This window comes from Anguilla rostrata, chromosome 12 (genome assembly GCF_018555375.3).
Source record: "Anguilla rostrata isolate EN2019 chromosome 12, ASM1855537v3, whole genome shotgun sequence".
Lineage (NCBI taxonomy): Eukaryota > Metazoa > Chordata > Actinopteri > Anguilliformes > Anguillidae > Anguilla > Anguilla rostrata.
In genome coordinates, this window is record NC_057944.1 from 13,713,017 (window position 1) to 13,852,369 (window position 139,353).

A 139,353-nucleotide genomic window follows, 5' to 3' on the forward strand; every position below is an offset into this window, starting at 1 on the left:
CCTGCATTCTGTATATATCCAGCAGCTGTATAAATTGATATAATGTAAATGCTATGTAAAAGTTGTGTAAGTCGCTTTGGATGAGAGCGTCTGCTAAATGCCTCTAATATAATGTAATGTTATATAAAATGTGGTTTGAATGATTGTGGGCTATATTTAAGTGTTCCTGGATCTGTTTTTTTAAAAGCTGCGTTTTCATTTTGGAATTTGGCCAAATGTAATATGGAAACAAGGCTCCTTTTAATGCGTGTACTGCCTGTTTTATAATTGAAGTCATCCATGCCTTGTAGCACTGAATAATGAGTTTTCATAAAGGACGAAGCAATGGAATGAGAACTCACATTTTCCATTTCTGGGCATGGTTTAGAGCAAGCTAAACTAACGATATTCAGTCCAACTCATCTTGGGCCACCCAATCTGGAGTTAAGCAGTTGCATATCTCAATTGAGTAGACGCATATGCCTGATGCCTGCACAGTCCTGCACAGCTGGAAGTATGTAAAAAAAAAAGGCTCTCTCTCCTCCTGGGTGGCTCTACAGCCAGTAATGTGCCTTTCTGCTGGTTAATTGGGTACATCCACATGATCTGATATCAAATCCTAATTCTATTGGTTTGTTTATAATTGGAGGTGCAGCTACACATTAAAACAGAACAGAAGGGATTACCCTTATCGGGGGGTGCTGGAGCCTATCCAAGCATGCATTGGGCGAGAGGCAGGAATACACTGGACAGGTTGCCAGTCTATAGCAGGGCACACATACCATTCACTCACCATTCACTTACACACTCATACCTATGAGGTATTTAAGAGCCAGGCTGGATTCAGTCCCAGGACCATTTTACTGTGAGGTGACAGTGCTACCCACTGCACCACTGTGCTGTCCACACCCTCATTTCCTTATTAAAAACTGTAGGCAATATGAAAGGACCATGCACTTCTGCAATGCCACTCAACCCAGCACCTGAAGGGCCCAGGTTTCTGCTGGGTAATTCACGCCTGGTCCCAAAGGACCTGTGGGATTTTTAAAAATTACTTCAACAACAATCTTTCTTAAAAATACTTCAACCAACAATCACCCCTGTTTTTGGGAAAATGTACATCCTACATAAATCCTGAAGTGCTAGCCATTTCAGAGAGCTGTCAGACCTCCCTGATTGTGAGGACCCCATCCACAGAGCACAGCTTCTCTGACCGTTGGCCTGCTTGTACAGCACAGGCATTGCACGGGGGTACGTGGAACAAGAGGCTCCTGACAAAATCAGCGATTCTGTTTGCCCGCTCTTTCGTCCCTGACCAGACAACAGGCAGAACACAGCACTGGTCAGATGCTTTCCAAAGCAACGAGAGGCTTCTGTTCATTTTCTTCTGGAACATTCTGGAGTCCCTGAATCTGAGAGCCCTCGTCTTACATAATCGGAAGGCATTTTGCAGAGAATGCGTCCCCAACCTCCCTACAGCAATCTGGGATCATTCTCAATGTGAGAATATGATCAGGCAGCATTTCAAACCAGCATGGACTCTCCTCCATAAAAAAGATGTCTCCTTTGGCAAGGTCCTTTTTAACTGTGTACAACAAAGTGTAAGATGGCTGTCACTGGATGAAATGTATCTGTATAATGTGACAGATGTGTTCTCTGACCAACGGCGGTTTGGCACAAACAAAACTGGATGTTCCGTCTCGCCCTTTGCATCCGACAAAGATCTCTCTCAGTCAAACGGGAGCAGTAGCCCATAGCTACAGTAAGACTGTTGAGGAAAGCTCTTGTAAGTTACATAGCATAATGGAAGAGGGGGGTTTCACCTGCGAGTGAGGCTGACAAAGCCTATTTTTGGAGCGCTGAATTACCCCCATGGCACAGGTTATCAGATTTCCAGAATTCTGTTTGTTTGTTCCCCACGGAAACAAAGATGCCCTTCACTGTACGGAAGCCAACCGCTCTTTTTCATTTTGACATTTCATAAGACAGTTTTCAAGGCATGCGGGGAAGTCTGAGACAGTTGAATATATGGAATCCCTTATCTTAAGGAATAAGAAGGATTTTTCAGTGGATGTGGAGTAAAGGAGATGCAATGGATTGCCACATCCCATATTTTAGTGTACACATCAGTTTGAAATCAAAAGGGACATCAAGTTGTAGAAAATGTAATTCAATGCTGTTCAATTCAGCAGAATTGTATTTGCCCCATGAGGGGCAATATAAGTTTGTACTGACAACTTGGCTCTTATTGTAATGATAAAGTCACTGCCAACAGATATATTAAGTTACAAATTGTACAACATGCACTGAATGGCCATCTATTACTGCTGAGTGTATGAATACATACTGTAGAACACAAAGTTACGTGCAGGTGAAAAGTATGTGCTGCAGGGAGTAAAAAGATAAAAAAGAAATATTTTCTATTTATACAACAAACCATTTGGCTTAGGCCAGAATGCTTTAGTTAAAATGGTTGGCATCATCTGTGCAACAGTACAGAAATGTTTAAAAGCAAGGTTGATAGTAACCTGCATGTAAATATTCCAATATTTTGAAATCAGCTATTCATTCATACATTATTATGAAGACAGTAAAACCAAATGCTAAAGCACAAATCTTAAACACACACACACACACACACACGCACGCATGCACGCACACACACACACACACACACACACACAGGCACACACACATATAGAGTCCCACCTGAAACTCTATTCCCCACAGTTATATCACTTTAATAATGTGCAGCCACAGTCTCAGGCACCAGGCACCATTTAGCCTTTCTTCTTTTCAAATGGAATAACATTCTGGAAAAACCCTGAAACAATGCAGAATGCTGTCTGTCCCCTGCCTACACCCATGTTCACCCCCCCACCCTCCCTCCCTCCCTCCCCCTCAGGTCAGAAGAAATTTCAAACTGAAATGTTCAAGTTTACCTGAGGCACTACCTTCGACACGTGTGTGATGCACACTTATGCTGGTGATACAGGGTTACTGTGGGAGGAAGTGATGATTGTTGGAGGTGGGGGGTGGGTGTGGGGGGGGGGGGGGGCGAGGTGGAGCAGGGGGACACACCCCTGTACCTCTGTATTGTGGGTGGACATTAAGTCCTGGCAGGGTGCTATATAAGACCAATTTATCCTCTAGATGCACACTGACACTATCCACAGGACCCCAACAGGTAGGTGAAATAAAGCCATCGCCCTGATATGCTCTCCAAAATTTATTTACAATCTATATCTTGTTTACCAGACATTTTTATTTGTGTTATTACCTTTGTTTCATTTGTAAATGTGTTTTAAAAATATTTATTTATTATAATATTGTAGCTATGTTACTCACACATAGTGGCACTGATTTTTTGACAGAATATTCTTTGTCTACACATGTAACTTCAATATTTAACTTCACTGGATTACAAATAACACCTGTGTGATGAGATAATTATAATAATCTTTTTTAAGGATAAGAGTGTAATGTAACTTTGTTAAGCCAGGCACTGTGAAATAATCGATAGTAATCTTTGCTTTGGGTTTTCTTATTGAAGCTGTGTCTTGTTCTGAGTGATGAACAGTACTTAATCAAAAGTAAGCCCTCTGGATTTTTCTCTCTTTTTACCAAAACCATAAATTCATTCCCAGTGAGGCTGACCTTCTCCTTCAGATACGTTTCATTTGAAGCTGTCGTTCAGGAATCAGGGAAAGATTGATCGTGCTGAAATATCAATCAAATAACACATATCCAATCGCAAAATGAACTGCAAGAATAACATTGATAAACACAATATAAACTAGTTGATGAATGAATGAAATTCTAAAGTTCATAAAGGCATGGACAGGAATGAACATATCCTTCATTTTTGTTTCTCTTTCTCTCTCCAGCAGAGAAGATGCTTTTCCTCGGTCTCTTCGTGATGGCCCTGGTTCCATACCCAGGACAAAGTGCAGAGTACAACTGCTCCTCCGTGTACAACCGGGTCCCAGGTGAGTCTTCCTCCGGGCACCGTTCTGAGAAACGTCCTTCAGCTAACGGCAGCCCTAACCCTCCGCGCCTCTCCCCCCGCTCCTCTCTCTGGGCCCCGCGCCCCGCCCCGCGCAGACAGCAGCGACCTGCGGGTGGACTGCGGGGCCAACACCATCACGCTGGAGGTGAACCTGTGCACCGCGCAGTGGGCCGGGTTCGAGTTCGGCAGCCTGGCGCTGAACAGCCAGCACAACAACAGCCTCTGCAAGGGCGTCAACGACACCAGCGTGAACCCGCCCGTCATCCGCTACCAGCTGCCCGTCAACCACAGCCTGGACAACCCGTGCCGCCAGTCCCTGCAGGTGAGAGCCCGCGCCTCGGCCTCGCGCGCTGAGAGCACCGCAGGAGCCCGCTCGTCTTCCTCACATTCAAACCTGCGCTCCTCTGGTTACAAACCAAGCTAGTTAACCGCTACGACATAGACGTGCGAGTCAGTGGGATAGTTATGAGCTCGTAAATGGACCATCACTGCAGTCAACTCCTGTTGAATATTATTTTTTTCCTCTTTAGATTATTCAGAAGTTTTAAATAAAAATTGATCATATTTCTATTCCCTGACTAATAGCATTTGCTAAGCAAATAAGGCCTTCATCACGTAAGGCGAAGGGTCTTTCCGCCAGTATTTGTATCTGGGCATAGTTTTGAAGGCATGTTTGTCATGTGTGTGAATCAAGTGCATCAAATGTGACTCAAATCGCAGATGTTGGACCTGTCTTTTACACAGTGTCTGTGACTTGCCATATCTGACTCTGTGTCTGTGTCTGTGATTGCGTCTGTCACTTGGCGTATCTGACTCTGTGTCTGTGTATGTGTCTGTGTCTGATTTGGTGTCTGTGTCTGTGTCTGTGATTGCGTCTGTCACTTGGCGTATCTGACTCTGTGTCTGTGTATGTGTCTGTGTCTGATTGGGTGTCTGTGATTGTGTCTGTGATTGTGTCTGCGGCGCCGCTCGCTGGCAGATCGTCGACGAGCAGCCCGGGCCCGGTGTCTTCAGCTCCTTCTCCAGGATCCAGTCGGTCATCATCACCAGCTTCATAGACACGCCCCAGTCCACCGCGGGCCTGATCAGCTACTCCACCGACCTGTACTACCACTTCTCCTGCAAGTACCCGCTGGAGTACTTCATCAACAACACCGAGATCACCTCGTGAGTCCTGCCCACTCACACACACACACACACACACACACACACACACACACACACACACACAACCTCCCAAATGCAACTGGGCGTTTTAGTCAATAAAGGGCACCGACACTGTCCTCTTATGATTTGAGATAATGATCAATGATACCAAATATCAGTCTTACCAAATATCCATGCATTCAGCCTGTCCATTTAGTTTAAACAGATTTTTTTTTTAAAGGCTGAACTGTAGTTGAGAATGGACTTACAGTTGTATGTGTGGAGCAGTAGTCCTTAAAAAGTTTTTTTTTTTTTGCTTGTGCCCTTGCTTTTCTCTCGCTTTCTCTCGTTCTTCCTCTCCGTCTCTCTCCTTTCCCCGCCCCACCTCTCATTTCCCCTCTTCCTCGCAGGTCTTCAGTCTCGGTAGCCACCACTGATAGCAACGGCACCTTCATCAACACTCTCAGCATGAGTGTGTACAACGTGAGTGGGAGAGAAACCCTGATCTCTATACCACTCGTTCCAGAATGGTTTCATCTCAAGGCCCACTGACATATCTATTCTATGGCTGGGGTTTTAAATCCATAAAATAATTACGCTGTGGCTGGATAAAGGTTTTTATTGAACCTTGATTCATCCCACCACTCAAGGCTACAATATACTAGTACATGAAGCATGTCTAAATCGTCATCCTTATATACATGGATCTATTGATTGTATATAAGATATGTATATATTTAATGCAGTGTTTATATTGACAGCAATCTAAAATTATGAATATGTTAGCCAGACAGTTTATAAAATCTGATATATAGAATGAATAAAAAATATAAGAATATAAATATTACATTCTTAAAAGGAAGGAAGGCATTTCCATCCAATGCCATGACTGTAATCCGTATACTCTCCAGAATGTGTAGAGACCGGATGTATTGCTGTGGATATGCATAATGCATAGATGTTTCACTGCATGAGATTATAGTGTTGTGCCTACCAGACCCTAACATGACCCTCCTGGTTTTGGGGTTGCAGGACACTGATTACGGGTACCCGCTCGTGGTCCCAGAGACGGGGCTTGAGTTGCGCACCAAGGTGTACGTGGAGGTCAAGGCCACAAACCTGACGGGAAAGTAAGACTGCACTCCTAACCACTCACTCTGCTGCAACGCAACATAGGATATTGCTTCATTTGCAACTGAAATTAAGGGAAAAACATCAGCCAGTAAACAGAAAGCAATAGTTCTAATTTGCTACTGAAAATGACACTGAAGTGCATTGATCTCTGAGACTACTGAGGCACCAGGACCATATAACAGCGCAGTGGATCAGCAGACTAAATTAAACTATCTCATGTAGTTAATCTATCCCCAGTCTTTTGTCTTCTGTTCTTTTGTATCCAGTCACACATTGATGAATTGATTGACAGTTTTGTTATGTCACAGGCATGTGCTCTACAGTACCTTCTCTGAATTTCCATTATGTTGAGTGGTGTGGTGCAGTGCCTCTCTGTACCCCCTGAATTGTCCTGGTTCTCTGATGCGCTGGCTTTCCTGCGTGCTTGTCTCATCAGTTTCCATGTGCTGCTGGACCACTGCTTCTCCACCCCCACCCCTTTCAACGTGTCAGCCACCGAAAAACACGACTTCTTCATCGGGTATGAGGACAATTCACTCATATTCTCGTATTTTCATTTCTGCGATGGTGATTCAGGAATACTGCTAATGCGAGTCTGACTGACGAGTCAGGGATTTGCCCTGAGTCCGAGGCGAGATTGAGCCCAGGCTTCTCACTTTTTCACTAAAGCCAAGGGCAACGTCGTTATTTCTGAATTTGAGGGTTGCGTTGTCAGGGGATATTGTCACGGTAACCTGTCACGAGACCTTCGCTTTACCGCACCTGTGCCCGTGCTTCACTATTAGCGAACTAGCCGAGCCACGCCCGCCGCACGAGGGCCGCTAGGACTAGCGACAGCGACGATACTTCCCGTTTTGTTGGAGCGGTGCGAGGTAGCAGCGGCGCTAACCGTTTGTGGCGCAGGTGCATTGTGGATCCCATGACGCAGATCGAGCAGAACGGCGTGGGAAAGCGGTCGCGCTTCCACTTCGAGGCCTTCCGCTTCGTGCAGCATCGGAACCTGGACAAGTCCACCGTCTACCTGCACTGCATCCTGCGTCTCTGCGAGCCCAGCAACTGCCAGGCGCTGCTGAAAGTGAGTGGGCCTCTCTGTGCTCCTCTACCGCACACCTGTTTACCTGCACACCTGCCCGTTCCACACACCTGTCTGTCTGCTCACCTGTTTGCACTGCACACCTGTTTACCTGCACACCTGCCCGTTCCACACACCTGTCTGTCTGCTCACCTGTTTGCACTGCACACCTGTTTACCTGCACACCTGCCCGTTCCGCACACCTGTCTACCTGCACACTTTGACTTTGAAACTTTCTCCTCACAAAAAAGTCTCAGTGGTGATTGCTGAACTTAAGCCATTTGAGAAGAAAACGGTTAACGCTTGCATTTGCAAGACAAAGTGTGTTGGTAGACGGCTGCAGTTTGCGGCACTGACAGGGCAGGTAATTCTTGCTTTTAATGGTCACCCACTCAAAGTTAAGGGCCCATGTTCGTTGAGTCACAGCCTGTGTGTTCATTTGCGTTTGAGTGAATCCGATCCAGGGAGTCTGACGGCATTGATCAACAGTGACTTGTGTGTTGGCTGCAGGACTGCACCTACAGAAGGAAGAGGAGAGCCGCGGACCCCTTTGGGTCAGAATCGAAAGATTCAGCCACAGTTTCAGCAGGACCCATCACCGTCAAGGACTACGGTAAAGGCCTGCTGTCACTCAACCTACTCCCGTCTGCACAAAAGATTACTGCCCCGCCTTCCTGTCATACCGCCCATCCTCTGTGTTCATCTGTTGCTGTTATGTCCATTACTGCTTACACCTTTCTGAGGAGAGCTGCTCATTTAGTGCCATCTGGGCTTTGAAATGAAATGGCCCATGTAATGTGATGTTTTATTCAGTTGCCATCTTACAATAGTTTGTGATTTGGCTGCTATACACACATACACACACACAGAAGCGTATTCTTATTTTTATTTTATTTTTTGTGACAGATGCTGTTGACAAGCCCATAGCCTCTGCATATGGTTAGTACACCATTCTGAAAGTCAGTGTTGAAATTTGTAGTGATTATGTGTGCGTGCGTGAGAGAGAGAGAGAGAGAGAGAGAGAAAGAGAGAGATGTGTGTTAGTTGTATGAGTCGTGGTGATGGAGGGGTGCTGGTTACGGGTACTTGTGTGTTGATAATGGGGATTATGGCTCAGTCTCTCATCGTGTTCTTCTCGCTGTATCAGGTGGCGCAGACAAGCCTGCAGGGAGCCAGACCAACGTGACCAGCCTGGTGGTGGGGCTGATCTTCGCCTGCGCAGGCGCCGCCCTGCTGGTCCTGGGCGGTTGGTTCGCCCTGAAGAAGTTTTACTTTGCCAGAGGGCTGCCCCACTCCTACAACTGAAGACCGGCTCCCCGAGCTGTCCAGCCTTCCCCTCTGCCGTTCCCTCGGAAGAGCGGGGAGGGACAGCCATCTTTACACCCCGGCACATTCACACATTCACAGCGCTTTCGCATCTTCTTCCACTCGCCTCTTCCTCTGAAAGCCATATGTATGCAGGGTGGACTATCTCCCTTTCATATACCGATCTGTCCCAGCCTCCTTCCTGTTTATTACCAGACTAGCTTATGACTATAGACAAAGACATATATGCATAGAAAAGAGTTGAAAAGTTGAAGTTTTAAAATGGAAAAAGAAAAGGCAGTGAGACATATTCAGACGAAGACTGCATATATTGCACATTGAGGTTTACCGTATTTCACAATAAAGTAAAATAAGACCCAGTTCCATGGTACATTCTTCTTAACACAGGGATACATAATCATGCAAATAAGGGGTTTAGGGTCCTATTCAACACCTCTGAACATGCATTCTACACAGATAAACATGCTGTGATCCAGAATATGTTTAGACTACTTATGTTCAAATGTTTTGGCAAATTAACAAGGTCCACTGTAAGAAAAAAATAGAAAATACTACCTTGAGTTTTTCCACTGTTCATGTTTCTCACGAGGACGGATGTAATTTATAATGTGAGATGCGAATGTACGTCTTAAAAGGCATGCATGTTACCTCTGGTGTGGATTTTTTTTTCCAGTAACTGTGCTTGGATACATCTGTATTGTAATCATTTTTTATTTGATTGCCTGGAATTGTGGAATTCTTTTCATTTGTATAACGCAATGAGGTCCTTCAAAATCCACTGCTTTATGATTGCCATCTGTCCCAGCTATGTATATTGCTTTTTCATAAATATACAATAAAGATGACAGTTTACATCTGTGTGAAATTACTAATATCTTACGTGTACTGTAATAGTACCTGCATTATCTTTGTTATTACCATGTCAAAGATTGAGACAATCTCCTTGAAACAACTTTATTGCAACTGTAAATACAATCTACAAGTAAAATTCAATTAAATACACAAAAACATAACATATAATAACAAATAATATATATCACAGAGATGTAGCACATACAGTATATACAATCATTTTGACTTTACATTATTGCTAAACCAAATATATAGTGATTACTCTCACATTTTTAATGAATAGTTTTTAACAGGATATTTAACAGTGGAAATTTCCAATCGGTGGAATCAATTGGAACAGATAAGCAGACCTGGCAAATGCATTATATGCACATATTTCAACCAGGTTCAAACCAGGTTAAGATAAATGAAAACTATACAAGAGCGCTTTATTGTACCCATAAAATGCTTGAAAAGAAGGTGGTTGATGACAGATCTAAGTGCCTCATAGACTTCATAAAGATCTGTTTACTTCTGAGTCATATTTGCTGTGGGTTCAATGTCTGATGTAGAACAGGTGATAAAGTTAAAGTCATAAAATTACTCAAAAATACCGTTAGTGATGTCAGACGAGTTCAATGTGGCAGTGGCATTGTGGGTAAGTCTTAGGTCCAGACCGGCAGGGCTCTGGCAGTTAGCTGAGGGTCTGTAGAATGTCCTGGAGCAGGGCGTTAAGTTTTGGGGAGAAGTCTTCCCCCAGGGAGCCCGTGCTGCTGGGGGAGACAAACAGCGCCTCCCCCAGACCCTCGCTCAAAGCCCCTCGCTCCCCCTGTCCCAGCGCCTCCAGCTGCCGCTCTATCCTGCCCGCGAACCTCCTGTTCTCCTCCTCAGAGGAGCGACAGAACTGCTCCACGTGTTTGGAGAGTCCTTCCCCCAGAGACTGTGTCCCGGCCAGCCCCGCCCTCAGCGACTCCGCCCTGCTCCGGACCCCGGCTCCGAACGCCTCCACCTCTGCCTTGAGCGCCGCGGCCGCGCCCCCCTGCCCTCCCGTCGCGCCGGACGCCTCCGCCTGGAACTCCGCCAGACGGGCGGTCAGCTCGCTCTCGCTGGCGCCCAGCGCCCGGCCCATCCCCCGCGCGGCGTCCTCGTAGCGCGTAGCGCCCGGCTCGGGGGCGGGGCCTCCGCCGGTCTCCGGGCCCTGGGCGTAGCGGCGGAGGGCGGAGCAGAGCTCGCGGGCGTCGCTGTCCAGCGCGTCGCGGAGCCGGTGGGCGGGGAGGGCGAGTCGGTCGCGGGCGGCGGCGGCGGGGGCCCGCTGCGGCGGGAGGGAGGCCGTGGGGTGGGCGGCGAAGGCGGCGGCCAGCCTCTCCCGCAGCTCGCGCAGCTCCTGCGCCAGACGGGCGCGCAGGCGCTGCGACTCCAGGCTCAGCTTGCGCCGCAGGTCCCCCGTCAGCGAGCCCTGGCTCTGTGAGACGTCGTGCGCGTAGAGGTCACCGTAGAGGTCGCTGCTCTCCAGGCTGCTCTTCCACGTTCTGCTGCGTGGGGACAGAGGCAGAGAGAGCAGCACATTTAAAATACACAGCTAGCACGCAGCTGAAGACCACGAGCTTTCACATGCAGGGCATTTTTGCTTATTGTTTAATTACATAGAACTACTACCTTTTCAGTATCCAAAAAAAAAAAATTGTTCCATTCTACTGATATTTTAATGCAGGATTACAATATTAATGACAGTTACTGCACCCTTTTTGAGCACATTTGACTTTAGAATTTCAAATGAAAGTTATTTTAACATATATATCGGAGAAATATTACTGAAATTAAGGTAACACTTCTACTTGGTGCTGATAATGCCAAAAATAACCATAAATATTTTTTTCTCCACCATTTATCTTACTGGACTTACTCAGCTTCCTTGGTTAGCTCCGTTTTATCAGCTGCCTGATTGGCTGTTTGACTGGAATAATCCCATGATGCCTCTGGCCTGGTAGAGTCATTGTTCTGTGGAACTGGGAGCCCTACAAATCAAATGAATCAGAATGCAGGTTAAAATGGGCATTTCCACATTTCCCCCCCTCAAGGCCCATTATTATAGCCAACACACAATATGTGTAGCTGAGGATTGTCACCACATTAAAATGGTCAATGCTGACATCATTATCCAAAACCCAACACTGGTGGTGGCAATGCAGTGGTGATGTATGACAATAATATATTGTCCAATTTGTAATTTCGTTATATCATGGATTTGTATAAGACATGGGCGTATTTTGTACAATTTTATTACATAATAGTAGTCATTATAATTATTACATCATCACGCCTGTTTTACACATTAAATGTATTGCCTCTGAATGAAAATATTTAATTAATGAAATATAGACATAAAAATACAATCTTCTTAAAGGTGAAAATCTAAGGGAAATCACTCTTCTGGAAGTAAATAGTACCCCATCTCAAATTCTTCAAAAGTCAAAGAGGAAAGCAATGCAAACCTGCTGTTGCCACAAAGGAAATCACGAGGACCAGTGCTTTCAGATGCATGTTTGTCTCAATCTGAAAAAGAAACAAAAGGATATGAAAAGTCATTATTACTTTGTTGTGATTCACGCTATCTCTGATCAATCACAGCCCGTAATGTTGAATAAGAGATTGCAACTCTCAGTAAACTCCCACTAAAAACAAACTTTTCCCCCCACTATCGTTGTAAATAAAAGATAGACTTGTTTTTCGTGGGATACCCGGGCTGGTCGCCGCCGGGCTGTGGGACAGGACGGGCGTTTCGGGTTCCTACCTTAGCGCTGGCTCTGTGTGAGCGGAGGGGAGGCCCCGCTCCTGCTTTAAAGCGTCCAGCCGGCCCTTATCAGCTGCTGTCCCTGCACCCTGTCTCCGTTAACAAACACCACGTGGCCGTCCCCGCCGAGAGATAAGGGCCCCGGGCCCTCCCGAAAAAAAAAGCCCGTCCGCGCCGCTTCCCACGGCCCGCGCCGCGTCGATCAAACGCGACGCCGTCGATAGCGGACGCGCAGTAAGGCTGACTCACTCAGGAGGCGCAGACGCCCGCGGCAGCCCTCCGCCTCACCCCATTCCACGTGGACTTTCATTGACATCACGTCACTATCAGCTCACACAAATTCCTGAATGGATGTGTGTAATTCTGATTTTTTTAAAAATCATTCAAATTTAAAAAGAAACTATTTGACCAGTACATTTACTTTCTTTTTAAACATAAAAAAAAAAAATAAAAATAAAAAACCTTGTGTTCAACTTTGGGTTAAACGAACCCCCTTTTAAACATTTAATCCAGTGCAAAAGTTGTTTCTGGGTTTATGTTACTGTTTGTTGTTCATCATCTGCATTTGTTTCTTTGTTTTTTGAATATATAGTGTCATTTCATGGTGGTGTTTTTCAATATAACACGATTGAGAATGTCTATTTAAAGCCATAAATATCAATAATCTACAGAATTAAAACATTGTTTAATTTGAATTTTTTACAGATTAGCTTGATTTATTGTTTAATGATATGGAATGCATATAAATCGGATCTTTGTCACAAAAAAATAATGACATCATTGTTACAGTAAATGTCATCGAGCAGAAGTGGCTAATGGCAACCATTAACCATAAAGCTATATTGCTTATTTTGTTTGAAATTGAGAAAGATAACACAATGGGTATTTTTCCATATTTTATTTCTGCACTGCTTTGTCATTCCAATAATGTCCTGGGTATATTTGACCCAGGTTATCAACTTCACAGGTGCTAATAAGTAAACAGAACACAAGGGTTAAAAAGTTTAAATAAATGCAGAAGCATACAAGAGTGAATGAAAGGATGTGGGTGTTCTCATTTAGGCTGTAAAGCATTCAGGGAAATGGGGTAGTAGATGCAAACATTCGTAGCCTGCCAAAGCTTCTCTGTGTTTGAGATGTGTTTACTCAGTAAACCTCCTGATAAAACACTTTTGGCACAGATACATAAAACTCTTGGAAACCCTACTTGGCACAGTACTGACATACAAAAGTGAGGGCAGGGTGCCACTCTTGTTTTTAAGATGAAATGACGTCAAACCCCGCAAACCCTCTGATCCTTTAACGCCCACACCAAATTTCAAAACTTTTTCTGGGTATTCTGTACTTATTTAGCCTATTTTCATTTACGGAATTACGTTTAAATGTATGGCTATTCTGGACAATGAGACATATCTTACTGCTCTATTATTGTGAAGCATGTATTTCTAAATTATAGCCACAATTTTATTTTAAGGACTTTAAAAATTACCATTTTTCAAGCAATTTACACCCAGGGAGCCTTTGGCTGGCCGTACCATATCCATCGGTCCGGTATATGCTAAAACCAGACGGTTTGGGACTTAGTTCTCAGATAATTCTGAATAATTATTTTCCTATACAGAGGGAGGATTCAAAACAAGGTTTAGGAAAGCCTGAGGAAATTTGCTGGGTCTTGATTTATAGAAATTCTCTTTTCTTGTGTTCAATAACACCTCCAGCAATACTGAAAACTATTTCGCACAGAAATAAAAAGGCATTGTGCTGAAATGGAAACATACTGTAAAAATACAGAGGCAATCTTCCCACAATTATTAGTATTTTAAAATACAACAAAATTTGTATGTACTATTAGTAATTTCTGAAATTTATATCTCTGCTTTCCTGCTTCAGTCTGTTCTGTTGTGTTTATGGATTTTGTTCCATATGTGTGCACACCATACCTTTGAAGTTATTAAGTTACCAAGGGTGATGAGAAAGGGGTCATGGGTCAAGGGCAGGGGAGTATGGGAATTGTAATTTTATCCAGGAAACCTATGCGCATTTCAGCACTTCAAAAAGTTCAGTGTTCAGAACAAAAGCCCAAAGAGAATTTTTGATTCGATGCGCCAGGTCTGATGCAGGGGCTTTATATTTAAGGACTTTGAAGGCCGTGCTACATTGCTGTTTACACCACATACATAGAGACTAGTCCGCAGCAAGAGCCTCTGACCAGCTCCTCCCCCCTTTGACTGCTTTACCAGGCTGTGAAACAGAATCCCTGCCTGCACCGACCGATGTCTGGTGATCGCCCGCACACTTCGGCCCTTCAGTAAGGGCCTGTAGTAAGTGGGGGAAAGTTCAGCCACATTTTTGTTATGCAATAAAATCACAAATCAGATAATGACCAAAGTCCATGCGTAGTGAGCTGGAATATGTGCAAATAATTATAAGCTGTACCAAAGTCTACAAATAAAATAACACTGCAGGGAAATGTTTATGCTTACATAAATAGGTCCAAGGACAGTGGAGAGCTCAGGCTGTCCTTCTAGCTCAGGTGATATGACTCGAAAAACAAATACAAACACAATACAATCCTTTAGCTTCTTTTGCCTTTCAAAATTCTAATGTAGCAACTCGCAATAGCTTCTCAAATGCAACAGAGTCAGCCTCTGTTTAAATTTATGTTATTTTATTGTTTCTCAGCGATTTGTTTGTGCTGGCATAAAGTGTATTTTCTTCTGTTTCAAACAACTGAACATTTCAATCCAATGTGTATTTTACTGTTGTCTGAGAAAAACAAAGTGATAAAAGTTGGAAAACAAACTCATGCATCCCGTTAAATCAGACAAAATAATTAGAAGTGATGTCAACGACCCGGGGCTGTTGTTCTGGGTGCTCAGTGAGTGGGCGTGTCCCCGGTAAAATAAGTAAAACCTGCATCATAGGATGAAAGCACGTAAGGCCATGAGCGAAAGACAAAGCTGTGAGCTTATTTTCCTATTGTGCATTGTGCTTATTGTACACGAGTTACTAAAGCCAGGACTGACAACTGGTTCAAGTCTACATTCCATTCTTGATGAAAGTATTTGGCACTAAATCCACCTTAAGCATTTCTCGTCTAGAGTGTGTCCTCTGATGCTGGAAATGGATTCATTGGCTTTTTTGGGGGGATTTGGCTCCCATAGAAGCCCTAACATAGCATTTTGTATGGCTGTGCTTTGGGCAAGTGTGATTACAATGGCTGGTGAATGGGACAGAATGGGAAATTAATGAGTAAGGATGTGGCTTATAGCCAAGTTGGACAGATGTGCGTGTGACTTATAACCAAGTCAGTAAAAATTCTCTCTCTCTCTCTCTCTCACACACACACACACACACACAAAACCATCCACACATATATCACAAACACACACACACCCCACACCCACCCACACACACACCCACAAGGACACTATGATGTTTATGTGAGCTGAGCTTGATGTAATGTAGAAAGGCTGTGAATTCCTACAAAACAAATGTTTTGTGACCAATGAGGGCATCACTGATCGTGAGTGGGCTTAGGGACCAATAGCCAAGGCCAAAAGGTTGTGCAATCCCTGACCAATCAATGGGACAGCGAGATTTGAATGAGTAAACCCTGCCAAACCCCACTGATGCTTGTGAAAAACATGTTGGAAGTGGCAACAAAGAGAATTACTTTTTTCACATAGCTCAGCAGGCTATGACCAATAAGCATCCACCCATGCATCCATCCATTATCTATGCTTGCTTATTGTTATACAGGTTCCCTGGGGGGGGGGGGGGGGACCAATAAGTGTGTCACATCTCAAATATATTTGCTTGCAGACATAAAAAGCACAATTATGCAAATCAACACATTTTCAGCCATTCTGGCGCAAAAGCCTAATTACAACCTTCATTGTTTCATACGGGTGGCACTTTCCATGATTAGGTACATAAAAACCTGTTCGTTTTCATGTTCAATTAGCATATGGCACAACAAACACCATCAACTCAAAATGAAGGCAGAAGAACTAGAATCTACTCAAATGTTTTTGACTTCTGTGCTGCAGAGATAAAGCACAGCAAAATCATTAATCAGATCCAGGGAGGGATTAGAACCCAACAATGGGTTCGTAACCCAACCCCTGAGGCTATCGGGTGACTGCTCTATTCCCTAGTTAGCGTTGCAGATACCCTCATGAATGATTCAGCCCGCAAGGGAAAGTTCCGCCATGTTCCCCGCTGGCCCTCACAGTGGTCACAGACGGTGGGAGAGGATGCAGGGGAAAGCAGGCTGCTGTCGGGCGACTCTTCTCCTCTGGCTGTACCCAGGGGTCCTGTACCTGACCAACGCAGAGTCCAGCACATCCAGAGCGCCTGACAGTGTGGACCCACCCCTCTGCAAGCCAGGTATGAGTGACAGCAGAGTGACAGGGCGGGGTTTATTTGGGGATGAGAGCAGTGTACTTGCAATAATGTTTATCTGTACTTTCTTCACAAGGTTTTCATCTACTCCTTCCATCAGGGTCAGATTAAAGATTACAGGCTCAGAGAAGTGCTTATGTGACACCACAGCTGCTGTGCATTGTTCATAAACTACTGCTACTGCTACTGCTACTGCTACTACTACTACTACTAATAACAATAATGAGCTAAGTGCTTTTCAGGATTTGAAGGTGCATTAATGTGAGGGCTATTTCCATTCTTACAGGACATTACTGTCCGGGAGGGGGCAGGGGTCCAGTGCCCTGTCCCAGGGGAACCTTTGGAGCTGGCGCCACGTCCACATCGGCGGAGAGCTGCACCAGATGCCCGCCTCACCATTTCGGGCCACGGCCTGGCCTGGCTGCTTGCCTGCCGTGCGGACCCTGGGCGCAGCAACCTCTACCTGGGCAGGACAGGTGTGTGTGCCTGGGGGAGGGCCAGAGCTTCCAGGTACGTCTGCTAGCTGTGCTGTTTTTTAGCGTTTCAGGCCCGAATGTCACTTAGGGACCGGCTGCAGTCTGTCATGCAAAGAGGGAAATGTAGTCCTGTAACAGAAAGAAAGACGGCCATGTTTTCACTTCTCCACTTGGCGTAATAATGCGTAGCCCAAGGAGCAGTGAAGTTTGAGCTGCATTGGGTTACCACACAATAGGAGTCTCATTCTGTTCCGCTTCTGACGCACTGAGCGCCCGCTGTCTCTGAGACTGAGTGGCGGGAGCGTTCTGGGTGATCCCGGGGCGGGGCGGGGGGGTGGATTGGGGTCTGGTGACCTCTGGCGCTCATGCCCACGCAGGTGAGCGACGGGCAGTGCCCCTGCATGCTGGGGTACCGGGCCGCGGGCGAGGAGGGCGCGTGTATGCGCAGGGTGTACGAGATCTGCAGGGACGGCCAAGCGCGCACACAGCACGGAGCCTGTCTGTCACCAGAGCAGTGGAGCCAGCACTGCAGCACGCAGGTGAGAGGGCTCTCTCTCACACACACACACACACATGCACATGAGCACACAAACTACACACACATGCGCACGCGCGCGTGCACATACTACGCACACTACCCACACACACACACACACACGCGCATGCACATGAGCACACAAACTACACACACATGCGCTCGCGCGCGTGCACACACTACGCACACTACCCACACACACACACACACACGCGCATGCACATGAGCACACAAACTACACACACATGCGCACGCGTGCGCACGCACTACGCACACTACCCACACACGCACACACTACACAAACACAAACGATTACCATTCTCCTTAGCCGTTGTACAGTGGAATTCTGCGTTAGGACGTTCTTTGCTCAGAACTGTTTGGCATTCAGTCGTGTTATTGAGCCTCGCACCGTAAACTGGATGTAGCTGGACTGCAGGTCAACATACTGTAAACAGCGAATTCTCCTGTCACGTGTGACCTGGAAACCGGGAGCTTCCTCGTGTGGCGGAGGCAGACAGTGTGCCTGTGTCCCCGTGCGCTTTCCCCTTTCCCCGCTCCCCAGGTGTGCTCGCCCCCCGGGGACCACGCGGGCTACGACGGGGCCCTGGGGCTGTGCCTGTGCGGCGCTCCGGGGGGCGGCGGCGAGTGCGCGGGCTGGTGCAGGAGCAGCTCCGCGCAGCCGCTGCAGCTGGTGTGCGACCGCCAACTCAGGCTCGTCCACCGCGACTCGGGCAGTCAGGTGGGCCCCCGTCTCATGACCCCTTTCACAAGCCAGTGACTGCGCCACACCTCTTTCATACACCTGCGACAGTCGCATACCCTCATACATCGGCAAGAGTCTTATTTCCTGTGCAACGGGAGCCGTTTGCACCCACACCCTCCTTCATAGACAGAGAACCTTGCAGCAAGCTGTTGAATATTTTTGTGGTGAAAAGTTGGTGAAACGCCATCTAAGCATTCAGGTGAAAACCCTGTAGTATTGGTTGAGAAGTTAAAGTTTTCTAGCCGACCAGGATGTAGCCGGACTATATCCAGGTACAACTTTAACGAGAAACTATGGGTCTCTTATCCTAGACTGCCACCCCTGCAAATGTCAAGATTCTGGCTTTTGCTTCCTGAGAATGGGACAAGCTTAAATTTGTGATTTGACACTCCATAGAAACAAACGAAAAAAAAATGGTATAAAGAGAAATGCATGTGAAAAGCACCAATAAAGGGAAGAAAATGGAAACCAGTGTCCTATCAGGTGGTCCCATCTTTTGGGGGCAGAACATAAATTGCAGTGATCCTGCACTCAAGGCTGCCCATTATCAGCCTGGTTGCATTACACCCCTCTTCACAATGGTGCGTGAAAAGAGATGCAGTGTCAGCGTGGTAAAAACATGTGTACACGTGTACATCCTTTCACAGTACGTTGCAGGATCCACCCCCGTCATGTGACAGTGATTACCTGTGAAAGCCCTCGCTCAGCATTAACCGCCAGCTACAGTGCGAGACCACAAAAGCAGCTATCATGGGTGTGTGGGACTCACAGAGTCAGCGAGGGGAGCCCTCCTCTCCAGCCCCCGCCAGTTGCGTGTCCTTTGTCCTTTGTGGGAAAAACAGCTTTTCCACAACGGTTGGATTAACCCGATTCACCCGGTATCATGTCCCATTTAACAGCGCGCTCAAAAGATTAGGATGACAAAGAAATCAAGCACGGCCCGATTGTGTTACATCGTCTTCGATGATTTCAAGTGTACACACGCGATGCACGGAGTGAAACGTAAACCTATTCACGGACCGGTATAGAGAAACATGCCATTCTGACCCAATTGCCGATCATTGTCCGTGTGTGTGCTCCTTTTCCCTGCAGGTAAGCGTGTCGGGGGCCGCTCTGGGGACCGCCCTCAATCGCTGGGACCCCCAGGGAGTTCTGCAGTGCCACGGTCACCTCAACTTCTCCCGCTCGGTGTACGTGGTCCACACCGATGGTGAGAATGTAAAAAAACGCAAGACCACGAAGTTCACCTCACCCAGACCTGGGGCCTCATTTATAAAATGGTCTTATTATCAAACTGAATGTTGAATGGTGGCATATACAGAAATCCATAGTGCAGTGTTATTTATAACAATCCTCCTTTGTCATGCATATGACCGTATCTGTCTGTTAAGGTCATACTAGACGTCAGTTAATTACCTGCTGGTTATGTTGGACGTACTGCACGTCTGAGCACTGTGTATGTAAATCCCCAAAGTGGGTTGTGTGTGCGCTTTAAGAATAACATTTAAATGATAAGCAATTTTGGGGGTGCAGAGTCCAAGAAATGCAACCTTATTTAGAGAAAACTGCCGGTTATTGGCTGCTTTCACAAGAAGGGGGTGATGGTAAAGCACTTTCATGCAGGCTCTATACCACGTGAGATTTATATGTGCAGACACGCGACTTTAAACAATTTTTTTAAAATCAAGCATAAGCTCAACTAGTGAAATGATCTGAAGACTACGTTTAAGTTCAAATCCACAAACATTTTTATAACTGAGGCCCCCAGTGCTCTGAAAAGCTTGGAAAAGCTAGTGAAGATAACATTCTCTCACAAGGCAAAAATTTGCTTTTCAATGTTTTTCCATAGCATTCTTAAACATGGAAACCTACACAACGCAGTTTTATCTATTTCTAAATTTTTATAACTGAATATCTTATAAAGCAAACCTCTTCTCACACACATTCACTCTCACACACACACATATATATATATGTGTGTGTGTGTGTGTGTGTGTGTGTGTGTGTGTGTGTGTGTGCATGATCTGGTACCCTGACTCACAGGCTGAACGGTAGTGTCGCAGCCAAAGTACAGACTGTCATGTTTGTTAACTCAAAATGCCCGGTAGTGTTATATTTCCTGGGAAAGAGAGCCACTAATAACAGCAGACACAATAATGCTGTATGTAAACCAATACTAATTTATATCACTATGGCAATCTGACATGCCCCTTATTCGTGTTACTGGTGAATCTGAGGGTCACGTTTCACCCTGTCTATTTACCTTCAGTGACATCTCAAAGCCTCATTATTATAAGACTTGTTATGATATTCCTATGCTTGCGGTCTTATACATGCAGTTATTGTATACGACCTTGAACAAAGTGCTGTTGAAAAAGGAAGATGAAAACATGGCCTATCAGAACATCAGAACAAAGCTTAAGGAAAAAAACATGGATTTTGAATAATTATTACTAATACACACTTACACTCACACCACACACCACAAACGCACGCATGTGCACGCCAGCTTTCATAGAAAATGTTCTTCTCTACATGGGATGTGTTCCTGACCTGTAAGTTCCTGATCTGTGCTTTTCATTGACGTTTTTCATCTGTGTTTGCTGTTCTGTAGAACGTGGCTTCTTTGGGATGTTGAGTCTGGTTTCTGCCGATGTACAGAAGCTTTTACTGGAGGACAGCCAAGCCACACACACCCCTGAAAGACTGTCAGGGGCACATGGTTGGTTTGAGCGCAGCACACACCTAACACCCGTTTCTACACTTTTAGGTGTGTGTTTGTGTGTGCACATGCATGCGTGTGTGTGTGTGTGTGTTTGCACGTGCATGCGTGTGTGTGTGTGTGTGTGTGCACGTGCATGCGTGTGTGTGTGTGTGTGTGTTGCAGCAGCCTGTGTGTGTGTGTGTGTGTTGCATGCAACGTGTGTGTGTGTGTGTGTGTGTGTTTCACGCATGCGTGTGTGTGTGTGTGTGTGTGTGTTTGCACGCAGGCCTGTGTGTGTGTGTGTGTGTTTGCATGCAAGCGTGTGTGTGTGTGTGTGTGTGTGTGCACGTGCATGCGTGTGTGTGTGTGTGTGTGTGTTTGCACGCAGGCCTGTGTGTGTGTGTGTGTGTGTGTGTGTTTGCATGCAAGCGTGTCTGTGTGTGTCTGCAGCTCCTTGGCTACCTGCAGGCTGCCAGAGCCTGTGGAGTGTGAAGCGAGTCCCCTGCCACAATGACAGCGCGTCTCAGCTGACTGACTGGAGCGATAAGAAGCAGCAGCAGGCAGACCGAGGAACGGCAGCATGCTCCTGTCTCCAGTCTCCCAGAAGCCTCTGCAGCTATGACAATGGCCCGCAGTTATGATGGCCATTCAGTCATATCTTCATAAAAAAATTAAAATACCTACAAACATATATGGGAATATACAGTATGTAGACACTAAAATTTGAAAATATGCATACTGTGCTGGGGTGGCAAAAATATTCTTCCCAAGACATTTTTCTGTGCTGTGCCCAAGGAAACTCCACTGAACTTGGTGATGAGGTCACAGAAGAGGACGAACCCCATTGGTCCAGGAGACGGGGAAGCGAGGACAGGACCTCCACCCCGGCTGGCATCCTGAACCCTACCACCTGTGTACAGAATGGGGACATAGTGTTGTTCAGAGTGTCCCGGGAGCATTATCCTCAGTATGACATGTGAGTTACTCCCAAAACAAAATATCTTTTCCCACGAAACTCCAGCTCCCTGCAGCTGCCCAAATCTGTCCAGTCAGCACACGGAGGCATCTCAGTGGGTCTCAATGGGTGATTTGAAGCCCTACCTCGAATGCTCCCGTAACTGCAGACTTCCTGCCGAAATGCACATTTAGCACACCAGATTCAATTCAGTGTCATTAACTAACCCGCTTTTAGACATGGGACTTCATTTGATCCAATTGAAACATGGTCCCAACAAGGAAATTCTGGAGCGTTGTGTAGGGGTGATTCCATGTGTGCAACAGTTCACAAAATCGTGGTTCGGTCTGGTTCTGAACACAAGCGAACTGAACCATGGGTGGTAAACCGAATGGTTCTTTTTTGGGGTTTCCTTTTGTGACGTGAACTGCAACAATTACTGTCTGTCATTCAGTAGGGGTTCACTACATGCTGATGATTCACTTTTGTAAATAATGGGATTAGAGATTATCTAAATTCCCTCAGGTGAACTGTGTTCCCCCACCCCCCACAGAGAGAACCTATACAACACCAACGCCGGCTACGACTGGGGGTCTTTCCGTCACCTGGCAGAGGAGATGACCCAGGCCAGGACGCCCCCCGCCCTCTTCCCAGTCATCTTCACTGAACCTGGAGTCTACACCCTCAGACTGAGCAGCAACCAGTACAAGCACATGGTAGATTGCCTTAGTGGTGGCAGAGAGCCCTGTGTTCCTACTATCGTGTTCACATTTCCTAAATACTCTTGAGGAATTGTTGCTGTAGGAAAGTTCACGGCCATCATCCCTATATGCAGGGAAACACAAGGCAATATTCTCCTCACGTGCAACCAAATGAGCCATAACAATGTCTGTAACAGAACAGGGAAAAAACAGCCATTAACCGCATGTTATCCATGCACCTGTCCTCCCTGTGGCTTTGTGTATAACACTGCTGTGGCTGGTGTGTTCTGTCGGTCATCACGTCAGCACAGTGATTGACAGGGTAAAGCAAACTGAAAGAACGGCCTTCCCCTTCGCAGTATGTGAAGGTGATGCCGACGGGGGGGCAGTGTTATGAAGCCGGGCCGTTCTTCCCCACTGACCCTCATCACCTGACCAGACTCGGTGTCGTCAAGAGACGGCACCTCCTGCTGCAGCCTGATTGGCTGGTGATCGGGGGGCTGCTGGTGGGGGCAGTGGTCATCCTCAGTATGTGTATCGCCTTTCTGGTAAGTAGGAACAAACAGAAACCTACACACATAGACAGAAACACAGGCACACACACACACACACACGCGCACGCGCACACACACACACACACACACACAGAGAAATAGCACTTTCTGTTGTAATTGGCTGTTACGATGCCCTTGCTCAGATCCTGTTTCGGGAGTACGGCTGGCCAGAGAAGGTGCCGGTCAGGCCCAGGTATCGCGCACTGCAGCTCACATACAGCCTGGATGACTACTCCTCCAAGGGCTCCCAGGTCATGGCTGTCAAGAAGCACCATAGAAGCCTGCAGGCTGGGGGAACAGAGGGAATAACCCAGCCAGGTATGTTCACTGCAGATACCAAAAATATAGTCAATCTTAACCAGAATTTTAGTAATTTTATTATTTTTTTATATTTAGACATGAAATGATATTTCTATTACTTTTTTGCTTAATAATAATAGATGAATAGTTTCACTTATTTGTGAATGGAGTAAGTCAATTTTATTTGTCAACCAAAAGGTAATTAAAAACAAGCTCATGCCAGTTCAGTGATGAGAGAGCATAGGTCAGTGTTCAGTGGTGAGATGACATTAAGTGCTTCTCTTGCTGCACTGTGATTGGCTTCCCTTTCTGCAGCTGTAACACCAGATGAGTTCTGGGACTACGAGCAGCAGGTGGACCTGGAGGCCTTCAGCACCAACACCTTCTATGACATCCTGCTGAAACACAGCGTGTCTGTCACCAGCCAGCTGAGCCAGCTCAGAGGAGAGGTGAGCACACACAAGCACAGGCACATGAACACACATTTATGAATTTATGCAAGCAAATGTGTATACGCTTAGAAGCTCTCACATACTAACACTCATACATCAGTACATATACCACCCACACGCGCGCACACACACACATACACAAAGCTGACTGGGAAACTGATCCAGCCATAGCACTGTAATTTCTTACCTCTCGCAAGGATTAGTGAATTGCCCTCCACAGTGCTGAGAACTCTATTATATAGCGCTAGGTAACGGATCATTGTTTTGTTGTGTCTCATTTCATATCGTATTATCTGTATGTACTCCGACATTCCCATACGAAAATACTGCTGGAGCCACTCATAGAAATGACAGGCCCTAGGGCGACCGTACAGATAAGGATGTAACAGGAGTGGTCACACCCATTTTGTGAGACCTATTGATGAATAAATATGCCACACCATGTTTAAATGGTGCTTTCTGTAAGTGTGTGTGCGTGTGTGTGTGTGTATGTGTGCATGCACTGGTCTATGTAAATGCGTGCGTTCACATGAATAAATGGATTTTTTAAATATGGTTTTGTTACCAGCAAACATGAAGAGTCGTTGGTTTGTGTGTGTGTGTGCATTTGTGTGTGTGTGTGTGTGTGTGTGTGTGTGTATGTGTGTGTGTGCATCATTTTTATGTTTGTATATGCATGTGTGTTATTGGGTTTTTCCATATGCGTGTTTGTGTTCATGCATCTGCATGTATACCTTTATGCTTTATTTTTCCAGAAGGTTCCGCTGAAGAACAAAACCCCTTTTGCTAGGGGGCCCCGGAACATGAATGCTTGTATGAGTCTGTGAGACTATGCGTTTGTGACCGTGCCTCCGCAGGTGAAGGAGCTGTACCAGCGGGTGCTGGGGAAGGTCGGAGGACTGCGCCTCGGCCAGTGGGCCGCGGGCGGGGTCAAGAGCGAGGGGTACGAGGAGCTGCGCAGGGAGGTGGAGAAGGAGCAGGCTCGGCGGAGGGCTCTGGCTGCGCAGCTGGGGCAGCTGCTGGACAGCCAGCTGCAGATGCTGCGGGCGGAGCTCCGGTCTCAGAAGGAGGTGCACAGGGGCTACGGAGCGCGCCTGAGGGAGGCCCTGCGCCTCCTGGAGCAGATCTCGGGAGGAGCCTCGTCTCTACAAGGCCAGCTCTGGGACGGGCACCACCGGCAGTACGCCTCCTAGCCCCGCCTGTTGCGCTATCTGTCCGCTAGCCTGGCTATTTCAGACCCTCCCGTTCTCCGTATCTGCGTATTGATCTGGTTCAGTTAGCCTGTCTGGGTCACTGCCTATCTGATGTTCTAAAATGTGAGCCTCTACACAGGCCGAAGTGGCTATCAGGACTTGAGGGTTCCTGGAAGTGAACGGCAGGGTTATGGAACAGGTCTTTCCAGGAATCTACATCCTGAAGACCCTCAAGCATTTTGAGCCAATCAGAGATTGCAGTGGACCCTGGGGTACCAATTGTATACACAGTGTGGGTGGGCGTGTCCGGTGACTTATAATTGGGTATATATAAAGGGTGCCAGTCCAACGTCCACACTGAGGAGTAAGCAAAAGCTTACTTTGTTTTGAGGAGGAAAATTAACGTTTAGTCTGAGGATAAGGGAGAGGGGCTGGAGATGACTATGTGCATCGGTGTGGGGTAAAGGCCTTGTCTGCTGTGCTGTTGGGTAAATGCTCTGTCTGCTGTGCTGTTGGGTAAGTGCACTGCGTGCTGTGTGCTGCAGTGTGCTTCAGAGGGTGTCCGTCTTGGCAGACGAGATGACGGACCTCGTGTCCAGGGAGTGCCAGAGACAGGGGGCATGGGCCGTGCTCGGAGAGGGCACGGGTGCCAAGCTGCTGTGCCCGAAAAGAGGGGTGGTTCTGAGCAGAACAGAGATCTTTGGTGAGTCCGTACCTACTTGATATACATTTCCTTCAAGTATAGTGCAGTTAAATTTCTCTTTGGCATAAAACTATAGCTTCATCTAGTGGCGGAATTGTATTACTACTGCAAATGTGTTCCAAGTATTGCGAAATCAGATTCTCTTTGCCAGGATTACATCACAACCGTCTAGCTGATTCTCTTAACCAGTGACTAGCATAACGGAGTGTGTGCATTCATTATACTTTTAAGAGCAACCATAATCATGGAACACCCGGGGCCTGTGCTTGTTAAAGATCTTATGCCGCCAGAGATTGGATGTTTGTACATTACGTGATCGCTTATTTAAAAAAAAAAAATTGTACTTCTTATTTTCAGTCAGAACTATTTCCTATGGCAAACGTAAGGCCTCTGGATTTATGGAAAGTACCAGCTGTCAGGGTTTAGATGAGTTAGGACCCAAGTGCAGAGTAAAAACAGACGCCAAAAGGTAAATTCAAATGAAGACTTTACTTTCAAAACAAAACAGAGAACAAATAGAAGGCCACGAGGGGCAATTCCAAAAGAAAACTCAAAAACCAGAAAACACGTAATGGAACTCAAAACACTAGAAAACTCAGACCAGAAACTCCAAAACATGGGTAGCAGACACGGGGGACAGAAACAGTAGGATCCAGTACCCAAGTCTTCTTCGGTTTTAATAGCAAACTAAAATTAGTGCATTACCGCCACCTACTGTATGCATTGCTATCTGGTTTGGTTCTCTCAAAAAATAAATAAAACAGCCCAACCCTCCCATAATTGACTCGCGATTCTTTACTATATCCCTGGCGTCTGACTCCCTCCAAACCCTTTTGCCAAAATTCCCTGCATTTCGTCCCCCTTCACATCCGTTATTCCCAAAATCTCTTTCGCTGCGTCCCCCACCATCTTGATCCTCTCTGATTTTGTTTCTATTTCACGAGCACAATTGATCACCATCGCTATAAATGCCAAGAACCTTCTTCTATCCATATACGTCATTTCCCTTTTTCAGTTCTATCCTGTTCCTTCCTCACAGCTCCCGTTTCTGCCCTCACTCTCTTTGTTGCTTCTGCATACCTTATTTTGTTCTGCACTCGTGTTCTTTCCATCTCTTCCTTCTTTCACACTGCTTTGCCCCCACTTCATGATTTCCCCCAGTGAAAACATATTGCCTGGTCTTTAGACATCGTACAGTCCTCATCCAAACACCCATCTTTCCCACACCTTCTACACCTGTGATCCCTTTTCCTACAAACTGCTGCCACGTGTCCATAGTCCTGACACCAATGACACCTCAGTGGAACACTCATGTGCCCTCACCCTGTAACTAAAGTAATCTAAATAAATCCTCTCCGGTAGTTCTCCCTCAAATTCTAGCAGTACTTTTTTGTTCATTCCCCTCCCTATAACTTTTAATTTGCCTTGCCCCGAAAACTCCCCCCACCTCCAAGAAGCAATCAGCATCTACTGACACCAGGACCCCACTAATCACCCCTTTCCATAGCGCTCTTTCCCTCATTAAAAAACAGACAACTTTTGTTGAACCAAATCTTTTAATTTTAAGCGCTTTATCCCTCAATCTTTTTGACTGACACTCCATGATTATAATTCCCCCCCTGGTTACCCTCACTGCTCTGGCTTCCCCAGTCTCCTTCTTCACTAAATTCCCCTATTTCATGGACATCATTAAAAACGCCATTTGCTTCCCATCCAGACCCGGGCTTCGCATCTACCCTCATTGCTACTACGCATTTCTCATCCTTATTTTCATTTTCAATTCCTTTTCTTATTTCCTCCTTCTACCACTTCGCACTCCATTTCGTCCCTCCAACAAAGAGCGACCGAGTCTCGTTATCGACTCACTAACTTTGCAGTGAGTATCAAAAAGTAGATTCGAAAGCGCACCGACAGACCGAGTTACCAGTTCAAACGCTTGTGAAAACCCTGCTCTCAATGTCCATTATCCAGTATCTGAGGCAAACAAAGCGCTTAAATACACAGGGGGCTGACAAGACACAGGAGAACACAATGCACAATCAACAGAATAATGAGACAGATGACGAGACACAGGTGAGAACAATGATTGAATAAATGAACACAATAAAACAATCAAACACAGGAGAAAGCAATCAGACCAATCTGAGGGGTGCGAGACAGGACAAAAACTATGGGGAGGCGGGAACAGAGGAGGCACAACTGTGGCACCAGCACAATGTAAAAATAGATATTTATTTTTAAATTTTAATAAATGCCACAAAATGAATCACTTCATATTTACAATGTCTGGAAACCTCAGTACAAGCTGCTTGTACTTTACTTTTAAAAATTTAAACCATGAACCCATAAATGCCCCAATACCAGCCACTGTATAACCAACAGACCACAGTAAACGTCTGTATTTAAAATAACCTTCACATTACACAAAACTGTCAAAATCACCTAAAACCAAAATAATATCATCTAAAACTATTACATAACTAATAATAATAATAATAATAATAATAACGCAAAGCTCCAGAAAGTGAACTATCACTTTAACGTGAGAAGCGTGACACGCTGAGATGCCCAGTGTCGCCCCTCTGTGCCAGCAGCCCCGGACAGGACGGTCCGTGCTGGCGACGCCGTCCGTGTGGACCCCTGCACCGGCCTGCTCCTGCCCAGTCCGGGCGCCCGCATGCGCCTGGCGAGCGGGCACAGCATGCCCGTGCCGCCGGACTTCTTCCTCCACCCCCAGACGGGCAGGCTGCTGCCGGTGGCGGGGAACGTGGGCTACGACCCCGCCAGCTCCACCCTGGTCCTCACGGCGGATTGTGGCGGAGGTGAGCTACAGGACACAGCGCTAATATCGCGGCGCAGCTTGACACAGGAAGAACACAGCTGTAGCCGCCAGCTCCGTTAGAGTCAGATTTATGCGATGTTAGGATTAAAATTATTCCTGATCGTTTGTGACGTGCCTAATGGAAAACAATACTGTGCAATTCTGAATGTTAATCCACTTTAGAAAAATGTCAGGTTTACTTTTTCCACTAGGTTTGCATACAGTACAAAAGGTCAATTCAATCAACTGAAACATAAATCGTACCTGATGCTTTGCACTGAAAAACTTCATGTCAATATAAGCCTCACATAGTGCAACACATGGGCTCATGTTCATGTAAAACAACACTTTTTGAGAAAACCGTTTTAATAAATGTGGGTGGGATTTTAACACAAAGACAAGCTGGTAATTACTGATGTTCCTACATACTGCTCCCCATTTAAAAACTAGACTATTTGAAAAGCAAAGAGGTAGTTCAGGCAAGGAAGTATGCAATTTATATTGATCATAATGTGATTTATTTGATTGCACAAATTCAAAACCATAATGCAAAATGCATTGGAAAAGTAGGCTGTAGCTGAATGCATAGATACTTTGATGCATGTTTTAACAGAGAAAAAGAAAAGTTTGAAATACAGAGTTCTGAAAGTTCAATTTAAAAACGAATTAATAAATGATAACAGTTGAAAGATGAAATCAGTAATTCACTCATTTCAATCAGGGTCAGCTACTTCCTCACTTTTTAACACTTCCTTCTGTAATTTCTCATGTCTCAAATATGGATTACAAGAAAGGGTAGGATTGAATAAATATACTTCAGATACAGTGGAATTTTTCAGTCATTTTACCAAAAGTGAACCAGATGTGATCATAACTGAGCAGCTGCAAATGCAGGCAGTAATTCTTCAGCTTGCGTTCCCCCACCAGGGGAGGCGGGTAAATGGGACTCCCCCCTCCTGCCCTTCGTCCCGTACCCCTCGCCCCACCGCACGGGCCCTCCCGCGACCCCGCGGCTCCGGGGCCTACGGCAGGGCCAGAGGATGGCGCTGGGGGGGCCCATGTGCGACCCCGACACGGGCGTGGCGGTGCCCATCCTGGCCGTGACGATCCAGCCGCAGACCGGGCTGGTTTACCCGCTGGGGGGCTTGTACCAGTGCCCCTTCACCCGCCTGCCCCAGCCCATCCAGATCGGCTCGCCTTTCCTGGACCCCCACACCGGCAACCTGGTGCTCACCACGGGGGTCGGCCTCGACCCCAGCACGGGTAGGTGGAGCTCACGCTAGCAAGACTCTTTCAGACAGTTCTCGGGTCCTTTTCAGGTGGAATTTGGGGAGTTCTCATTGAGTCTCGAGGCTAACCTTTTGCGGTTGCGTTTGTCAACAGGGAAGGTTGTCCCTGTGGGGGGGCTCCTGCTGGCTGAGTCCTTCCTGGAGCCCCTGAGCGGGCGGCTGGCTCGTGTCGGGGGGGCCACCCTGAGGGGGGGGAAGCTGGTGCCTCATGCCGGGGGGTTCCAGGCCCTGCTGGACGCCCAGACCCTGGGGGCGCGCGTGAGGACAGCCCAGCTGCTGCGAGGGTGTGGGGAGGGCGTGGCAGCGGAGCCAGACGCGGTCCGGGCAGCGGCCGCGGAGGTGGAGCACGCCTGGAGGAGCAGCCAGCACTGCCTCCTGCAGCTGATTGGCCGACTGGAGACCCTGCTGGAGTGGGTTTGGGGCATCGCCGAGGATGGAGGAGCCCAAGGTGTGTGAGTCTCCCCAGGCATGGCCCCCAACCCGGGGCCTTTATCATGGAAACTTGGCGCTAATGACTGAGACAAGTGTTTTAAGGGAGCCAGTAACTCAGTTTGAAAAGAGCCAGTGACTCAGTTTGAAAAGAGCCAGTGACTCCGTTTGAAAAGAGCCAGTGACTCCGTTTGAAAAGAGCCAGTGACTCAGTTTGAAAAGAGCCAGTGACTCAGTTTGAAAAGAGCCAGTGACTCAGTTTGAAAAGAGCCAGTGACTCAGTTTGAAAAGAGCCAGGGACTCAGTTTAAAAAGAGTCATTGTGTTTGCCATTGAGACTGAACCTTAGACTTTTTGTAAAAGAGTTATTGATGCCTCATCATACTTGTCCCTATAATCGAGTTCCTCACACTACGATCACCACTCAATACACATATAGTAGCCTGCACAGAGCCTGCATGGATCAGTGATCTTCATAAAAGAAAAAAAGGCTATCTTGTATTCTTTTTTTTTTTCATTCCTCATATCTCTGGCTTGTTTTCTTGTTATATAAACCCAAATTTCCCGTTTCAGTAATGCCTTGCCTTCTCGGTCTCTTCATCCCTGCAATACCCAGATGATTAGCACAGACATCTTTTTTTTCAGTCAGCTTTACTGTTTGCCCAAGGTCTTCCGTGATTTTTAGGGGCAATGTATAGCTCCATGGTTTTTGCATTAACAATAGAGCTGTAAAGGCATGTGGAAATAAGCCACTTGTTGAGAACGAGCTACAGTTTGTGCCATAGTAACCTTGTCTTCACAGAGCACACAGTGCATGTGATCATTTGCGTACACTACATAACACGCATTCGGGTCATTTAATGTGTTGGTTTCTGTTTGGTGCTGGATGGTGACAGGGCATGGCTTGCATTTTAGGACAAATCCAGTTCCCTGGTTCCGAGCTCTCCCTGCCCGCCCTGCCAGGGCTGGAGTACCCGGACCCGGGCGGGTCGGGCCTGAAGGTACCCATGCTGGGGGCAGAGCAGGATTTGGCGACAGGACGTCCCATACCGCTTGCTGGGACCATGGAGGATGCAGACGGCAAGGGTAGGACAGGACGATGGCCTGTATGGACACGCTGTGTTTCATTACACTGTGCTTTCTGTACGTTACAATCACACGCGTTATATAATCTGTTACAAATTTGGCCTTTTCTTCCCTATAACCCCAAGAGAGTTCGGTTTTATGTAATTCTAGTTTCAGAAGTCCCTTCATCTGATGAAGAGAATATGCTGAAAAAAGTGAATTGCTTACCTCATTAACATGAAAATTGAATGTGCAGCTTTGAGAATGTAGTTGCTGTAATTCTACACACCTCTATTTCAATCCGTAGACTCAAATAAGTGCAGTCCTCTATTAGAGTGTTACATTGTATGAATAGTTCAGCTGTTATAAAGCAGTGTCCCATTGCCTATTGGGTTCCTTCTCACTGTGATACCACGTCCTCCTCTGTAGGGCTGGTTCCAATCCGCATCGGGGCACGCACAGTGGACCCAATCACAGGCTCCGTGGGAGCAGTGGTGGGGGCCCGCCTGGACGTCTTCAGGCAGACCGTGGTCCCAGTTACCGTGTCCTACAGTCTGACTGCCCGAGAGAACGTGGACAGGGCACAGGTGACCAGCAGGGGTCGCTAAGGGCTTTTACTCCGCTACACAAACCCCGCTCGATTTGGCCAGCAGTCTTTGATTTCAAACACAAGTACTGTAAACATCGGCACTTCTCTCTTTCTGCCTCCCGGAATGAGTCTGTGTTCTGCACATAAGTTACGGCTTAAAACCCTCCGACTTTAACAATAAGCAGACAGCAGCAATCACTGCAAAACAAAGCCACAGAGACCAACGGAAAATCAACCATAAGGGAACAGAAATGCAGAACTGGAGTAACAGTTAAAGGAAATGGAAAATTCCCCTGTAATGGGAAGGTGAATCTGAATTATTCCCAGCCTGCCTACAAACAGCTAAAACACAAACTAAGACAAACTCGAAATCAGAGAAAATTCGGTCAAGTGTTGTTCAACAAAAGAAACACAAATTCAGAGAACATCATCCATCCATGATGAGACTTGTCACTCAATATCCACTCAATAAACATTTTCAGCAAATAGTCCTCCTAGTGAAATGTGACCCAGACACATTCATAAGCTGAGAGGTCAAAGATTAGATCATTTTTCAGCTGGACAAAAATATTTTGATAGTTCTGTAATATGTATGGCTCGGTTCCAGTGCAGCTGTGCATGCAGTTCAATACGTCATGACTGACACAATCAAGCTCCTGATGCTGTTTTACTGAAGTCTCCTCCGACTTGTAAGCAACACATTTCCTGAAGTGGGTTAAATGAAATCTTTTGTTAGAAAAAAACAAAAAAATAAACTAACAACAAAAATTGATATCTGTTATATGCAAAGCATGCTTTGGGGGAACAGATGCGTCCTGATGGTAGTGAGATTCTGAGGCAGTTCAACATCTGGACTGCCGGCACAGAGAATATAGCACTCCAGATGTAACACTGCATTCCTGGTACCAGTCAAATCTCACATTACATCTCTAAGACTCAGCAGGAAAAAAAAACTGCAGGACATACAGATACTGTAAATGGACCTGTGTCTGTTTCCTTGTCCAGAACATTGTGTGACTTAGAGCTGCAATGCCATTTTAGTTGTAACTGCCATATCAACCGTTAACCATCTCCACTGTTGTGTTTGTGTTTTTGGTTTGGTTTGGTTTGGTATGTATAGATTAGTTGTATACGTGTGTGTATAAAAAAATCAACAAAAATGTCGATCACAAAAAACCGTCTCCAGGCGGAGGCGCTTCAGAAGGAGTGGTGTGCGAGGAGGGCGTACTGGAGCCAGCAGAGGCAGAAGGAGGAGGACCTGCTGACGGACGTGGACGGATCAGCGCAGCGCTGCCTCCGCGCGGCCGCCCGGAGCGGCGCCGAGCTGGTGAGCGCGCGGACGTAGCGGCCCCGTAACCGACGGCGGCGGCGGGGTAGAGCGGACCGAGGACTGGCCTCCTGTCGTTGCAGGACGAGTGGGCGGACCGGGAGAGGCAGCTGCGCGGGGCCGTGGCGGAGCTGCACGAGGGGGCGCAGGCCGAGGCCCAGAGGAGAGCCGCGCGGAGGGAGGACCTCGCGCTCATCCTCCCGCCCCACGTCCTGCTCCTCCTGACCCGAGGTGCGGCCTTAGCGACGGCCCTTAGCAACCAGTCGCGCGTGGAGTCTATGCCCGTATTTAGGCTTAAACGCAGTCCAAAGGCGCTCTTACCCGGCGTGCGCGTGTGTCCGTGCGTTTTCTCACAGACGACGACCTGGAGTGGGAGCAGCACTGCTGGTGGCGGGCGGAGCTGGGGGCGGGGCTGGACAGAGTTGGGGCGGGCGTGGACAGACTGCAGCAGGAGCGGGACAGATGGACGGCGTGGGGGAAGGAGGGGGTCGGCGTGGGAGCCTGTGCGGTCAGTGCTGCGGTGGTCCGCGCTGCTGTCAGTGCTGCGGTCACCGGTTTGTGTGCATTTCCCTCTCCGTGACAGCTCCGTGTGTTTGTGTGCATTTCCCTCTCTGTGACAGCTCCGTGTGTTTGTGTGCGTGTCTGTGTGCAGGCCATGACGGACAGACTCACAGAGCTCTGGGACGAGCTGAACTCCCGCCAGGCGGAGCTGGAAGCAGCTTTCACTGCCCAACTGTGCCTCCGTGAGCACTGCCAACTCCGTGCAGACACAGCACAGGTAAAGGACAGCACAGGCCCCGCATAGGTAACACCTAGTTGAAGAAATGCAAACAGCTTAAGTTTTAAGCATCACAGGACAGTTAACACATAGAAAAGGCACGAATATTGCACAGCAAGCAAATGTAACATTTCAGTCAGCACCAGAAGTGGTTATTCTTACACAGACAACCCACAACAGAGAACTGATTGAACAGATAACAAAAAGCCACACATAACAAAAGCAGTGCCAAGCGTAGATTACATGCTGCACAGGAATCACAATGCTTGTTCCCACTCTGCCGTGCACTTTGGGCAATGCTTTGATATGTGACGATGACAGCCTTGCTATGACATCAGAACCTTCTGTTTGGACAGGCGGTTCTTTTAGGGTCCTTCTGGTATAAAGACTTTGGGCTGCCAGGAATCTGGGGCTGCAGAAACCCTGAAAAATCCCTGGGTGTGACCCAGCACAGAGTCCTGCCCGTGCTAAAGAGACTCATCCAACTACTGGAGGAGAACAAACAAACAGGCATATCCTCGAGCATCCACTGCTGGCCCAGTTCAGGTACCGTCATTCACCTGAGTGCTCTCTTGTGCCCCCTGCTGGTCCAATTTTCCTAAAACTATTTTTCACTGCTCTCCCATTGATATGAGGCTGTCTTTAACCCACACACTCCATAATTAGTAACACTTAATTGAGTAAGATCATAATGATCTGGGCAATTTGTGGTGCTACGGGATTCAACAATCAAAGAAGTACCTCAATATGCCAAAAACAAAGCCAAGTGCTCACAAAACCTCAAATGTAATGAAAACATACATTTTACATAACTAAGAACACAAAAGAAAATACATATGAATAAACTGAGACATTAGGCTTTTGAACTGGACAGGGCAATGGGCAGGGTAGAGTAAGGCCTGTACAAGACTACTAGTCTCAGTTTAAATACTGTAATTATTCTGCCTCCCTCTACAAAAACAAAAAACAGGATTCCTACTCACAGGATTCCTACTCAGACCAAAAGCCTGACAAAGAGCTGTGGAAATATGTGGTTCAAAGCTGAGCCAGAAATTTGTGGAGCAAATTGGGTGGGTGGAGTTGTTTTATCACATGAAACACAGGTACCTAGTTGATCTTCATCAACCCATTAACAGGCTCCCTCTGCAGCTCCACCAATAGGCAGAAACAGACATCATCCAAATTGGGGGGAGGGGGTAGGGGGGGGTGAAACAGGAACATAACGCTGCATTGTTGGAAAGCAACCCATGTCCCACATGTGGTCATGAGTCAAGCCTCAGTGTAAAACCTCTGCCTTCAGGCACATCGGCGAAACCGCCATTCGGTCCAGAGGCGGACTCCCAAGCGTGGACCACATCCGTACCGGCAGTCAAAGGTGCTAACCCTGAAGTGCTCTCAGTCACTCTCCCGCTACTGCTGAAGATGGCTGCCCATCCTGAAAGAAGAGGGATCTTTGTCTGTGTCATTGCTCTTCAGGAACCTCAGCCCAGTCCGTGAAGGACCCAGCGGGAGGGGTCCAGCCTCGGGGCCCGGGGGGGTCCAGAAGGCCCTCGGCCCCCCAGGCCAGCCCACCGCGCACCCAGAGAGCCGCCGCCGCCGCTCCCCCCCACGTCCACGCGAAAGGTCAGCCCGACACAGGCCGCCGTAGAGAATGACAGGGCGCCCGCTATCGCTACGAATCTCTGACGTCTGCGGCTCGCGTCGCCCCCTCCAGCTCTCACGAGCCGCCATTTCCCGACTGTTCACAGACGCCCAGCTGCGGAGGGATCTGACCGAATACGTCTGCGTGCCGATTCTGACAGGTCAGGACGTTCTGCACACTCAGCAGGCCCCTCTCTCCCCCCACCAAAAGAGGAAAGTGAAAGATTCTTTTCCCTCCAGCAGGTTATCACAAAATACAAATGTGCAAAGCGAGTACTGGTTCAGTGTGCTGCAGTACACTGATGCCCCATGAATGATGCCCTGTAAAATCCTTTGATGCCCTATGATGCCCAGTAATGCCCAGTCCATGTGCAGTGATAATGTTCTCTAAGATGATCTGTATTAATTAATTAATGTAATGTAATGTATTACTTTGTCTGTCTATCTGTAATGTCCTGTAATACACTTACATTCTCTGTCATGGCGACTCGCAGTGCCCTGTGTCTCTGTACAGAGGAGGAGTGCACAGGCTGCTGTGTGATGCTCTGTGATGGTGCCTCACAGTGCCCTGTGTCTCTGTACAGAGGAGGAGTGCACAGGCTGCTGTGTGATGCTCTGTGATGGTGCCTCACAGTGCCCTGTGTCTCTGTACAGAGGAGGAGTGCACAGGCTGCTGTGTGATGCTCTGTGATGGTGATTCACAGTGCCCTGTGTCTCTGTACAGAGGAGGAGTGCACAGGCTGCTGTGTGATGCTCTGTGATGGTGCCTCACAGTGCCCTGTGTCTCTGTACAGAGGAGGAGTGCACAGGCTGCTGTGTGATGCTCTGTGATGGTGACTCACAGTGCCCTGTGTCTCTGTACAGAGGAGGAGTGGGACAGGTTGCTGTGTGATGCTCTGTGATGGTGCCTCACAGTGCCCTGTGTCTCTGTACAGAGGAGGAGTGCACAGGCTGCTGTGTGATGCTCTGTGATGGTGCCTCACAGTGCCCTGTGTCTCTGTACAGAGGAGGAGTGCACAGGCTGCTGTGTGATGCTCTGTGATGGTGACTCACAGTGCCCTGTGTCTCTGTACAGAGGAGGAGTGCACAGGCTGCTGTGTGATGCTCTGTGATGGTGACTCACAGTGCCCTGTGTCTCTGTACAGAGGAGGAGTGCACAGGCTGCTGTGTGATGCCCTGTGATGGTGACTCTGTACAGAGGAGGAGTGCACAGGCTGCTGTGTGATGCCCTGTGATGGTGACTCACAGTGCCCTGTGTCTCTGTACAGAGGAGGAGTGCACAGGCTGCTGTGTGATGCTCTGTGATGGTGACTCACAGTGCCCTGTGTCTCTGTACAGAGGAGAGTGCACAGGCTGCTGTGTGATGCCCTTGTGATGGCCTCACAGTGCCCTGTGTCTCTATACAGAGGAGGAGTCACGGCTGGGGTAGAGCTCTGTGATGGCCTCACAGTGCCCCTGTGTCCTCTGTACAGAGGAGAGTGCACAGGCTGCGTGGTGATGCCCCTGTGATGGTGATTCACAGTGCCCTGTGTCTCTTACAGAGGAGAGTGCACAGGCTGCTGTGTGATGCTCTGTGATGGTGCCTCACAGTGCCCTGTGTCTCTGTACAGAGGAGGAGTGCACAGGTGCTGTGTGATGCTCTGTGATGGTGAATCACAGTGCCCTGTGCTCTGTACAGAGGAGGAGTGCACAGGCTGCTGTTGATGCTCTTGATGGTGAATCACAGTGCCCTGTGTCTCTGTACAGAGGATGAGTGCACAGGTGCTGTGTGATGCTCTGTGATTGGTGACTCACAGTGCCCTGTGTCTCTGTAAGAGGAGGATGCACAGGCTGCTGTTTGTTGGATGCTCTGTATGGTGACTCACAGTGCCCTGTGTCTCTGTACAGAGGAGGAGTGCACAGGCTGCTGTGTGATGCTCTGTGATGGTGCCTCACAGTGCCCTGTGTCTCTGTACAGAGGAGGAGTGCACAGGCTGCTGTGTGATGCTCTGTGATGGTGATTCACAGTGCCCTGTGTCTCTGTACAGACGAGGAGTGCACAGGCTGCTGTGTGATGCTCTGTGATGGTGACTCACAGTGCCCTGTGTCTCTGTACAGAGGAGGAGTGCACAGGCTGCTGTGTGATGCTCTGTGATGGTGACTCACAGTGCCCTGTGTCTCTGTACAGAGGAGGAGTGCACAGGCTGCTGTGTGATGCTCTGTGATGGTGACTCACAGTGCCCTGTGTCTCTGTACAGAGGAGGAGTGCACAGGCTGCTGTGTGATGCTCTGTGATGGTGACTCACAGTGCCCTGTGTCACTGTACAGAGGAGGAGTGCACAGGCTGCTGTGTGATGCTCTGTGATGGTGACTCACAGTGCCCTGTGTCTCTGTACAGAGGAGGAGTGGGACAGGCTGCTCGAGCTCTCGCCGCTCTTCCAGCTCCTCAGACGGGTGGAGCAGCAGCTGAGGGGCGGAGCCAAAGAAGCAGGGCTACTCAGGGGAGGGGCCCATGGTGCGTCACTCAAAAAGCTGCATACACTCAATGAGCTCCATGACATTTGGGACTGAGGTCCAACAATTGCTCTGTACTCCACAGTTTTAGATGTGTAATCAATGTTACACAGATGAGGTGGGGTGCTTTCGGCCTTTCTTGTCGCCTCCAAACCTTGCTCCTGCTCCTACTCTGGTGAATTTTGGTCTCATTTATCCACAAGACCTTTTCCCAGGTGCTTCCGAGCAAACGGTAACCTGGTCATCCTCTTTTTGTCCATTCTCCGGACATCTAACCTAACCTTAACGTAACCTTTTTGAATGTCTTTAGTTGCGTTTCAGTTGCAACATAGGTTTAAACTAACGGAAATTTACAGACCTCTGTTTATGTTAACGTGGCAGTTGAAGTGTCAATCTCGAGAGGCATCTTTGGTGGTTGGTATTAATAATTTGATTTTAGTGCCGTGTAGAGTTTGTGGCTAGCTCTAGTGATCCACCAAATGTGGGTAAGTGTTGCCTTAATAAATAAAACGTGCAGTTTATGCCTTTTCCCATCATTGCTTCTCCGCTATATGACAGACTTCACCGCAACATAAGATTATAATAAATTAATATTCAGCTGCCTTACCCACTTCCGTTTTTTCAGTTGAAATGGCCAAAATTTATTTCACATGGAAAACTTGTTTTTGGTTATGTAAACTGCCCTAAGGCTGCTTTTTTTGTTTTTTTTTTAAATTTATTTTTAGACTCACGGCGAAATCCATGTGCGCGTGCCCAGTGGCGCTGAAATGATGATACAGTTTCTCTTTGACAGGCAGGGGGCAACCTTTCCTGGACCTGCTGGACGCGCAGCTGGAGTGTGAGGGGGAGCTCATTCCTCTTGACTTGAGAACATTGAGTCCTAGGGAGTTTTTGGTGTATCAGCACGGGCTGTTCCTCCTCCAGGCACTCCACACCCATTCTCAGGTATACCTCTCTCTCCATCCTCTGTTTTTTATACACAAAACAGGAAAGACAGGGCCAATAAATGTAAAAAGTCTAGGCTGCAGACAGAGTTTGCCTGACTGGATTTTTCTGCCTCACAGATGCCCAATGTTACCCTCCGAGTTGCCACCAGCCTTCCCACAAATAACTACCACCACAATGCCTTCCGAAACTCCTTCCTTTACCAGGTGCTGTTCTATGGTCATTTTTCATGCGAGTGCTTATAATAGTGTGTGTTTATGTGCGCACGTGTATGTCCAGGTGTGTGTGCGTGTGTGTGTAACACGGCGTTTGCAGGAGGCAGAACAGACGCTGTTTGTGAGGCGGCAGCGGCTGCGGTCTGCGGGGGGGTTCTCCCTGCTGCTGCTGCACTGCATGTCTCATATTGCATCTGGAGACATGAGCCTCGACGCTAGCCCCGCCTTCCAGAGGACGTTCCATACGGTACACACACACGCACCCGTGCACACACACACACACATAGTCACCCATCAAAAATAGACACCACAAACACCAAAAAAAAAAAAAGATGGCACCGGAATCTAGAGCACTGCTATGTGTGTGTGTCACGTGCCCAGGTACTGGAAGTGTGCCTCAGTGAGCTGTTCCTGACCAGACTGGGCACTCCGCCAACTGTGAGGGAGAAGCCCGCAGAGGAGGATGTGGGTGGGGGCGTTTTCAATGACCTTCATTCCCAGCCAGCCATCGACCTTTTGATAAAGCGGATGCAGAGACCAGCCAGCATGCTTCTTTCTGAAGATGTAAGTTGTCTTCTTAAATCCCCCCCAACGTGACTTTCAGGTATTACACCTCCTTCAGTGCGATGACCTAATCTAGACTGATTAGAGGGCCATTTAGGTGCACTACGCCGCATATGCCTGTTTCAACAACAGTGTGCCACTGCCACCTTCGAGCAAAGCTGGGGTGAAGTTGTGTCTTTAGGAGACGGGGGGGTGCTTGTGAAGCGCGCCGGCTGTTTGCGCGCTGGCTCGGCCGCTCTGGCGGTCGTGCCGAGCCTGCGGTATCGCGGTGGCGATGACCGCCAGTGTTTGCGCTCCAGCTGCTGCAGGAGCATCTGGCCAAGTGGAGGGAGGAGTCTGCCTTCCGGCGGGCGGAGAGCCTGATACGGCAACAGAGCTTGGAGGAGAAGGACAGAGGAGGGGGCTGCAGCCCTGCCCAGCCCCAGCGCTCGGTGAGTGCCCCCACCTGGTTGAAAAGAGAACTGCGAACAAGTGTCCCTGTCAAATGCTACATGTAGCATCTCACAGAACATGTTCACAAAGCCTCCGTATACACTGCACACCACGTACAGAAATGTAACATATATTTAAAAATTATTTATTCTGACAGCCATTAGGTACATGTTCATAATTAATGATGACAAGAGACTTTCTCTGAGTGCACTTTTCCATCAGCCACATCGTGAATCAAATTAACTTGACATATTGATTTGGGTGTGTCAGCATACATAATACATACGAAAGCTTTACCATGATGCAGTGTTGCGTTTAGTACATGGTAGATTTGAATGATAAGAAAGACAAAAAGACAGTGAAAAAGCATCATTAAAGTACACATTCATAATTTTCTTATATTATTCGGCACATTTCTGCAAAATAAGAAGAAGAAGAAGAAGAAGAATAAGAAGAAGGCTTTATTTGTCGCATGCTTATACATGTACATACAGTGAAATGCGTCCTCTGCATTTAACCCGTCCTAGTTACTTAGGAGCAGTGGGCAGCCACAGTGCATCGCCCGGGAACCAACTCCAGTTCTGAGGCCAGTACCTCGGTCAAGGGCAAAGCCCGGTTTAATAAGGCTTGCTCTCAAAACAGTCAACACAGTGCAAAATAAAAGAGTACATTTTCACTGTTTTCACATAAATGACAATACCACGTACAGCTTTGCAAAATGTTACAAATAAAAACTCAGCATATAACTTGAACTTCATGGGAATTTGCTATAATGTCATGATGTTAAACATAGCGTGTTCAATCCCCCCCACCCCCCCCCCCCCGGCGCCCCGCCCCCCTTCTTCCAAGAAGGGGGCGAGGTGGGAGCTGGGCGTTGGTCCTTTTCCTTTGTTCGCTGCCCATTTGCTTTTGAGGTCTGCTCATTTTTAAACAATTTTAAAATGCATTTCATACATTTACTGCCATGTACTGCAACTGCAACAAAGCACGTGCGTTAATGAGTTTGCAAGCGTATGATTCCTAGTAAGATTTCACTACCAAAAAGTGGCAATCAAAAAAAGTGAGGCAATACATTTGGACGGATGCGAAAATATTTCAACACTAATTTATTACACAACATGACAGGCGGCGAAGCCGAGTGATATGCAAAGCAAAAGCAGCGCGCGGGTTTTTTAACCATTTTGGACCCAGAGCCCGTTACATCCATCCCACCTTAAAATGTGTACTTTGTTTTTAGAGTAGCCTACATGGGTGCGAGGTTATTTAGTTTTCAAGATGCATATAAAAGTCGTTTTAGAACATTTGAATGGGGGGTGTTACTTTGAGTTAAAAAGGTAGCATGACTTTCTTCCAGCTTCGTCGGTTTAGACCGTTTGCAGTACAATAATAACAATGATAGCAATAATTCCAAGCACAAGTCCAACGATATTCAGAATCTTGGCGGTCCGCGATGCTTCCTGCGCCTTGGCCGTATCTCCAACGCTATTTGCACCGCTCACCTTCAATACACAAAGGTTATAGTCATGACATTAAATAAATAAAGAAATTTTGATATTACATTTTGTTTTTGCAAAAAAAAACAACAACATTTGTTTGCACTTTTCTCGTTTATTTTGTTATTAGTTAATCTAAAACTTACCCTGCTTGAACAAATAATCGCAGCAATTCCGAGGGGAAGGCAACAGCAAAGTGTGTTGAAGATAGACCAGGCCAAATACGTTGGCGCTTGTGAGCCTGCATGAGTCCCGTCCATGGTCCCGGTGCTTAACTTGGCTTCTTGAGTTGAGACGCAGACCCAAAGACTTGTTTCCGCAGCATAGGGTCGCCTGGATTATAAAGACAAGGGTAAAGGGGTGGAGAAAGAGGAGGTACTTCATTATTATTCACACACTTAATAAACATATGCGTATTGTAATAATAATAATAATAATAATAATAATAATAATAATAATAATAATAATAATAAAAGCCGCCGAAGGTAGGCATCGGCTGAAATAATTAAATCGTTTAATATGCTAAATGTGTTTTGCCCATAACATGACAACTGTTATAACTATAAGTAATTTAGTGTTACAATTATCATTCTTCCTCTATCTTCATAGTCTAACATCAATCATATTTTGAAAACGACTTTATTGGGTCAGCTTAATGAAGACGTCCTAGCTGGACTGCTCTGCAGTTTTACGGTTTCTCCGGTGCCTCGTTTGTTTATTTGAGAAGTGTACGTTACACATAAACAGATCGGGTCATAGGCGAACAGTGTAGCCAACTGCTTGTTTTCTTAAGTTTTTCTGAAAAAACACAGGTAACAGCCTACGTATAACGGGCTCCGGGTTTATCTGAGAATTGAATAAACTCTGGGTAATGAGTTTGTTACGAAAGAATATGCCTGCAGTCAATAAGCGTCACCGTGAAATAAACTGTTGAAACATTTTCCTATCTATCGAAGCTTGCCTCTTTATCTTTGATGATGTAGCCTACACGTGGTAGGCAGGCCTACATGGCATTCCGCTGTCAACGCGTTTCTACTGTCGCTGCAGTTGGCTGTGCATTGTTGTGTATGTAGCCTACTATCAACGAAAACTGAACTAAAATTTGGAGAATTTACACGTATGAAAGGTATGCATTCTAATTACTTGAAGCAAAGAAACGAAAATGGTCTTTAGCTGCAATATCAAGGGACTGGCTTTGGATGGAAACATACAGCGCTGCTACTGTAGCCTATTGTCTTGTCTGAAATATATAGGCTACAAATAGCCTACAACGCAGAGGACCGCAAAATAAGTGGGACACCATACCCCAAATCTCATCCCCCTCCCCCTTCTAGAAAGCAGACACTGTGCTTTTTAACGTGCTTGTTGGTCTCCACCATGAGACATGATGTCGCAATATTTTTGAAATTGCCCGATGAAACACGGTGTACAGAGTTTCCTGGCGCTGACAAGGCATTCTAAATAATCCATCATATAATTAACAGAGACTGCAAGGTAACAAACAATAGCAGAGTGCTAAAAAAAATTCGCAAGCTGCGACAAGAAAGCATCACATTGCAGCTGTGTTACAATATTTCACCCTACCCACCGAATTGTCTACCAAGTGGTCAATTACGTAGCCTAATTTACGTAGTTTTTATCGCGTTAAGCGGCACGACCATAAATTCATGCTATTTGCGCCTTTTTGACCACAATGTTTCGTATTGCCTGTTTTTCATCATTAGTTAGTTTAAAAATTTTTTTTCGCTAATTTGCTAAATTGTTTGCTTTTATACGATGTTAAAAATTAACCTTTGGCCAATCATTATCGTTGGAGGGAAACGCATCATCGACTGTGCGATTTTTTGGGTGGGATTATTGGGATGTAAATATGCCATTTACGCCTTGGCGGTGGTATGTTTTTTTTTTTTTTTTTTTTGGCGATGGGATGTAGTGGTGGGCGTGTAACAACGCATTATGTAATAGCACCGCGTTATGTAATAACTCGACAAAACGTAATACATTTTCACTTCATTATGTAATAACACCCGCATTTTGTAATAATCTGCCAAAATGGAGATCTTCATTCATAAAAATCGTTATAACCTTATAACAACAATGTTTATTTTATGCATTCTAGCATGAATCATACTGACTCAAAATTCATTTTAAAGAGATACTATTAGTTCAGTAGATTAGTAGTATCTTTCATTGGTCAAAGCTACATCAAGTGTCACTGTATTCCTTAGTTTAATAGAAACTGTACTTGAGGGTTCATAGAGACATAGAAACTGCACGGCACTGAGTGTTATACTGACACAAACATCTAAATACTGGTACACACAAATGTCAGGAGACACACAAACGTAGATGAACATACACACACTCTCGACACCTGCTTTTTGTTATTATGTGGAGCACTTTTTTTTTTGCTAAATTGGCAGAGAGGACAGCTTATTGTTTAATAAACAATTGAACTGAACATTTTTGCCTGCCTATCTATTTGACTGACAGTTTTCTTGATCACTGAGATAGCAATGACTTGAAATGAAGTTGGTTCAATGTAAAAAAAAAAAAAAAAAAAAAAAAAAAAGCTTTGATGTAGTAAACTACTTTTGCCATGTTGCTGTAGCTTAGCTTGCTACATTTCTCTAGGGGGTAGCTTCAGTGTAGTGAAGCCTCATTTAATAGCTGGTAGTTTAGCTCACTACACTTTCCAAGTAGCTTGCCCAACACTGCTTATTCTCCCTCTTTCAAGTCAATGCAACTTTATTTATAACACGTTTTTCATACACAGTGGCAATTCAAGATGCTTTACAAAGATTAAAAGATTTATAAGAACAATGAATAAATAAATAATGGTGTAGATAAAAACAAGATTTAAAATTAGTTTAACATTTTTTAAAGAACTCGAATAACTCAACTTAACTAAAAGCATCCATGAACAGTGTGGTTTTGAGTCCTGATTCAATATTTTTGAGGATTAGGCTACTTTTAAGATCGACAGGGAGTCTGTTTCAGAGATGCGCAGCAAGTTTAGCCCTGGCACTGGGCACTACTAGCAGCCCACTCCCACTTGACCTGAGAGGCCTGGCAGGAGTGTCCTCCTTAAACATGTCTGTAATGTATTTGGTCCCACTCCATGTATTGATTTATAAACAAGCAGCATTGCCTTATATTCAATTCTGTGGCTGACAGAAAGCCAGTGTAGTGACTTAAGAATCGAGGTGATGTGGCCTGACCTTTTGGTTCCTGTAAGAACTCTAGCAGCTGCATTTTGAATAAGCTGAATCTTTTTGATGGTCTTTTTGGGGAGCCCTGTCAAAACACCATTGCAGTAGTCAACCCTGCTAGAAATAAAAGCGTGAATGAGTTTTTCCTGGTCGGCTTTTGACATGAAGTCCCTGAGTTTGGCTGTATTTGTAAGATACGTGTGATAAAAAGCTGGTCTTGTTACTGCTTTAATGTGGCTATTTAGACTAAGGCAATATGTAATAATTTATTACAAAATGCGAGGAAATTTATTACATATTGCATTCAAGCTGTGTATTACAAAATGCGGCAGATTATTACAAAATGTGTGTGTTATTACATAATGAAGCGAAAATGTATTACATTTTGTCGAGTTATTACATAATACAGTGTTTTTACATAATGAGTTCTTACAGGGCGGATCGATTCTTTTCACAGTATCGGTTTCTTCAAGTTGATACATGTAGATGTATCGAACCTTTCAAACCAAGTTTTGATACTTTTTCTAAAAAAAGGCGTCAGTTCCTCCGTGACACTCCGTTGTAGTACATGCACGTTCAACAACTAGTGGTGCATGCCCCACCAAACTTCTCTTCAATGCATTACCATTCATCATGTATAAGTTTACTTTACAAATAAAGATAAAATATTAATTTTAATACATTGCATCCTACTTGTATGTAGGTAGGCTATGTAAGCTCAATACGATATTACAGAAATGTGACTTGACTACATAAATTTGTTCTTCCTGGGCAAGTAGCAGATGTCCTAGTTCGAGAGAACGGTTCATTCGATCTTGTTCAGTGAGTGCAGGCTACCTGTCTCAAGTCAAGTTCGATTCAACTCGCTCGTTCAGTGATGTCCTATAGTTTGAGAGAGCAGTTCATTCAATCTTGTTCAGTGAGTGCAGGCTGTCTGTCTCAAGTCAAGTTCGATTCAACTCGCTCGTTCAGTGATGTCCTATAGTTTGAGAGAACGGTTCATTCGATCTCGCTCATTCATTGGTTGTTCCACTTGCTATGCTTTGAGTGCTGCACCTACCGTAGCAGGCAGCAGTTTTGAGTGGAAAAATGCAGGGAGAGTCTGATTCATTCATTCTGCACTCGGACGTTTGACAGGCTGACCCGGTACATACTGGACACTAAAAAGAGTCATTCAAAAAGATTAGTTTGTTCATTTTCGCCCATCATTGGTGGTGTGCCCCATACCTATACAACAAAGAGAGTTTCAAACTTTTCAGGGTTCCCTACAGAAATAACCGCAATGACCACAGACTCTCAGCCCTTAAAAATATTAATTTATATACCTTCTGACCCCATTTCAATAGACAGAATTCACAAACAACTTCACACGTCCACACAATAAAGCCCCAAATTTAGGGGATTTTACTTCTTCTTTTCCCTGCCTGATTGCCTATCCCCACAAATAATATGTCTTCCCATTAAACATTTAGGTACATCAACCAATAAAAACATCGGATGCACATGCAGAGTCAAAATTAGCATAATAATTTTGGACTTCTGAAGTAAAAAAGTAACATTGCTGAACTGGCAGTGCATTTTTTGAACAGTTTAATGGCTTTATCTACTCAGATTTAGCATATTTCCTGAATGACCAGTTAAACTGAGCTCTAAACTGATGCCTTTTTTTGTTTTATGTGGAATGCCCATTGTGATTACATTGCAGGCAGAACGTTCAACCTCCTTAAAAGGTATGGATACTGACTTTTTTTGGTTACTATAGTATCACATTTTACTTGCGCTAAGATTTCCCGATAGGGTAAAAAAAAAAATGTTCCGAAGAAAATATGTTCCGAAAAAATATGTTGATACATACTTGTCCTGTTTGCGTGTTGTAAAAACGAAACTGGATGATAAGAAGCTGGAACTAAACCAAATCCAAGTTAACCGGCCAAATCCTAACCATGACAATCACAGATAATAACAAAACTGTTTATAAACTTTCTCTGTCAACCCAAGATTCCCTACTCAAGCTATCTATGTGCTGACATGAAAGGGGCGATCAGCCAATTGCCCGGAAACATACACATGGAAGTGTCACATACACAACATGACCAAGAGTATCTGGTACACACCTTAGTATGTTTTTCATGGTTTGGGCTAGGCCCCTTAGTTCCAGTGTCCGGCTCTGGGGTAGGACTCAAAGGCAGACCCGAAAAATCATGGAAAACCTTGGCAGTTTATTATCAAACAAAGAAGCAACAGAATCAGCAAACAGTCTCGTAAACCACAATCCAAGCTAAGGTCAAAAATCCAAAGACAGTCAAAATTTTCCAGGCCGGCAAACGCACACAACTGGAACAGAAGCAGTAACAGCAAGACAGGCAAGGATTCAAAAAAACGAAGCAACAGTACTCAGAGGAGTCAGGCTAAATGCATAAAAGTAAAAAACCGGGAAGTATCTACTAGGAATAGAAAAAGGCTTGAACGGCACTAAGTCACACAAAGGCATGATCTGGCACAGACTAACAGAGCTAACAGAATATATAGCTAGAGAAAATGAGTAACAGATGAGTTGCAGGTGGGGACGGCGGCAGAGGCTTGATTGAATAATTCGGCTGAGGCAGACAGGCAGGAATGGGGGGCGGAGCGTGGGTGGGAACCAGGAACCTGAAACAAAAGCAAACACCATGTGCGCACACACACACTCATGCATACATACAAAAAACAAAAAAAGGAAAACACAACGGAAACTCAGGCAGACGTCCTGACATCCAGTGCTACAGCATGCAATCACATTCTAGACGATTCTGTGTTTCCCCAAAAGTTTCAGGAAGGCCCTTTCCTGTTTCAGTATGACAATGCCCCCAGGCATACAGTGAGGTCCGTATTGAAATGGTTTTGTCGAGAAACATGTGGAAGGACTTGACTGGCCTGCACAAAGCCCTGACCTCTGTTACGTCTCTCTTAGGGTCTAGGGGTAGGAGGGAGTACGTAACATATATATATATAAATAAAGTGTCCGGGTGAAAAGGTGTTGTGCACGTGAGGTATAAATAATCAGGGCAGACAAAGTTGCAGGTGATTTTAAAGGTGTTATTATTATTATTATAAGTGCAAGTGAGGTGATATTTACATTTGTACAATTACACAAAACAAGACACAACTAGGTCACAAGGCCAAGGGACATGGATGTAGCCAAAGTAATGAAATAAACAAAACCAAACAGCGCTAGAACAAAATATAATCTAACTATCTAAGAAAAATAAGACTATCTAGCTACTCTTACAAACCAAAAATACATAGTTGGCAACCACCCGTTTACTAATGTGTCTATACAAGTTTTCTTCCTGCGTGTGGCACCAATGTACAGAGGCCTCTGTCTTACCTGCCCAGGGCCTTAACCACACACAGACAACCACACATACACAAGCAGGGAAAAACGTTTACGCGCACACTCACAGGTCTCCAATCTCTACAACCACACAGCACAAACGAACAGAGATCACAACAGAGAGACGACGAGCTGCAGGAGCCACGTAGCTTTTATATTCCAGAGGAGGGATGTGATTGGTGGAGGCGGGACCAGGTTAATGATGATTGACAGCGGGGACAGCGAATGGAATGATGAATGGCTCTCCTGCAGTATTACAGAGGGGGAAGAAAGCACACACGACGTGGAACGTAACACGCCCACCAACAAGAACGAACTTATTAGTTAAGTTTGTTCATATGTACATTTGCAGTATATCATTTTCGTTCTAAAAAGGCTACTTTATATACGAGACAATGCGTCTGCCATTACATTGTCGGTACCTTTTTTATGTTTTATGTCCAAGTTGTAGTTTTGAATTATGAGGGACCAGCGCATTAATCGCTGGTTCTGGTTATACATTCTTGACAAGAAAACTAATGGGTTATGGTCCGTATATACCACGACAGGAACAGAGCTGGATCCAACGTATACTTCGAAATGTTGTAACGCCAACAGTAAGGCCAATGCTTCTTTCTCGATGGTGGAGTAATTTAGCTGAGCCTTGGTGAACTTTCTCGAAAAGAAACAGATGGGGTGATCAATTCCATCTGCACTTTCTTGAATTAACACAGCGCCAGCTCCCAAGGCGCTCGCGTCTACCTCCAATTTAAACGGTATCGCGAACTCCGGAGCGGCGAGCACAGGAGCACTGCACAATAAAGCTTTGACGCTTTCAAAGGCATGTTGACAATCGGGGTTCCAGATAAACTGTCGTGTAGAGCTGAGCAAACTAGTCAGGGGAGCTATGACCGAGGAAAAGTTCCTGCAGAAACTACGGTAGTATCCTGCCATTCCAATGAATCTACGCAATTCTCGTTTGGTCGTAGGTGCTGGAAAACCGGTAATGGCCATAATTTTAGCATTTACAGGCCTTACCCTACCCTGGCCAACCTGCTTACCTAAGTAGGTAACTGTGGCTTTCCCAAACTCACATTTGGCAAGGTTGACAGTTAACGAAGCCGATGCCAATCTGTCAAACACCATTCTGAGGATGTGTATATGTTCTGACCAAGTGCTGGTATATACAACGAGGTCATCGAGATATGCGTTGCAGTTCGGAACACCAGATAATACGATATTCACCAATCTTTGAAAGGTGGCCGGAGCATTCCGCATACCAAAAGCTAAGACGTTGTACTGAAGAAAATCGTCAGGGGTGACAAAGGCAGAGATGTCAGAAGCACGGGAGGTTAAAGGAACTTGCCAATAACCTTTCAACAAGTCAAGTTTGCTCACATACCGAGCGGAGCCAATGTTGTCAATGCAGTCCTCCATCCGCGGGAGAGGGTAGGAGTCGGGTACCGTAACTGCATTGACTTTACGAAAATCCGTACAGAACCTGGGACTACCATCTGGCTTGGGCACCAACAAACACGGCGAACTCCAGGGACTTGAACTAGGACTGGCTAACTGGTTGGTTAAAAGATATTGTACCTCTTTTTTCATGGCCGCACGTTTGGCAGCATTGATTCGGTACGGATGCTGTCGGATGGGCGCAGAATTATTCACGTCTATGTCATGCCGTATGACTTGTGTTTGAGTAGGGGTGTCATTAAAGAGCATTGGATATTCTGTTATTAACTGCGTAACATCAGATCGTTGCTCTTCGGGCAAGTGGGCCAGATGAGAAAACAGGTCTGCTAGCACCTCTGAATTCAGTAGTCTAGCGCACTGCTGTGGCGCGTTTCTGAGAAGCAGACCATCCTCATCCCCAGCCGGATCAAAAGAAACCACCGTGGACACGGAACTTATAGCCGAAACTGGCAAAACATTACTCTCCTCCGACTTTGGAGCTCTAGCATGATACAACTTGATCATGTTTACATGACACATACGGGACTGACGTCTGCGGTCAGGAGTACGAATGACGTAGTCAGTGTCACTTAGCTTCTCCTCCACAGTGTAAGGACCTGAGAAGCGAGCAGACAGCGCAGAACCTTGAACGGGCATTAAGACCAGCACCTGATCTCCGACACCAAATGAGCGCGCAACAGCCTTCCGGTCATAACGCTTTTTCATAGCGCTTTGAGAGGTGGCAAGCGCTTCTTTGGCAAGAGAGCAAGCCCGATGTAAGCGCTCTCGAAATTGACAAACATAGTCCAACACATTGGTGGACTTAGCAGAGCAGTCGTCAGACAGTATTTGTTCTTTAAGAACTTGAAGGGGACCTCGCACTGTGTGCCCAAAAACCAGTTCAGCTGGGCTAAAACCAAGTGACTCCTGCACAGTTTCTCGTAGTGCAAACAATGCAAAAGGTACTCCCTCATCCCAGCTGTTTCCTGTCTCCAGACAGTATTTGCGTAGCACCGATTTAAAAGTCTGATGCCAGCGTTCTAGCGCACCTTGCGATTCGGGATGATATGCGGAAGAGACCTTGTGCTTAATTGCCAGGGAACCTAAAACCTGTTTAAAAATCTTTGAAAGAAAATTAGATCCCTGATCGGTTTGGAGAGTCTTCGGGAAACCAAAGGTAGAGAAGAACTTAGTTAAAGCCCTCACAACTGCTTTTGCAGTAATTGCACGGAGAGGAATAGCCTCCGGAAATCGTGTAGCTGCACACATGATGGTAAGCAGAAATTTGTTTCCGGTTCTGCTTCGCGGTAACGGGCCCACACAATCGGCTATCACATGAGTGAAAGGTTCGCCCATAACAGGAATAGGACAAAGGGGAGCGGGAGGAATTACTTGATTTGGCTTGCCTGTAACCTGACAACTATGGCAGGTTCGACAGTACAGAGTAACGGTGGTTTTTAACTTGGGCCAAAAAAAATGTTGCAACACCCTGTTATACGTTTTGGTTACACCCAGGTGACCAGACCAAGGGCTCTCGTGTGCCAACGATAACACCTGCTGGCGATAAGGTATGGGTACAACTACTTGGGTCACCACACCCCAATCCATGCCAGCTGCAACGGGTAACGCCCATTTCCTCATCAACAGGCCCTTTTCCATGAAATACGCTACCGGCTTGTCTTTCGCAGCTTCAGTAGTGATAGCTGATTTAAAACAATGGGTAAGAGATGGATCCGATTTCTGAGCGATAATAAGCTGTTCGCGTGTGACTGGCAGCTTAATCGAAGGCATGTCCACGGACACTGCTTTCTCCTTCACCTTTTTAGTCTGGCACTCAGGGACTGGAACATCGCTAGCGAATGAAGTGGCAAGGAGGGAGTCCGACAAATTCACCTGCTCGCCCCATTTTCGTGCTTGTGCTCGGGTAAGCACACAGGCAGGGAAAATATCAGGGGGAGATTTCGAGATCTCTGGCGCAGCGTGCGTCTCGGGGTATTTCAAAATCTCCAGTACAGGGTGCACTTTACCACCCGCGATATCGTTCCCCATAATGAGGTCTATCCCTAGAACTGGTAGAGCAGAACGCACGGCTACGTTAAAACAGCCAGAAATTAAATCAGAATGAATTTGTACTTGATGCAACGGAACACTAATAAAGCCCATCTCGATTCCCTGAACTATAATGTCCGCATCGCAAGAGGACGCATCTGATAAAGGCAAGATCTCCGCCAACAAGAAGGACTGGGATGCCCCAGTGTCTCTTAAAACTCGAACTGCCTTTTGGACATTCGGTTCCCCAACCAAAGACACAAAGCCCTCAAATATGAATGGCCCGTAGCCAACGTTACCTTTTTCATGGGTACTGGGGGACTGTTTGGATACGGTTCTAACAAAACCGGTAGGTTTTGGGATGTCGGAAGTTTTCTTTTTAGCTAGAAAACAGTCCGCTATAACATGGCCCCTTTTGTGGCAGTAGAAACACTCCCGCTGTTCCTTAAAGCGTGAAGGGGGAGATCTAGGGGGTTTAACTAATGACGCAACAGGTAGAGCAGCATCAGCAGTTTTCCCACGGGACGTCACAAACACACTTTTGTGTGTGAGGGTAAACTCATCGGCAAAGATTGCCGCCTCGTTTAAGGAAGCAACTTTTTGCTCATTCAAGTAAACTACACAACGCTCTGGCGTGCACTTTTTGAACTCCTCCAATAAAATTAACTCCCGGAGCGAACTATACTCTGTTGCTTTGCTAGCAACACACCACTTATCGAAAAGGGTTCCCTTCTCCCTAGCGAACTCAACAAAGGACTGGGACGGGGCTTTCTGGTAGTTTCTAAATTGTTGTCTGTAAGCCTCCGGCACCAACTCATACGCACGGAGCACCGCAGCCTTCACCACCTCATAATTTAAACTGTCGGCAAGCGATAAGGTAGCCACTGCATCCTGCGCTTTACCGGTTAATTTGCACTGCAGCAAGGTGGTCCAAATATCTTTTGGCCAGTTAAGCACAGTGGCAAGGCGCTCAAAAGTACTAAAATAAGCGTCCACCTCGGTCTCTCGAAATGGGGGAATTGCTACGTGTCTCCGCACATCATAGTGGTCAGCAAATGGTGCGGGCATACCCGAGGCGGGGGCTGTAACAGATTGCGTAGCGGCGTTCTCCAACTCCAACTTACGCAGATTTAGTTTAGTCTCCGCCTCAATTTCTAGCGTACGTATGGCTAGCCTATGCTCAAACTCAAGTTTCTGAGCCCTTTCCTGGGACTCTCGAGCCCTCTCCTGGGCCTCCAGTTGAAGACGGGCCAAACGGACCTTCAGCCGTGCATCAACCCTCGACCCAGAGGAGCTCGGCGAGAAAGCCTCGAACCTTGGCAAGGTAGCCGGAGGATTCTCCGCCTTCACCTCCGTTCCGGCGGAACCACCAGCACTCAGCGGTGGATCGGGATCTTTCCCAGACTCCACGGACGACACGTCAAGCTGGCTGGGAGGTAACAGGACAGGCAAGGTAAAGACTCCCAACTCCACCAGCTTGTCCCATACCACGGACTTAATCTCCCTTTTAAGAAGATTTCTCGAAACCAAAACACCAAAGTGATTCGCAATTGCTAACAAGTCTGCTTTACGACAGTGGTCGAAAACAATAACCGAAGGTTCTGCAATAAACTCACCTAAATCAAACGATGCCATTTTTATTTCCTTCACTATGCACAGCAGCAAATACACACACAATACACCAACAATACACCACCGTAGAGCTACACAACCCACCGATGCAACAAAGTACACTGCAAACACACGATTATTTACACGGAATACGCGCGATCCCGGACGAGCCCCCAATTTGTTACGTCTCTCTTAGGGTCTAGGGGTAGGAGGGAGTACGTAACATATATATATATAAATAAAGTGTCCGGGTGAAAAGGTGTTGTGCACGTGAGGTATAAATAATCAGGGCAGACAAAGTTGCAGGTGATTTTAAAGGTGTTATTATTATTATTATAAGTGCAAGTGAGGTGATATTTACATTTGTACAATTACACAAAACAAGACACAACTAGGTCACAAGGCCAAGGGACATGGATGTAGCCAAAGTAATGAAATAAACAAAACCAAACAGCGCTAGAACAAAATATAATCTAACTATCTAAGAAAAATAAGACTATCTAGCTACTCTTACAAACCAAAAATACATAGTTGGCAACCACCCGTTTACTAATGTGTCTATACAAGTTTTCTTCCTGCGTGTGGCACCAATGTACAGAGGCCTCTGTCTTACCTGCCCAGGGCCTTAACCACACACAGACAACCACACATACACAAGCAGGGAAAAACGTTTACGCGCACACTCACAGGTCTCCAATCTCTACAACCACACAGCACAAACGAACAGAGATCACAACAACAGAGAGACGACGAGCTGCAGGAGCCACGTAGCTTTTATATTCCAGAGGAGGGATGTGATTGGTGGAGGCGGGACCAGGTTAATGATGATTGACAGCGGGGACAGCGAATGGAATGATGAATGGCTCTCCTGCAGTATTACAGAGGGGGAAGAAAGCACACACGACGTGGAACGTAACAACCTCAACCCCATTCAACACCTTTGGGATCAACCGGAAAGCCAACTGCGAGCCAGGCCAATCAGTGCCCGACCTCACTAATGCTCTTCTGGCTGAATGGAAAATCCTCCAACATCGAATATACAGCCCTCTCAGAAGAGTAGAGGTTGTTATAGCAGCAAAAGGTGGACCAACTCCATATTAATGCCCATAATTTTGGATGAAATTTTGGATTGTAGGCATCCACATACTTTTGGCCATGTAGTATATTTAGCTACCAAGAAACAAGTCATTCCCATCTCAAAATATTAAGAATTTCATGAATTCATGTCATGAATTGAAAATGCAATAAATTTGCTGTTGCCAAGGCCCAAGATGACAGCTGGAGGAGAACTACAATGGGGTTAACTTCAATGGGGTTAATCACCCCATCCCTCCACATTGATGGTAAAGAACAGCATTTTGTCTTTCGTTGTATTAATGGAGATCGCAATATATCCATGAGATATGATTGATGGGTTTAGCAATAATATTGTCCACCCTTCCAGCTGCTACCAGGAGTGACAATAGGTCTCAACAGCGGGTTAGGACTTAATACAAGAACGTAAATCCAGATGGTAAATGGCGTCATTGTCCACTTCACAATAAAAAGTGAAACTCTGCCATGGGTTCATGACAAACGCAACCAACCTTGATAGAATAAAGTAGTCAAAATCACTTCAAAAAAGCACTTTTGTGCATTATTCCCACATTTTTGGTTTCAGTAGATGCACTGAAGGCAGCTCTAGTGATACAGCAATGAAGGATCATTTATAACAGGCTGTGGTGTAAGGCAGCCAGTTCAAAATGCTGTACAGAGGACCAGTCTTTTAATGTATGATCCAGTGACAATGTTTAAGGTAACAACTGTGGTCCTACACAAATTACGTTTTCTATTATTATATTCTACATGTTTCAATGCTATGCACAATCTGAATTTTAGAGTAGGTAGTAGGTACTGCTTTGAGCCAAAAGGAAAACAGTGAAGGGGTGGGGCTCCGCCTTCCTCAGACCGCTCCCCTACAGAGCAGCTTATCCTCCCCAACAAAAAGGGGAGGGGGGGGGGGGGGAGTGTTCTCCATAGCTCTCCAAGCAGGGGCATTTCTCACATTCTTACTGGGTATGTGCGAGGCAACTGGGATACCGGTACATATTAAAGTTATTCCTGCCTCATTTACAGTACAAGCGAATACTGTGGTCCTTTTGGAGCCACCAGCACAAATGCCATCAAATCTACAGACGGAGGTAGCTGTTAAGATGCTAATGCACTCTGGAATCACCAGCGTTTTTATGGCCATATAATGAATTTGCTTTATGCAGTACACTCAGATCTGTTCTGTGGTGGAGGCTAATGCTGACTGCCGCTGTGTGCCAGGGAACAGCACAAACATAAAGTAGTCCTCTAAGACCAAGAGGGACGTGGAGAATGGCGTGGCAGGGCAGACTGTATATTTGTTTGTATGTATGTTTTCTGCATCACCAACAGCATATATGTGAGCCAGTGGCTAATTAGCAAGACATACAGTGTGTGACACTGTCAGGGCACAACTTTGTCTTGTGCCATTGGCCACACATGGGTCAAAAAGGCTGAAAAAATAAGCAGTTCCCTTGGCAGAGAATTTGTCGTTTAATTAAAGCTGGGCACACATTACCAGATTTTTCCAGTCGTAAGCAACAATGAAAAGACTGAGCAGCATACATTTAACAACTGACATTTGCAGATATTTTGTCTCTTCTGTTGCACAAACATTACAATGACTGTCTTTGAGGAGCACTGATCTAAAGATGGTGAATAGACGGATGCAGTTATCTCTCGAAAATTTGATTTTTTTCTGCAGTATTTTGAAGCCAAAACAAGCATATAGTTTGCAACTTCGTCAATTTTGTTGGGGTAACTTGCAGAGTTGGCATTGTACAGACACTCAGCCATCTCACATGTTGGATCTTGTGTTTGGTTCTGTATTTCTCCCCCTGTTCATTCCTGTCGCAAGCTGAATTTTCATTGGCTATTGAAAATTCCCATCACTATTTGCGTCAGTGACAAGCTCAAACCACAGAATACGCAAAGACTTGCCCTGATGAAATCGAACATGTTTTATTTAATTACGCCATCGCTGACTGGGACCAAATGAGAGATTAGCGTTGTTCCCTTCCACACGCATAGCAATTAGGCTACAGCTGCGACTATACATCACAACTACCCTGGGCTACCGCAAAATCTGCCCTATCTCAAATTGTTGCCAAGTCAAGCTAGAGAACTGTGTAATGTGTCCACTGTTTAAGAAATCATACTAGCAGATTCTGGTGGTCCCTAAAGCCTTTTGCCCGTAAAGCCAGTTTTATGATCTTTGCACTAACATCAACAGGATCCTCCAGGAATGCGGATGCCATTGCTCCAGTGAGCCAATTATTCAGGGGGTGGTGTCTTTACAGTACCTCTCTGACTCAGTGACTCTACCATTGGGCAAAACTGATCAAGTGACTATTATAGGCGGATAACTTAAAAATGATACGACTGATTTTGAGGTTTTTGGAATATATCATATTCTCCTTGCTAATCTGGAGCTTGCCTGATCAAGCCTGTATCTTTTATCTCTTAATCACCCTGACCAAAAAAAGAGGAAGGAGGAGGATGCCAAAATGGAACAACACTGAGACGCTGGCATGATTGATGGCGGTGTTCGGAAGAGGCCGGAAATATTCAGGTATACCACTTTATACATTGCTGTGTTTCATGCAGCAAGACATGATCATACTTGTCAAACCAGCTAATCGAGATATATTTGAACCGAACATAATTGCCGTAGCAGTAGGCTGCTACACCTGATAAGCCACAGGAGCTACACCTGAGCTATACCTAAATGTGTAAGATGACAATATTTTTTATTTTATTTTCAATATAATTTATCAAATCTGTTTACTGTATAGCCTACATTTACAGTTACAAACATGGAAAATTCACAATGTGAATTGTATATTACAGTATATTCCTGATAACCCTATGGTGAATTGTGAAAAAACTGTTGAAAGTGACTAAAAGTATAATAAATTCAGGATTTTACAGTAATATATTTAGAAATACTGAGCACTATTTACTTCATAAGTCATGAACATTGTCCTCCCCTGTTAAAGCGCAGTAGCCACCTGCAGAGGGCTGGTGTGGTTAAGGTGGCTGACCACCTTTATCTGTCCTGCCTGCAGTGACATTGGGGAGCTGGGATGAGAGATACACACGGCAGCTGAGAGTGGGAGATTACAGGGTCATGGCTTCAAACAGCTTTGGTGTGTGTGAACTTTAAAATACAACGTGCGCATTTCTACTCTCTGAGCATTTTGTGTACACTGCAAGAACTTGTGACATTATCTTTATTACTGAGAGGGATTGCTATTCGTCCATCCATCCATTGTCTAACCCGCTTATTCCTGGCCAGGGTTATGGGGGGTGCTGGAGCCTCTCTCAGCATGAATTAGTCGAGAGGTAGAAATGCACCCTGGACAGTCACAGGGCACACACACCACTCACTCACACATTCATACCATGGGGCAATTTAGACTCAAAAGGGATCATTCTTGATACTCATACACTATGTGACTCAAAGGTATCTGGACACTCCTCGGTTTGGGGTTGTTTTTCATGGTTTATGCTCAGCCCCTTAGTTCCAGTGAAGACAAATCGTCTTCACATACGATTACATTCTAGACCATTCTGTGCTTCCCCGACAGTTTGGGGAAACTCCGTTGCTGTTTCAGCATGACAATGCCCCCCATGCATACAGCGAGGTTCATAGAGAGAAGGGTGTGGAAAAACTTGACTGGCCTGCACAGAGCCCTGAATTCACTTGCAGAACTTCACATCTTGGCTGAGGGAGGCTTTCCCAGCCTTGTTATGTGTACATGTCTGCTGAAAAGCTACAGAAGATAGTTTTCACTCAATCCTTGCTAATGCAACAGTGCATCAGTGAGGCACTGGCTGAAGCTTCGGGACTTGGTGTTAAACACAGCAATAATGGCGGGAGGGTCTGCTCTGATGCACGGTGGCCATTGTCTGGAAATTTGATCTGACAGCTGAAAACAAATTTGAAAACAAACAGAACCCCCTGCTGTAAATGGTTTAAATTGTTTCAGACTTGAACGGCTCTTTCGTCTTTGTAATCTTTGAAGGAGGTTTTCTGTAGTAGTTCTGCTATGTATGTGAAACTTTTTTTATATGCTGTCCGTGCCCTGTTATTGGCTCGGTCTCTCTTGTAAAAGGTATCTATTTAGCTTATTTCTCACTTCCTAGTAAAATATAATAAGATTATCATGAGTTCCTAATGAAAAAAGAATCTTTCACTGAACATACATCTATTGATTGAGACTGAAATTCAAATCAAAAAAGTAAAAAGTGCTAGTTCAAATGATTGTACTCCACAAATGACTCTGTGTTTGTTTAAATGAAAAAAAAGTCACTCAGCAAAACTATTTCATCTGTTGCACCAATAACACCAGGACTAGATAAGAAGTTATGCATTTTGATCAATTTAACACTCAGTCAGAGAAATTATATATTCTGTTTGAAATGTTTTGCTGAAAATTTTACAACCTAAAAATGCAAGTTGCTGTATGCAACATTGTTGGAGCTGCAGATAAAACAACGGATGACCGATGTCACGTTGAAACAACTGGGGCAATCATAACCTTTGCAGGAAAAGGTTTGTAGCCACAGTTGTGGGGTTTTGATCCTTTGGCTGTTTTGTACGGTTGTCGCCCCCCACTAGTACTCCTTGACCTGATTAATTAACCACATTTGATAGAGTTGCTTCAGTGGAAACTTTCATAGCTTCACAGCAACAGTTTCCCCTCTGACTGGAAACGCTGCTCAAATTTGGTGATAGTTTGTAAAGACAGATTGTATAGATATGCCTTACCTTGGTTAATTAATTGTTGTTGTAGTCTGTATTTCCCGGTCACTTGTCTTCCCAGTACTGTCTGTGTCTGTGTTCCCTGAGCTGCTTCACTCCCCTGTACTTGTGTGATTTCACTATTCGGGTGGTTCTGGGTTTTCGTGGTTTCCCCCCTTCTTTCCAGTCTCGCTTTACTTACTTCCTGCCTATTTCTAGTTTTACTAATTTCTACTAATCCCTACTAACTTATAGATTGTAAAGTACTAACCTCGCTAATATACTAACATGTGAATATTACTAATAGACTAACACACACTAGTTTTGGGTTTTTGATAGTTTAGATCACTATACTAATACATTAACCAGTCTCCCCTTTTCCATGCTGTGCTGTAGCTCCGCCCCTTTTCTTTCTAGCCTGCTCTAACGCTGAGTTCTGCAATTGCCTGCACCTGTCTCTTGCTCTGACTGCACCTCTCTCTCTCTGCACGTGTTTTACCTGCTTCACCCAGGCCGTCTATTATCATTGTTGTCTATGTGATTCCAGTCCGCGTTTTGTCAGTCCCCTGTCATTGAATTAGTTTTCCTAATGTTCTTCACCTGGATGTTGTTTGTTACTCCTCCCTCACTCACTTAACCCCTCCTTGATTGTTACCTTCCCCAGTGTATAAATGTCAGTCTTTTCCACCAGCTCAGAGTCAGAACGTTGATCATATTCATTGTGCCGATTATTTGTAAGCCTTTGTTTATTGAGATTCCTGCGACACCCCTTTGCCCGACTTCGAGTTTGCCTGCCCCTTTTGGTTTTGTTTGCTTCTGGTTTGACCTTCGCTTTGCCTTGACTTCTCTTTTGCCTGTCCCTTTGTACCTTCGCCATTCTGATCTCCTGGTTTTTTATTTTTTGCCTGTCTTTTCACTATTCTTTTGGAAACTCGATTCGGCACCGTCCTCTCTCTGACTACCTGGCTTCGAACCTCGGACTGATTAAAGACAACGTTTTTTTTGGATTTCCCTGGTCTGCGTGTGGGTCCTTACACAGAACATCACAATTGTATTTTAAAATTTAAAATCATGCATAGTAAGCCTTAAAAGTGTTCAAATTTCAGTGACTTAAGTGTATTTTTATACATTTTGGTTTCACCATGTAGAAAGTACAGTAGCCCACTTTTTATATATAGCCCCCCATTTCAGGGCACCACTATGTTTGGGACATATTAATGTTATGTAAATGAATGTAGTCATGTTCAGTACATTGTTGCACATCCTTTGCATACAATAAATACTTGGACAATACTTGACCCATGGACAGGTGCTGAGTATCCTCTCCGGTGAGGCTCTGCCAGGCCTGTACTGCAGCCATCTTCATTTCCTGCTTGTTTCGAGGGCTAGTTAAGTTTTCTCTTCAGCAACTTAAAAATACAACGTGCGCATTTCTACTCTCTGAGAATTTTGTGTACACTGCAAGAACTTGTGACATTATCTTTATTACTGAGAGGGATTGCTATCCGTCCATCCATCCATTGTCTAACCCGCTTATTCCTGGCCAGGGTTATGGGGGTGCTGGAGCCTCTCTCAGCACGAATTAGTCGAGAGGCAGAAATGCACCCTTGACAGGTCGCCAGTCCGTCGCAGTGCACACACACCACTCACTCACACATTCATACCATGGGGCAATTTAGACTCAAAAGGGATCATTCTTGATACTCACACACTATCTGACTCAAAGGTATCTGGACACTCCTCGGTTTGGGGTTGTTTTTCATGGTTTATGCTCGGCCCCTTAGTTCCAGTGAAGACAAATCGTCTTCACATACGATTACATTCTAGACCATTCTGTGCTTCCCCGACAGTTTGGGGAAACTCCGTTGCTGTTTCAGCATGACAATGCCCCCCATGCATACAGCGAGGTTCATAGAGAGAAGGGTGTGGAAAAACTTGACTGGCCTGCACAGAGCCCTGAATTCACTTGCAGAACTTCACATCTTGGCTGAGGGAGGCTTTCCCAGCCTTGTTATGTGTACATGTCTGCTGAAAAGCTACAGAAGATAGTTTCACTCAATCCTTGCTAATGCAACAGTGCATCAGCGAGGCACTGGCTGAAGCTTCGGGACTTGGTGTTAAACACAGCAATAATGGCGGGAGGGTCTGCTCTGATGCACGGTGGCCATTGTCTGGAAAAAAAGTCACTCAGCAAAACTATTTCATCTATTGCACCAATAACACCGGGACTAGATAAGAAGTTATGCATTTTGATCAATTTAACACTCAGTCAGTGAAATTATATATTCTGTTTGAAATGTTTTGCTGAACATTTTACAACCTAAAAATGCAAGTTGCTGTATGCAACATTGTTGGATCTGCAGATAAAACAACGGATGACCTGATTAATTAACCACATTTGATAGAGTTGCTTCAGTGGAAACTTTCATAGCTTCACAGCAACAGTTTCCCCTCTGACTGGAAACGTTGGTTTGAGATGGTTTGTGATAATTTTACCCAAGCTAATCCAAATGTGAAGGTTTTAGTATGCCTGTAGAATGACCGTGTTGCCTCCGTGGTAGCATAGCAGATTCACATAATTGTTCTATCCATGGACATGAAAAACAAACCATTGTTAAACAAAGTCTTTTTTTGTATTTGGTGAGGACTGGTTCTTCTTTCACAGGTCCCCGGGGGTTGGGGGGCTGGGTATGAGGAGGCGGGATGGGCTGAGCCAGGGAGGGTGGGGGGGTGGGGGGAGGAGCAGTTCCCGAGCCCCGCACTTTAGAGATCTTACTCTTTCAGCATGTGTTGTGCTCTCAGGACTTCTGTTATTACTGCCTGCACAGTTCAGTGACCATGCGCTCTCAAGAGCGCTGCTAACGATAAGGGAAAAATGAAAAGCCTTCTAAATTAAAGTTCTTTGACTTCAGATGTTTATGCACATGTTTCTCCGGCGAAGGGCTGTGCAGCAGCCCAACAAAGAAAGCGAGCAACCCAGGGGGATAAATGCATAAACAATGGAAAAACTGTTGCGCAACATTCAGACAAATTCAGGTCTTGTAAAAAAAACCCTGCGTTTGTGAAGATGAATAAATGTATGAGCAGTGCTTATGTAAATGTGTTCACTCTCAAGCCTTCTCTGCAGAAAATTCAGAGTCTCCTCCAGTTTTTTAAGGTTATCATAATAAGCCTGTATAGCCGCTGAATGAAGGAGGTCAATAACCCTCTGACAAGTCCAAGCTTTTTATTTACTTTAACAAATGTAATGGGGTGAAAATGGGATTTGTTTGAATATTGCACAACCTATGATTTTCGATAGTTTTCCCAAAACTCAAATCAGTGCGGGTGTCGGTTTGAATTTGCTGTTACATTTCTTCTCTTGGAAATGCAGTATCTTCCTCTGTAATGAACATTTAGAATATATCAATACAGAATAATTGAACACAGATGTACACAGTCTGACTGTGTCTGCACTACTTATATATATATATATATATATATATAAATATATTTTTGTTTGTACTCCACAAACAGTTCACATGTGGTCAAAATGAAGTTGAAGGCATACTATGCAGGATGTTTTTTTGCATGTGTTTATAATCAAATAAGTCTCCTCCTCCATCTTCAACATCGCCCACTCACCCTCGAGTATCCGACCGAGTCACAGACCTGCCGGTAAATTTCTCCCATCAATGACTCGGACCAGACATTAGGCTTCATTGTCCGGTCGGGACTATGAACCGGACATTATACAAATTATTTGAAAACCGAACATTCCGTTCAAAAACGGATGTCTGCTAACTTCTTTCTGCATAGCTAGAGGTTACTGTAACAGGATCCGATGCTTATCTCCCCACAAACCACACAGTCCGCAAGTCTTGGACGCACATGGGATTTTATTTGGTGTATCCTCACAATGCAAAACAACAAAACACACATGAAAGGAGAAGTGATCACGCAGCGCACATAGCTCTCACGTGAGTCTCCCATTCCAGCCCCGGTCCCACTGCAGGCAGAACAGATATAGTGTTGCCAATTACTCTAATTGCCTACAGCTGCAGTTGCAGGCCAGCTAAATCGCTCCCACTCTGTCAGCAGATGACGCCCTAACCACCCCACCACAGTAACGTTACTTACAGGTACAACAGAAAACAAGCCAGCTCTGTGTCACTCTTCATCCCCTTGGCAAACTTCTGTGGAAGCCACCGAGGAAAGGAAATTCCAAGATTACAGTAACTCTAATTCTTGAACAAGTCCTGCATATCAGCTTGGCTTGTTTTTTTGCTTCAATGTATTGGGGAAATTACAGCGGCTAGCTAGCTATTGCAACAAACATTCTGTTGAAATCTGACCCCAAACCTCCCCACAAAGGAAAAAGTGCCATGCCCAGAAACATCCCAAACACATTTTAGAATAACGAATACAGGAAAAGCTGCTCAAATTTGGTGATAGTTTGTAAAGACAGAGATTGTATAGATATGCCTTACTTTGGTTAATTAATTGTATTTTAAAATTTAAAATCATGCATAGTAAGCCTTAAAAGTGTTCAAATTTCAGTGACTTAAGTGTATTTTTATACATTTTGGTTTCACCATGTAGAAAGTACAGTAGCCCACTTTTTATATATAGCCCCCCATTTCAGGGCACCACTATGTTTGGGACATATTAATGTTGTGTAAATGAATGTAGTCATGTTCAGTACATTGTTGCACATCCTTTGCATACAATAAATACTTGGACAATACTTGACCCATGGACAGGTGCTGAGTATCCTCTTTGGTGAGGCTCTGCCAGGCCTGTACTGCAGCCATCTTCATTTCCTGCTTGTTTCGAGGGCTAGTTAAGTTTTCTCTTCAGCATATGAAACACACATTCAATTGGATTCAGGTCAGGTGAATGACTTGGCCTGTCAAGATTTATCCAGTTTTTGGCTTTGCTACTTTAACAGTATGTTTGGGATCACTGTCTTGCTGGAGGATGAGGCACCGTCTGATGAGTTTCGAGGCTTTTGCTTAAACTTGAATAATAAGAAACGCCCGTGAAGCCATTTCTCCCAAACATTATGGTGCCCTGAAATGGGGGACTGAATAAAAAAAATTCAGTAATTTCTACATGGTGAAACCAAAATGTATAAACATAACCTTCAATAAAAGCAGACAATCTGCACTATAACTCTATGTGAATTATTTGAAATAAAACCTAAAATGATATATAATTATAGCAGGTGCAAATCATTAGTCTGCAAAGCACATTTAAAAATGAACTTTAAGGAGTCCTTCCTCACTTCCCAGATCCGACCAGACCTGGTTAACTTCCAAACAGATGTTATTTTGGCACTGGCTTTCAGGCATGCTGAGCTCATTTAGAACATTGCTAGAATCCAGCAATCGTCTGCTTTAATGGTCTGAGGCCTGTCCTGTCGCCATTAACACATGTATCAAAGATTTATTTATTTAGTTAAAATGCACAAACCGCTGTTTCTCCCATTCTAATACATAGCAACCAGCATTGGTAGGAATCGCAAGAGGCCATATTGATTTTATACAATGGGAAAATGTTTGGAGTTTTGTGCCCAGTTTTGAATCCGGTCCAGGTTTTTAAGAGTGACATAAATGCTCTTGAAAAAGTACAAAAACAGCAGCTAGCTTGATTCCAGGTATGAAATATAAAAGTTTAAAAAAAAAGTGTGAAAGAAAGATCATAGTTTAAAAAAAAAAAACCAGACCTTATAGACAGCTTTTTATTTTTGGCTGTGGCTAACGCATTTCGGTTTGAGGCCTTCGTCAGAGAATCTATGCTCCATGCTTCGGATGCTCTGACAAAGGCTTCGTACTGAAACATACTACCCACAGCTAAAGATAAAAAGATGTCTATGAGGTGGAATGTCTTTTTATATTTGAATTTGGTGTGCCACCATTTCAATAACTTTATACTATGGTCTTTGAACGTTGGTTCAGCAATGAACTCGTCAAATGAGTTTGGAAAATAATAACAGAAATAATAATTTGGTGAACATAATTGCATAAACTGGTCTATGACTGGACTGGTGATGGTAGGGAGCAGGGAGGGCGGGAATGTATAGGAGGGTATGGACACAAATATTTGGATTAAAGTGTAAAGGAAAATAACTTGGTTAAATAATAGCTACAGTGACAGCTCCAATGAAAGATGGGAGTCTTCCAGGATGGTTCAGAGGAAGGTTGATGAGTTATTAAATTATAATTGAATTAAATTATATTAAATGAAATTTGATTATTATAAAGTTCAAGGAAGGCCATGGTATTAGAAAGGTAAATCTTGTTTTGACATGTGGTCTAAAGGAGAAGATTGGTGACATTGTAATGGCAAAGGCAATGGCTGTTTATTGATCAAGTATGAAAACAAGGAGCAGAGAGGAAAGGGCATACAGCTGAGTGAAAAATGCAATAAAGTGGCTGAGAAAGTTAAGAAAACAGGAGACAGGGCAGTTTTGAGGGGTGTGATTTATGGCATCCCGAATGAAGAAAACTTGGAAGATATGGAGGCAAATGTAAAATGAAGGTGTCAGGCATTAAGAACCTACAAGCAAGAAGGGGAGGAGAAAAGATAGATAGTCTACTGGTCTACTCGGAATTTCAAGATAAACTGTTGCCAGATAAATTATTATTGGAATTCATGAGGTACTATAGTTGGGCATATGCAACACCTCCTCTTAGATGTTAAAAATGCCAGAAATCTGCCCATATTGCAGCTGGATGGAATGAAGACAATACCCATCCATAGTCATGTAATGATATTATGTGGAGTTCACATGTGAAATTAGAGAATTGATTTAAGAAATATAAATGAGTTTCCCACAAAGATTGCACAGTTGCAAAAACTATATTTTTTAAGCAATTTATGAACTAGATACTGCGGCCGCAAATTTTTTATTTTAAATTTATACATGTCCATTTTGCATGTATCCATTCTGTTTACTGGCTGATGTAGCTAAATATCCAGTGAGAAGACATACTGTTTGTGGGCCAGGAGCATTTGTGATTATGTAATCAGCAGGGAAAAAAAGATGAAGAAGAAGGATAAAAAATGCAAACTCCCCTAGGTTTGGGGCTTTATTGACACAGACAGTCCTCTGTAGAAGTCATATACAGCATACCATTACTAGTCTGGTCTAGCACAAATGTTGTGTGCATGTATTCCAGCATATGGTGTATATATTATTTTGCATTATTTTCTCAGTTTCTCAACATTCTATACTTTGCTTTCCCAGGATAATCCTGCATCCAACATTTTCTATTTAATTTGATTTGAGGGTTTGAGTTCAAGATAAGGACCCACCAGCAAGAACAGTAAGCCATTGTTAACATAATCCAGTGTTAAAGGGGTGGTTGTTAGATCATTTACATTGCTGGGCATACACTTATAACATATCATATCAACATATTTTAAGGTATACTGTTTCTATGTCTGAAAAGCCAACCAAGAAAGCTATGGTATTACTTTAGGGGAAACATTCAGCAAGCATAAAGTTAGAGCCCACCACATAAATGCGAAAAACCCACTACCTCCATTCCCTTTGTGTTCAGTTCGCCCCAACTCTCTTCAGAGGCTTTTAAGATAAGGATGTCTTGAACACTTTGGCACGTTTGTGTGTGAGCAGAGCCACAACAGACACAGGCACCCAGTGACATAAAGCACACTGTCAGAGCCAGAAAGGAAGGGGTTAAATGTTTTATCTTGAGTCTTTGGATAGCGAAAGGCATCCCAGTCTATTTAATGCTATAGCTTGTCCCCTCCGTGCACCCCCTTCGTGTTTTGGATGGTTTGGGAGCAATGGTGGCAGTGACAGGACTGCGAAGCTACATGCTGCTGGGAGACTGACTCCGCCCCTTTGTTCATTTTTTTTTATTTGGGAGAAGGTCAGCTCCACATTCCATCTGCCTCCTAGGATTTCCTCTTAAACAGAAGGGGCCAGCCTGGGGAAAGGGAAGGGGGGGATTAGATCTGTCCATGCTCCCATTCCATAACCCAAGAAAATGTACAATACTGCAGGTCAGGAACAGTGTCAAATTGCATTTTACAACCTTCTTCTCATTCACAGGGCCCCACAGCGTAGCTATGTTGAGTAACATTAGGCTTTCTCTGTAGGGCTCTCAAACTGAACCAGTGCAGGGGGAAAAAACATCCCCAATGTCTTTTAGAATGCGAACTATTTTTAGAATGCAAAATTTTCACCTTCATTCACGTACCTAAAGCTTTTTTCCGTGTGGTGAGATCGTAACCCTGCAGGAATGGAGGGTATAATATGTGACACAATGTGGATTTGATTGAGCTGGTTTGTTCTGAGTTCCTCTTCCAGCAAGAACAAACACAAGAGAATGACAGCTGCGGTTCAGTATCCATGTTCAGCACCAACGACAAAGGAACAAACACTTTCTACAGACATAAGCAAGATCCACAGCATCATGCAGCCTTCAGATATTATTACAGGTTTAGCACATTGACATACATCATGCTACTCCTAACATTGCAGCTCCATTCTCTAGTTCAGTGCTTGTAATTTGTGCTACATACACAGCAATATTCTCACTGTTGATTCAGACTTAACAGTGTTTATATGAGTCCATGAGGGACCAAAGTGTACTCTGTAAGACTAAAATGTGGTATGTCAGAATATATTTAACCCTAACCGCTCACACCAACTTTGCTGTGTACAGATGATGGATTACTTGTTGACCGGAGTCCTCAGCACCATGAAAAGTTGTGTGATAAAGTTTCTTCCTGTGTCCACCTGAATATGATTATTCACGGTTTTTGGAGACTGCTTGAGACTCTGGAAACCGCATGGAGCATGAAAGAGGGGGTTCCATCATTCACAGAGACATTTTCCTTTTTTCCCAGATTTTCCACACAAACATTAAAGTAACTTCATTAAATAACTGTTAACCAACCGGTTGTACGTATGATTGTTCACACACATAATAAAACCTTTTCCTTTTGTATTTTAAAACCAAAAGGCGATGCTACAAATGAATAGCTATAGTGGTATCTGAAGCAATACTCAACATATTTTTTTTTAATTGTGCTAAGTGCCAGACACAGGCAGATATTTTGTGGCATGATATTTTCATGTTGCCGGCAGCTCGGCAGTGTAGAGGAGGGGGCCAGCAGCGAGAGGGGCATTTAAGCTGGTCTGTTCCTAGTTATAAATTACAACTATGCTGTGCAACAGCCGGAAATGAAAGAGAACTGGCAGTACACAATTTTACCTCCATGTCCCCACAGTCCCATTCCCTCATCTTGCCCCAGAAAATGGTCATCTTCCCCTTCTTTTCTGTGACAGGCAGGCAGCTTGACACATATGTTCAACACACACTTTCAGATGAAAGTGTTTGGATTTGGTCCAAGTGCTACATTTTTTGGTCTAACTTCAAAAGGGGACTATGGGCAGTTCAACTTGGGGGTGGGTGGCTCTGGCTTGTTATTTATGTGTATATAATTTCAAACACAGACTAATATCTGTGCCCTTCTTTTTTGTCTTATTGTAGGCTACTGCTTTTCTTGAAATTTTGCAACCACTGAAAATCGATATCATACCTACCATAAAATATGATGGTGGATGCCTACTTCAATCAAGAAATGGTTGACTGACTACAAAATTGCTGTTTGATAATGACCATATCAGACCTGAACCCAACTGAAAATTTGTGTTTTGAATGGAAGAAAAGAAAAAAGAGGAAATGTCTCACTGCAACGCTGGCTTTTTTATACTGATTACCCGTCTTAAAATGCATATATTAAAGATAGAACCCCAGGGAACTGCGCACATTCCTAAACCCATAGGTTTCTTTCACAAGCACTTCTGTGTGTGCCCAAATCACACAAAGACTGAGGGGGGAATCCACAAAAGGACTGTAATGTTTTTGTGCCCTTTAAATTTTCACAAGTTCCAGAAAAAAAGAATACACGGCGACTGCGCTACCAGGGAAACTGTGGCACGGTGTGCTGACAGGGTCGCACAAACTGAAAGTGTGTTGCCCTGGTTCTTACTCACAGCCAGAGGGCAGCATAAGACTGACTTTGCGTTTTACTTTGCACTTATTACCTGAATCGTTGTTTCCACCTGTGTCTTTTAGCCTGAGTATTTACTTGCCCCACATCCCTTGTTTGTCGCTCAATCTTGGAGTTTACTTCCTCGTGTTTGCCTGCTGCCTTGTTTCCTTGTGCTAGCTGATTCATGAGTAATTTTTGCTAAACATTAGTATCTCATTTGTTGTGATGTGCAGGCACCACTTTTTATCTTTCATTGCCAATTACCTGACTCTGTGCTTCAGCAATAACAACTTTATAATGTCTATTGATTGAACGCAACACCTTTTCCTTGCAATTTTGACAACAAAGATGACAATGAACCAGCCCCCTGTAATTCATTGTCTTCTTCATTTTCAGTAGGCTATTTTATTGTACTCGGACAACTATTTTGACAACTCCAATAACCATGTTACTTTAGAAAATAATCATTCAAAATGATCCAATTTTGTGAATTGAGATAGTAAGCTGTTCCAAGAAACCTTGAAGAGATCTATTTGCTGCTCATTCAAACGATCTTGTCTGTGGCCCTATAGTTACTTTTTTTGTCGTTATTAATTCCTGTACTATTATCTGTGCAAATTAAAATTAATCATGAGTAAAATGATGAACATGCTTCCAAGTAATTTTACTTATTCAGTGCTTGCTCAAGTCAAAAACAGGTGAGAGAAAGAAAAACATATTTTATTTGCACATTTTCAGACAACTTGACACCAAGACCTGTTTTATAGTTTAAAAGCATAAACATAACATAAAAAAATGTGCTTGGACAACTGAGATGAGGCACAGCCTCAAATTTAACTAATGCAGCAGACAGCATGGCAGGACCTTCACTAAAAATAAACATAATACAAATTATGAAAGCTGGTTATAAGTGTGTTTCACCTAGATCCTAGTTTTGTGCAGTGTAGAGAAATACAAGAACACTGTTCTTACAGACAAAATTTTGATTATTATGTTGTATGTTAGTAGAAAAAAGATGAGTTAGTTGAATATAGTTTAACACTGTTCCTGGGGGTACACTTTTTGTGTTTGGCCTGAGTTCTCAATGAATTAAGATTGACTGAGCTGACACTACTCTATCTGCTCAAGGTTCGTTTTTAATTGTTTTTTGTATGATCATAAAACATTTACCACTTTGTTAGTGATTCTTTGTCATCATACTGTTAGAACAAATGCACTTTCAACAAACCATATATGGGAAAGTTCATTTGTTGTAACAGTATGATGCATGCAAAGATGTTCCATCAAGTTATGTCTGTTCTTTTGAGCCTTTTAATAAAATTACAGGGTGTTCAACTTTTCTCCTTTATTGCTTATGAGTGAGCAAACATGTATTTGGCCCTGGAACAATTTAACTGGGCAACTAAATCAGCTTAATTAAGAGTTGCATCAAATATGTTTGAGGATAATAATTAAATTTGTCGTATACATAGCTTTACTTTCCAAACCAATGCAGGTGCTTCCAACAGGACGGCTTCACAAAAAGAAAAAAAACATATAATAATAATAATACATTTTTTTTTAATTACATGAAACTTTGTATCAGATTAAACATACAGATAAAGCATTCAATTAACATCCAATTAAAATAAATGAATGGACATCTTAGATGAGGCAGCTAATGCATTGACTCAAAATAGAAGCACTAATCTGGTCATATACTGTACCTATAGGCAGCGACAACTGCTCAACCACAATGGATCCTGAGGCCACAGTGTTCTCAGACACGAGAGAGCCCAAAATAGAAACTTTCCTTTTCAGAAAATACAGTGCTGCCTAAGTCAGTCTGTTGCAGAGATGATATTTGAACTACAGTGCACAAATAACAATATTCTACATTTGAACTCTTTAACGCTAACCTTTTGATGTACACGTAATTTTATCTTCCCGTGAATATTTAAATGTGTTTCATACGTTGGAACGATGCCAAAAACAACGGCTTTATATTTTCAGCACTGGTACACTCACACATTATTTCTTAATAGGGAATGGTCTCAAAATTCGGAAACAGGCTTAGCCTAAGTTAGTCGCAATTTAATAGTAAGAATAACCGTATGTTATTTTCACCGTGAGTTAAGACCAAATGAGTTAATACTAAACTGGAGACAGCGGGCTTCACTGTATTATTTTTTAAAGTAGCCTATTAAAATGTAATATTACACCATTATTGGGATGGCAACAAAAACACGTTTTCAGTATAGACAGTGCTTCGTACGCACGAGCAACTTGGTATTTTTGTACGGTGAAAACGTGTTTGTGGAGATGTTACAAACATACTTGTGCTTGGAAAATTAGTCTAAAGCAAAAACAATTTCTACCGTAAAACAGTTTCAACGACGCACTAACGCAATTTTATCAGAAACTATGGCACACTTATTATTATTTTTAAATAAACTGATACACTTGATGTTAATGATAACATCAAGTGTTGAATGATAAAATATGTAACCCAGATTTCTTTAAATTATAACGATTTGTGATTTTGTAAAAAAACAAAAAACAAAAAAAACATTCATTTTGCCCTTAACTGCGCTTCGAGTGCCCCCTCTGGGTAATTCTGAGTGGTACATCTTTGCCTGTAGTTTCCAGGATGGTACCGCCGTTACCTTGGTGACAGGTTCTGTGGTTAAGAAACAAAGTGCTAGGTTGAATACGATTGAACGCGAACAGACCCCGACGTTTTCTTGTAACAGTTTGAGCTAGCCTACTTATCAATATTATAATTTGTTCCCGATCTTAACAAGCTTTTCCCTCTACGTGAGAATTAGGACTAACATGTCAAAACAGGAGGGAGATCTTGAAAAGTTTCTCAAGAATGTTGATGAGATAAGTAAGTGCCATTCTGTCAAATTCGCTAGTCTACTCGCCGAGCTGGCTGTAGTTCGCGTTAACGCCAGCTAATATTCATTAGACGTTGCACTTTCTCATTCGTCAATTTCAGTTGTCAGAAGTGAACATTGAGACTAGTCTTTTAGCTGACGTTAGCTTGTCTTCGCGAAATATGTGTAGTAGGCTACAACACGTGTGTGAACAACTAAGCCAAATAAGTGATGGTTTATATTCTAGACCCGCATGAATATTATAGCGTTAGCTATGTATTTTCAGCGTTCCCGCAGCTAAACGACTGCGTCATGAAATTAGCTATCTAGTCTAGCTAGCTACAGGTCAGTTTAAATTAATTACCGTAGACTAAAGCTTTGAGAGCCGTTCTCGACATGTAACTAACATTAGCTAACATGTGGCTAGTATGTACCACGTAGTTTAGCTTCAACAGTCAGTCCTCTAGCTGACTCTTCGCTTATCCCCATTAAAGGCACTTTGGTGGAGGAGCTGAACTCCTCCAGTGAGTGTTGTCAGAGGAAAGCCATAGAGAATGCAGACCGCCTGATAGCCTCTTGGAAGCAAGAAGAACCGTGCAGGACCCGACTCAATAGGACAGTAATAAACACCAAGACGTCGCAGCAAGCGACACCACCCACGGTAACAAGCCATATAACTCATGATCCACCCCCCTTCCAGTCCGACCTAAAACACGCCGGTAGGCCTACAACAGGAATTTTACAAAGACAACAACTTTCGCATCACTCCTCGAATACACCTTATCATTCACCCACGAATTTATATATACATTTCATTCCAAGTATTATATTTTCTGGGTCTTACTGCTCCAAGTTGGCATGCGTTTTATCAAATATCTATGGTACGGTTTGTCATGTTATTAACATCCAGTGTTTCATTATTTTTTAGGATTTGAAAAATGACTCTGAGATTAGTTCTGGTAAGTTTGGAACATGTAATGTTTTGTTTTAAAGAATGTAATATGTGTATCCAAAAGACAGAACTTGTGCTGTTCAACAAATGAATCATCAAACGAAAGATATCCTATATATGGATTAATGTTCCCAAGTTGAATGTTTTAGCTGCAGCTACATGTACACGGGCTTTATAGTACGGCTATTACATTACACTTGGAATTATTAAACCGAGAGTGGGATATAATTCTTTTTGAAATTACACCCAAACATACATTGAGCCATATTCTTATGTATTCATTATGCGATTATGCACATACTTCAGTAATCTCTCCCTGTTCAACAGAAAGCCGATTGTCCTTCAGCAAGCTTTTCAATGCAATGCTGCTGCAGCTGGAATTGTCCCAGGCTCTAACTTTTGTCCTAGTAACTGGCCGATAGTGTAGTGTAACGGTTAGAGTTTGAATCTCAGCGCGGGCTGACTCATATCACAGCTGTCATTGTGCCCTTAAACGAGGCGTTTGACCTGGATCTGTTCAGCATGCTGTATATCCAGCTGTACACATATAAAAATGGGAGTTGTGTACGTCATTCTGGATAAGGGCATCTGCTCACCAAGCTCATAGTAAAATTGAGTTATGAGTTAATATTTCTAAATAAATTCAAGTGTCCATTTGTTTTGGTAAGATAAGCAATCACCAAAAGTAACTCAACAAACAGTTTGTAAAGGGAAATAAATCTAGTGTATTTGCCTGCATTCTAAAGGACGAAGGTTCATTAAAACCAGGCCTGTGTCTTTCAGGCTATAATTGGTTTAACAACTCAAATTACACAGCCATGTACAGCTGTTGACCCAGAAATATTTTCAGAATTTGAAATGTAAAAGCTGTCAGCGTTCCACCAATGTCAAAGAGCCGTGAGAGGACTCCTCAGGTCTCCCGTGTTTTTTCCACAGAGGATTTCATGAGGATTTTAGAAAAGGATGCGGAAGACAGAGCGGAGAGGAGGAAGAAAAATGAAGAACTTGCGTACGGTACGTGGAGTGTGTGAGCGAAAAAAAACATTGAATAAAAGCTGCCATTTGCCTCGTGCTACCAAAGCGCTGGTTTTCTGATGTATTAGTGCCACTGGAATGGTGTTCACGGTCTAGCCTCAGATCCTGGCGGTGATGTTTGTGACTGGCAGCCCTGTGGGGGCATTGTGCATTTGCCCACCGAATCATCCAGGGAGGGCTTAGGATTGTCCTTGTCATGCCCGAGTGACTCTGGGCAGCTGAAGCCTGAAATCCCCCGGTGCAGTGGCTGCAGCTCAGCTGTTGGGCTGCAGTGTGAACAAAAATACACAGCGGCTCGCAGCACACGCTTCAAAACAGAGCGCGGGCTTAGAGATAAAGTATTTTTATGCGTTTAAAAAAATATATATCACACGAGAAAGGTATTTGTGTGTAAATGTGCTGTTTGGTCGCCGTGGTGAAGTTTTCGGCGTTCTCTGCTTGTTTTTACGTTTCCAGAGCTAAAAGCGAAAGGGAACGAGGCCTTCGCTCGTGGCGACTACGAGGCGGCCGTCCTGCATTACACAGAGGGGCTGCAGAAGCTGCGCGACATGCCAGCGCTCTACACCAACCGGGCACAGGTGGCGCTGTCACGCACACCTCCCTCTGACAGTGGCTCGTCAGTCCAATACACAGGCTTTCAAAACACAGTCCGATCTATTAGTGAATTATTTGTGATTTAATAAACTCGGTTATTTTGACTGGATTTCAAAGTGCCTACACCACATGACGAATCATCACAAATTGACAGTCGCTGTTAACTAGCAAGTTGCTGTCTGCCATGTGAGCATTTTGGGTTTGGTGCTGCAGACATTTTTGTTTTTCAACAGTAAAAACACTTAATTATGATGCTACTACTAGTACTGCTACAACTACTGCAAAATCTGTTTGACACACAGGGAAAATTATGAAAGGAAAACAATACACCATCAGAGATTATTATGCAAATATGTATCAGAGCAGCTAACTAGTCTTATGATTTGGCGTATATATGTGACCGCTTTTGCTTCTTCCTCAGTTTTAACATTATTTTAACATTCTTAGCTGGAAACAAACAGCAATATTTATGAAATAATAATATTTTAAAAATAATAATAATGATTAAATTGTTGCAGCTAGCCTTCATGTACAGACTTTGCATCCTTGTTTCTTTTGTAGGCCTATATCAAGCTGCAGAAGTTCAAGGAGGCCATCAGTGACTGTGATTGGGCGCTGAGGGTAAGTCCTCAGACAGTGCGGGGTCAGGGACTCACACCCTCATTCCTCAACATGTCATCCGAAACAGTGGAGCCGCGTTCTGGGCCCGGGGCGGGCCGCGTAGGGTCAGCGTGCGCTGGGCCGCACCGCCCAACGCGGGGAGGAAATTGGGTTGGGGCTACGCTTATTCCTTTGAAACCGACGCCTGTGCGGTATCCCCACGGCCAGTTTCTTTCGATGAACTCTCGAACACTTGGAGTGAAAGGGTGGGGGGGATCTATCATATTGGGTTTTCTCTGGCCTACTTTGCGTTAATTCAGCTTCTGTACAATCTGAAGTCCCATTTTTATAAATAATATAAATAATAATAATAATAATAATAATATAAAAACTGAAAATGAGTTTCCGAGTCAGAGATAATGATTTCCACATTTGTGAGTTTCTCTGCGCAGCATGTCTATATTCTTCAGTGAATTACATATATATTTTCTATTAAGGCGTCCTGTCGAATGCGAGGCTTAATTCTCAGATCAGACGTGCGAATCGAGTGTCCGCGTAGCACGGCCGTTTTCCCTTTGTGGGCTGTGAGGTGAGAGACGCGCGAAGGGGAGGAGCCGCCGCGGTTTGAGTGACAGAACGCACTGCCGCCTCGTTTCACTCTGAGCCAATTTTCACATGACAGGAGCGTGGGCCGACCCGCTAAACGATTTAAAAGTCCTGTGTTTTTCCCCAAGCTCTGCCACTGTCCTGTCACCCGCAGTGCGACGAGAAGTGCGTCAAGGCGCTGATTCACATGGGCAGAGCCCACCAGGCCCTGAAGAACTACACGGAGGTGAGGCTCCTTTCAATCCTGTCAGAATGGGCAGTCTGCAGAGAGCTGCTCTTCACTCTGACACGCTACGTAAATACAAAGCAGATACACCCTGACTTTCTCCACTAATGGTGAGCTACTGTTTTTGCTGCGCATATGAGAGCAAAATGCTAATATGAGGCCACCCTGAAGTCACTTGTTTGCTTGCACACAAGTGCCTGTACTTGCAGTTATACAGCAGGCCAGACCAGATAGAACAGTGACATGGCTAACAAGTTTAGGCCTTTCATTTGTGCCCATTAAAATGCAAAACAGCCACTGGAGGTATTGGCTTTGACAAGTGTTATTGGCATGTAATCCAGTGTTAGGATGTGATCCTTTCCAACCAGTTTACAATGATTGTTTTCCATATGCAGTGCATTTTATTTCATTCATGAATTAGTTAGATCTGCTGTCAGGATACTTTAAATATTTTCCCAGTGCTTGCTCTGATTAAAAGTTCAGTCCATTACTAGATGTTCAGTGTTCCTATAATGGCCAACATTTCCCCAACATAGAAGCTTAAAGCAAAACCTTACAGGGAGAGATGGTTCTTTCTGGGTGTACATATTGAAGAAAAAAAAAAAAAAAAACATTGGTCATATGTGCAAGTTCATATAATTTGACACAACATAAGATTATTCTCTTTCTCCATTTCTAAAATGGCTATGGTATGTATACTTTTAACTTTCCTATAGATGCTGCTTTGGTCTTCCACTTGCATTGTGCATTGACTAGCATGCGTGGGAAGTAGCTTTTCATTTGGAAAGAAGGTTGGTGTTGTGTATCTTCTCATGTGTTGCACTCTGCTGTTGGACTAATAGAATAATAACAATTTTGATGTTGAACCTTCTCAGGCACGAGGATGCTATCAAAGGATTTTGGACATTGAGCCTGGCCGAGCTGCCTTGGTAAAACGTACGACCTCTACACTCCCAAAATCTCAGCCATGGATGTTACTGTATGCCAGGAACAAGGGTTTATTAGAGGCCATGTCTGTTTAATTAGGTTATGACACTTTGAGTGTTTGTTATGGTCTTTGTGCTCACGATTACAACACAACATTGACAGAATTTATTGTTTGTTTGCTGAACATCACCCTGGTAAGTTAAGCAAGGATTTCTCTGGGCTGTGCAAATGAATGCTTCTCATCTTGTCACACTTTGTGTTATGAAACTAATTGGTGTAAAACTTGCACTCAGTGTTTACATTACATTTCAGGCATTTAACAGATGCTCGTATACAGAGTGGCTTACACAACATTTTACATTTTCATTGCATCCGTTTATACAGCTGTATATATACTGAAGCAATGCACGTTAAGTACCTTGCTCAAGGGGACAACGGCGGTGTCCTACCAGGGAATCGAACCTGCGACCTTTAGGTTACAAGACCAGTTTCTTGAGGGGAAAAAGAAATGTGCATTTCTCTTAAAAAATGAAAGAAAAGGTGCACCCTCTTTCTTGGTTATATGCGCTTCTGTGAACATGACATGACTGAACGACTGCCGAAACAGCTACATCACAGAGGCAGTTTAAAATCTCACATCGAGTTGAGACCTTCGAATCATCAGTGACTGTGTATAGGTGAGCACTTTCTTTAAAATTTACAGATGTGATTCTTTGGCGACTGATTGCTGAGAGGGTTGGAGCAACCTGTCATGCCAAAAATAAATCATTAATGACGGCTAAAACACTGTTCCCTTGGAGCCATCGTGTCGAAATTAGTCTCACATCGACGAAAAGGCCACGGCATTACTTTATCTTACGTTGTCTTCAGGACGACCGTACGTCTCCGTAATTATAGCTCTGACACTGTTACACCATCAAAAAAAGCCCCATTTTGGATTTTTGCTTCAATGAAGAGTAAAATTACATGTCTGCTAGTCTGCGGAGGTTAAGAGCCTGTGAAATTTTGTCAGGGTCTGTAGTGGATGAAGGGCTTCTATTTTAGGCCTTTAGTTGAAAAGGTTGAATTATTTTTTTGATTTTGTATTATAATACTCCTTCAGTATAAGCGTTTTCTGAACCTAAAAAGCTTGGAATTGATCGTTACCTATGAAATATACCCCTGATGTTGAATACAATCTCATCCCATCTCTTCTGTTTTCTTAATTTTTTTTTAGAGTACCTGACCCAGGTGGATCTGGAGGAAAAGAAAGAGGTGCAGGAGAAGAGATCGCGGGATGAGTTTGAGAAGGGGAAAGAAGAGGCTTTGACTGTGCACCTCCTGCTGGAAAAGCTAAAGAAACCAGAGCAGATGATCATGTACTACTGCGGAGGCCTAGAGCTGCTCTCTCAGGCCATAACCGACTGTGAGTACAGACAGATACCACCGCTATTACTGACTGAGTACAGACAGATAGCACTGCTCTTATTGACTGTGCGGATAGATTGACACTACTGCGGTTACTGACATGCGAGTTATGGATGAACTGGACTGAAATTAAATAAGACTTAAACATTAAACGTTAGCATTAAACATAATTAGATATTAAATTGAATAATACCTCATCATATTTCATTTGATGAGGTATTACAAATGACTTATAACTAACCTATTGATGATTAAGGCTCTCTGGATACCTAAATCTAGGAAGAGTACAGTAAGTACCCAATGTGCAAAACGTATAATTAAATGACCACAACACCTTTCAGATTCTTTATATCGCCAACAAAGGACTTTGTCAGTCGATCACAGCGTGTATGAGGGAGAAAGAGCTTACATGTGTTCACCGATGCCAAATTAATTACAATAAAGGGAAAAGAAAGAAAGAAAAGAAAAAAAAAAGATGATACATTAATTACTGGCTTTTACATATGCGACAGATGGGAAAAATGACCAATTCTGGCTTATCGGTACCTTTCAATCTCTTATAAGAAATGCAATGTTTCATGATTATGATGATACATCAATTACTGGCTTTTAAATATATGACAGATGGGGAAAATGTCAAATTCTAGCTTATCGGTACCTTTCAATCTCTTATAAGAAATGCAAGGTCTCATGGTTATGCAATGGCTAAAGATTACCTTTATGGAAAAATCAGGACAGAAACAGAAACAGAAACTGAGCAGTCCATCTAATTACATGGAAAGACACATAACCTCTACAGAAACAGGGTCTACTGGGAAAACTGGGCAACAATTTTCTGGGAACAAATTGTTGCAATGGTCGAGCTGTTAGTTATGGAAACACGTTAATTACGTTGCTGATTCATTCTGAATCTGCTAGCTGAATATTTCACTAACAAATACATTGGTAGTAAAAATATTCAGTTTGCAGATATGATTTTAGAATTGATCAGTAACTTAATTTTCGATAGTAAATTCACGTGCGTTTAGTTAGAATTAAACGCACATTACCGTGGCTTGGTGCTAACTGGTGCCATTGGCAGTGAAATACATGTTTAAAACAAGTTTTCCAGTAAGTTATTTAAGCAATCAGTTATCCTCTTAAGCTGCTTCATTGTGTCAGTGAGGGGCTGCATTGCTTCGGTTGCACAGAAGGGGGCACTGTTGGTCCTCTGTGGCAAGAGGAAGGCAAACTAAATGTGGTCTGGCTACTGTTTTTCTAGAGTCTCCTGGTGCCGGTTAGACCCATTTCGTGTCACTGTTTGCTTGCAGCTAAGTGAGCGTTTTTATTTAAAGCACCACCTAATGGCGAAAGGCCACCAAAATAGCATCCTATTGGGGAATCAATCTGTGCCATTTGTTTCAGTTCCTGTCATTTTAGGTACTGACATCTTTTTGAATTATCTGTCAGTCTGTCAGTCTATTTCAATCCCGATTTCAGTCTCTGGCAATTCAAGTATCTGTCATTTCAACCCGTGTCACGACATTCGTTATTTCAATACTCGTCATTTCATTCACCGTCATTTCGGTAGCTGCCATTTAAGTTCAGGAAGCCCGGGCGCAGTTCTCTCGCAAGGGCACATTTGTGGCAGTGCCAAAGACGCAGCAGTCCGATTTGGATTTTCATTCCGTACAGATTGTGTTCACGGTCAAAGGGCCCGCCAGCCGTATGCTGCATGGTGCGCTCAGGTGCACAGCCTTCCAGGGGCCGCTCAGGGGCCCCTCTCTGTGGGACCCCGCCTTCCTCAGAGCTCGCTGTCAGAACCCATTAGGCAGCGGGCTTCGGGGATCCCCGCTGCGGTTCATTGGCTGGTCACGGTGAGCGCTGCTCGCTCACTCCAAAAAATCCCACCAGAGCAGACAGGCGGGAGAGGCAGACAAGCAGCCTTTCATATTTATTTGCACACTGTTCATCACCCACTGGACAAGTCCCAAAGGCTCTCCGCGTTGTTGACACTGCCAAGATTTCTTCCTTACTGTGGCTCCTCACTGTTGCGCAATAGGAAATGTTATCTTTGTTTTGAGTAGAAAAAAATGTGTATTAAAGGAAAAAGCATATACTGTATTTCAAGTATGACAGCATATTGGACAACAAAAAAAAACCGGATTATCTGCTTTGAGATGGAACAAACAAGACGGGTAGAGCCTTCTCTCCTGGATATGTCAGGGCTGTGCTGGCAGCCGTGCCAACTTTGTGTCTGCTGGGAAAGACTGTGACGAAGCGCCGTGACATTGCAGAATGACCTCTCTCGCGCGCTCGCGGCCGAGCCGAGAACGGCTCCCTCTCCGCTGGGTCCCGCCGCCCCGCCGCCCTCCGACCCCGACCCCGGCGAGAGGGCGCTGCTTTTCTGGAGCTGGCTGGCTCTCGGGGCAGAGGGAAAGACCTCTCTGGGCCCTGATGCCGTCTCTCTCTCTTCCTTTGGCAGGCACTGGCCAGACGCTCTTTAGGTTGAACGACGGCTTCGGTGTCATCAGTGGCAATGACGCTGTGAGGAGGTAAGGAGGCCAGCGAGAAGGTCCTGGCAGCCAGAACGAGCCAGAGAATAGACACGCACAAAGCTTCCCGTCAAAATCATGCTGCTGTTGGGAGCGCGTGTGGGCAATAGAGGCTGTACGGTCAACATTGACATCTGTTAATGGGTCATATAGCATTCATTCAAAATGACAAACGTGTATGTTTGTAATTGTGAGTGAATGCCATAAAATTGATCTATCCATATGTACAGTCTCTGGAAACACAATGTCACTGTAGAGATGGTTGAAATGCATTTCTTGCTTTTAGACCAGGCCCTGCAGTGATGCAGTAGCACTGCTGAGGCTTGAGGGCGTCAGTGTTTAGTTTGTGTTGTTGGAAGCTTACGCTAGCAGGGCTGGCAAAGCAGGAGTCTGGCCTCCATGGCGGTGGTGCTGTCTCTTTAAATAAGACACGAAACCCTCCCGTCCTCAGGTGCCTGTGCCGGAGCTCAGCGGCGGCGCTTTCTGAAGAGCTGTGCGTCTCTGTGCTGAAGCTGTGGAGCGCAGTCTGCAGGGCAAACGGCAAGTGAACCCTACGCCCTCGCCACGCCCCCCAACCTCAGCCGTGCCCACTCTCACCAGAGACCCACTGTCACATCGCAGTGACGGGTCTTTAAAGAGCTTCTCCATAGCAACGCTCAGACCTTATGATGTGAACGTGCAGATCTTATGATGTAAATGCTATTTTAAAAAAAAATGTACTTAGTTCAAAACCAGCATGAAACAATCATATCATGCATTGTACAACATTTCTAATTTCATTTGTCTTCAGTATATTATAGTTTTTTTTTTGAACAGTTACTTAAAGTATAACATTTGAAACATTGTAAAACAAATATTATAAAAGATAGCCTACACATCCCTACATCCTCTTCTGAGCACGCTGAACATAGGACCCACAGATCTGTGCATATTTAGTCAGATTTTCGCATTAAAACTCCTCCCGCGCTCTCCGTTTCAGAGGAGAACCAGCGGCTGTTGCTGCAGGGCTCTCTGGAGCAGGAGTGCGTGGTGCAGCTGCTGGCATCGGGGGGCGCTGGAGTGCGGAGCCAGTGCCTGGAGCTGCTCTGCGTGTTCACACAGGACCAACATGGCCGCCGCTTGCTCATTGGCCTGCCGGATCTGCACGTGTAAGAGCTCTCCTGTTGAGCCAGCCTATGATAATCAAACTGCTTTGCATTTGATAGTGTCAGCTGCTCGGTCTTATACGACTTCGATAAGTTGGAACAAATAGCATGTCACACCTAACTTCGTGTGTACTGCATACAGGCTCTTGCTAATAATTGTTGACATTCACAAGGGCACCGTACAGTGTATGATAATTACTGTACATCTTGTGCCAACTTACAGTAAAGGAACCCTGTAAATCTTCACATATTGAGTAACAGACCAGTGGTTCCTACCGCATATTAAATACACAGTCAATCATCTCTTTTCCCTATTGAGTATCTCATTATGAATCCCCTTCCTGTACTGAGTACCACATCATGAATCTCTCTCCCATATTGAGTATTACATCATAAATACCACTTATATTGAGTACCACATCATGAATCCCTCTCTCATATTGGGCACTACATCATGAACCCCTCTCATACTGAGCACTACATCATGAATCCCTCTCATATTGAGTACTACATCATGAATCCCTTTCATATTGAGTACTACATCACAAATCCCTGTCTCATATTGAGCACTACATCATGAACCCCTCTCATATTGAGCACTACATCATGAATCTCTCTCATATTGAGCACTACATCACAAATCCCTCTCTCATATTGAGCACTACATCACAAATCCATGATACAGCTGGAGGCCAGATTCTGAGTTCGGATCTCATAAAACCGACCATTGACACATTGATGCAGCCAGTAGGAGTCTTGCCTTGAATACTAGGAGACATGTAGTGCAGTTTGCTTTGCTGTGTCTTCAGATGTTTCATAATTTAGGAATGCTGTTGCAGTGGACGTGCCAGTATTGCACTGTCTCTAATATAAGGATCTGACATTGCGATGTTGAATCTGACGCGGAGCACTGCTCATGTCTCATATGTTCTCCGCGTGTCTGCTGATGTCCAGGCTGGTGAAGAGCCTCATGAAGTGCCTGTGTGACGAGGACCCATCCGCGGAACGCGCGCTGTCTGTTCTGGGAGCGCTGGCGGCGGAAGAGCGGTAAGTGCGCGCTGTCGCCCCTCCGGCCACGCCCGAACGTGACCGCGGCGGGCGCACCGTGCCGTGCCACCTTTATAAATGGAAGTGTTTTTAATGGGACGGTTTGCGATTCGGTTCGGGACCCGGCTCCGCGTCGGTGGAAAAGCCCTGCCGTTCGCTTCACGCGCGCGGCCTGTAGGGGCAGCGCTGAGACTCTGGCGACTCGTACCGTCAGACAGGAAGCGCAGCAGATGCAGCCTGCTCCTAACGCCAGAGACGCAGGAACTCAGGCAGAGAGGACAGTGACAATGAGGCTTCTGTTGAGAAATGACTGCTGAGCTCATTGGGAAAAAATTCTGGCCCGAGCACAAACGGAGTCTTGTAACTCGTAATGGCTTTGTTGCTTGCACAATTAATGGCGTAAAGAATTGAGCCTTTGATTTTTTCATCCATTTCAATGCGCTGTCTATTCTGCTGTCTGTTTTGTCATTGTTTGAGAGTCCAGCAGTGACTATTTAAGGGTTCGTTTTGGACGGGCGCCAACTCTTTCACAATGCTTCTGCTGAAGCAGACCCAGAGTTTATCAGGCATAGCAACACAACAAGCATAGCAACAATTTCCCTGGACTGGGAGCCCGGACTGGGGTCCCTGGAGGAGTCCCAGGAGGCTCTCCACTAAAATTTTAAGAATGTTGTGAAGTAGCCGCCGGGGCTCAAAGCGATTTTATTTTTTATTGAAGGTGTGCACCAAGGCAAGACTTGGCGGGGTGGCGTAGCTGCTGTCCCAGTTTGCAGCAGTGTTAACTTGCTGTTAGCAAAATGATTCTTTCGGTTGGAGAGTGGACTCGGAATTCAGTGGATCCAGTGCTGTTTAAGAGAGAAATGTGTGCGGATAAAAACGTCCAGGTTTTATACTAGTTTCAGTCGGACTGTGACAGGGATGGTCATATGAAACTTCCGTTGATTTCCTCCATAGAGAAATTCTCCTTTGATGCGGAAATCCATACGTGGGTAAAGGTTTCTGCAGTGTGTTACGTCAGGCCCATTCACTATGCATGTTGGAATCTGAGATCCATACACTTAAGACTTTTTTGATGTACTGATACCAATCTGATGTCATCATTGGAAATCTGCCAGGGTGAGCTGTAATGGAGTCCTGACCCTTCGGTGGCTTTGACTGATATTTTTATACACGACAGTCTCTATGTAAAGCAGCCACTCTAGTGGATTAGTTCTAGAACATTCAGTTCAGAACGAACCTATATATGTCTGTGCATTTTTCATTAGGGTGGAGCGCCAGTGGGTGACTGTTCTCCATAAGCACAGAATGAGCTAAAATTATCTATAGATAAGGATATTTGATAACGGTCTGAATATGCATGTCTAACAGCTATTTAGCATAATTCTGCGAAAAAGCAGACATTTACGGATAAAAGACCAAAAAAGCCCAGAATGTTCGCATTAGAGCATTGGGACGATAGTGATAACTTTTTCATCCTAAATTTTCATTGAGTGTTTTCTTCTTTTTCAGATTTCGCACCCTGTTGAGGGAAGACTTTGCAGCATTATTTGTTCCTCCGTTTGTAAGATACCTGGTAAGATGCGTGTGTGCTCCAGTGGGAATCGAAAAGGAGACGATAAATGCTGAGATCCTTGTGACACTCTGACACGTAAAGGCACCCCTGTCCTGCTGCCACGGCAACACTCCGTCATCGCTGTGTTTTACTTTTCTTCTTGCAGAGAAATATCACTTCAGCCAACCGCAGTCTGCTGCCTTTGCTCATATCAGTTTTGTTCAGTATGGCTTCTGACAGCTTCATCTGCGGAGAGATTGCCCAGTGCAAGGACTGCTGGGAAGCCTTTCTTATTGCCATGGTAATTTATGGGCACTTAGAGCGATTGTTTGATTTACCGTTTGAATACAATCAAGTTTCAAGAGCTTTGCCAAAATTCGACGCCTTCCCTCTACAATAAAAAAAAGATTGTTTTAATGTTTCCTCATCACAAAAATGAATTTAGCGTAAATTACAAACTTTATTTTTTGAACGTTCAGCAGAATGAGACGGTTTGAAAGTGCGTGAAGTGCGGCGGTGTTTTCCAGGAGCGGTGTTCGCATGGTGAATACAGAGACGTCCTCGGCGCGCTGCTGGGCCTGCTGATAAAGCTCTCGGCCCGGCCCTTCCCGCCCGTCCAGGTGAGACAGGGGTGTAGCGCTCCTGACTGCAGGCAGCCGCCGTGCCGCTGAGCACCTCCAGATCAATATCTTATTACCGAGGAGTGGGCTGAAATGGCTCGGGTGGTGATTTTGCCTGAGTGTTTAAGCAGGAGCGAATGATTGTTGGGCGTGAGGGTCGTGCTGATATCGTTTTGAGAGCTTGATTTAGTATTCAATGCGTGATACTGACTTTGGGAGATGTACTCTAGAGTGTGGATTGTGCTGATGTTGTTTTTGAGAAGGCTGTGAATGTGTATGTGCAGGTGAATATCAGATGTGTTGATGAATACTGGATTATTATTGGGAGATGTACTGTAGAGTGTGGATTGTGCTGATATCGTTTTTGAGGAGGCTGTGGATGTGTATGTGTAGGTGATTATCAGATGCGCTGTGGATACTTGACTTTTGGGAGATGTACTCTAGAGTGTGGATTGTGCTGATGTTGTTTTTGAGAAGGCTGTGGATGTGTATGTGCAGGTGAATATCAGATGTGTTGATGAATACTGGATTATTATTGGGAGATGTACTGTAGAGTGTGGATTGTGCTGATATCGTTTTTGAGGAGGCTGTGGATGTGTATGTGCAGGTGAATATCAGATGTGCTGTGGATACTTGACTTTTGGGAGATGTACTCTAGAGTGTGGATTGTGCTGATGTTGTTTTTGAGAAGGCTGTGGATGTGTATATGTAGGTGAATATCAGATGTTGGATACTGGATTTGGAATGTACTGTATGTGGATGTACTGATATGTCTGAAGGCTGTGGATGTGTATGTGCAGGTGAATATCAGATGTGTTGGTGAATACTGGCCTACTGTTTCTCTGTCCTGCAGGACTATGCTGTTCCCATCAGCTGCCGGTGCTTGGCCTTGCTCAACCATCCCGACGGACACATCATCACTGTGAGCCATTTTATAGAGAAAGACTCCTGGTGAATGAATGCTGATTTCCTGATGAATGCGTAGCAATGCTAATATAACATATAGAGAGTTATAAGCTTGCTCCCCATCATTGCACCATTTAGCTATCCCTGGCAATTTTTTGTTTAAGAAAATGGAGTCATATTGAATGCAGTCAATTTTAGGCCATATTGCCGAGCACTAGTCTGCCGTCATGCCACTGATAAAAGTGCCATCCAGCTAATATTTTGGGTAAAGGATGGTGTGACCTTCTGCAATATTTTCAGTCGTTTTTGACCAAGAAATGCATTATGAGTTTTATCTATGGCTATGAGGAGGAGAGTCTCTTTCTTGTGATATTAATATCTTTCTACTCCAGGTTTGTCAGTGAGATGTGCTGATTTGAATTATAACTGTCGCCAGACTGTGTATTTGAGAGAATGGTTCCACAGTTCAACTGTCCGTGTCTGATTTGAAGAATAAACGATGGAACACGTTTCCTAATGACGTGGATTAAAATGTGATAAATGCCGCCGTCGTTGATTAGAGAACACTGTGAGCTTCCGTCTGCCGTTTTCCTGCCGCGTACCTTCGCAGTTCTGATTAGTGGGTGGAAACGGCAACGAGCCTTTTAGCTAGAATGTGTATGTGTGTGTCTGCATGTGTGTGTGTATGCATGTCTCTCTCATGTCTCTCTCTAGATGTAATTATCTTAGGGTTTGTACATTATTGAATGCATTATTATCAGTTACTCAAAGAAATGATGTGTCTACAAAAATGTTTTCAGCATACAGAAATGCCAAGTTGTGCATACAAAGCTCTGCCATGTCATTTTATCCAGACGCACGTTTGCTCTGTTAATGTACTTTATATGTTTGTGTGTCAAATAAAGTTTAGCGAAATAAGTAAAATAATATAATTAATTTAAAAATGTAAAATAATAAAAATAAAAAATTTTTGTGAACAAAATAAAAAAAGAAAAAATAAATAATACATTTTATTGATGATGTGCTTTTCATACATGCAAAGCACTGCATGCAGACAATTGTTGAAACATAGTGCAGTTATTTACATTTTTTAAAGTGCAACAGCTGAATTGCAGATTATTTCTATTAAATTATTGCCAATTCACACTCATGTGATGCATGCACTGACCACTTTCAGATGGTGAGATGACGCAGTTACATGAAATAATTTAGGAAACATTGGTTAGCATTACTTTTGAATAGACCTTGTTTAATTTGTGTGGGCTAAGATAACCAATATTGTTTGTTGTAACTTGGCCAGATTTTGATATCAGTACTTTTAATGACACGGCTAGATTTTTGCGAGTTTTAATGAATGACTTGGCATTTTTAAAGTTGAAAGTGTTTTATGTTGATATGAGATTGCAGCACAGTAAATGACCCTAACCCTGGGGATCCCCAAACTCATTCCCCAATCCGATTAAAACTAAGTTGGCCACAGACTTTCCCAAGCCTTGAGTGGTGAGAAAAAGCAGATAGTCACTGACTAATGGTCATCAGGACCTTTCCAAACTTTATCACTTTCATAACTCAGCATGTTTGCATTCGCAGTTTTTAATTTGCACATTCCTCTCTGTGCCATAAAGCTGTTTTGACAAAGTTGACAGATCCTTTCACATCTTCCTTCCATGGAAATTGGAGAGTTTTCCACTAACCTTTCGGGCCTGGTGTCACTGGAGTTCACTGAGAGTGCTATGTTCTCTGCTATTTGTGTGTGCGCTATTTGGTTATTTAAACATGAAAATTAGATTTGACATATGCTGGAGCTCTTATCTAGAGGGACAATAAGCAGACACACATACACACACACACAGACACACACACAAATTGTATTGCTCAAGGAAAACAATTTCAAGCAGCACCATTAAGATTGTGACAGTCAACTTTACTTGATTGAAAGAGTATATTTTTTCATTCAATCTGTTTTATTGATCAGAGATTCTTACCATGTATCCTACACTACAGCACCATCTGCTGGTGGGGCCCGGCCCCACAAGGCCCTAATATAAAATGAGGTGTTACTATATGTGTTCTTATGTTCACTCTGCAGCGGAGCACAGGTGTTCTGAGTATGGTCCTCCCACAGTCCCAAGATGCAACACAAGATGCCGTTAAGGGAGGGATAGTGAAGAAAATACTCAAACTACTAAAGGTAGTTTCAGTTTTTCTTATGTTAGCAAACAAATGTTAATCCTCTTAGCTTCTTTAGAAGTAAATGTAATTGTTAATTTTGTTTTCAGTACATTGTGATCTAATCCATTTTGTAGTTCAGAAGACTCTTTCTATGAAGAAAAAAAAGCTTGTTTTGAAAAGGACAAGGACAGAGGTTGATTTAATTAAGGTCTCATTGAATTAAAGGCATTAGATTAATTAACTTGTACCTTGCTCATTTCCTGTAGTTAAATGCATGTGTCTAAATCAATAGCTGTCCCATCGCTGTCTCTTTCTCAGTGCTCAGTCTGCTCTGCTTTGTGGTTTCAGGGCTCGGGGCAGACCACCACTCGATACTGCATAAAGACCTTGGCAGTGTGCACTGCAACCAGCCAGCAGGCCCGGGAGGAACTGGTCAACCTGGACAAGGGTCAGTGTCCCAGGACATACCCTAGCACGTTAGCAACCCCAGAGGATTCCCTAGCACCTTAGCAACCCCAGAGGATTCCCCAGCACCTTTGCAATCCCAGGACATACCATAGCAATTTAGCAACCCCGTGACATACCCTAGCTCCCTATCAACCCCAGGGCATTCCCTAGCTCCCTATTAACCCCAGGGCATTCCCTAGCACCTTAGCAACCCCAGGACATTCCCTAGCACCTTAGCAACCCCATGGTATACCATAGCACCTTACCAACCCCAGGGTATACCATAGCAGCTTACCAACCCCAGGGTATACCCTACCACATTAGAAATCCAGTCGCTCATGATGAGATCTTTCTGCACATAGCCGTTTCCTTGTGTCTGACAGCAGAGAACCTACTGATACACATTCAGCCCTGTTCACACAGTGATGTGGGACCATGCAATCAGTGATAGTGAGCGATGCTTTGGTAGCAGATCACACAGCCACAGCAGGACTGGGTGGAGCCAGCTTTCACAGTGCATGGGCCAGCCAATCAGACAAACCCAACGCGCATCTGGTTCCGTTGTTCAAAAACGGGAAGGACTAACCTATATGACAATATCAGAGAGACATATAGGCTGCCCAATTTTTTAGATCTCCAACCGGATCACAGTGATTTACTTTACACAGTGATTATCTTTTATCTATGTTCTGATTGGCTAACCCAAATGTGTCCTCGTAGCTGTCTAGAATGGTAAAATAGCAGTTTTCTGGAAAGTTCCTTCCCTCTATCTCTTGATATAGAGTGATTAAAGCACACCTGCTATTTGTCTTCCAGTGGCAGAGCTGAATCTGTCCCCGTCTCCTGTGGTGAGATAAGTGGTGTATCTCTTTTCCACCCAGAGTGTGCGTGAACTGAATCACTGTCCTTTTCACCGGAGGACTGGATTTTTATCCTTCAGACCTTGGGCCAGAAAGAGCGTCTGCATCACGTCACCTTTAGCCAAGACTGTGTGTGTTTTCGTTTCCTTGCATTTGTGTGTGTGTGTGTGTGTTTGTGTCTGTGTGTGCATCTGTCTGTGTGTGCGTGTCTGTGTGTGCATGTTTGTTTGTGTGTGTGTTTGTATGTGTGTGTGTGAATACACCGTGCAGGGCTGCGGACTCTGAGGAGGCTGGTGGGCGGGGCCGGGGAGGTGGAGGCGGGGAATGCGGCGCTGTGTTTGGGACACTGCCTGGACGTCCCGGGAGTGGCCGCCGCGCTCCTGGGGACCGACGTGGTCCTGCTGCTGCTGCGCCACGCCGCCGGGGACGCTGGGAGCGCTGGGAATGCTGGGAACGGGCGGAAGAGCGGGAGCGCCCAGCAGAACGCCGCCATTGCCCTGGGGAAGCTGTGCGAGGCCGAGCCCAGGTACCTCCGCCTTTCACACAGGGCAGAGTCCTGAAAGAGCTTCTTCTGTCCCATTATGAATTTAGCTTTTTCTTTCAAAGCCGTACACATCCCACACAGCAGAAATCCAAGTTATTGCAAATTCAGTGGCAACCTGTTATCCACAGCTTGCAATCTCGCAAAACCTTTTTGCTCTTTAGGCTTAATAACAAAGCACCGTTTTTGTATGAGAAATGACACTCAAGGGCACTGATAACACGCCTATGAAGCCCCCAGTGTGTTAAGTTACCCTCAGTGTACCTGCTTTCTGACGGATAATCCATGCACTTCTACTCTTGTATGTCACACACACACACACACACACACACACACACACATACGTACACACACACACACACACACACACAAATGGTCTTCACTCACACGTCTCCTCACATTTTGCCGGTTCCAAATCTTATTCTCTTTCCTCTCCAAGCCAGTGCCTTGAGGAAGCCATTGTGAAAAGACATTTTTGACACCGCATTGGCATTGATAAAGAGTTTACAGTCCATTTCAGAGGATGAGGAGAGCCAATCAGGCGTGAGGTGGCGGCGCGCCCGTCGGGCCCAGACGGCTTAGGCTGGATTTTCGCAGATGCTCCGCGATTATGGGTTAAGCCTTGGAAGTGTTGCCGTCCTCCAGAAAGTCCTACATCATGTTCCTTTCAAATGTACATCCTTGTCATGCAGGAGAGTAGATATAAAGTATCAGGCATTACAGAAAGTGTGGCTCGCTTATTTATGAATGGCGCCACTCTGTGTAACATAGCCGGCTGTAAATATTTTTAATGCTTAAGGCTGTGTTTAAACTTTTATTTTGTTTTATTTTGATTTCAGACACATGGTGAAACTCAGAGAACTTCATGGCCTGGAAATACTTCACTCCTGTTTGCAACGGACAGCTTAAGGGAGGAAGTGACCCGAGGACTTCGGAAACTACTGGAAGATGTGGCATGCTAAGGGGGACGGCTGAATGTGCTTGCGGCCTTCGCTTTCTGCAGTGAATTCCGGCGACCGCGGTCTTGTCAGTCATTACACGTCCCTCTGAGGTTTAAAGCGTAAAAAACGTGTAGAGAGATCGGAGGTGAAGGGGCCCCTAGAGGTTCCATTAAGTTGCGGATTCTCCACACATTTGTCCTCAGGTTTTGGAGCTGATGCTTCATCACGGTCTCACTGCATACCCCTCATCCGTAGGGGGTTTCAGAGGTCTCCTCTTCAGTGCGGACGCCCGTGCGAGCCGCTTCCTTCCTTTAGCCTCTAAAATGCGTCTGCGGCGTTCTCTGTTGACTGTCGACCCTGGACAATAAACTCAAAACCCGTGCCTGCGATGCTTTCTTATTGTCTTTCTGCTGTATAAGTGATGGAAGAGATGTATCGATTTTTTTGTGTTATTGTTTTGTAACATAATGTATCTAACACCTGCCACAGAAAGAGAGGCTAAATAAATATACAGGAAGTGAGACTGAGACAAAACTGTTCATCAAAATAGCTTTACTTTAATTTGGCAGGTACTTATTTTTTGTTGATAATAACCCGTTTTTATGTATTGGTTCCTTTTCAAAAGTGATTATTAGATAACAGAAGTGAAAGAAAAGCGTTTGGACCCCCGGTAAACTGAGTAGTGGCACATGTTTTGGAGAGAATTTGAATTGGTACCTAGGTCTTGTATAAACTTCTGTTGGAGGATGTCTGCCTGGGACGGAAGGTCCAGATTCATCCGGGATTCAGATGCTTTCATTCACGTCCTAGCATTTTTACCCTCAGTATCTCAATCCCTCTAATCTTTGTCTCGGTTACCCACTAGAAGACAGCGGCTCAAAGTCCTGTTGTATTTTACCACAAGCAACACATTTGTTTCTAATTATTAGGCCTTATAATGAGCTGGCCTGGAGTTGCTCAATAAGGTTTAAAAAACTAATTAAGAAAATACTTGAAACATGAAAAAAACCTAGTCCTGAAAGCTAATGCATTTTATAGTGTCTTTTATAGTGTGTACTTTTTCCAGTGATCCATCGACAATGTTTTCTAAATAAGCATTAGAATCCAATACGTCCTCTGTACTGTATGTTCATAAATGTGCTTGACTGCCCTTCTGCCTTTAGATAGTCCCTTGATGTTTGGTCTGAAGCTGAGGAATGTGGCCACACATCATGAAACACTCAATTTGAATTCTGACGCACACTTTGATTAGCCCAGGAAAGAAAGGTAGAACGAGAGAAATAACGGGAGAATGAATTTCCTGCAGGTTTACGCACGGAAAGCACTGCGAGGTCTGGCAGTGATTTTGTCACAGCTTGAGGTAATATCCGGTCTCAACTCCCAGACAAATGCACCAATCCACTGAAGGCTTGTTTAGAAAGTATTTTAACGAGGACGGCTGAATTCAGTTTATGCTATAAGAAAGCGCTTAACAGGGAAAAACTGAACACGGTTACCAGTATGACGTGTTCAGCGTTTTAAGCGTTAACAGCACAGAGCCTCAGAATGTGACAGAGCCCATCGTTTAGAGCCGCGGTCCCTAGATGTTGAGTGAAAGCATTGACACCTGGACTGTCTTGGCTGTAGCGGATACTTGTTTTAGTGTCAGGGAAATCTAATCCGTGTATAAATGAATTGCGGGAGAGACTGCGCTCTCAGTATGGCTGTCACTGTCTGTGCCCTTACAAAGCAGCAGCTTCCTGCAGAGGGATTCATGTGTCCATTTTAAATTTTTATAGTCTGAAGAGGACTGAAATACAATTGCTTTATTGCAGTTGTGTATATTCAGTATATATACGGTATATATACGGTATATATATATATATATATATATGGGTGGTAATATCAATTTGCTTGGATAACCTAGTGTCCAGAACAATAGCATGTTTTGTTAAAAACCATATTTAAAATTTTTATAGCGCTTTTTATGGCTGTTTATAGCTAAGTCTCGCTGTGCACACTATTTCACTGCACTGTCCTTGATCTTTTGTGGACCTTATATTACATAAGAAAATTATATAATTATCCCCTGCTGCCACCTGAAGCGGTCAGTCACCTTTCAAACCGTGATGGAAAAATCAGCAGGTGTGTAATTCTGGGAAATGCCAAAGCTAACACTTGTTACTGTGTGTGTGCATGTGTGTGTGTGTGTGTGTGTGTGTGTGTGTGACCTTGAGACATTTTCTTTCTGTCGTTTTTAAAAGCCGCTGCCGAAGATGAAGACATGGAAAGCTCTCAGACGGTATAGAAGGGCACTTTTTCACAGTATCCCCGCTGCTGGAAGATCACACAGAGACAGGGGGGCAGTGGAAGAAAAACACTCTCAGATAATCTACCCTCTGATCTCCAGTCTGCCTCCCAGGGGGCAGATTGGTTCCCCTCGGCGGATGAAAGGCAGGGCCGCGACGGGCTAAACTCCACAAAGGCTTCACGCGTCAGCCGGCTCGTTTCCCCAGACGGATGGGATTTTCCAGCGCCAAACAGAGATTCCGCGGCATCCGCGGGCGGGCTGGGCCCGGCGTTGACCTCTAATTACCGAGAAGCTGTTTCCCCCCCCCACCCCCCCTCGTCAACGGCAGCTGGACCGGAGCCACTGACAAATGTCATGTCGATGTCCACGGTTCATCTGTCGGACGCGAGGGAGACGGATCGTAGTTTAGCTTAACGGCAGCAGTCCTGGGATCGGCGAGTATACAGATCATTCACTCACAGATGACGGGCAGGGTACTCCCCTGGTGTCTCCCTCCCAGTCGCCTGCGACCAGTACACCATTGGAGCCTGACGGAATGCAGGGAAACCAGGCAAAGATGAAAATCAGATTTTGGAACCATTCGCCATGGCTCATCCCTCAGCCTCTGAAAGGGGAGGAATTCATCTTCAGCGATGAGGAGGAAGAGGAAGCCACCTTGTAAGGGCCAAGCACTGAAAATACAGGGAAGGAAAGGACTCAAAAGCACCAAAATCATTTCGGGTATGACCTCCATACCAGACACTGGAGGTGTGAGCAGTACCAAAAACAGGCCGCAGCCTATTCCCAGATTAAACTCAGAAACCCCTACCATTACATTACATTATTGACATTACAGGCATTTAGCAGACGCTCTTATCCAGAGCGACTTACGCAACTTTTTTACATAGCATTTTACATTGTATCCATTTATACAGCTGGATATATACTGAAGCAATGCAGGGTAAGTACCTTGCTCAAGGGTACAACGGCAGTGTCCTACCCGGGAATCGAACCTGCGACCTTTCGGTTACAAGTCCAGTTCCTTACCAACTGTGCTACACCTACCACAACCTCTGTATTTAATGGGCCGCATTCAACAGACACTAAACTGTCCAAAAGTGTGGTGCCTGTTCCCAATATGAAGCTGACAAGGACTCTTAGTCCTTCTTCTAATATGAATGTCGCTCTCTTATTTAGGTTTCTGCCAGTTTCATCACTAGTCAGTGATAGTTCAGTCAGACCAACAGATTTGTTAACACAAACAGCTGTGAACAGCACAGTGACTAGCATGAAACTGAACACAATAACAAGTCCTTTTTACTACCCAGAGATCTGATGGCCCTGTCTCCACCTCAAACGCCAAAGCTAGCCTGCCTAGCATTACTCAGCCCACAGGAACTGACCGAAAGGACCCCTGGAAACTTTGGCAGGGTTTAGTGAAAACACCCATACAATTTTTACAAGAGGCTCTGCTGTAACCTCTGAACCCCTAACATGGAGGGTAGTGGCCCATGAAGATGATGACTTCTGCAGTGCTTGTTTTTGCTCTTGTCAAGACTTGCACCAGAAACAGGACAACAGCACAGTATTGGCTAGGGAGGGCAGGACAAAGGGTGCGGCGACTGGACCACTCGACACCCTCCAACAAATCTCACACCAAACTGAATGGTGCTAACTGGCAACCAAACTGACAGCTTTGGGAGTTTCCCCTTTAGCATCACTGCTACAGCCAACACACAAACCCCTGCTGTGGCGTGTCCTGGCTGCTTTACAAGCACTTTAACAGCAGGGCCTTCCTAGCTATTGCTTGAGCCACTGCTGCCAAATTCATTACAAATTCAAAGCCTAGTCCACGGTGTGACCCAGGTCCCCAGGGAGAGCCCTTTGACCCCTCATTCTGTGAAAGGGCCGCCAATACACCTCCCGAGGGATGCTGGGACACCTCGGATGCTTGACTCAATCTCAGCGGGCCAGGGCTCCGCTAAGCCCTGTTTTTCAGCCAATGAACAGACATCATCTCTGCTGTCAAAAGGGGTTGGGCCTCAGCTCTCATCACAAAGAGCAGACTTTCTGGGTTGGAAAGGACAGATCTGAAGGCTTTAACTACCGAGACTGTTAAAAAAAGGCGTGACAATTCCTCCAAAGGTAAGCCACCACAGCTTGAGTGTGCAGAAATAATCACTGGGCTCACAAGAGCTGGGAAAGCAATACCATTTCCCCTGAGGTACGTATCGCAAACCACAACCAATGTATAGCACTGTCAAACTGCTTTCAGTGCTGCTCAGCCAATCACTGCGTCTGTCCAAACATTTGTGGAAAATGATGGCGCAGTTATTCATGCACCGACACAGCCGACGACCTTCACTCTGTCTATGCGTCTGGAAAATGCTAGCGACAGCACTGAGAGATCCAGGCATTCGGCTCCCCATTCGACTCAGGCAATAAGCTCTTCACAAAACCCGGTGCCCTTCCACAGTGCAAAACCAACAGTCAGCGAAGGACAGGAAAATGATCTCTTACCCCTCAGTAACTTTATGAGCAAAAATCAAAGCTGGTGTATTTCCTCTGGCAGATGTTTTGAAAATGCCTCACTGAGAAGCCTTGGATAAGGGCAAGGAACTGACAGATGTATCTACGGTGCACACTGCTGATAATATAGTTAGCTTACAGCTCTCAAATCAGCATTTGGAACAAACAAAGGATCCCAGCGAAAGCGTATTTGTTTCCACACCTTTGGAAAACCAAAACCCAGCAGCTGTGACCCTTGCACCGAGCAGTGCCATGTTCCCACAGTCATTTATCACTGGCGTTCAGACAGCTTCTAGGTTTGCATCAAAAACATCATTTTTGTCTAAAGCGCAACAGAACAAAGTGAAGTAGACAGAAATTTCTGCTTGCGTTGATACGCTGTCAGAGAGTGCAAATGATGGTTTGGGGTTATCAATTTTTAAACTGCACCATACTCACAGGGAACAGAATGATGGGGAAAACACAGAATTTTGAACTAATTTGGAGAGAGTGCAAGTTGCACTATCTGTGCAAATTGCAAATGTGGCCTCCAACAGCATGTTGAGCTTGTCTGCCTCTCCTGTCACCGTTCTGGTTGGGGAAAACAACTCTGAACGACCCCTGGGGTTCACTGCCGGCACAAAGCATTCGATTGTTTCCAAACCACAGGTTCTTGTCAGGCTGCCAGAAGTTCTGTCGAGCCTGCCCCAGTACGTGCTCCTCCCCAGCATAGCTCTGACCAAAGCAGGGGTTTTGACCAGACACAGTGACACGGGGAGTCTGGAAACTTCTGTACTTGCGGCCCCTGGGTCTACGGTTATGGGGAATCAACTGTGACGGTTGCCTAACCCTGTCTCTGATATTGTGGAAAGAGCCTCAATGGCCCCCCCCCCATACTTCTCAGCCCTCCAGAAAGAACACACACTCCTTCACACCTACACCACACACCAGAATGCAAGCTTACAGCCCATCTGCATGGGTGACCTCATTATCCAACACCGTCTAACACTGAGGACCACTCTGCACTTGTGAAGACACAGCTCCCTCCATCCTTGTGTAAAGCAGGTGCAGTCATCCAAACAGTGGGGACTCATGACCCAGAGTCTTAACATTTCGGATAGGCGGTCCCAAGTGATGATTACATCAGTCCGTCTGTCCAATGAGGAGCCTCTCACCAGGCTGATACTAGAGCAGAGCCCTCAGTCCACAGCACTTCTGACCTGTTAGCAGATAGTTGCTCTGCTGCCACTCTTAACACAGTGAAGTGAATTCAGGCCTGCAGCTGAATTAGAACCACAGATGACAGAACTTTGTTCTGGGCCCCTGTGGAGTGCTAGAGCTGGTGGGCATGGCCCCCCTGTGAAGACCCTTACAAAAACCAGCATGAGCCTGACCTAATCAGAACCTGCTCTCATGGACAAAAGGAGGCAGCTGATGTCACCAGATCTCTTCCTCAGTGGGTAATTGCACCATCTCCCTGGTAAAGCTGGATTTTTCTTCTTTTTTTCAACAGCTGTCTGTTCAATCACAGGGCTGATATCCAGAATAAGTGAGCATTGCTTCTGACTGAAAGAAATCACAGATGATCTTAACAGTTCCCTCAGCACCATGCACGCTTTGTAACCGCTGCTTCTTAAACGGTTTCTGCTGTGGCAGTTTTTTTTGGTCATTTTAACACAAACGCGTTTGACATTAGGACCATGCACTGGTGTGGATTGAGAAGAACAGAGGATGATTCTCTGGGCTGCTAGATGGCTCATTGTGACCAATCAGGGTGGCGCCTAACTGGCCATAGTTGTGCCCACCCAATCAATCAGAGGGCATCTCATGATGTAACTACCTGCCCTCTGATTGATTGGGTGTCTGCACTGTGCACCTCAGCTGCAGCACAAAATGTTCAATAATTCAAATTTAAAAGATAGATAGATATAAAAAATAAAGACACATTGTCCGTGCAATTCTGTAACTTTTACACTAAAAAGCGGTAGTCATTTTGACACTAAAACCAACAACAGCCTGGTGAACCTGACAGTAAAGTTCTGCTGCCTCTCTGACAGTGCCACCCGATGAATTCAGTGCCACCTGTTGTGTATTCTCCAGGTACGCAATGTTATTATATGCCAACATGATACAGTCAGCAGTACCGGTGAGACAACGCATACCAGCAATGATCCCATGGGCCACATGACTAAGATCCAGAAGCAAAAAAACCTTGTAGAACAAGTACGAAGAAGACATCTTAGCTTATAGCTACCGTAAGAACACCATTTAATGACCGACTCATAATTCAAACATTATGCTTATCCCACAACTAGCATTGCGCGTAAAGTGTGAGTTGTCAGATACATTATAAATCATTTTAAATAGTTTTTTCAACGCTTTATGAGAGCTGCCACATTCCATTTTTTGAGTATCTTTGCTACTATTCATTTAGTGAAATTAGCTAAACAGAATATGTCTGGCCTCAATAGTGCCCTCCAAAATTATTGGTACTCTTGATAAAGATGAGCACAAAGGCTATATAAAATAAACAATACAGGCAAAGAGGTATACTGAATGATCAAAAATAGAAATAATGTATTCTTTAATACTAACAAAAGCTCAGTGAAACAATTACTATTTGTTTAAACAAGTAATTTTATTTCCAAAATGTTAGGTGTCAAAATTATGTGGGCCCCTGTTTTCAGTGCTTTGTGCAATCTTTGGGCTGTACATGTGGACTGCCCACTTCAATTTGAGATCATTTCAAGGGGACCTTCTTTTTCAAGTGTCTTGGTACTTGATGAAGTTCATCTTTTACCAAAGTCCCAGAACTGCAGATGCAAAACAATCCCATGAGATCAATGCCAAACCCACCACCGGTGTGCCTGGCCAATTTGAACATAGCACTTGTTTCCAATTGAAGTTCAGCATTGGAACCATATTGTATGGTCATAAAACACAACAGAATACCACTCAGTACTGTAAACCTGGTGAAGAGAGGGTATACTATAGAAAGGGTTACCAATAATTGACCTGTCTTTTTGGGGAATAAAATTATTACTTGTTAAGACATTTTCCAGTGTGCAATTGTATTAGTCTGAAAAATGTTCTATTCTTTAATATACTAAATGGCCTGCTGCCTGTATTGTTCTTTTATATTGTCTTTTTTGCTCATCTTTATCAAGGGCACCCACAATTTTGGAGGGCACTGTATCATGCCTTTATTTGCCATTCATTTTATGCGAGTTCCTGTCAGCTTTGGATTTCAGTCTCCATTTGTTGGAAAAAGTATTAAAAGGTTATAGGAAGCAGCTCTTAGACAATGGCCTTAGGATATATATTTTTTCAACACAGTAACTGTCAAATGTGATTAATCTCCTGGAGGGCCGACTACAATCACAGCCAAAATCTTAACAAGAAAGTTGTGTGTACGTCAAGAAGCAGTGAGGAAGAAATATTGGATTCTTGCTTAATGCGTTTTAGACTATTAGGGGAAAATATTGTGTGAGGATTTTGAATTGATGTCCGCCCACAGTCGATAGTTTACTTCCACCATTCTTCTTTGCTTATCGGAGGTGCAGTTCCCAGGCACGTTTGCTCTTTTGAACACCAATTTAAAGTGCCTTACTTCCCAGGCATGTTGAAAAGGCCCTGGGTCTCTTACACTAGGGGGCAGTAGCTGGCAGCAGTCACAGCGATTTTAAACAGGATTACGGACTTGAATGGTGAAGCTAAATGAGCAGATGTTCCACACTTAGAAGAAAAGATATTTCATTTTGCATCAGACAACAAACAAAATGTTATTTAAAAATACATCTGCGCACATACGCACATACAAATGAACACACTCTTAACTCTCACACACACAAACACACACACACCTGTGCGTCTTAAGGAGATCAGAGCATTATAGTTCTACCAGGCACCAACTCCTTTCTGGAAAACATTAATAAGTGCTTGAAAGTCATCCCCAGGTATAGTATGTAGATTAAATGCCAGTACGCAGAAATTATATTTATTTCTAGTTTAACAGATTATTGAATTATTATTTTTGTGAAGAACAAATTGCATTAAATATAATCATGATTCAAATTATGGGGGAAAAAAATTCATTCCTGGTCTGTCTGCGTTATGGGAAAAGTTGTTGTTGGTTCTTTTTTGATCCCCGTCTCGTGTGCGGTTCGCGCTTCTCGACGGAATGCGCAGGTTGCCCGTAGACGCGAGCGGCATCACGCTCCTCCCTGGCGGCGTCCTCGAACGGAGCCGGCCCCAGGATGGGCCTGCTCCAGATGATTAATCACTCCAGAGCTTACCCGCGCTGCGCTGCGAGCCTGCGCCCCAGGACCCGCGCTGACTGGGAGAGGGTGAGCGGGGGCGGGCGGGGTCAGCCGACCACCTGCGCACAGGGGCGGAGGTGCCCTTCAGCAGAGAGCGCCGCTGCCAAGCTTCTCTCAAACGGGCACCTCTGAGAGAAGCTTCATTTGATGCCTTGAACGGTTTAAAAATGTACTCCGCTCTGTTACTTTCGGAAGACGCCCCCGCCCTCTCCTGACACTCTTCTTGTCACCATCACGCTCATTAGGAGTTTCTTTTGTTTTAAGGTTTCATCTTTGCAAGGCCGTGGGAAGAAGAACAGAATTTATTTTTTATTTTTTTTTGCTGCAATTATAGACTTCTGTACATTCCTAAGAGAAGTTTGAGGTTTATTGTGATTTTTAAAAGCTCTTTTCTCTGAGCTTTTTTGGGTTCATTGCCGGGGCAGAAATGGTGCAATGCCTTCTGGGATTTGTGTGTACAAAATGATCATTTCCATTTGGGAAAATCAAATCAAAATCATTTCTGCTTTGACCTTTGACCTCTGGGGTGTCTGTCCTTGAGTGCAGCAGTGTATCCGGCACAGACGGATGCACACTGAGGAGGGCGGGGTCAGGATCCTGACTAATCCATACTGCCTCTCCTTTGGGGACATGTTGAAGGAAACAGAGTCTCTCTCTTTCACAGAACAGACTGGCACGCGTCTCTCCCACCATGTTGTGCACATTTCAGAGCGCACGGCACACTTGCCTGGATTCATTAATCTGGACGAATGTAAATTGTCAGATGGATCATCCACGGTCGGGGAGCTCGGCTGTCTAGGTGTTCAGACTTTTTGTTCACTCAGTGCTCTTGGTCACCATGGTCACTAATGTAGTAAGGCTTTCGTGAAAATTTACTTTATAGCTCCAGGAAATTGAAATCTCTGAATGCTTTGAAATCTCTGAACAGTTGTAAATGGAAAAAAAAAAAGTTTTAATAATTTTTTCCCCACACCATTTACAACTGTTCTAAAAATATCAAAAAATGATTTGTGCAAAAAAAAAAAGAAGAAGAAAAGCGTGTGCTGAGATTGGCTTGCTTTCTTCCTGTCGAGTCTGATGTTAGTGTACAGTGGCTCAGTTGCAAGGTCATTACACATCTGCAGGTTTAACTCGACGATGGTAAAGCATAGCTGATTTCTTTCGTGTTGTCGGGTAATGTTACCTGCACTGGACAACCTCATCTAACCTAGCAACGAGGGAATGTTTACATATGAGGCATCTTATGGATATGAATATTCATGAGCGGAGGATACACGCCCACCCTGTCCTTATCTGCTGAACAGGCCACAATAATAGTGTTTATTACAATTTAATGGTTATAATCGGGGTAAAAACTTGAAAGAAATATTAAGAAGACAATTATCAATTGTTACTTCTTGGGAATATGACCACAATTTGAATTCGATTTCCTGGACCTCAAGCTGCTTATATTATTTATTAGAGCAAAGAAAAGAAAGAGAAAAGAACTGTACTCATATATCCCTCCAAAAATTCATTAATTGTCCAGTGTCCTCCTGGGTATGGTGCTAGACAGAATATACATTTAAAATGTATGCAAGGGTGAAGTTCCTCTGGGTGGTGGCAAGAGGTGTCTCTGTGTGTGATTCCCACAGACGCTAAGGAGGCGGAGAGAACGCTCGTAGCCTTGGCTACTGTTGCCGGGTGCTCGTTGGCGACGGCTGCTGTTCCGGCTGGCTGGCAGACGCGGGTCGGGGGCGGCGGGCGGCTCGCGAGGGCGGACCGCGCCCGGCGTGACCCCTGGCGGTACGCTAACCTTGCGCTAGCCTGAGCACGAGGACGCGGCGCCGCCAGCCCCTCCAGCTACAGCGGCAGTCAGCTCGTCTTCCTCATCGCCTTTTTCTTACGAGACAGAGCTCTCCCTCACTCAAGCAATCCACTCCCTCCATGACACCCCCTGCGCTTTCTCTCTGTATGAGAAATCGCATAGAGGACCAGCCTGCTGCACGTCCAGCTACTGCTAAGCCTCACTTCACGGCACATTCAAAAACCGCATCCACTAAAGAGCAACAAACAGAACCTGTAACTAGTCCCTCTTCTCTGGTTTCTACAATAGAACCGGTCTGCTGTACTGTATGCATGCACTGTATACACCCAACAAAGCATCGTCAGGCACTTGTAGTTACTTAAGGAATGCGTCTAAGGCAGAGGTCTGCAGGTCAGGGCATGTTAGCATGAATATTCAAAGTAAAACGTAAAAGAAAAGACAGCCTAAACGTCGGCGTCGGAGGAAAGAGTGTGCGGCCTTTATTTTTAAATTCACTGTCAAATTCCTTGGTCTCGACCTCGCCGAACAAGGCGCGCATTTTCTTTTCCTTTTTCATAGCATGAATATTCAAACTATGAATCACACTGCAGTTGTATGTAGTGTATCTGGGATCACACAGCAGTTCAAAGCATGCATTTCCAGGCAGATGGGTTTGCATGTAGTTAAGACTGAACTGGGTATGAGAAATTACCACAAACAGGAGAGCAAGATGGGATCAAATCAAGACAGAAAACAGGATGAACAACAACGCTGCACTTATTGCCAAAACACAGCTTAAACGAGGCTCCCAGATAGGGCCAGAGAGTGATAGTAAAAGCAGTGTGAAGCAAATATGAAAAAGTTCCAGGTAAATGGAAAAAATAAAAATAAAGAGAAAGGAGCAATCCACTTTAAATAGCAGCCTTTAGTAAACTGTCAATCTTGATTTTGTACGGTTGCTGAAAGACAATGGATTGCTCAATATATAGAAATTATCCAGGACTTGCTGATGGCTGTCAAAAAAGCTGTCCCCAGCCAAAGCCTGTAAATGCCTTATTTATGAAGAGAGGATGAAGTGTGTGTGTGTGTGTGTGTGTGTGTGTGTGTGTGTATGTGTGTGTGTGTGTGTGTGTGGCAAAGACGTTAATTACAGAGGGCCTTCTGCCTGTTATGCTATTTTGGTTCAGACGGTGTCACTGCACTGCTAGTGGGTTCCTAATGAGTTGTGCTGCACATGCTCTTTCGAGGCCAAAATATCTATCCCTCAATAGACAGAGTAGATATGACAGATGTGTCAAGATATGTGGTTTAACGCCAACAGCTTTTCTGGTTAGCGCCATAATGAGGATTAGTAGTGTCGATAAAATACATGGGTTTTAGATCTCTCCACAGAAACTGCTCCATACTACATACAGTTGAACTGAGCATGTGCATACAATTTGTCTGAAAGGATTCTAATGATCTAATTATCAGATTCTAGATTCTGATTATTAGAGTGCAATGTCATTGATGCTAGAGATGATTTACTTTGCTGCCATTTTACCTCTAATACAGAGTGACATACAATGCAAAGACAAGTGCACAAACTGATAATGCTCAAGCAGCAAGAAGAATTATTCCATCTTGCACCTTTCATACATGCTCATACAAATGACGGCTTTGGAATTTGCTTCTTGCCGACTCTCTGTGTCTGCAGGGGAACTGCCTGTTCGATCGCGATTGCAGAGAGAGAGAGATATACTAGTACAAGCCGCTCAGTTAATAATGTGATATTCTGAATGCGGGGTGCTCATAAATTCTGAAGAAATGCATGCTGGGTCTGTACATTTATGTACAGTTTGATGGGAAACAAAATAAACGGAGTCGGGGCCTGTGGTAATTAATCATTGTCCGTTTGTTAATGGAGCTGACGAGCACAGCTTTGATTAAGGCCAAGGTGAAGGTGTGGCTTCCTTCTGTTGCTGCGCTGATGTGATCACAGTGCTCCCACCTGTGTGAGCACGGTTCAGCGTCTGCCCTGTAAAGTCCAGGCTTGAGCGACACATCGATGATTAATGCCGTAATTCACGAGAGATGAGGGGGAACCGGACGATTCGTGCGGCTCTCTGTGAAACATCGGTAAAGGCAAACACAGACACATACTTACTTAACAGTTTACGATTATTTACCAGAAACACAGTGCTGGGGACCAGCTGTGATGTTAGTCGACTGCCCGTGTTTGACCAGTCATAACGACAGGATTATACAGGGAGTAAACTATAATGTTTTGTATTTCATGTTTGTGAAATGCAGCAAGTGCAGATTCAGAATTTTTCATCCTTAATTGTAAATATGTTCCGAATTTTCAAAGCATCCCTGTGAAGGTGCATATATTTGCAGAACAGAAAATAATAAAAGGAGTCTTTTACAGGCTGTAATGTTACATACAGTACACCTGTCTGGGTTCATGGGCCTGGTTTAAAGAAAGAGAAGTGCTAAAGTGCTGCATAAACAATGACGCCAGCTACTGTACCAAGACGCACATGAAATATTTCCCTCCAGCTAAACAGATAAAATTACATGCCACTTCTTTGGAGCACTAATATTGCATTCTTATCTTGAATGAATGTGAAACATAAATTGTCCCTTTTTAAAGAAACAACATTTATTTTTCAGGGTCACCCATTAAAAGTTTAAGACCTGCCACCGGGTATAAATCTAATTATATTGAGCATGCTCGTGATTTATATGGTTAAACTCTCATGGGACTCCCTCAGCCAGTTTATCAAGCTACCCAAAGTGAATGTGTTTTTGATTTAATCTCACACTCATGGTTTGTTTTAGTCTGGTCTCTCAGAGGGAGAAATATGACCATAAACAACCAACATCTACAGTGTAACAGGGATGAAACACTATTCAATGGCAGCAGGCAGAAATTGTCTGAGATAATTCATACATACGGACTTAAGCAGTCCAGACAGGCAGCATTCAAGAGAAAAAGAGAGGTGGGTCATTTGGAACAGATGTCAGGGGGAAATCATATTGGGGGCTCTGAATAACTGTTGTGTTCTTTAAGGTGTGAATAAAACACATCAGGCATCCTGAACATCAATGTTAAAACGAGACATATTAAGAAAAGTGGAAAGCATGAAAGATGAATTGTTCATAAATTGTGCTTCTACACTACAGAAAGAGCAGGAGGGGGTGTGTCTCTGTGGCCTAGTGGCAATCAATGTTTTTCCTTAACTTTACCTGCACTTAACATTTACTTTTCTTCACAAATCCATCAATCAGTAAAATTAATGTGCCAAACTGTGGCCTGGAGTCATTGGTTCAATAAGTATTTATATATAGTAAAGTTCTGCCTTCATAAAAAAAAATATATATAATTAATGTACCACCATTACACTAATCACTAGGAATCAAAATACCTCCCTTGATAATAACTTGTTGCAGTAAAAATGAATATACTACTCAAACTTTTCACAAAAATACCATTTTACCTAACTGCCAAAAGATTCATGGACCTGGATAAAATAAGTTCTACTAAAAAAAAGATTTTAATAAAACAATTATGTCCCAAGAATCAGATGAACGGCCCATCAGAAAGCAGTACACTCGGGCCACTATCAGCACCGAACTTGATTTGTTATTTCCCGGCAACACAACATTATTTCATTAAATATACTGGCCATCAGCACTCATTTTCATGGCAAGGGAGTGAACAATATATGTGCCAAGCACCATGTTTCAACGATACCCCCTTTCAGAGCAGCCATATTACCCACCTCTCTTCAAATATACAACAGTATCAGTAACCACCAGAGCCTGACCAAAAAAAAAAAACACCATCTGGAAATATAAATCCTCTCCATGTAACTGCTCCCAAAAAAAATCCAAACTTTACAATTAAAACTACCCACCTACTGTTGTTTCTCTGGATATTTATTCAAAAATAACCAAAGTCCATGACAAATATTGATTCAGTAAAATCAATGTTTGTGAAGAAGAAACATTTTCATAAATTGTTTACATTCAAAATAGAAGTTCAGGGTGTGTATTGATTGAATCCAAAAACCTTTTAGTTTTATTATTCTTTTTTTTTTTCTAGTTTTATTTAGTACTAGACCACTACTGAAGGTCTAATGAAGAAGAGTATAGACTTACGTGTGTGTGTGTGTGTGTGCGCGTGTGTGCTTTGGAGGAGGGACGGGAGGGGGGGGGGGGGTGTTAGGACTAAATGACATGCACAAACTGAATTAATGGCAATACAATAAATACATATATAAGGTCATTAGGTTGCGGCAGGGCTGACGGAGGTCCTTATTCTGAACGAGTACAAAAAAACTAATTAGAGCAAGGATTCTTTCTGTAAATCCAGGACAATGCTCGCTACTAAGCCAAAAAGTGACAAAGATCAATCCAGGAGATGCTGTAAACAGTTTAGTCGCATCCTCATTGAAATGCTTGGCACTCCTGAACTTCTTGCATGCTTAATTTCTCCTTTACGAGCTTCATTCTGTGCAGCATGAACTGAATCCTAATAAATTCACTCTACGTTACTAACCAAGCACTGACAGTGGGAGGGATACTCAGATGCTTAACCATGCATGATCCAAGTGCAGGTGCAAGCTATTATTCAGTGTACAAAGCTATTTAACCCCCGAGCGTACCTCAGACACATACGCATCCTTATGGTCTCCTTCTCCCTCTCTCACACATTAGCATGACATGCAGACATACGCATACATTCATATGCTTTTCCCCACATGAATCTGTGGAAAATAGTGCCCAGGTGACATTCCAATACTCTGTTGTTTTTTTCCCCCTTTTCTTGTTGCAATGTATGGTGTAAGCATGCACGTTATGCGTTATGAAGAAATTTGAGAATCATGAACTATTTCAATTTGTCAAAATATCAATCTGTTGGGCATGAACAGTGTCTTGTGCAAATGGACAAGGCAAATGTTTTAAACGCTGAACAATTCAGTATTGAGATACTGTATTTCGCCTAAGGTGGAACAAGGCAGTGCAAATAAAACATGACTATGTAAAAAAATTAAGCTGCTGGCGGAGCCCTGGCTTAAACATGCGATCTACGCTGTAGGACATACTCCGTGTCCCAGAGCTAATGGTGACAACACCTGGAGAAATCCTACTATGCTTTTCAATTAATGTCATATGCCCATGGTGATATTTAACTCACGTTTGACGTCGTTTTAAACAATTATGCGTTGTGTTGAAAAAGCAATATAAATGACAATGCACTCATGGCTGCATGTGAGATTCCTCTGTTTTCGTTTTAAAATGGAACAGTAGTTAAAGACCGTAAACAGGGCCAAAAGGAGCGCCTGAGAGTAAAAGGTGTGAAAGCTGCCTCCTTATATTTTTATCGCTCTCTACAGCTTCCCTGGGTCTGCTTTTATGTTCGGCTCTTCTTTTCGCTTTGCGCCGTGTGACATAAAAGCAGCCCATTTCCAAGAACTTATCCTCTTTTATTTCCCTTCCTGCTGTCCTATTTGTGTAATGTGCCAGCTGGGAAAACAGCCGTTTACAGTTCTCACATTGCCATTATGCCGCTCTGCTTTGTTTTTACGTTTCCTTCTGAAAGCTTGCTCTCTTTCTCCTCATTTACCTATTTGTTGAACCTGCAGACATAACCCAGCTCCATTCCTGAAAAAAAACAAGACCACCTTTATTAGGCGTGAAGAAGATTCCACTGAAGCCTGCATCTATTCTTGTGAATGAGCCTGGCTGATTTAAATGATACAGTATCGTTCAGGTATGCCATACACATGTTGTTTAATTACGCATCTCGCTGATCCACTCTTCTGTTATTAATGATGGTGGACATCAACTGGTTACAGATGTACAAAAATAACAGGTTCAGATGAGATAGAAAAATGGGTTAAGATGTCTTCAACAGAAAGAATATACAATTTTGAAAAGCCATAAATGAAAATGCACTTTAGCAATAAAAAAATGCACCAACAAAACAGAAGAAAATGGCACCCTGTTTCTTAAAATCTTTGATAAAAATGCACCATAATCCATAATAAAATAAAAATAAGCACACAAGCACCAGTGCAGGCTGCAGTGATTGTCGTGTACGATTGTCATTCGCACATTCAGAACCGGAGAGTCTGGTTTTTCTCCAAAAACCGGTCGCGCGACATCTCTACGCCTAGGCTCAGCCCACGTGCCTATCAGCATTTCCCATATTTTAGGTGCACACACCCCGCGCACGGAGGCTCGGCACCGGGAGTCCGCAGAGGAGTGAGCGAGCCGCGGTTCTGCTCACCGAGTGGCCGGGTCGGCGGACATCTTAAGGCCCCCATGGATCCCGTAGGCGGCGGGGGCTCGGAGAAGTTCAGGCTTTTCCAGAAGGACGACTTCGAGGCCGACTGGCTCAAGGTGGGGGAGAGAACGTTCGGGCGGGTGTACAAGGTGAAGCTGAAACTCTGGAGGGAAGTGTGCGCCATGAAACGCTTCTGCTCCTCGCTGGCTCAAACGAGCTCGTACAGGTACGTGCAGTCAACAGGACGTCCGGATCACAATGATGGAGATCGTCCGGGGAAAGTCATGAAGCCATACATTCGGCCTGGGGCCAGCGCTGTGGCATAGATAGGCTGGGTTCGAGCTGTGAACAGCTGCAGTGGGTGTGAGCTGGGGTAGGATCTGGGCCCTGCTGGAATGCTACACTAGAGCCGTTAAGGAAAGGCTAAAAAACGCTGTTAAGCTGATAAGGGCGTTTACCAAGAACATAAACATTTCAACACTATAAGTTCATAATACATTAAAGGAAAAGAGAAAAAAAACCGTAAACTAATCTTTCTCAGTTAACAGTTTTGTGAGGCTGTGACTGTTGAGCATTAATTGCACCGTTGCTATTTTCAGGGAGGTGATTGCGAAGGTCTCCAAAATGAGCGAGGTGAGGTTTAAGTACATCGTGTCGGTCTACGGGGCCTGCAGCGACCCCCCCGCCGTGGTGACGGAGTTCATGACCAGCGGCTCGCTGGAGGGCCTCCTCAGCAGCCACGAGCTGATGTGGCCCAAGAAGTTCCTGATGATTCACGAGATTACCATGGGGATGAACTTCCTCCACAGCACGCGTCCTCCCCTTCTCCACCTGAACCTGAAGCTGGCCAACGTCCTGCTGGACCATCATCTGCATGTCAAGGTCAGGGACCCCCCCCCCCCGGGGCGGGAGAGAGATGTGTGCCCCATTGCAATAACAGTTTTTTAATATTAAAGTGGTCTGAAGCAATACAGAGACAGGGTTTTTTTTTTTTTTTTTTACTTTGCCAGCTCACAAGTCAGTCCAAGCTGTTTTTTCAAAGGTCTGACAGGCATGGATTCAAACAACTTTTGACCTGCAATTAAATGCCAGTTCTCTCATCACAGTTTGGTCAGCAGCCAATATATCCGATTCACCAGACTGTGAAGAAAATAAGCAAGCATTTAGGCTTAACTGAGAATTATAATAGCTGAGAAAATGGGTGGGCTGTGTATAGAAAGGGCAGTAATTCCTACATACCTGATTACCCGATATAGATGTGCCTGCAAATTAAAGCTTGACAGTTTGCTCTTTAACCTCACATTCTTTGCTTTATTTCAAATCAAATGTGCTGGATTACAGAGCCAAAGCAACAAAAATTGTGTCACTGTCCTAATGCTTTTGCATTTGCCTACAAATGTGTATATACACTCAGCGGCCACTTTATTAAGTACACCTGCCCATTAACACAAATTGCCTGCTCCTAAAAACAGTGAATCATGTGACTGCAAATCAAAATAATAAAGCATGCAGATATGGTGAAGATGTTTTGTCAGAATTTTGTGCAGACAGCATAAATCCATTGATCCATGCTGCCTTGTGTCAACGTTGCGGTCTGGCGGTGTGACAGTGTTCAGAATGTTGTGTTCTTGGCACACATCACACCGCTTAATAACAAGTGAGCATAATTTGTGGCCACTTGCCACCACAGCACAGCTAAGTATTGCTGTTGACCATGTGCATTCTTTTATGATCACAGTCTACCCTTTTTCAAATGGGTAATTTCAGCAGGATAATGCACCATGTGAGAAAGCATGGACTCTCTCAAGCTGGTTCCATGAACATAACAATGACCGTTTTGGCCGTTTACCACAATGGTCTTTACGGTTCCCAGACCTTAATTCAGTAAAGCACCTTTGGGATGAGGTGGAATGGGAGGCTAGCAGCATGAATGTGTGGAACGAACCTGGAACTGTGTGATTCTATCAGCATGGACTAATATCTCAAAGAATGTTTCTTGTTAAATCCATGCTGCAAAGACATCAGACTGCTCTGGAAGCAAAAGGGGTCCTACCTGGTACCTAATAGAGTGGCCAGTGAGTGTATGTACTGTATATATTTTCTTACTAACCATGTAACAAAGTCACAATTATGTATTATTTATTTTTTCTTCTTTATTTATTTTGCGGCAGATTTCTGATTTTGGATTGATTAAATGGGAGGAGTTCTCCAACAGAACGGAATTCATCGAGCATTTGACCATGAGAGGGAACCTCAGCTACATCCCCCCCGAGACTTTCACCGAGAGCTGTGACCCCCCAGGAACCAAATTTGACGTTTACAGGTGACCCAAATAGCACACTTTCAGGTGATCCAACAGCTACAGCCCAATATGGCCCAAGTTACCAAACACTGCCACGGCAACCAAGCGCAACCTGTTACCCAACACAAGCGACCCAACCGAGCAAGAGCTACCCAGCGCAGGGACCCCATACAGCCCCAGCTACCTAATATAGACCAGTCACACCTCCCACGTGCTGGTACAATAGCTGAGCATCTTTGTCTTTCCCTCTAGGGAATTACAACTCTCCTTTCACAGATTTTTTGGATTGCAAATTGCTCTAGATAAGAGCATTGGCTAAATGCCATTAGTCAACTGGACATCACGAAAGTCTTTTACGGGAAACTGTCATTCTCTCCTCTGTACACACATAAGGATGTTGTGATTTTACAATAACTTAACATTCAAAATATCTGTCTTGAAATGTTTTTAGATGTTTGTATTCCACAATTATAATTCTAATTACATTGAGTTAGCATGTTAAATGCTGTTATGTAGTTTAAATAATGTATTATTCAGTCATTTATTTTTTGTCTTAATCCTTTTATTTTTAGTTTTGCCATTTTGATGTGGGAGATACTGACACAGAAGAAAGCTTTCCCAGGTATAAAAGTTCTACAGAACATGTTCTATTTATTCTCTCAATTCACTTGAACTATGGTGAACTATGATTTACACTGGGGCTTCTCCTATTATAGGCACAATTCTAGTGAACTAAGTGGCCCCCAAAGCCAGCCCATTCTAAATTGGCTATAGCTGTCATTGTTGGAGGAGAGTTTCCTGAACTTAACAGAGGAGGTGGCACTGATGAGCATGAATACACATACATACAATTTGGGCATTCTCAATTTAGAAAAATTGCTTTCTGGTAAAGAAAGTAAAATCATTGGAAAAGTAATAAGTAATAATTATTTGCTTCAAAAATCTTCTGCATTCTCTACCACAGGGGCCAATATGATGACAGTGTTAATGAAGGTGTCATCTGGCAAAAGACCGAACGTAGAGAAGCTTCCTGATGACAAACCCCAGGAAAGCGAAGCCATGATAGACATTATGCAGCGCTGCTGGCAACAGAAGTCCAGCGACCGGCCGCCATTCTCAGGTACAGTTACACACAGCACTGTGACTGCCCACCTGTCTCAGGTACAGTTACACACAGCACTGTGACTGCCCACCTGTCTCAGGTACAGTTACACACAGCACTGTGACTGCCCACCTGTCTCAGGTACAGTTACACACAGCACTGTGACTGCCACTGTTCTCAGATACAGTTAAACACAGCCACTGCACTGCCCACCTGTCACAGGTATAGGTTCACACAGCAGCTCTGATGACTGCAACCCTCAGGTACAGACAACCATGTGACATGCACGCTGCTGCAGATACAGTAACCAGCACGTGACGCCATTCTCAGTACAGTTACACACAGCACTGCGACTGCCCACCAGTCTCAGGTACAGTTACACACAGCACTGTGACTGCCCACCTGTCTCAGATACAGTTACACACAGCACTGCGACTGCCCACCTGTCTCAGGTACAGTTACACACAGCACTGTGACTGCCCACCTGTCTCAGGTACAGTTACACACAGCACTGTGACTGCCCACCTGTCTCAGGTACAGTTACACACAGCACTGGACTGCCCACCTGTCTCAGATACAGTTACACACAGCACTGACTGCCCACCTGTCTCGGTACAGTTACACACAGCACTGACTGCCCACCTGTCTCAGGTACAGTTACACACAGCACTGTGACTGCCCACCTGTCTCAGGTACAGTTACACACAGCACTGTGACTGCCCACCTGTCTCAGGTACAGTTACACACAGCACTGTGACTGCCCACCTGTCTCAGGTACAGTTACACACAGCACTGTGACTGCCCACCTGTCTCAGGTACAGTTACACACAGCACTGTGACTGCCCACCAGTCTCAGGTACAGTTACACACAGCACTGTGACTGCCCACCAGTCTCAGATACAGTTACACACAGCACTGCGACTGCCCACCTGTCACAGGTATAGTTACACACAGCACTGCGACTGCCCACCAGTCTCAGGTACAGTTACACACAGCACTGCGACTGCCCACATGTCTCAGGTACAGTTACACACAGCACTGTGACTGCCCACCTGTCTCAGGTACAGTTACACACAGCACTACGACTGCCCACCTGTCTCAGGTACAGTTACACACAGCACTGTGACTGCCCACCTGTCTCAGGTACAGTTACACACAGCACTACGACTGCCCACCTGTCTCAGGTAGTTACACACAGCACTGTGACTGCCCACCTGTCTCAGGTACAGTTACACACAGCACAGTGACTGCCCACCTGTCTCAGGTACAGTTACACACAACACTGTGACTGCCCACCTGTCTCAGGTAGTTACACACAGCACTGTGACTGCCCACCTGTCTCAGGTACAGTTACACACAGCACTGTGACTGCCCACCTGTCTCAGGTACGGAGACACAGCCCAGCAACAGCTCACCGATTTTAGTTACAGTTACACACAGCAGTGTATAAATGTCCATAAACATATATGTACATATGTATAAATATGTTCAAGTCTTTAGTTCTGCAGCTAATGCTCATCCTCTTTTTCCAGACACTGTCAGAGAAACTGAAGCCCTCAGTGAAGGTTTGAAATTTCCTGATGTTCTCCATGCCTGCAAGGATGTGTACAGACCCCATAAACTTCCTTACACCACAGTGTTCAGTCTTAATAAGGTACATTAAGATATACAGACTCCTGCTAAGTTTTAAACCCTTGCAACTTCCTGTCCTTGCTCAACTGGGTTCAGGCATACAGGTGTGAAGCAATCAGGCGCACCGACAGGAATTAAAGTGTAGAAAGTAGCAGTTATATTTAAGGTGTGACGCGTCTATTTATCCTCTTACAGCTTGACTGGCCTCAGAATGTATTACGCAGCCTGCAAACATGGCCAAATACAATTAAGAACAAGACTCTGGCCTTCAGCCAGCACAAAAACTAGGTTTTCTAACAGGTTGAAGAAGTGTAATCACACAAAGTATAACCAAGAATCATAACCAAGATCACCATGTACAGCCAGGATGTCTCACCTGGGTTTCATTAAACTGTGACCCATCAAAACCACAGAGTCACCTTGAAGAGGACGGTCCTTCAGTCAAAGGGAAACACATCTAGAACACAAAGACACGCTCGCACCCGCTTCTAATTTACAGCTCACCATCTTTGGCTGAGTGACACAGCTCTCCGTGCCGTAATTATCCCAGGCACAGAAAAGTCACTTTATTGTGTTTTATTTATTCTGGTTGTATAATTTTACTTGTCGCCTTGGCCATGACATGTAATACACAAATACAAAAAATGTGATGAGCATTTAGCAATGCAGCATTTCATGGTGGTGAGTTGAGGAAGAGAGATGGCGGCAGATCCTTTATACAGCCTTCTATATAGCTTAATTAAGTGGCACCGTGGGTTTGATTTAATACGCCCATGCAGCCTGACACTCCCTCAGAGCAGTTTTGAATAATGTGCACTAGTTTATTAATCATTGATCTCAATAAGAAAAGCTGTCAAGCCGTGTTTACCTGTGAACCTCATTGGTCTCTTTTTTTTGTTCATTCTCCTGAAGGAACCCAGGACTAAAATGAACCCTGATCCAGGTCAGTACTGGATTAAGCTGTGGAATTACATTTATATCACACGGTTTCTTTTGTTGAACTTGAAATGCCTCTGCTTTTCAACGGATTTCATCGGAGCAGCTTAATATAGATAGCAGGGGGGAGTGTCATTTTTCCTTGAAATTTCTAAATGTTTCTTGAAATTTTTTTGACAGGTGGGGGAGTTTCCCAGAGGAGTGTCGATTTTCTGTCCAAAAAGGATTTTGAGAACTTCAAGCGGTCGCTGAAGAGAGAGGACGTGCTGGAGGTGTACGAGGAGAACTACAGCCTCCTGCACTACACCGTGGCGAGCGCGGACGCCGAGGCCGTGGAGCTGGTGCTCCAGCAGGGGGCGGCGGTGGACTCCCAGAACGACAGGGGCTACACGCCGCTCGTCATCGGCGTCCTCCGCCAGCTGTACGACGTGTGCGCCCTGCTGGTGCAGCGCGGCGCCGACGTCAGCCTCGGCGACGCCGACCGCTGGACGCCGCTCCACTTCGCGGCGCAGAACGGCGACGACCGCGTCGCCCGGCTGCTCCTGGAGCACGGGGCGGCCGCGGACGCCGCCGAGAAGGACGGCTGGACGCCCCTGCACCTGGCGGCGCAGAACGGGCACGAGAACGTGGTGCGCATCCTGCTGCCGCGCTCGGCCGCGCCCGACGCCCAGGAGAAGGACGGCCGCACGGCCCTGCACATGGCGTCCTCCTACGGGCACCTGGGCATCGTCAAGCTGCTGCTCAGCCAGGGCGCCGACCCCAACCGGGCGGAGAGCGGCGGCGGCCACGCCCTCCACCTGGCCGCCGAGGAGGGCCACTTCAGGGTGGTGCGGCTGCTCCTGGAGAGCGGGGCCGAGACGGAGCGCGCGGACGGCCACAGCTACAGCGCCCTCCACTGGGCGGCGCTGAAAGGGCACGCCGGGATATGCAGGCTGCTGCTGAGCCGGGGGGCCGAGCCCAACCCCAGGACCCAGCAGGGGTGGACGCCCCTGCACCTGGTGGCCCTGAAAGGGCACGACGCCCTCGTCCCGCTCCTGGAGGAGCACCGGGCCGACGTGGACGCCGCCGGCGACAACGGCTGGACGCCGCTGCACCTGTCCTGCCACCACGGCCTGCCGGAGGTGACGTCCGCCCTGCTGACGGTGGGGGCCCGCCCCGACCCGGCCGAGGACAGCGGCTGGACCCCGCTGCACCTGGCCAGCCACGCCGGCTGCTTCTCCAGCGTGCTCCACCTCATCGCCCGCGGCGCCCAGGTCAACGCCCAGAACGGCAGCCGGGCCACGCCCCTGCACCTGGCGGCCGCCAGCGGCGCTGTCGCCATCGTGGAGGCCCTGCTGCTCAACGGGGCGCGGCTAGACGTGAAAGATGCCGGCGGCTGCACTGCCAGAGAGCTGGCGGAGAAGTGGCACAAACACGAGGTTGTGCAGGCGCTGGACGGCGCGAGCCGGTGATGGACAAGTCAAGCCCTGCACTGGCTCACTGCACAGGAACCACAGCCCTGTGTGGGAACTGTAGTTCTTTATCACCACATGCAAACCCAGCTCTTTGTGGACAATGCTGCTAATTCTCTTAATAACCGTTGGATGTTTTAGTTTTGCATGAATAGTTTTTTGAAATTTTAATTGTGATGCAGCAGAGACTGAAAGGTCATTGTACACAGTCGATTCCATAGCCATTTATTCCAAACATGAAAGAGTTCAGGAATCTTGGGGCAAGAATCTAACTGTCATACTTTTCCAGGTGATAGAAACATTTTTTTAAAGATAACTATTTAATATAAAATGCTTCTTGCAAATTGTTGTGACTTCTTGTAGTTCGTTGTGGCCTCAAAATAATTCTGGCAGGGACCTTTGGATAGTTGTTAGAGCATGTGACATGTTTTCTGAAAGATTTGAAAATTTTTCACAAGCAAACGATGTAAGTTTAATGCTCTTTAGCTAATCTGAATGTCTGATATCTAGTTAGGCAGCTAGAGGCATTTGCCAATCGTCCGAAGAAAAGTGGACTTTTATAGTATATACTCCAAGCATCATGTCTCAAAAAACATACAATCAGATTTGAATGTAAACTATGTTCACACAGGCATGATTTCACAGGTAGTGGCAATTATTAAAATCAGTAAGACTATTATAATTTATGCCATGGAATTTGCATAGAAGCATTCCTGAAAAGCAACTCGTAAACAGAAACACATTTGCATGTTTAAAATTGTTTGATTCGTGGGTGTGTTGTTTGATACATAAGGCCCCACATTTATGAACCATGCTAGGTTTTCATAATACAAAAACATGCATATACAGCACTGTACCGTGGTGACAAGCTTGACTGCAGGGGGTTGTGGGATACATATAGTGGTCTGGTTGGGCCTAACATTGTGGTTATGCAGTTTGGTTATGGATGTAAAGGGTGCTGCATGCATTATCTGTGAGGTTGTATTAAGAGCTTTACTGATGAGCATGCTCTCTTTGTGGGTAGCGCTGCATGCTGGTGTTGCTTTGGCCTCATCTGGGACAGGGCACGAATGGAACAGTTTTGCCTCACCATTTATCATTATCCTCTTACTCAGCATTTGCCCCATTTTGTTAATGTTCCATTTTACCTCCTCCTTCTCATGTCACAGTTTCGCTGTGGAGAATATGCTTGTGATTGTTACCTACTGTAGTCTGCCGTTTCCAAGAAAGTGAAAGAAATCAAAAAGAATAATCTAGAAGAATAACAGGAGCCCATATGCATGCACGTAATTACCCACGTGTGGAGTAATGAGACGAGAGCCCTTTCATCAGCTGGGAAAAGCCTGAGCAATTACAAAATCTACTGTTTACAAAGTGATAAAACTGTCCAATCTCGCATAAAAAATGTGTTGTCTGTCGCTCGAGCAACCAGTAACAACTGCTCACCAGATGCAAAACTCAGCACAAAGAAATGAAGCATAATAGAGACATTCCAATCATTCTCTCAAACGTGGCGCGCAATCTCTTCTCTTTGAGTAGGCAGGTTGTCTGACAGAATTTCTTTTCAGCCCAGTGCATTAAATTCATTCTCTGCCACTGAAATATGGTAGCAACATCCAAATTGACCTTACTCAGAGAATTGTGTGTGCTTGTCACAAAATGTGCAATAACATGCAGGTGTTTTGGGTGAAGAGGGAGGTGGAGAGCAGTACACACTGGGCTTGTGAACATGAACATAATCACAAATCTCTCTTTAGTCATGTAATTAAACTTAAAGTTAATATCACACTATTTCTAAAGCAAAATTATTTTTTTAATCACATCACAAACGGAATTCTAGCTTGTGTTAAGTCCTATTGTTTTTCCTGTCCCCTTAACCTTGGGGGAATAATACAGTTTTATTGTAATATTAAATTTTTAATCTTTAAATATCCCTCAAAGAACATGAAGCCTAGCAACCATGCCTACCAGTGGGAAGGGGGGGGGGATGCAACAAACAGAGGAGGCTAATACAGCAGCTTGCTTTGGGGGCCTGGGAGATTTCACTTCAGAGTAAATAAATGCACCCACCTCTGAATTGCTTGTTTGCATAGTACCAGTAGCTATACTGTATATGATGGTATGGAGGACTGCAATATGGCAGCATGCCTTTAAAAAAAAAAAAAAAAAGATTCCTGTCTGACAAGCTGACTACACCTGCAGCATGCCGTCTCATTCTCATGGGAGTCTCCTGAAGACGCGAGGCGTGTGGGCCTAGGTACTGCCTGCCTGTGGGTAGAGGCTGGCTCAGAACCAGGAGCTCCAGCTCGAGGGTTTGAGCGATAACGGTGCGGCTAATAGCAGCAATACTGCAGCGGCAATCCATTTCAGATCTTCCTCTGCTGAGACACGGGCCCATGCAAATGCCTGTGACATCTATGGACAGTAATGGCTGTGCAATTTAGAATCCATTACCAGTATTTGTCAGGAACCCACAAATGGGGATGTTTGCCTTATAATGACAAATACAATTAGCTGTCAAGTGGTTTGAACTGGACCACTGCACACCAGGCTAGATAGCTGGGGAGGAAAAGGACAAATAACACCTTCTTAATAATAAGTTATTGAGCTCCACACAGCTTCATTTTCAGCCTGAAAGCATATGAATTTCTAGCCTTTCAGTTGCAATTTTTTAAAGTTTATTATAAATGTGTCAAACTGCTATACAAGTTTTTTTTTTTCATTCAAGGTTGGGGATTACTTGAAGCACAATGTCATAATGGAATAACTCCCATGAGTGTCTTACAGGTTCTATGTTCTCACAACAATCCAGACAGCCAAGGAGATAGTTAAGAGACAGGGTTCTCTCTCCATAGCGTCCATATTTCTAAATAATTCTATCATACACATTATATGCATGACAATCAAGGGCATCATTTTCGAGGGGGGGGGGGGGATAGGAGAGTTACAACCCCCCAATATTACAAAATAGCCCAAATAACCCCTCCCCCCAATAATATAGCATGATGAGAGAACCTTGCAATGCAGCCTACAACATACTGTACTATAACAAACATTACGGAAATAAAAATGCTGTTCTTTTAAAAACGGCCTATGCATTTCAACCTCCCCAATATTCAAACTAAAGTTACGTCTTGGCATCGTCTCGGTCATCCTTTCCTGGCATAGGAGAACATGCACGTGATGAATAATGGCTACTTTGTTCACCTCATATGAACCCAACACAGCATGGATCGGTGTGCACTCTATTCAGATCCACAGCACGTACTCTTGCTAAGTTGTCTGTCAATTATGTATTTCCAGAGAGAAATAACCTTGCATGAGTCTGCTAAATCTGGCACGAACATTCCATGACAAAAATTGATCCTGTTTGTCCAAAAAATGGATTCTAATTTGTATTTAAATGTCCTGCTATTTGAAAATTAAACATGAATGTGCTTTAAATGGGCAACTATCATATGCAGGCTCATCTTATTAATTGAATGCTTGTTTTCAGACAGACTGTCCAGGGCTATATTCAAGACCAGCTCAGTCAGACAAGTCTGATTCCAGATCATCTCGAGTCCAACAGCTCTGAAACTACCTATGGGCAGAAAATGAAATAGGTAATTCTTAAAAACACAAACAAACATATTCTTCTTCTTATTGTTATTATTATCATTATAGTCGGACACTTGTAATATCAAGTAAGTTTCTGGGTGATGACGGTTATTAACCTGGCACAGGAAGTGTGAGAGTCAGGCCTTGAAACAGCACTGAGGTGGAAACGAGCTGAGGCTGAGAGCGCCGTCTCCTCTTCACGGTCACCTCTGCCCCGCTGCGGAAAAGCGTTTGTTTGTGCCTGATCACCGGCGTCCCTGTGGGTCTCATTTTCCAGGGCTGAGGCTGCTGTTTTTCCCCGAGCGCATTTCCTTCCTCTCCACAGCCACTGAACCGCATAACCACCATATAGGCTACACCCCCAAATCGCTCTCGTTCATAACCACACAGCCGAATAAACAGTGACCACGATTAGCACCGCCATTAATTACCTTTCTCCTTAACTGCACAGCCAAAAGCAGATAAAGTCCCTCTGCATAACCACACACAAGTGCTATCAAGTTGATTGACTTAAAACGCAGCAGCAAGTGCTATAAATGTGTAGCACGTTCCCTCTCCGCCTTCCCCAAGTGTCTCCTGGGTCACTTTTTCCTTCTCACAGTATACTGAATGTACTGCCGGCAGTTCCTAGAATCCACAACAACCCCCGCCAAAGAACGTCAAGAGAGTCTGCACCCAATGCAGACACTGCTGCTGGTGCTCCAGTCCGTCATGTACACTTTTGGTATAACGGTGAGAAAAGTGTTGCCTCAGGGTACCATTCAAACACCTGTGAATTTAACCCTGCTATGGTGCAGAACTATTCACGTTTACATTCATGCCCATTATGGCAAAACCCTCACCATTTCCTATCCTTATATATTTCATTCCTTAATTTATTCCATAAGCTGGAATTTTTTGTACTTATGGTGAACAATTTGCCGTTTGTTTTGAAATATGTTTACCATAGGATCTTGTCTCCTGTTGTTCTTAACAGCTCCTAGCCGACTGCAGCAACACTGACATTTTTTTTTTAGACAAAAATGTAAGCTTTTCCTGTCCCTGAAGTGTTACCTAGATAACAACAGATCAATGCATATAATGGATCCAGGGCAGAGGTGCTCACATTTCTGTGATCTTTAAGTAGCACATTAAACACCTTGTTCAGGAATCAACCCACAGATCCAGAAGAAAAGTACACTTGACTCCCTTGGCTGGGGACCTTGGATCTTTAGCTCAACCGGCTTGTCGGATATCTTGTTGCGCCATGTAGATGGTGAGGGACATGGTTTTATGCTTGCAGCAGGAATAAAGGCCGTGTCACTCAAGGGCACATTACGATTTTACCTGCATCTTGCCGTGCTATTGACCCAACAGACCTGATTAAGCGCAGTTTGACAGCGAGTCAAAAACAAACCACTGAAAATATTTGACATGAAGATGCTGTTGATGCAGGATTTCAGTATTGACCTACATTCTCAATAAGTTTGCAAGCCACAAAAAAAAAAAAAGAAAAGAAAAAAAAAAAAAAGATACTAGAGTTCAGGTTTATTTATGACAGCTATGTTCATCCTTTTTATAGCCGTCATTATGACATTATATAAAACCAGCTGCATTAGAATTGGTCTCAGACCTACTGTACATGAAGAAACATTTTTGAATCTGCATTTAAATTTCTCTGACTTTGGGTTTCATAAAAACCAGGTATCAGAATTTTTGGATTTAGGTATAAGGGACTGCAATGCCTACATGTGGGGTGTACCACTGGCTTTTTCCTGCCGTTTCATATTAACCCTGTCACTATCTGGTTCTAAAACCAGGTCTTAAAGCTACCTGTGCCTTTGCAGTGCATCCTTCACAACAAACAGCACAAGAGGAAGAGACATTTAAAAGACTTGAAATCACAGATCGACTAATCCAGTGATCAAAGGTTACATAATCAGCATGTCAGAAAATATATTGTTATTCACAATGCAAATTACAATATAGCGCACCCAAGTACATTGAGTATTGTTATTTTTTCCATGATGATATTTATCAGGTAATTACACGACAGCCTGAAACTCTGTTGATAACAGGCTGATGAAGATAACGATTATAGAACAATATGATCTACATAGCATTGGCTGGCTATGGTTTTGAAGTCTAATGCTTTCCAGAATCCTCCCGATTACTAAATAAAACATTTTAAACCCAGGTTGTACAGGCTGTTTGTTTGTCTCAGGGAAAATATTCATCATTGCACTTGTGATGATTTATGGATGCACCACAATGTCTTCAAAGGCAGACTATGCAGGATTTTAGCCTTGCTATGGTCCTGTGTGTGTTTACAATCAAAGTCTCCTCCTCTGTCCTCAGCCGCACCCACTCACCTATATCTTTTCATTTTATATCCCTTTTAATACATTTTTTGCTCTTATATTTCTGTAGCCATCACCATTTAAAAGGAGCAATGCTAAGACCAACTCTGTTTTTGGAATGAGATGTTGGCTTCTTGTTTCACTTTGCTGTGCTTGTGTTCTTTCACCTCTGCCACTGCAGTAGCTAGCAAGCTACAAAAGCACTGCTGAAACCTGATCCCAGCCCACATGCTCTCTAGCCACACCCACCTCTCCCCAGAAAAGAATGTCATGTCCACAAATGCCCCAAACACACCTTAAAAGAAGACATACAGGCAGAGGAGCACAAATATGCCCAGAGATTGCCAGGGCATTGCAGACATGGCTGAGCACACTCATTTCATAATATTTTCAAAGTAAAAAAAAAAAAAAAAAATCCTGCATAGTATGCCTTTAAGTTCAAAAACTTAACAAAACAAATAGAAGTTTTCAAATAGGTTGTCTTCGAGTGATGCAATGTCACGGCCTCCATTTTCATTTCATTTTCTTTCCTTCAGGTCATGGGCACTGCTTGCAGCCCTGCAGCTCCGATGCAGAGTGGTGCCCACAGGGAGAACAGAACTCAGGCCAAATGCCTCAGCACAAAACCAGCTGGCACTGGACTGGCTGGTCCTTTGTTTTAATGTTGTTTTCGGAAGTTTGTGGCACAGATCATACCGATATCTTGCGTATTAGTTTTTAACCTATTAATGAGCTTTTAGATTCATTTGGCATGGTGCCAGTGCATTGGACTGAACATTTTCCATTTACAATGCATGGAAGCTTCAGGCTATTCCCCTTTTCTTCTTAATTAGCATATGCTGGACGTGTGTGTATATATATATATATATATAGTACTGGCACAAATTACAGAAACACTGTCCTTAAGAAAGAAGTTTAGTAGGCTACTCTTAAACTTTTCTTTCGTTGTTTCTAGGAGCCATTTTATTCCCCAAAAAAAAAAAAATTGTTATTTTCTTGACCACAAATGGTAAAGACATTATGTGATGATCAGTAATTTTAAATAAAGCATGAATGCCAAAAATTGTTTTCTTAGCATGAATATTCGGGAGGGAGTGGGGGTTTTGGGAGACCAAACACGACTGAACAGGGATTCTTTAAGTTATTCACCTGAGGTAGAAAAACCACCAAGTCTCGAAAGAGACAAAAGGACAGGGGGAAAAGAACGAAAAGAAAAATACTCCTAAGGGAGAGTATCGCAAAGAAAAGCTCTAAACAACCCGCGTACTGGGTAAAAAACAAAAGCTTAAGGAGTATGAACTTTCTGAAAATAAAACAAAATTGCCTGTGCAGAAAACTCAAAGAAAACAGACCCCGAACCGAGGCTGAAAAAGTAACACCCTAAAAGAATCCTGAGTTTAGGTTGTGGCACTAACTTGTTGCCAGCTACCCATTACGCTAAAGACTGTTGTGCTAACTTTGTAGCTACAACAATCCTATACCTTTACCACACTCGACAGATTACCGGCTCTCGTGTAACGTAAGTGACACTGAAGCAAATCTTATCTGCTTGCTAGGGGTTTAAATAGAAAGCCAACAGGTGAAAATTGTAAAAACGGATTTGCACGCGTAATTCAATCAATGAAATGAAGAAAACTTAATGGCCGTAATAACTGAAGAAAAGGCGCATTAAAAAACAATGGCAGTAATAACTGAAGAAAAGACGCAAAAAAAAAAAAAAAACAATGCCCGTAATAAAAGAAAGAATGACGCAGGATGGAAAAGAAATGGTGTTATCACCCAAAACTATGACAAATATTATTATGTTTTGTAGAGAAATACTGGAGAAAGAAATTCACTTTCAAGCTGATTATTAAAATTCCCTACAGTAAGACACATTAGTCTGCTCAATTATTTACGTATAAACTAATACATATAGGAATGCATAATGATTATTACTTTTGTTACACAAATTCTTCATTTTTGTTTTAGATTGATATTACATTCACAGATAACATTTATTATTACAAAAAGAGAAGCTGTTGCAAAATATTGCATTAATTGTCAAACTCTCTTTATAAATGCAGCATTTCCATAATTTGTGCCAGTACTGTATACTGTATATATATATAACAATGACAGTGTCCAACCTGGGACATTTAACCTGCAACCCATAGGTTACCAGCCTAGTTCCCTAATCATTATAATAGTCTGCATGGCAGCATTACAGCCAAGGAATATGAAGCCACTTTACAAGTTCATGGGTGCACCGTATGAATCAAACACCGTTTCCTCAAGCTATCCCCATATTTGAAGAGGGTAGCACCCGTGTATACACTGCAGCAACACAGCTCAGAACTTGTACAACAGCAATCCTAGAAGGATTGAAGGCAAAGCGTGCTCAGAAAGCAAAGGGTGGCCCTTAGCCGGTAACCTTCCAGCCTCCGATAGGAGTTGACCATAGGAGTCGCTAGTGTGTGATGAGACAGCCTCTCCTGCTGTAGCCCTCCCTCACCAGACAGCGTTATAAGCCATTAAACTGCAGCTCTGCAGGGCTACTGGTCACAGTCGGCCCTGGAGTTTGGTACCACATTGAGGAGTGAACAAACACATACAGCGAAGCAGCTTGACGCTGTCTGGCGCACAGCATTTTCCGGCATGCTTGTACTGAGATTACACTGAGATTGGCCCATTAACTATAACATTAAAGTAGGAGCCGGACACATGTAGAGGATGAGCGTCTGCTATTTTTAAATTGACCTCATTTGTAAACATTGTGGGCCTTGTGTCAAATGTAAGGGAAAGAAGATGAGTTTTATATTTTTTCCATTTTTGAATCATTCCCTAAGGAAAGGGGATGTAAGGACAACAAAAGGACACTCATATAAAACATCCTCCTTCAAAGCAATGCCATAGTCAGGATTATTGTTACACAACCATTGAAAATAAATACAGGTTCCACAGCATTAGAGTGAAGTTATGAAGTCTTCAGAATGAACATAGCAGATGTCTGCAGTTCAGTATGTTTTTATTAGCAGTTTACATTCAGAAATCTAATTCTGTTTGATACATATGTGTTTTTTTCCTTCTACAATTAACCAGCATTTTGTGCCTGCAACATGATACAATGATTAAAAATTAAGGCAGCTTGCTGAAAAGACTCAAAATGTGACATTAAAAAATAAACAATTGAATTGTTTCACCTTCATAGTAACAAATGGTTTCTGACTCATACCTTTGTGTGTTTCTGTGTGTTTTTGATGTCAGGTGGAGGCCTGTGGGAAAGCTACACTGGAGACGATGTAAGGGGCTTTCATTTAAAATCCTCTTCCTTGAACAGATCACTACTTAAAACCACCGTTCATCATCTTAAACCACTTCACACGAGTGTCTTCTTTCAAACAACGTTGCAAAGTTTTGAGACTCTGTGGGGAAAGCCTGTTAGCACAGTGTAGAAATTATATTCAGGCTACATGTTCTAGATTGTTCAATTACTTGCATAATTTAAAATACAAGGGTACTATGAAAAACCATTTGTTATAATCAAAGTATAAAACACAATTTGACAGTATTATCAGAAAACGTAACAAACATTCATGATTCCAATTTAATCAGCAAATCATTGCAGCCATTTAGCTTGAATAACACTTGAATATCACAACAACACTCGAATATCACAGCCTTCAATAGTTTACTCTCTGTATAACCTGATTTCCATCATAATTTGAAAGGTAAGGTAATGAGTAACTCATGCAATATTTTCTCTTTCTTTAGCCACAGTTTTCACTTTAGCCGGTGGAATTTTCTTCCCGATTGAAAATCATTCAAACAAAATTTAATAAGTGGATTTAAAATACTGGCGTAATGTTATTTCCTGTTGAATGTGGATAATGAATTAATGGTAAATGATTGGTGCCGTGAATCACCCGAGTGCAGGGAACTGAAATGAGTCACTCTCACACTTCCTGCCCCTTGACCGTGGATGGTTCGAGGTCCATAAATTGTGCCGAAAATTGCGAACCGTTCTCAGCATCCCGCCCGTGAGTTCATTACTCCTTTCTGCTTGGTAGAAAGACAAACTGCTAAAAACACACATCTACGTTAAACAACTTTTTTTCCTTTCATTATTTATGGCAGCAGAACGTCATTCCAAAATCAGATAATTAAAGTACTCCATCATGTATATTATGTTTAAGAGAATTATATTTTTTAATTCAATTTTTTTTTCTTTTGCCCCCCCCCGCCCCCCACCTCACAGATACAGTAGTAATAGTCTCCTACCCTTTCGGGCAGGGATTCTTGGAGGACAGCATTCACTTGACTCAGTGCCATAAAAATCCTCGGTCTCTTCCAGGGGATGAATTCAGCAGTACGGTGCAGTACAGCGCTGTGATGCTCCACATTTTATCTCCACACTTAACATTTTCTACATTCTGAAAACAATGCCTGCGGCTGTGTGAGAGAACATTTAAATCCCTCTGATACCTGCTAGCCTACCCTGTGGTAAATACAAGGTTTCTGAAGTGAATGTACAATACAGCAGTACCAATGTTGTGTGCTGTGGGAAGTTTTATGAGAACATAGGTCATTATACTGTAGTTGTGTTCTAGTCTTGTTCTCTACTGGATAATTTTTTTATTGAATTTTTAGATAACAAAACAAAAATAATAATTTCTAATGTACAAGTAGAGCTTTACTTATGTAATGAATATTTAATACATCATAAGGTCTGGGGGCACTCCTTAGCAATGCTCAGTACGACTGAGATTCAATAAAGCTTTACTGCTAATTTTAACTCTCAATGAAAATATTTGGCAAGTCAATTCTTGCTATTACTAAATTTTTCCCAAACTACATGTGATGGACAAAACCAATGCTTGTCATCAATTGTGAGCCAAAATTAAGTGCACACGCTTATTACCTCCATGTCTGCATTTCATGACACACCAATGGGATTCACTGACCAGCATGACTAACAGGGTAAGAGAGTGATCTGCGAATGTGGATGTTTCATGTCAGCCTCCAGAAGTTTAAAGAACTACATCTGTGGCCTTGCCAGCTTTCCTCCAGCAAACATACACTGCCATCAAACAATACACACGTGCACCCTTCCTCAAACTCCATCTCTGCCTGTCATCAGCCAATCAAAACGAGTCCATATGTGGGGCAGGTCTTCCGAGAGGGGCGGCGATCATGCCCTAAATCTTTGCTTGAGAGAGGATGTGCAGTGATGAAACTTCAGAACAGTGGGAGTCTGAGGGGCTGGTAAATCACTGGCAGAACTCAAGGTCCTGTTTTTTTCTGTTCCGTCCTTCAAAACGCTGCCTCGAGCGTGAGGGCGGGCATCATGGGATAGTGAGCCGCGGGGTCGGGGGGTTCTTGTATTTCGTGCTCTGGGCACCAGCTTTTTTCTCTCTTTTTTTCCATAAGCTTTTTGCATGTGTCTCCAGGCCTCTCTGAAAACGCTGCTCTCTCACCCCTTCAGTTGTGTCTGGAGACGGCGCTGTTATTGTGACAGAGGGTTCGCTTTAGAGCCGCTCATGTAGCACCGCGAGACCCTCACTCATCAATCTTCTGCAAACTGCTCCGGACGGCCAGGCCCTGCCACGTCTCTGTGGGCGCAACTCCAATCTCGCACAAGCATCACCGCCAGAAAATTAAGCATTACTGCAAAGAAGCTTTTATAAAATCCAGAGAGCCTGCCCAGTGTCACATCTTTGCATATTATAGAAACGGTTGTGCCCTTCACACAAGCTTGTCTGTTTGGTGAGTTTTCCCAGTGTAATGAACACATCTTTTATGAAGTGTAATAAACACGCCTATTATTCTTTCATGATGGGCCAGGGGAGCCCTCGCTGGTATGGATTATTGCACACTAGAAAAAATAAAATAAATACAACTTGCAACTGTGTGCAAAACTGTCAGGGTTCACTGGACTCTCTGTAGGCACACTGTTTTAGACAGGCGTCTAAAACCTTTGAATGTAGACATGGATTTGCAACATGGGACCATTTTTCTATGGAATACAGATTGGGCTTTAGACAATGCAAAGGCGTTCTTCTACATTATTCTGATGGTTTTTTTTTGGGGGGGGGGGGTTCCTGGGGCCCCAAATTAACATGTCAGTTATTTAAAATTTGAAATATGCTTGCAGTAAGCATTAAAATAATACATTTATTTTCATACCCTATGGTCCATATATCCATTATCTATACCCGTGGGGGGTGCTGGAGTCTATCCCAGCATGCATTGGGTGAGAGGCAGGAATACACCCTGGACAGATCGCCAATCTACCCAGGGGAAACCCACGCAGACATGGGAAGAACATTCAAACCCCATACCCTAACATATAGCAAGTGAATAAAGTAACATATTGGGGTGTCTTACTTATCAATTTGTAGTTCTTGTCAGTTGCTAAGGCACAAAAAAGTTTTCCAATTTTGTTCTTTTCTTCATCCTCACAAATGCTGAAGTCCCTCCTGTCAGTTAGGCCACTTCTGCTCCAACAGAAAGTAAAGGCCGGTTGGAGAGACGCGTCTCGTGCACTGTGGAACGCAGACAGGCTGTCAGTTTGAAACCGTTAGATACACTGATGAAAAATAAACCGAGTGGGAAAGTGAGGGCAAAATCTAGCTCGGGTGAGCTGCAGTCACAGTCCCGCTACTTAAATGTTTACAGAACAACACACATTGGCGTAGAAAAATGTTGTTTATTTTTTCCATTTAAGAGTGGCCAACATTGTTTGTTTTCCCTTTTCAGCAGTAACGGTCGATGTAAATTGGCGTAGGGTAGATGGTGCAAGGGATCGATGGATTATTTTTTAATACAGACAACCTACATATCTTGGCTATGGTAACACACCACAATTACATTTTAATGGGTATAGATAATAGACGGATGAATCATCATGTCACACCCCTAACTGGAATAACAAAAATGAGATATAAAATGGATTCATACACCATTTCTAGGCCTGTCTATTCTGTGACTACTATTTTTTTTATTTACTTATAAATTTCAACATTTAAACATCTTTTTCATCCGGGGGGGAACCCCATAGTGTAAAATTCTATTTTTTGGGCTCAAAAAACCCAACCACCCTATGTAGCTTTAGCTGCTGTTTGATTTGTAAGTGCTTGTTGCTTTGCCTGGCAGAAAATTTCACAGATTATCATATGTGCAGATCCAATTTTTTCATTCACTGCCGTAAATTGGCGACTGAGTTGCTCGAGGGATCTCATATACCACTGAGAGATTCTCCTCCACACACACACAGCACACTCTGACCTTATCAACAGTGTCTTTTTCATTCATGTTTGGTCATTTGACTGCCGAAAGCCTCCTGCTCAAAGATAACGCGGAAAGCCATTGTTCTTGTGATTTATGTATTCTGGTTTAATCCCTGGACAGTAACAGCAAGGCCCCTTGCATAAGCAAATTCCAGGGCCCTGCTGGATGAAAGTATTTGCCATGGGAATGTATTTAAGAGAATTAATGATCACAGTTTTCAAGCAGCATCTCAGCTCTTTTTAATAGTAGATAATTCAATGGAAGTACCCTCTCCTCCTCAATTCTCCTGAGCTTTATAGCAGGGCTATACAGCTAGCAGCCCTGGGACAAATGTAGCCCAGTATAGTCATACCTATGGCCTGTGTCTTATTAAGAAAGATTAAAAAAAAAAAAAAAAAAAAAAAGTATAATTCAAATTAGATGTATCATTATAATTAACTGGTGATACAGTAATCAGTAAGTGCTATGCATAATTCAAATTTTTTACATGTTTAGCTCATATACACAATTTAAATAAAAAGGTAGACGTAATTGAAGAATTATGGTCTTCGGTATACAGGAATTATGGTTCAATTGTAATGGAATAATTATGATCTTCAGTATACAGGAAGCAATCCACTTACTTGAACTAGAGCTGTTCAGACACAAAAACTACAAAGATGGAGGTAGAAGGTTTAGGCCAGCAGTCTAAATAAGGTTTTCAAACAGTCTGGCTACACCAACAAATGAAGTTGATAGAGATAAGCCATAACAGACAATATGTCAACTCAGACCTGATTGGTAGTTTCATTTGGTCAAATTTTCATAGTAGGCTAATGGAAAATCTTGTAATGGAAAATCAATAGAGGGATGTTATTGTGAGCTTCTTTAACTCTTAAGTAATTTCTCGGATGACTGCACATCTCTACAGAAAAACAACAGGTGCTTCTTCTTCTTCCACAATGATGGTCTATTGGAAAACCTTGTTGACCACAGGCCACATACATCAAGTGATTGTTTCAATAATCTGATCAATAAAGTCCTAATTTGTTTTTTTTTAATTTTTTTTTTTAATGAGAATACCACACTGTTATTAATGGGTAGCAAGTGGAATTTTTTACTGTTTTTTTTTACTGAGAATCTAAGTAGGAGGTCAGTCTGGCCAGTCTCCAAATAAGAAGTATGAACCGTGAGATACATTTTTTAATATAAACCCTGAAAAACCTGTCTAACAGATCAGAAACCGTCTTTAGGAGGGAGAGAGGATCTGTTGGTGATTACTGCCCACAGAAGACTTCACAAACAGAAGTACAGAGGTTACACTGCAAGATACAAACCACTATTTTGCCACAAAGTGTGTAGTATGTAAAGGAGTATGTAAGGAGTATGTAAAAGAGTCTACAGAGTTCTGGAAAAAAAGGTCTTGAGGACAGATTATGCCAAGTTTCACTTGTATGTGACGTGATGGCAAGAGCAAAATATAGAGGCCAATAGGAACTGCCCCATGATCCAAAGCCCTCATCTGTGAAACATGGTGGTGAGGGTGTGGTGTTTTGGGCATGTATGGCTCCTACAGATACTGGCTCACTTGTCTTTATTGATGATGTACTGAAGTGTACTGAAGCATCTATTGTGCTGAAGTTCAACCCAAATGCCTCCAAATGCATTGTATTCATCATGGTTTACCAAGCTCTTTGCTAACCAGGGCTCTCTTTCTTCTCAATGATGTTCCAAACAGTTGGTTTTTGTTAGCCAAAGGTTTGGCCTATGTCCCTGACTGTTTTTATTTTTCTTCTCATTTCTCAACCTAATGGCTTCCTTGACTTTCATTGGCACAACTGTAGTCCTCATGTTGACAAATGGCAATAACAGTCTCCGAAGACAATCAAAAGGCTAGAATCAAAACTAGATACTGACAGCTCCCTTATACCTGCACTAAGAAAGAATTGAACACACCCGCATAATCAAAAACATGTGTCAAGGCATTTGTCCAAACATCATGCCCTGAAATGGGGGGACTATTTATAGAAAGTGCTGTAATTTCTACAAGATCCAACCAAAAAGTATAAAAATACTCTTAAATAAAAGCTGAGAATGCGCACCACGTGTTAATTATTTGATTACAAATGTAAAATAGTGGAGTACAGAGCCAAACATTGTGGTGCTCACTATATATAGATGAGATTTAAAAAGGCCGGTGGACCTGATGGTGGCTTGATGCAGTGATGTCTGGATGTCCGGTGGGGCTCTGGATGGGACTTCAGACTTTATTAGGACATTAGAAAAACAAACACAACAGCAGCCGGGCAGCTCTAATGCCCTTTATTCCCAGGCTCTGAGGAGACAGCCTCTCATACAAAGCCTGTGATTACTAACACCCAGCTGCCAAGCCAGACCTGCCCCCCCCCCCCCATCCCCCCATATCTCTCCCCACACAATTAAAATCTGACATCTCAGCCACAAGTCCAATACATTACAGGAAGATTTAGATTGATATGGTCCTTCCCTCAGACAGATTATTTCAAAATGGCCATCATCACTTACCGGGGCGTGTGTAAGGTGCCTTATCGATTGTCAAACGACTGTTTCTTGTTTGACCCTTCTTCTTGAATGTGGCCTTTTTCGAATTCGGCATCACTCTTTTTGTTTACTGCATGTCTGCCAGTATTTCTCCAAGAATCAATGGTCTGTTCTTTAAAACTATTAGAGTCCATTGAATCTTTGAAAAATGTAATTTCAAATGAAACCCTTGCCAAAACTGACCCCACAATAAACTGACTATCATTCCATAGAAATTACTAGCATCTCTTCATACCAAAATACTACTTAAGAGGAAAAGTTTGGTCCAGGTTAAATGCAAATTTATCCTTTTCACATTACATGAAAAAATATATTCATTTTATGGAGGGATAAATTAGTCTCACTATTATTGACAAATGTGTGAATCATCCATAAGAGATGAATCACAAATGTGTTTCACTATCCACAAACAAATATCTCTCAACTTGTGGGTTGTAAATTGTCATTAGACATATATGAACTGGTTTGTACAAATGCATACATATTTTACCTTTTGCACAAATACCTCATACTTGAAAACCAAAAATATGTTTCCAATATCTGTGTGTATTTTTTGCAATAAGAAATTCTTGAATGTAAAATTGGCTTGTGAAGCATTAAATCTGCATTTGTGGATCAAGAGACATTCACGCATTCAGTGACGTACGTTTATGAGTTTCTTTAATTTATTTATTTAGAGACTTTTTTTCATACAGTTTGTGTGCTCTAATCCACAAAAATATTCAGATACACACACAAATAGTTGACTGTCTTCTTCTGTGGTGGAGGACTTGTACTACGTTGGTCCTAGACCAGCCTTTCTGGCAACTGGGATCTTTGCATGCAAGGATAGACTTGGCAGATGAAATGTAACACTAGTCAACATTAGCTAGGTTAGTTACATGATTTGGGATTTGAAGTGCAACGTTAGTTTGTTTGCTAAACTGAGGTAAATTGAATGAAGCAACTAACCCCATAGGAAAGCAAAATCCAAGAAGAGATCTCATAGTTGTTTCTTTAATTTCTCCTAGACATAAATGAGCCATTTTTAATACCAAGGTGAGACCAAAGGCTTTTCCTCCTACTTCTCAAATTCAACTCAGGAGTTTCTCATATAACCACATATAATCTCATTTATGTCTTACTCTGATCAAAACAAGAGATCTCTAAATGATCTTAAATAAGTCTAATTTAGGTCTCCTGAACATGGGACCATGAGCTCAGAGAAAGAGCTCAAAGAAAACTCAGCTATGACTCCTAGGATCTCATGATTCTTCTCAAATATGTCTCAGTTTTCTCATAGTGACCTCTAGAAACAACCGCATCTCAATTCAATATCCATTCGTTTTACTGAAGTCTCAAATTCATTCCCTCATTATCTCATTTTTTCTCCTAAGGGGGTTTTAGGAGCAACAATTCAGATTGAAGTGATCTCAAAACAATGTACAATTGAGATCTTACTACTTTCTCAAGAGTTAAAGAAAAGACTATCCTGAGCAAAAGATTTTTCCTCTGGGACCTAGTAAATATTTGCTAACTAACTAACATTATTTCATATTCCAAATCATGTACATTCTATATAATTAAAGGGATTATTGATCTGAAAATGCAGATTTAACACTTCACAAGCCAATTTTACACTTGAGAATGTATTATTGCAAAAAATACATTTGGAAATTGAAAACATACTTTTGATGTTCATATACAAAGTATGAGGTAACAGGAAAAAAAAGCAAAAATGTGCAAAAGAGAAAATATGCATTCGCAAATCTGTATGTACAAATCAGTGCGCTTTCATTTTGATGACAAATTACAAGACACAAGATATTTGTTTGTGGATAGCAAAACACATTTGTGTCTTGTCTCTTATTTATAGATCCTGATAAACATATCTGTCAATAATATTGAGACTAATCTCTTTGTGTAAAAATTTTACCAGTGATTCAAGTCATCACAATCAAACTTAATTAAATAAATGTGCTTGCGTTAAAAAGAAAGTAACTCACTCGAGTGAAAGCCAAATTTAAGGATGGGTGCTGTCTGAGACCAGGCACCTGATTGCACTGAAGTTGACTGATTAATTTGTGAATGTAGTCTTCTGTTCTCCTCTTTTGTAGTCATTTATATTCAGATGATCCCTGAGGAAGTTTAGTGTGATAGCATCTGTCTGCTCTGTGGAAAACACAATCCATCATATTCACACAAATACCGAGCAACTATCAAATCTAATGCATGCTGCTCCCAAAATGACTTCCATTGTTGTTCCTTCAGGGCAGGCTAAAATAATCCAAATGAAAGTTTTTACAAAACAAAGGTCAAATGAAAACAATCCACTATACCTGAACCTTCTTGTGCGAACCATCAAATTTTACCTGCCTAAATTTAAATGCATGTACTGGAACAACACAAATGTATATATTGGAGCAACTTTTTGAACATTCACTGGGTAATTTGCTTCTACAAAAATAACTTAAGTTTGCTAATTATCAATAAATCACAGCCCGTGTCTCATTGTCTCTGAGCAGAAAATGAAGTGTTTTGAGCTTGAAGTACAGCACCACGCTACAGTAATTCACTAAACCCAATCTCTTCTTCCTCCAGCGCTAGCTTCCTTTCCCAACAATACGACAATTAAAGAATTGATGGAGTGGGACGACAAAGGCTGCATTCCATCTGTGGTTTATGGAGTGCTTAATAACCCTCTGAGAGTCCTGTTATTCTCCACTTACGTGTGTCACGCAGGACTGCAAGCGGGAATGGATGGCACATTTACGGACTTACTAAATCAAGCATCCATTTCATCACCGGGCAGCCCCATCGCTGGGTTCCTCACACCAGGACTGAGAACCCCTCTCAAATGGAGGGTTATATATAATATTCACTTCCATGTATTTCTCTGGGCGATGAGCTGGAATGACCCTGGATGTGGACTGGGTGTGTCCGTGCAGCAACATGTTCCATACGAGGGCCTCTGTTGACAGACGCGTGAAGCTCCGGTGCTTGGTGTACTGATGCCTCGAGTGAAAGCCGGCTCTGGCCATGACTAGGACTCCTGTTGGCTGAGGTGGTGATGTCAGCACGGATGAGGGAGGGCTCTTTATCCACTCTCAAAGCTTCTTGCCATCTTTCAAAGCCTGGGAGGCTTTGAGAACACGCAGGCAGGGTTCAGACCGTAATCAGCTCAGGAGTGATCCGTGCTTTCAACGGGCCCGTTTAAAATGGCAGTTTGCGGTTAATCTGGTGCCAATTGTTTCAAAGCAATGTGCTGCTTTTGGGTCTGCAAGTTAAGAACTGAGTGAAAAACATAATACTGCATTATTTATGAATGCTCTTCCTGCCATCAAAGCATTTTGAAAATGACTTTTTATCTCTTTACTTCCCCCACTGGAATGGCCAATCATTGCTGCTCCGCAATATCCTCCATCCATGCAGGAAAGCATAGACAAGCACATTAGCAGTCGCCACTTCCTTCCAGCCAAGCAGCTTCAAAGTAAGATGTCTCAAACACGTCTGAAATATGCAGACTGTAAGGCCATGAGATGCTGTTCCACAATGAGACACAGACTATTCTGCTCACATGGTAAGGAATAGGATTCAGTATCACATGCTTCTCAAGTTGGACCAGAGCATATTCTGATTCAGGAGGCATTACTGACAGTAATTATCTTGAGATGAATTTGACTCAAGCAAAACAGATGAGACTAGAATAAATAAATAAATAAATAAATCACATAGGACTGATGGTGGCAATATATTTTATTCCTATAATAAATCTCTCTTCATGGTTCTTGTTAAATTTAATGGCATAACATGTGTCAGGCTCTGCTAATAAACCATAATAAAAGGTCTATTTATACAGCCCAGAAACACCTAAGCACTGATATCTTTCACACAGTTCTCTGTTGAATCACTTTCCTGTCTGTGATTTTCTTTCAAACAAAGCCTTAACTTTCATTTAGGAGTTCCAAGACTTGGTTGTCAATTAGAGGGTGCAGATTAATTTTTTTGATCATTACACAATGTTCTCAGAGTAGAGATTAACTACCCTGCATATCAACGTGTCTCAAAATAATCTCACTGAGCACATTCACTCTGAAGTTCACTCACCATGTATGATGCAGGCGACATCAATCTTATCACCCCTTTCTGCATTGAATTTGACGTGCTGCAGAAAGAGAAAATCACCTCAAGCAGCGTTAAAGGGTAGTGTATTATGTACTAGGCAGTGCATTTTCTTGACACTGAACAGCAAACTGCGGTTGTCACGGTGACATTTTTTGTTATTATTTTTTTTACGTTTGAGATCCGCACTTGACATTTCTTATCATGGCCGATGAAAGGAACGTGTGAGCTTGTTGATGGATCCCCAGAAAGCAGTGGTATCAGCCCAGGCTCCTGTGCCACTCCAATCCCTACAGGGCAACAGGGCCGGGCCTGGTTTTTCTTGCTGTTTTTTTCACACTCTGAGCAAAGAGCGAAGGGAGGTGGAAACCTGGAACGGAATTCTCCCGGCGCGCTTATCGTGCGGCTATCGGAGGTGCATTCACTCTCTCACACTCAGGGCGACAGAGTGGCCCCGTCCATGGGAATGAGCTAAAGCCAAAAAGACAGCACGGTGGCAGCTGAGGGAGGCAGCAGCCTCCATGACGGCTCGATCACCCAGTGCTCTTAGCGATGCGGGGAAAGCACTCCTAACTGCTTCACATTCCCATGGCTGGGCACAAATAGCCTCTACCATAGAAGTTAACGGCCAGCTATATGATTTTATCTTGTGGAATAACTAAATCTTCACCTTGTGGTAGAATATGATAGGCCATTTGGTAACAGATATAGGTGCAAATTAGCGTAAAACGTCACCCTCATGCCAATAAACTGCACAGGAATGGGCAAGAATGAACATGGGCTGTAAGGCACCCCACCGAGCTCGCCTTGACCGGATACATTTCGCTGGGGACTGTCATGTTAATTTTGCAGGCAAAAATTAAACTGAATTAATTAAAACAAAAAAACTTAAACCGATACCCAGACTGACAACAACAGTAACAGCGACACTAGTGAAGGATAAAAAAAAAATGATACATTTGATTTACTTTCACATTCATTTCTTTACTGCTGTGTGTATCAGTGTGGTCCATGTGAGAACGGCAGCCAGGGCGCTGTCACCGAATGGAATCAATTTTACACTTTCACAATAAAATGTTCTCTGCTGATTTAACACACACACTGTTTCACTGTGCGTCTGACACGATCAAACGGGTGTCAGAATGCATTCACATTCAAATGACTATCCTGTTCATGGTTCTAAATCTATTTTTATTTATATATTTTTTTTTACACAATGCAGCAGTCACAGCCTTGCCCTCACAGTAGTTAGCAGCTTCCTCAGCCAACTGTCACAAAGGGCTTTAAAAGGGAACCTGCTGAAATAATGGCCTCGTTTATGTCCCGAGGAGCTCTCTGGTTTACAAGTGTTAAGCAGCTAAACGACTTTATTCCGTCAAGCCGACCTGCACTTCGTCTTTAACCCTGCATGATGAATAGAATGTTGCCTTCTAGTCTCTAATTCATTTTTTAAAGAATTAATTTAAATGATTTTTTTCTTTCAGTCACCCTTTACTCAACATGCAGCTCTGTGGATGAGCATACCTCGCGTGTCATCTTCTGCAGAGTCATACAGCACACTGTAATCACACTGTAATGAACTTTTGTGTGAAGCTAACAGATATCACCTGAACACATCTATAAATGCGTTTTTGGGCCTGGTAGTGGCCATCTACTGACTAATATTACAGGTTGTTATGCCTTTGGGAGGTATGGGAAAACTGAACACTTATTTGTTAAGCTGTTTCCACTGATCTCTACATGCTATCTACAAGACCTACAGTGGAACAGTAGGTCATGCAGAAGGTCTCAGTGTCAAAGACAATATGATTTTTCCAGTGTGTGATTTATCAAAAACGATTTAAGATAATGCAAATGCATTTTATTTTGGTTACTACCTGATTCATCTTTTTTTCTTTTCTAACTTTTCTGTCTGGCAATGGCATGGTGAATGCCCAAATGCATTTCCTCCAAAACACTTCATTTCCTCCAAAAATAACAAAATAAAAAAACATGACCTAACCTGGGATTTAGTGGACGTATGTAGCAGTTTCTCGCGCAGCTAGTGAGCTAGTAGGTCTATAAAAAGAATGAAGAAGAGGCAGAGAGGGAAACAGCAACACCATCAACCCACAGTCTAACTGCCACTGGGAGGCACAGTGAGCGTAATGGGGGGGGGCCGGGGGGGGTTTCAGACACTGCTGCAGATGCCCCCTGCCCAAAGCAGGGCTGCTTACAAGTGCAAGAGCCTGTACAGCACAGAGGGGTGCTAACAGCAGTGCCATATGGGCAGGCCACTCTGGATTTGGGGTTGAGGTTTCACCCTGGTACAGCACCCTGTGCGATACAAACATTGTTAGGATATGACACGCTGTAAGTCTCAGAAGCTCAGGGATAGATTACCGTGCTAGAGCTCACGGAGCTGAAATGAAGCGAGGGACTGTTGTGTGCAGATCTGGCGCGAGAGTGCAGTCAGGATAGAGGGCGTAAGAGCACACAGGATGTTTGATGAGGAATAGAGACAAGTCAGCTAAGGTTTGTAATGTTGTAACTGTCTGGAGTATATCTAGCATTGCATTACGCCTAGACTCCGATGACCCAGCAGCCTCTTCTTCCACTTAGAGTCCTCATAAGTACGTCCATGCATTCATCTATGGTTCTTTTAATCTCTTTTGAGTTTTTTTTTTAACTTGTACTCATGACAATTAAAGACTTCACCCAGTTTAAAAAATATATATATTTGTGTGAAGCATCCACACATTTTGTAGCATTAACTTTTTTTTTACTGTAATTTAACTGTAATTTATTAGACACACTCCAAGAACCCTACCTAATGCTTCTCCAGAAAGACGTTTTAATGGCCAAACAGTAACCACATGATCCAAATGAAGGCATACATATCTTACTCAGCATCGCCTTCATGCTCTTCTAAACTCTACACCCTCCTGAAATGAAAGAACAGACTGCTGTTTTACAAGTTCTAAAATAAGTAAGCATTTAATTTCCAAGACACAACAGACATATTTTCAAGACATATGATTTATGGGAGCATCATTATCCATGACACAGCTTGTTGAGGTAGCATGGCAGCTCATTGTGTTTACAAAGAGGAAAAATAAGTTGTTAAATGGGGGGGGGGCAGTTGTTAATGTTTTTAAAAGTAAGAATTAAACCCTGGAATAATACAACAAAATACAAAATAAAAATAAATCAATAAATAACATGATTTCATTACTCATATTCTCAGGTAAGTATGAATCCCAGAAACAGGGTTCAGCTGGTGAACCAGGCATTCATATTTCAGTTTAAAAGGCAGCCTTCTTACGATAAGATAC

The 139,353-nt window shown here is 44.0% G+C and overlaps 6 protein-coding genes and 1 long non-coding RNA gene across 10 annotated transcripts; 5 read left to right on the forward strand and 2 right to left on the reverse strand.

The window, feature by feature from the left end:
• Positions 1 to 3,109: 3,109 nt before the first annotated feature.
• LOC135236418 (zona pellucida-like domain-containing protein 1) lies at positions 3,110 to 9,184 on the forward strand. Its single transcript, XM_064302741.1, has 11 exons — positions 3,110 to 3,166; positions 3,867 to 3,968; positions 4,084 to 4,310; positions 4,968 to 5,155; positions 5,545 to 5,617; positions 6,167 to 6,264; positions 6,705 to 6,788; positions 7,172 to 7,343; positions 7,851 to 7,953; positions 8,247 to 8,279; positions 8,488 to 9,184. The coding sequence occupies exons 1-11, from the start codon at positions 3,133 to 3,135 to the stop codon at positions 8,643 to 8,645; spliced, it is 1,272 nt and encodes a 423-aa protein (XP_064158811.1). The 5' UTR covers positions 3,110 to 3,132; the 3' UTR covers positions 8,646 to 9,184.
• Positions 9,185 to 9,606: 422 nt separating this feature from the next.
• Positions 9,607 to 12,388, reverse strand: zgc:162608 (uncharacterized protein LOC100037332 homolog). 2 transcript variants are annotated; one of them, XM_064302743.1, is made up of 4 exons: positions 12,289 to 12,388; positions 11,990 to 12,050; positions 11,401 to 11,512; positions 9,607 to 11,026 (listed from the first exon to the last, which is right to left on the reverse strand). In XM_064302743.1, exons 2-4 carry the CDS (start codon positions 12,036 to 12,038, stop codon positions 10,192 to 10,194), a joined length of 996 nt encoding a protein of 331 aa, XP_064158813.1. In that variant the 5' UTR covers positions 12,039 to 12,050; positions 12,289 to 12,388; the 3' UTR covers positions 9,607 to 10,191. The 2 variants fall into 2 exon arrangements, with proteins under 2 accessions (XP_064158813.1, XP_064158812.1); XM_064302742.1 differs by having other exon boundaries at positions 9,607 to 11,029; positions 12,289 to 12,385.
• A 4,155-nt stretch (positions 12,389 to 16,543) lies between these two features.
• On the forward strand, positions 16,544 to 30,138 carry LOC135236767 (uncharacterized). The gene is made up of 15 exons (XM_064303296.1): positions 16,544 to 16,680; positions 16,982 to 17,205; positions 17,549 to 17,710; positions 18,269 to 18,445; positions 19,562 to 19,679; positions 21,084 to 21,191; positions 21,969 to 22,149; positions 22,682 to 22,844; positions 23,189 to 23,377; positions 23,527 to 23,701; positions 23,999 to 24,132; positions 24,993 to 25,315; positions 25,874 to 26,031; positions 28,623 to 28,853; positions 29,780 to 30,138. The coding sequence occupies exons 1-15, from the start codon at positions 16,548 to 16,550 to the stop codon at positions 30,133 to 30,135; spliced, it is 2,832 nt and encodes a 943-aa protein (XP_064159366.1). The 5' UTR covers positions 16,544 to 16,547; the 3' UTR covers positions 30,136 to 30,138.
• Positions 30,139 to 38,242: 8,104 nt separating this feature from the next.
• Positions 38,243 to 70,262, forward strand: LOC135236073 (uncharacterized). 2 transcript variants are annotated; one of them, XM_064302244.1, is made up of 8 exons: positions 38,243 to 38,463; positions 39,256 to 39,407; positions 39,527 to 39,613; positions 39,723 to 39,869; positions 40,004 to 40,186; positions 40,486 to 40,617; positions 57,345 to 57,430; positions 69,115 to 70,262. In XM_064302244.1, exons 1-7 carry the CDS (start codon positions 38,313 to 38,315, stop codon positions 57,378 to 57,380), a joined length of 888 nt encoding a protein of 295 aa, XP_064158314.1. In that variant the 5' UTR covers positions 38,243 to 38,312; the 3' UTR covers positions 57,381 to 57,430; positions 69,115 to 70,262. The 2 variants fall into 2 exon arrangements, with proteins under 2 accessions (XP_064158314.1, XP_064158315.1); XM_064302245.1 differs by lacking the exon at positions 69,115 to 70,262 and adding an exon at positions 57,927 to 60,593.
• LOC135236074 (uncharacterized) lies at positions 41,062 to 42,477 on the reverse strand. The gene is made up of 2 exons (XR_010324508.1): positions 42,258 to 42,477; positions 41,062 to 42,117 (listed from the first exon to the last, which is right to left on the reverse strand). It is a non-coding gene; the product is annotated as an uncharacterized LOC135236074 (long non-coding RNA).
• Positions 70,263 to 72,248: 1,986 nt separating the features above from the next.
• ttc12 (tetratricopeptide repeat domain 12) lies at positions 72,249 to 91,970 on the forward strand. Of its 2 annotated transcripts, XM_064302432.1 has the most exons (21): positions 72,249 to 72,488; positions 72,972 to 73,138; positions 73,406 to 73,436; positions 74,366 to 74,443; positions 74,921 to 75,042; positions 75,620 to 75,679; positions 76,419 to 76,490; positions 77,366 to 77,426; positions 78,634 to 78,822; positions 81,289 to 81,358; positions 81,810 to 81,898; positions 82,338 to 82,506; positions 83,458 to 83,550; positions 85,060 to 85,123; positions 85,269 to 85,403; positions 85,630 to 85,722; positions 86,576 to 86,644; positions 88,718 to 88,819; positions 89,149 to 89,248; positions 90,378 to 90,633; positions 91,488 to 91,970. In XM_064302432.1, exons 1-21 carry the CDS (start codon positions 72,434 to 72,436, stop codon positions 91,555 to 91,557), a joined length of 2,145 nt encoding a protein of 714 aa, XP_064158502.1. In that variant the 5' UTR covers positions 72,249 to 72,433; the 3' UTR covers positions 91,558 to 91,970. The 2 variants fall into 2 exon arrangements, with proteins under 2 accessions (XP_064158502.1, XP_064158503.1); XM_064302433.1 differs by lacking the exon at positions 85,269 to 85,403.
• Positions 91,971 to 108,582: 16,612 nt separating this feature from the next.
• On the forward strand, positions 108,583 to 116,928 carry ankk1 (ankyrin repeat and kinase domain containing 1). Its single transcript, XM_064302719.1, has 8 exons — positions 108,583 to 108,974; positions 109,348 to 109,630; positions 110,920 to 111,071; positions 111,623 to 111,672; positions 112,015 to 112,170; positions 113,685 to 113,806; positions 114,697 to 114,727; positions 114,901 to 116,928. The coding sequence occupies exons 1-8, from the start codon at positions 108,787 to 108,789 to the stop codon at positions 116,169 to 116,171; spliced, it is 2,253 nt and encodes a 750-aa protein (XP_064158789.1). The 5' UTR covers positions 108,583 to 108,786; the 3' UTR covers positions 116,172 to 116,928.
• Positions 116,929 to 139,353: the final 22,425 nt, after the last annotated feature.

Coding starts and splice junctions, on each gene's coding strand:
- LOC135236767 (XM_064303296.1), top strand. CDS start 16,548: ATGCAGGGGAAAGCAGGCTGCTGTCGGGCGACTCTTCTCCTCTGGCTG. Junction 17,711..18,268: donor GCCAGCACTGCAGCACGCAG/GTGAGAGGGCTC, acceptor CCCGCTCCCCAG/GTGTGCTCGCCCCCCGGGGA. Junction 23,378..23,526: donor GTATGTGTATCGCCTTTCTG/GTAAGTAGGAAC, acceptor GCCCTTGCTCAG/ATCCTGTTTCGGGAGTACGG.
- LOC135236073 (XM_064302244.1), top strand. CDS start 38,313: ATGGTGACTCACAGTGCCCTGTGTCTCTGTACAGAGGAGGAGTGGGAC. Junction 40,187..40,485: donor GCATGCTTCTTTCTGAAGAT/GTAAGTTGTCTT, acceptor TTTGCGCTCCAG/CTGCTGCAGGAGCATCTGGC. Junction 40,618..57,344: donor CTGCCCAGCCCCAGCGCTCG/GTGAGTGCCCCC, acceptor GACCAAAAAAAG/AGGAAGGAGGAGGATGCCAA.
- LOC135236418 (XM_064302741.1), top strand. CDS start 3,133: ATGCACACTGACACTATCCACAGGACCCCAACAG. Junction 3,969..4,083: donor CGTGTACAACCGGGTCCCAG/GTGAGTCTTCCT, acceptor CGCCCCGCGCAG/ACAGCAGCGACCTGCGGGTG. Junction 5,618..6,166: donor TCAGCATGAGTGTGTACAAC/GTGAGTGGGAGA, acceptor TTGGGGTTGCAG/GACACTGATTACGGGTACCC.
- zgc:162608 (XM_064302742.1), bottom strand. CDS start 12,038: ATGCATCTGAAAGCACTGGTCCTCGTGATTTCCTTTGTGGCAACAGCA. Junction 11,513..11,989: donor TTCCTTTGTGGCAACAGCAG/GTTTGCATTGCT, acceptor TTTGATTTGTAG/GGCTCCCAGTTCCACAGAAC. Junction 11,030..11,400: donor GAGCTAACCAAGGAAGCTGA/GTAAGTCCAGTA, acceptor GTCCCCACGCAG/CAGAACGTGGAAGAGCAGCC.
- ankk1 (XM_064302719.1), top strand. CDS start 108,787: ATGGATCCCGTAGGCGGCGGGGGCTCGGAGAAGTTCAGGCTTTTCCAG. Junction 108,975..109,347: donor GCTCAAACGAGCTCGTACAG/GTACGTGCAGTC, acceptor TGCTATTTTCAG/GGAGGTGATTGCGAAGGTCT. Junction 111,072..111,622: donor ACCAAATTTGACGTTTACAG/GTGACCCAAATA, acceptor TTTTATTTTTAG/TTTTGCCATTTTGATGTGGG.
- ttc12 (XM_064302432.1), top strand. CDS start 72,434: ATGTCAAAACAGGAGGGAGATCTTGAAAAGTTTCTCAAGAATGTTGAT. Junction 86,645..88,717: donor CCGACGGACACATCATCACT/GTGAGCCATTTT, acceptor TTCACTCTGCAG/CGGAGCACAGGTGTTCTGAG. Junction 88,820..89,148: donor AAATACTCAAACTACTAAAG/GTAGTTTCAGTT, acceptor TTGTGGTTTCAG/GGCTCGGGGCAGACCACCAC.